This window comes from Notamacropus eugenii, chromosome 4, assembly GCF_028372415.1.
Source record: "Notamacropus eugenii isolate mMacEug1 chromosome 4, mMacEug1.pri_v2, whole genome shotgun sequence".
In the NCBI taxonomy this organism is placed as follows: Eukaryota; Metazoa; Chordata; class Mammalia; order Diprotodontia; family Macropodidae; genus Notamacropus; species Notamacropus eugenii.
The window spans coordinates 108,374,766-108,511,858 of NC_092875.1; the positions used below are offsets into that span (position 1 = coordinate 108,374,766).

The following is a 137,093-nucleotide window of genomic DNA, read 5'->3' on the forward strand; positions in this document are numbered from 1 at the left end:
AAATAAATGGAAGGCCAGAAATTGCCATGGGACACAAGAAATGTAAGGAGTGAGGACAAAAGGAAACCCCTTGTTGATTTCTCGTGGTTCCCTTTGCTTTTCTGCCCTTCCTTCCTCCCTCCCTACCTCCTTCTGTCCATTCCTCCTTCACTCTCTATTGATGCTAGGTCAGGGTTTGGGTTAGGCTTTATAGCAGGAACTGATGGGGAAGATAAGAAATGGAGACATTCCAGGTGCAGAGAACAGGTGCAGAAGAACATAGCGTACTTTAAGAAACAGAGCATGGTAGAGTTGGACTAGAAATGAGAGTGCATAGAGGGGATCTCTATAAGGACATGGAGAGGAAGTGGAACTATGATTTCATTGGCTTAGAGAATTCACAGGTGAGGAAAATTCCCTCTCTTAATGTGGGTTGGCCCCTTCTTCTTAACTTTGTCACCTCAAAGAGTTGCCTACAGTAACAAGAGGTTTAGTGACTTGTTCAGCGTCCTCTAGTCAGTATATGTCAGAGGCAGAATCTGAACTTAGGTCTTCTGGCTTTAAGGTCAGCTGCCCATACTACTGTGCTATGAGAAAAGAGTGGAAGAGTGGTGACAGATAGTGGAGGGCTGAAAACGCAAAGTGGAGAGATTTGAATTTCATTCAACTGGAAGGCAATATGGTCATGGAAGATTTTTTTAGTAACTACATTTATACAAAAGGAAAATTATTCTGGCAATGGTATAGAATATGGATTGAAAAGAGGGAAGGGGACTTATATTGAATTGCTTGCTTTCTCAATGAGGGTGGGTGGGGAGGGAGGGAGAGAATATGGAACTCAAAGCTTTAAGAATAAGTATTAAAAATTGTTTTAGCATGCAGCTGGAAATTGAGCCATACAGGCAATGAGGTATGGAAATCTATTTTGCCCTACAGGAAAATAGAGGTGAATGGGGATGGAAGAAGGGTGGATAATAGAAGGGAGGACAGACTGGAGGAAGGGGTGGATGGGGTACATGCTGTCCTGCGGTGGGGGTGGGGAGAGATGGGGAGAAAGTTTTGAATTCAAATTCTTGTGGAAGTGCATGCTAAGAACTGAAAAGTAAATATGTTATATATTGAAAAGAGACAAGGAGAGGAAGAAGGAAACACTGTAAGGAGGCTATTAAAGTTGTCTATGTGGGAGAAAAGAAGTTTCTGTACTGTAGTGGTGGCAGGGGGAATTAAAAAATGGCTCGAATGGGAAGGAAATTACAGATATATAATCAATAAAATTTGGTAACTGATTAGATGCAAAAGGGGAGCAGGTTACTTATCAATTCTCTTTGCCTTTCTGTTCCTTCCTCCTTTCCTTCCATTCTGTTCCTTCAATTCCCTTCCTTCCTCCTTATCTCTTTTTTCTTCCTTTCTTCCATTCGTTTCTTTCTTCTTTCCTGGATCTCTCTATCTCACCCACACTGGAAGTACAATATCCCCCTATGGGCACAAACTCACTTCTCATCAGCATGAGAACTTTGATCCACTCTGTTTCCAACTTGTGCTGGCTCATCCCACCTTAGGCAGCCTGCAAGGAAGGACCCCTGGGATCACCATATTGGTGATGGATTTAAGACAGACCCTAAATTGGCTTTCAACCTTTTGCAGTTTAAAACTGAGCTCAAATGATCTACCAGCTTTAGCCCTCCTAGCAGCAGGGGCTAAAGATGTGCTCCACTACACCTGGGTTGCACTGACTTTAATACTTCTCTCTTCTGTTCATATATAGAATACTACAATTCCGTCTCTACAAAAAAAAATTCAAGGAGACTTTGAGGCCTTATGACGTAAAAGATGTCATCGAACAGTATTCTGCAGGACATCTGGATATGCTTTCCAGAATAAAGTATCTTCAGACAAGGTAAGACAAGGTTGTCATAGCAAGAAGCTGCTAAGTGTTGTTACCAGAGGGTTTATAAGAATTTCAAATGAATGGGAGGCCAGAAATTGCCATGGGACACAAGAAATGTAAGGAGTCAGGACAAAAGGAAACTCCCTTTGTTGATTTATCATGGTTCTCTTTGCTTTTCTGCCCTTCCTTCCTCCCTCTATGCCTCCTTCTGTCCATCCCTCCTTCACTCTCTATTCATGCTAGACTTAGTACGGACACCAAATTATCAGCCTTCCTGCATCTTCATTGTATATAGTGCCTTATCTCTTTTACTTAGGTCTATTTTTGCTTTTGCTTTTGCTTTGTCTGAGATCAGGATTGCTAGCCCTGCCTTTCCCTTACCTTTGCACTTACCTTTACTCTGTGTGTGTCTCTCTGCTTCAAGTGTGTTTCTTGTAAACATGTTGTAGGATTCTGGTTTTTGCTATTCCCTTCTGTTTTATGAGAGAGTTCATCCCCTTCACGTTCACAGTCACGATTACTGTGTATTTCCCTTCATCCTGTTTTTCCTCCTCTTTGTCATCTCTCTCCTTTCATCCTTTCCCTCCTCAACAGTGTTTTGCTTCTGTCTACCACCTCACCTGGTGTGATCTCTCTTCTGTCCATCTTTCCACGCTTCACCCCTCACTTTTAACTTAATTTCCTCCCCTCTTACTTTCCTGAGGAAAACAGATTTTTATATTCAACTGATTATATTTATAATTCCCCCTTTGAGCTAATACTAATGAGAATAAGGTTTAAACAAGTCCCGTTATCCAATATTCCATCTTTCCCTCCACTGTCACAGGATTTTCGTGCCTCTCCATGTGAAATTACCTCATTATACCTCTCCTTTCCTTCTGTGTTCAGTGTATTCCTCTTTCTCATCCTTAAGTTATTTTTATGTCATTAATGTTGTACATTATGTCACGTACTATGACATAGGCAATGAAGTAATATCAATACTAAATATACAAAGTAGTAAAGTATCCAAATTCTTAGTGGAGAAGCTAAGTGAGTTACAGATTCCCGACCAAACAAGAGATAGAGAATATTATAAAACATAAAATCAATAATTTTATTATTTTACATTCAAAAGCTTTTGCACAAACAAAACCAATGCAACCAAGATTAGAAGGAAAGTAGAAAGCTGGGAAATAATCTTTATAGCAAATGTTTCTGATAAAGGTCTCATTTCTCAAACATATAGAGAACTGAGTCAAATTTATATGAATACAAGACATTCCCCAATTAATAAATGGTCAAATATAAATAGACAGTTTTCAGATGAAATAATCAAAACTATCTATAATAAATGAAGAAGTTCTCTAAAAACACTTTTGATTAGAGAAATGTGAAATGTCAGATGGGCTAATATGACAAAAAAGAAAAATGATACATGTTGGAGAAGATGTGGAAAAATTGGGACATTAATGCACTGTTGGTGGAGTTGGGACCTGATCCAACCATTCTGGGGAGCTTTTTGGAACTATGTCCAAAGGGCAATCAAACTGTATACACTGGTATCCAGCAATACCACCAATAGGTCTGTATCCCAAAAAGGTTATAAAAAAGGGGAAAGGATATATATGTGCAAAACAATTTATAGCAGCCCTTTCTGTGGTAGCGAAATATTAGAAATTTAAGGGATGACTATTAGGGAATGGCTGAATAAGCTGTGGCATATGAATGTAATGGAATACTACTGTGCAATAAGGAACGATGAACAAGCAGATTTCAGAAAAACCTGGAAAGACTTGTATGAACTGATACAAAATGAGCAGAACCAGAAAAACACTGTACACAGTACCAGCAACATTGTGTGATGATCAACTATGAATGACTCAACTGTTCTTAGCAACACAATGATCAAAGACAAATACAAAGGATTCACAAAGGAAAATTCAGATCAAAAATTGATAGACTCTGAATGCAGAACAAAGCATACTTTATTCACTTACTTTATTCTTGTTTGTGTTTTTTTTTCCTTTTAATCTAGTTTTTCTTTTACAACTATGACTATAATATGGAAATATATTTTATATGACAGCACATCTCTAACCTATATCAAATTGCCTACCATTTTAGGAAGAGGAAAAGGGAAGAGGGGGAGGGGTGAAAAATTTAGAACTCAAAATCTTATAAAAATGAATGCTCAAGAATTCTACTCAAGAATTGGGTGAAGATTCTTTTGTCTAGCTAGCCCAAGGCTAGGAGTGGTCTGGTACATCTGGGAGTTGTCTAGTATAGAGATATTTTCTTTGTCCAGGGGTGAAATGATCATAGAGTGATATTAGCCTCTGTTGTAAGAGTAGAATCCCAAAGTGAGCTCAGTTCCAAACTGCAGCTTCCAGGAATAGACCTATGCATACCACAGAGAAATAAACATGGATACAGCCTTAAAAAAAAAGAATGCTAAAAATTGGCTTGACACGTAATTGGGAAAAAAAATAAACTACTATTGAAATTGGGGGGGGGGGGAATTAAAAAAAAACCATAGGAGCAAGCTAAAAGGATGAATTTTAATTGTTTTTACACGTAATTGGAGAAAATAAAATATTAAATTACAGAAAGAAGAAGATACCAGTTAAGCAGCTGGGCTCTCCAACATTTATTTTTCACTCTTGCCAATGAGATATCATATGAGATGACCAACATTTATGAAGCACTTCAAGGTTTGCAAAGAGTTCTGCCTATGTTATCTCATTTGAGCCTCACAACAAGCCTGGAAGATTGGTGCTACTCTTATTCCTATTTTACAGATGAGAAACTGAGGCTAGGAGAGGTTAAATGACTTATTTGAGATCATACAACTACTAAGTGTCTGAGTCTTCTCGACTTCATATCCAGTGTTCCATGCCTTAAGCCAGAGTATATCTCAATATTATTATTGTTTATACATGACAAGCCCTTATTTTTGTTCATTTATTTCATCGATATTCTGAACAAGATCAAAAGTACCCAGAGAAGGCCCATGCTGGAGATAACACAATATTGAAAGCATTGAGGGATCCATCAATAGTCACTGATAAGTGCTTTAATTCTGTAAATAGTATGCTAAATAAGGAAAGAGCAAAAGAGCAAAGAGCAAAGAGCAAAGAGCAAAAGAGCAAAGAGCAAAGAGCAAAAAATCAATCCTCCCTCAAGTAGAATCTGTTCTAATGGGGTTCAACTCTCAGTGTATATGAAGGAGGGGTGTAGAGAAAATCTCAGTCCTCATTGTTACCCATCAAAAGAGTTAAAGGATAAGAAATGGGCCTGTAATTTCAATGTTATAGGGAACTCCCAGGAGAGGAAATTCTACTAATGAGTCTGCAACTTTCTCTCTAGTTTACAGTCTTAGAGAGTTACCTAGAGCCCTGAAACATTAAACAATCGGCCGAGAGACACAAAAGCAGTAAATATTAGAAGCAAGACTTTAACCCAGGTCGTCCTGGTTTCAAAATCTCTCTCCACTACACCAGAAGGGTTAAACTCAAAAAGAAATGGTCACACTGACTCCCTGCAGGCTGCATATTGACATAGAAAACTATACATGGTTATACATTTAAAATCAGATAGGAACTAGATTTTTATCTAGTTCAGCCACCCTCAAGAATTTTGTGGGCCTTTTCAGCCCACTGACCACCTCTTGTTTGGCATCTCCACCTGACATCTTTCTCTCTCCCTCCAAAGGCAATCAAGTAATGATCAATCATTCCAAATCTCTATGCCTATTTCCCCACTGATATAAAATTTCCATGGTAATGATCTAGTCACACTTAAAAGGCAACCATGTTATAAGGAAGCAGAAGGATTTTGCAGAGGCATTCCACAGTAGAGCACATCTTTGCCATCATAAAATTGATGAAAAGATGTAGGGAATTTAACATCTTACAGTGCTTATTATTTGTTGACTACTTTTTAAAAGGCACTTAATTCAATAAAGCAAAATAGGTCCTTAAAGTTTCTTTCAATACCAGTCAAATATAATGATTTTAGAGTCAAATATTAGATCTCTGCTGCCTTTAATATTAATGAATGGAAGTGATTGAGGTCTTGGGGAGAGGAAGGAGGAATGTACTGGTGCCTGATTATCACAGTTTTGAATTGTATGTGTTTTCTTAGGAAACCCCAGTAAAGTTTTGAAAATGCATGATTTCAATTGCACAAACTTGTAAGTTGCCTACTAAATGCAATGCATCATATTACAATCTGGGCATAATTGTTCCTAGCCTCAAGGTTCTTACATTCTTCTGGATTTATTACACTGCAAAATTTTCTGTATTTTCTGGAAAGGGACAAAAGGAGGCCATCGCACAGATAATTATAGATGGAGAGACCATTTCCTGGTGCACCACCTTCATGAGTGTGGATTCAGCATGGACTTCCAGCCTGCTGCCTACACAGGATTATGGAGCAGAGGCAGAAGAGATTTCGTTTCTGCTCCACTGACTGAAGATCATGAAATGGTGCTGTTGCAGGAAATGAAAGTATTATGCCGGCAGAATATTGTCAGATCCATCATTCTAATGACCAGCAAAAGCCCAGGGAACTAAAAAAGATTCATGCCGCTAAAAACAGGTCTTTTGGAGTTGGCAGTAAAAATCTCCCTAACTAGATGTCTTAGGGGGAAGAAAAGCCAAAGACGAGCTAGGCTTAGAGCTTAATATATTAGGGTTGCTAAAAGAAATAATAAAATGCATCTATCTCCCTGTCTCTGACTCTACCCACAATGTTCTCCATAATAATAAGAAGCTATTTTTGCCCAGCCTAAATGGATGATATATCCGGGCTATAAATACTCTTGCATGTAGATCCACGATCCTTGTCTTGTTTTGTGTGGTGAGTGGTCCAGGGTCCCAAATAAATTCTTTGGAATAGTATTTCCTATTTTATCCCCTCACTTTCTCTCTTTCAGAGTAGATATGATCTTCACCCCTGGACCTCCGTCTACTCCAAAACACAAGAAATCCCAACGAGGCGGAGCTTTCACCTATCCTTCCCAGCAGTCTCCAAGGTTTGCTGTTAGGAATGGCCTGACCCAGAATCACCAGAGTCACTAGTCCATGAGCAACCCTGAGTCTCAACTGTATTCACTTGGGGTGTGGAGATTCACTGTTCCCAAGAAGTAAAAAGGAGAATGAATAAAAGCAAAGAACTCATATAGAGAATTTTATGCAATACCTGGGTCCTTGTAAATGGAAATCCTTTCCTAAATACAAAAAGGGAGTTTGCATTAAAAGAAACCTTGTGGCAATTCCTTTTGCAAAGTGATTCTTCATCTGGAATAAGTGAAGACTTTCATATAGCATATTTGCTTGAGGTACAATATTTGATAGGCAGCTTGGTTTGGTGATAAGAACCCTGGTCTTGGAGTCAGAAGACTTAAGTTTGAATCCTGGTTCTGACACTTCCTGACTGGGCAAGTCATTTCATTCTTTCTAACATTATTTTTCTCATTTTGAAAATGAGCATCACATCACCTAGGCTATCCACATCCTGAATGAGGAAGAAAAAGTTATCAGTTCCTAAAACACGATGGAAATATAAGCCAGGATTATGGCAGCATGTGCCAGATGCTAGGCTAAGCACTTTACACATATTATCATACTTGATTTTCACAGAAACCCCATAACATTTTTATATCCATTTTAAAGTTGAAGAAACTGAGGAAGACAAAGATTATCTGGGTCACACAGCTAATAAGTATCTGAGGCCAGATCTGAACTCAGGTCTTCTTGAATCAAGACCCAGTACTCTATATACTGTACCACCAATTGCCAGCATGTTTTTGAACAGCTAATGATATTGAATTATATTTAAGATATCTCTAGAATCATAAAATCAGCAGAATCAGAATTAGCACAGTGAGGTCCTGAGTGTAAATCATAAACTCTTTCTACTACTGAACCTGAAATGGTGCCACAAATAATTCACACACACACACACACACACACACACGCAGAGTGAAAAAAATTCATTTGTTGCCCTCTTTGGTTCCAGTTATCACCATCTTTCAGTAAAACATGGAGTTTCTATCCACTAGTTTCAGAGTCAAATTGAGGCGAGTAGAATGTATATTTTTCCCTAACTCAAATTGAACTATTGAGTCTCATGAGTATTTTAGGGAAATCATCTATCCATACAACTTTGCAGGAGTGGGTATGATGACAATAGGTCCCTAGAGCCACCAGAGATATAGATAACACTGCAGAATAGAATGGGATGCAATGCTCTCATGGGACTCTTGGTTCTTTCCTAGAAATGATCCGTATGTAGCCAAAGCATCCTCGTCAGAAATTGAAGACCAAAGCATGATGGGGAAATTCGTCAAAGTCGAAAGACAGGTGGGTTCCGAATGCAATTTATGGCATTGAAGAAATGTTTCTGTGTCATCGTCTCAGATAATCTTATCTTTTGGACATAATGCGTCCACTGGACTCTGGAATCGTAAGATTGTAGATTTAGAGTTGAAAAGAACCTTGACAGCAATCTGAGCCCAACTTTATAGCTGAAGCAGGTTAACTGACTTATCTGTGGCCACACAGCTGTTAAGGACAGCTAGGTGGTGTAGTAGATAGAGCACCACACTGGAGTTAGGAAGATCTGAGTTCAAATCTAGCCTGAAATGCTTATTAACTTTGTGACCCTGGGTAAGTCACTTAAACCTGTTTGCCTCAGTTTCCTCATTGTAAAATAATCTGGAAAAGAACCACTCTACTATTTTTGCCAAGAAATCCCCAAATGGGGTCATGAAGAGTCAGACACACCTGAAATGACTGTACAACAAAAACACAGATATTAAATTTCTGAGGAAAGATTTGAACTAAGATCTTCTGTACTTTGAGTGCACTGCTATATCACCTACACTAAGCTTTTTCTCATGGCTTCAATCAGGTTCACAAAATAAAACAAAAAAAAAATACATGATTTAATAAGGTTAAAAAGTCAGCTCCCCTGTAGTGAGAGGATAAGATAGATTTGAATACATAAAGCATCATTGACTGATTCTGCTTATTTGGAAATTGAGAAAATTTGGACAAGACTCATTAAGCTGAATTCCCCTTTTTATAATTTTATTAAATTATTTTTATTAAATTTAATTTTATTAAATTTTATAATTTACTTATGTAACCTGGGCATGCTTGAAAGGGTGGGAGGAGTGACTTGAAAGAAAGCATAGAATACATGTTTAACACAATTTAAAAAATTCAATCTGTTTTCAAGGACTAAAAACAGTTTAACACAATCCATTTTTATATTAAAATGTTCTAATTAAAACACATCCTCATTGAGATAAGCCCATGTAAATCATACTTAGCTTTTTATTTTATTTTATTTTGTGTGGACAGATGATTTCACTGGTATAGGGAACTTCCAATCAATATATTCCATTTCTTAGTGTTGATCATCAATCATTCTGTAATTCACAGTTTTAGAGAGCTTTCTGGAACGTAGACGTTAAGTGACAGGCCCTGGCTCATGCAGCCAGACCAGAACCCAGGTCTTTCTGACAATGAGGCTGACCCTTCTGTCTTGAACACCTTGCTATCTCTCTTAACTGTAAAATGATAAAATTTCATTTAAAAAAAGTATATAACAGTTAGTACAGTTTTGCTATAATCATATTTCCTGCTTCTGTATGTCAATTCTTTATACATTTAGAAAATTGTATTTCTTCCCAAGACCTTTCTTCCTCCTTTTTTCAACATTCTTGATCAATAACATAGGCCCTGATGTAGATACACTTTGCATCATGGAAATTCTTCTGGAAGGCACTTGGGCGAAACTAGCTACAGTACCAACTGTATCAGGCAATGGCCCAATACATCTGAGGCCACAATGACTCTGCCATCCCTAGCCAATATGGTGATGACAGACATTAATCAAGTACAAATAATCTACATAGGGAGCTAAAATATCTCTCTCTGTAATTTTCCCCCATTTTCCCTTGTTCTGCACTGTGAGGCCAAGCAGATTCAACTGAATCCCTCTTTTGCTTGATAGGCCTTCAAACACTTAAGATAGTTATCAGGCTTCGCTTGAGCTTTCTCTAAACCAGGCTGAACAGCCCCATCTATTCTTTTAGCTCATCCTCCTATGTCATGAGTGGGTAGAGTTTTGGGCCTGGAGTCAGGAAAACCTGAGTTCAAACCTGGTCTTATGCAGTTACTAGCTGTAGGACCTTGAGCAAGTCACTTAATTTCTGTTTCCCTCAGTTTCCTCAACTATAAAATGAGGATAATTATAGATAATAGGTAAACGACCTCTCAAGGTTGTTGTTAGGATTAAATGAGATGATATTTATAAAAATCACTTAGCATAGTGTCTGGAACACTGTAGGTACTACCTTCAAGTTTATTTCATTCCATTTCAAGACCTCTCACTATCCCAGTTGACTTCCTTTGGACATTCTCCAGGTAATGAATATCCCTCCTAAAGTATAGTACTCACACCTGACCATAATGTTCAGCATGTGGTCTGACCATGGAAAGTTCAGTGAGCCTCTGGTCCTTGACACCATGCCTTTGAATACAGCCTAAGACTGCATTTTTTTTCCCTCCTATATTACATTGTAGACTCATATTGATTCTGCAATGTCTGTGTAGCCAGACGTGAATTCTGCCAGCTTTCAAGCCTATCACTGCCTGTACCTAAGAGCACAATGATATGAGAAGATCTTTGCTAGGCAGCTCAGATTAGGTTAGAATTGAGATCTGACATTAGTCTCTGCCTTAGGTAACCACATTCCAAACATAAATCATACCAAAAGGAGGAAAAGTTTTTAGAGGAGAATGTTCATCTCTGTGGCAGATGTGACCCCTAACCCAAAGTTCCTTTTCTGAAGAGATATCTCCATGTGGAGGTAGTATTCCATCCAAGCATTAGATGTGTCTGGCAATGCTCTGTCTAGTCACTGAATGCATTCCAGGTTTTCACTAAATAAGTGAGAGCTGAGATATGATCATAAAGGAAGAATGATCATTAACCTCAAACTGCAGGTGAAAGGACCATTTCTTTGAGGTTAAAGCAAGATGGTCAAAGCAAAGGACCTGAAATCAAAGGACTGTTTGGGTTCAATACCTAGCATTCTTACTTTCTGGTTATGTGATCTAAAATCATATAATTTGGGATTTAAAGGGATCTTAGGGATCCTCTAATCCAACTCAACCATTTTACAAATTGGTAAACTGAGTTCATAGAGTGGAAGTGACTTTTCCTAGGTCACACAAGTAGTAAGTAGCAGAATAGGAATTTATACATAGATCTTCTTACTTCATAAATAGAACTCTTTACATTAGTCCCCTCTTCTTTGACCTCTAGGAGATTATTTCCTTATTTATTAAATGAAGTTAGTAATACTGCACTAGGATACCATGGACAGACTAGGAAAGCATGAAATAGTGCACCTGTTAGATCTCTGGATAAGGGTAAAAATTCTGACCAAAGAAGAGACAGAGAGTGATGCAATGTAAAATGGATAATTTTGATTGTATTAATTTTTAAAGTATTTTTAATAAACAAAACCAATGCAGACAAGGTTAGAAGAAAGCAGAAAGCTGAGGGGGGAAATGTGAGGCAAATGTCTCTGATAAAAGCCTGATTTCTCAATTATATAGAAAACTGAGTCACATGTATAAGGATACAAGTCATTCCCCAATTGATAAATGGTCAAGGGATATGAATGAGCAGTTTTCAGAAATCAAAGCTATCTAAAGTCATATGAAAAAAATGCTCTAAATCACTATGGATCAGAGAAATGAAAATTAAAATAACTGGGAGGTACCACTTCACACCTATAAGATTGGCTAATACGACAGAAAAGGAAACTGATAAATGTTGGGGGTGGGGATGTGAGAAAACTGGGACACTAGTGCATTGTTGATGGAGTTGTGAATTGACCCAACAATTCTGGAGAGCAATTTGGAACTATGAATAATAAAACTGTTCATACCCATTGACCCAGCAACACTATCACTATATCCTAAAGAGATTAAAGAAAAAAGAAAAGAATCTATACCTACAGAAATATTTATAACAGCTCTTTTTGTGGTCACAAAGAATGGGAAACTCATCAATTTGGAAATGACTGAACAAGCTGTGGTATGTGATAATAATGGGATACTAATAGTGCTATAAGAAATAATGAACAAGATGATTTCAGAAAAACTTGGAAAGACATACATGAATTGATGCAAAGTGAAATGAGCAGAATCAGGAGAACACTGTATACCGTAACAGCAACATTGTACGATGATCAACTGTGAACAACTTAGAATTCCAAAAGACTCATGATGGACAATGCTATCCACCTCCAGAGAAAGAACAGATGGAGTCTGAATACAAAACCCTGCTACATTCCACTTTCTTGATTTTTACTGTGTTTTTTTCACAACATGATCAATATGGAAATATGTTTTGCATGATTGCACATCTATAACCTGTATCAAACTTTGCCATCTTGGGGAGGGAGAGAATTTGAAACTCAAAACAAAAAAAAATGATAAAAATTATTTTACGTGTATTTGGGAAAAAATAAAATATTACTAAAAGTAAATAAAAATAATGCTTAACTGGGTTGTTAGAAAAAACATAGATTATGAACTTAAAGTACAATATACTATAAACATGATAATATTTCATTACTGAGTGATGGCTCAGTGTCAGACTGAACAATAGCTGACGTTTATATGATGTTTTAAAGTTGATAAAGCACATACCTCATCATTTGACCTTTGCAACTAACTATACAGTGGAAGTACTGCAGATATTATCATCCTCATTTTATGATGGGAAAACTGAAGCTCAATGAGGTTTAAATGACTGGCCCATGGTACCTCTTTTGCCTTAAGCAACTAATATCAAGAATGTCCCAATACTTTTCTCTTCATTTTTTTTTTCCAGGTTCATGACATGGGGAAGAAACTGGATTTTCTTGTTGATATGCACATGCAGCACATGGAACAGCTCCAGGTACAAGTTACAGAATACTACCCAACCAAAAAGACCACTGCTACCCCAGCAGAGGTAGAGAAGAAAGAGGAGAATAAGTATTCTGAATTGAAAACCATTATCTACAACTATTCTGAACCCTGCACCCAAGAAACCCCCTACAACTTCCACCAGGTTCCTGTCAACAAAGTCAGCCCCTATGCTTTCTTTGCACATGACCCAGTGAGCTTGCCTCGAGGTGGAGGAGGAGGAGGAGGAGGGCCACCATCAGAGAGGGAAAAGCTCCCGAGGACTCTGCCCTCCTCAGTCCCCTATGCAGAAAGACCCACCGTCTTGCCTATCCTCACTCTCCTAGACTCTCGGGTGAGCTACCACTCCCAAGCTGAGCTACACAGCCCCTACCAGGAACGAATCTCACCCAGGCAGAGAAGGAGCTTCACCAGGGACAGTGATACACCATTATCCCTTCTCTCTGTCAACCATGAAGAACTAGAACGCTCCCCCAGTGGCTTCAGCATCTCCCAGGACAGAGACGATTACCTTTTTGGCCCAAATGGGGGCTCAAGTTGGATGAGGGAGAAACGTTACCTGGCTGAGGGAGAGACCGACACAGATACAGACCCCTTTACCCCAAGTGGCTCTATGCCTTTGTCTTCAACAGGGGATGGGATTTCGGATTCCATATGGACTCCTTCCAACAAGCCAGTTTAAAGGGTGAGGAGGGGTCACTGGATGGCCTCTCCTTGTAATGTAGACAAACTTTGTATAGCTCACTTACTCTTACACCCAAAGCTTACTAGTTGGAATACCAATGGCTGCATTCAATGCATGAGTTAGTATTAGTCACTGCACCATTCCATGGGGATTTACAGCTGCATTTTTTTTCCAAGACACCACAGGGAAGCCGCTTCATTTTGAGCATGCTTTGCATGACTTTACACTATATAAATGGTACCGCTACTTTCTTCTAGAATACATATCTATCTACTATTCTTACTTAAAAACCACAATTGGGCCTGTGCAGGGAGAGACTATAGAAGATTCCATGCTCCTTTTCTTTTATAAACAGAGAATGCAGTTCCATTTAGTTCTAGAGTCACTACCCATTTGTGTTCTAGCACCTGCTCTGAAATCTGTACCCATTTTTCAAAATAATTAATTCATTTTCTTAATAACTTCACTAGCTCTCAGAAATTCCCAGAATGGAGAAAAGCTCAATATGACACAGTTAATTAAAATAATTACTTTTTGAGTAATTCTGATTTCATTCATGTATGGACCTCCCACAGCAGAAACTCTCTCTACCGAGGCTAGTCAGCAACCTCTCTGTAAGTAATCTTACAAAATTGTGTAGGAATCCTGAGAAAGTTAGTGATGCCCCTGTTATGTGTTCTGACAAATAACTAGTATATTTCAGTAGCAGGGCCTGAAAACAGGTGCTACAGTCTCCAAGGCCAGTCCTCTATCCTCTATATCATGTTGTTTCTTCTTCAATATAATACAGAGGAAAAGAAAGGGTGTCTATGTCTTTTCCCATACCATGGATATCCTAATTTATAAAGAAACTAGAAAAAAATTTGAGACTTCCAAATAGGATTTTACAGAGTCACATTAAATAAAGAACACTTTGCTGCTAATTCCATTGTCCTCAAGAAAGATCAAATTTCTATCCCCTGCAGGTAATCTTTTGCAAAATATACATCGGAAATAGATCCAATAGCTTTAGAGATCATTTGGATTGATTCCCATTACTCACATCTTGACATGTGAGTAAAATGAGGCCTGGAGAGGTTAGATGACTTTCCTAAAATCAGAGTGGCAGAACAGATTTGAACACAGGACTCAGGATTCCTAAGCCACTTATATGTTCCTGCATAGAAAATAGGGATCAGAAATCATCCTGAGATTTAGACTAGAACCACAGAGATCCAAGAGACCTTAGAAATCGCCTAGGCCCACTCCCCTCAATAGATGAATAAATTGAGGCCCAGAAAAAGTTCTTATTCAAAGTCACACAAATAGTAAGTGGCTCAGTGTTTTCTCTGTAGGTGACTTAGCTGTGGGACCTTGAACACAGAATGTCAGTTACTTTGTTCTCTAATTGACCAGTAAAAACCATAAGAATTTTTTTTATTGTAAAACACAATATACTCACTTTTATTCTGCCTATTTGGCTTCAAGAGAAATGGCTGATGATAGCTTTGTTAATGTGTGAATTGGTCAATTGCTAACCAACACATTTTCTTCTTCTTTAGTTCAAATGAAATCATGTATGTAAATCACTTTGAGAACTTTAGAGTTGTATAAATGTCATTTATTATTATTTCATTTCAGAGAATGCATAATTGCATCACTGTGGGGTATGTTCACCATTGACACACATTATAATGAATCTTGTCCATCTATTACTTAGTTGGTTATTAGGTGAAGGTTTCATATTAAGGGTACCAAAAGTTAAATGAATGTTTGTTGATGGGATGCTCCATCATGGTATGGAAGTATGAAGGTTGACCCTGGTCTATTGAAAGCTACCAAGGTGGAATGGATTCAAATATGAACTCAGCGATTAGCTTTGTCTGATGCTTAAGGACCAGCCTGCCTCAATGTAGACAGATTTGTTACCAGAAAATTGGCCATCTAGTAAGGAATTCTTTAGCCATATTCACCCATTCGTTCTCTCACACTTTTATGAAAATATTTCAATCTTAAGTGACATTGGATCAGCAAAAAGTTAAAACAAATAGCCTGGTAGCAGTGTCCCACATTAATTTCTAAGCACAATCTGCCTAAGGTTTCTCTTTACTACTTGATAATCTATGATGTACTCTGATAGTGGAATTTCGCATGAAGATTGGATCACACAGATGGGTACCAGGTCAATAACAGCACAGGCATGTATCAGTTCTGCTCCTCTTTAATTAGTTACTTATTGGTTCATGAAGAACTAACTCTACCAAAATGACCCAATTAGCTTGGCATTAGGAACATGTTGGTACCTGTATGTCACCTGTTAACAAGGCTGAAATCCTTCAAGATCTTGCCTAGAGGAGTAACAGTTCTGTCAGATGCTTTGGGAAATGAGTTTATATGTTAACTAATGGAAGGATTAACTTTTTAAGGCTCCAAGTTCTGGAGATTGTTTAGATAGGAGGAGGGAACATGGGAAAGGAGAATATTACCAATGATGTCTGTAATTGGAACATGGGAAAGGGTATGACTGAGGAGTCTGAGACTGGTTAAGGAGGGAATAGCTTAGTTATGAGAACCTAGGGTGTGGTCCTCATACTTACTGGCTTCCACAAGAGGTGATCATAGAAATAACTGCCACATTTCAACAAGTCACATTGACCTCTGAGATGGATTATTGAGAGCCTCTGACCCAATGGGTCAAATGTACTTTTCTCAGATACTGATTTTTGACTAATCCAGAGGTCATCATTTACCAGGAATGACTGAAGTATCTCTAAGTTATCACTATAATGTTATTTACTTAAAGTTTTTTTAAGGATGTTGATAACCAGACTTTCTACCTTTGCACCAGTTAATTTTTCTAACAAATTGAGACTCCTAGAATCTTGACCTTGGTGTCTTAACAGATAACAAATGGTGTGAGGGGATACTTATACTCATGCTTGCTGAACAAAAAAGAGTAGAGTTTTGCCTCCCTTCTAGAAACATCTTTTATGGATGAGGCACTTGCTAAGTAGTATAATTTATTATGGGCTGGCTGGATAGGGAGTGAGTTCAATTTCACTGGAGGTCTTTATGAGGAAATTGAATGAGCACTCATTCTTGTTCAGGTAGCTTTATACAAAATTATTTCTGAGGTCTCCAAAGAAATTTGAGATTTTGTTGTATATCAAAAAAAAGGTTCCAGTCATCTAACAAGATGTCACTGATGTAATAAAGACTAAAAAAATTGTCAACTTTCAAAGTACTCCATGTTTATGTCTTTGTATCCCCAGCACTTAGCATGATGCTTGGCACATAGTAAGTGCTTAATAAATGCTTGTTGACAGACTGACTCTTTGAAGCATAGCCAAATCAGGTTAGAATAGAAAGCTGAGCTTTTATCTAGCCAATCAATCAATCAATGAGTATTTGTAAAAGACTTTATATGTGCCAGACACTATACTGAGCATCGGTAATACAAAGACAAGAACAAAAATCTTCTTACCCTTAAGAAGCTTCTATTTTATTGGATATCCAGTCTCATAAAAATGGGACTGTTTTCACAAATATATTGATACTTTATCATCTCTTTAAGTGAGTTTACATAGAGGACTATAATTCTGGATGATTGGTAAGAGCTCCTACCAAGATAAAATAGCCTCACCTATAAGGACAAGATGGAGGCTTCAGGTTCTGATTCATCAGTCTGGCCTGACTAGTCTCATACCAGCTCAACAAAGGAGTGAGCTCTGAATTAACTAAGATTTGTTTTTCCTTTGTAGGTGAACCCAGGTTTCTCCTTTTTCCTATTCTTTCTTAAATCCATTCCAAAAGATGTAGCCATTCCTGAAGAACATTCCTATAATTGGTGATAGGATTTGGGTTATTTTTATCCCTCACTTGCATCCCAGGTATTATCAACTAGGAGAGCCTTAGTCTTGAGTTCAGTTCTAGTCTTTGTTCCAGTAGAACACCTACTTTTAAGAGAAATCAATTAACGTCCTGTAGGCATCTACATCTGGTTGGGTCAGTGGCCTGAAATGTTGCTTGAATTTTGTGGGAGATGATGGGGATGTTCCCTTCAAATTCCCACCCTTAGAGTTACTACATAGTCAATCTTTATCAGTCTTTAGAAACCAAAATTCCATGAAAACTCCTTATCATGTGGAGTAGGGGTTGTACTTATGATGTTTTGAGTATAGGGAATATCCTAAAGAAGGAAATTCCCTTTACCAATACAGGCAGGAAGCTCATCTGAAACTTGAAGTTTTATAAAGGTACCTTTATATATAGGCATTGGTAATACAAAGACAAGAACTATATATATGCCTATATATAAAGGTTTTATATAGAGAGTATGGAGAAGTTAAGTGGCAAACCCAGAATCACAAAGCTGGTATGTGCTAGATGAAGGACTTGAACCCCTTCTCTTCAAGGTTCTAAATCTAGCAGCTCATGATGCCACACTGATTCTCTGTTTTGTGGCCAGAGATTATCTGATCATGAGCATCCTCCTGAATTTTTTCTTGATCTTAGCTTTTGGTGACAAATGTATGGCAATTTGAGGGTATTTTTCAAAAGGATTCAATTGACTTCACTTTCCACATCAAGTCCCATCATTGTTGTTAAGGATGGTTTATTCCTATCAACAGACAGCTAATATAAGCAGCTGTGGCTTATAGCAACCTGCTGTTACATGAAGTTTTCCGTTGTATAACATTATTAGACACCAGGTAATTCACATATAAGTTTGATCTTTGTAAGCCAAAGGAAGTGATGGAAACAAGGATCTAACAGTTTGTTCAAGATTCAGAACACAAGAATCCCTTTTATTTTCACAATACAGTTTCTGTACTGTATAATGCCTTAAACTGAACTTTTCCACATTGCTATGAATGCTTAATTAACTTCAGAAATTTTCACAGCTCAAAAGAAAAGAGGTGAGGCAGGTGCCCTAAGATATTTAGTATTAAGCTATTGTAACTTAAAAGGTTAATTAATATTAATATTATAAATTACTGTTAATAGTGATGTCTCTGCATTTTGAATTATTTGCATTTAATCATTGAAATGAGAAAGCTGTTACTACCATGGGAAGATAGTAAGACCCTATTCCTTTGAGTTCAGTTCATGAATCCCTAGTGGGTATTGTATCTTAATGGTATGCTAAATTTACATTTTCTTGGGTGAACAGTTGGGAAAAAATGCTACAGAATGACAGGAATTATTTAAAATGAAGGACCTGGTGGATGCTCACCAAAGACCCATGTGGCTTTTTCCTCTGTTTCTTCCCAATGAGAAAAATTATGTAACCAAGCCAAATTTATGCATTGGTTTTGCTTGGCTCATGGAACCATTGATGAAATTACATGGTTTGGTGGGAGTGATGTATTTCTGGTTCTGATTCCCAGTGAGACTTATAACACTATCAGAGTGGATAGGATGCTGGGCTTGGAGTTAGGAAGATCTGAGTTCAGACTCTGCCTCAAGCACTGTATAACCATAGTTATATGGAAAAATAGAAACCTCTATTTTTCTTATCTGTAATTGAGAGGGTTGGACCCAGTGGCTTCCAGGGTCTCTTAAGTTCTAGATCTAAGATCCTATGGTGACTACTTTTAAAATTTCTCTACTTCAGCACCATGGCTGTTCTCCAATGGGAGAACAGTGTTCCTGTTCCCTTTATTTGCTGGTGCAAAAGATTCAGAAGGTTGAAAACAGATAGCACTTAGAGATTAAAAACATTGAAAAAAAAATTTTATTCAGTACAGTACAGTAGACAAGGTAAACATTTGCCTGTCTTCCTATTCACCCTGATCAATGGATAAATGTTCTGAGTCTTCAGAAGCTGACCTTGCAGAGAGGATAATGTTTCCATGTCTTGGAAGAGATCATTTTCCCTTCCCTCAGTTCCAACGTAGATCCTCCCAACAGAGTCTACCCAAAGTCTTTAAGATTCAGTGCCAGTAAGACCAAACCAACACACTTTTTTTTCCTTTTAACTTTTCCCAGTTGCTTCCTTCCTCCATCCCTCTATCAACCTCAACAAATTATCTGGTCTACTACTTGGGCTCACCCGGTCCCTAGAGCCAATACCCAAGCAGCATTTACACACAGAAACCAGTTTGGCAAAATTCATCTTAAAAACAAAATAAAGAGAAAGGTTAATTTGGTAAATCCCATGAGATCTACATGACCCTAAATAACTGTTTTGGCTTAATAGAATATACAGTTGGAAGTTCTGGTCTCCTGTTAGCGAGGCTTCTCTGAGCCTCTAATTTTTCCTCTTTATTAATCCTGCCATTTCATAACTTGTTACCAAACCCCTACACCAAAGGGTCAGAAGGAAGTAGAAGCAGATGTTGCTTAAGCTATTCCATGCTTGAGTCATTGAGAAAGTTGAAACCTTTTAGCTAAAACAAGATTTGGAGACTGGGTCCAGATGTCAGTAATTTCTATTTACGAAAGAAGTCTACATACCCTTGCCAGAGTGGGCTTTTTTTCATTTTTTTTAAGATCATAGATTTAAAAAAAAAAAAAAGAAATTTAAAAAAAAAAAGATCATAGATTTCAAGTTGGAAAGTTTCTTTTAGGTCATCTAGTCCAAATCCCTCCTTTTACAAATTAAAAATCTGGAGCCCAGAGAAGATTGCTGTTTTCTTTGCCATTGACATTTCTTTTTATTATTGGCTTTCAGGAAGTCTTTGTCATGTTTTGTGAATATAGGGAAAGCTTCTCCCGAGAGAGCATAACAAAGTTGTCAGATGCTTTAGGCCTCCAGAAGTTGGCCAAGTAATTGAAGAAATCCTCATTGAATCCTACGTACCTTGTCCTCTAACCCTCACCATCCAACAACATCAGCCTGATATTTGGCAAACTTGGGGGTCAAAACAAGTATTAAGGGAAAACAATCATTTTCAATGAGCTCTCAAATGCCATCTGAAAGTCTGTAGGGTGTGAATAATTATGCAGTAGTTAAAAATATTGGCTTCAATTTTAGAAATACAGGTGTTATTCACTCCAGATTTGTCCAAGGATTCTTCATTTAATATCATAAGCTGGGGAGATAAAAATGTTTGAGCTGATTTTATTTCAGTGGTCTAAAGAAATGTAAGCTTCTTGATAGGGATTATTTCCTTTTTATTTTTTATTGCATCCCCAGCATCTAGCACAATGCTTTGCCCATAGTAGGCACCTAAGAAATGTTTGTTGAAATGAACGAAATTGAATTGAATTGGATCAAACAGAACTGAATTGCATTGAAATCTTGCACTGACCTCCATGATGCCAGTTCAGGGTGAGCTTTAATTCCTGTAATGTGGGAAAGGAACTAAATAGTTTTCTCCCTGAGGCTATATGTGGGAATTTTAAAGTAATGGGTTAGTTAAGATTTATCAGGTCTATAAAAATGTTTACCATAAGTGAGAACACACCTTCACTTTACTGACTGGCAGGGTTGTTTTCAACTAGTTGCTATATGACTGCTGTGAGACCTGACACAGATTGATATCCCAACCAATCAGTGAGAAAAATAGAGGAATGCACCCTCGTACCAATGATTCAAAACAAGAAGGTCTTTGACAAGACTTCTAGGACACCATGTCCATAGTTACTGCTATTATTGTTATTTGTCCTTCATTTTTGAAGAGGACCATGACATTATGGAGGTCATGCTATGACATGCAAGTGAATTGGATTTAAGTGAGGGAGGGCTATGCAAAGTCACCAGCCTTACTTTCTCCTCCAGAGCCATTTGGATCCAGTGGCCAGATACACATTGGGACCACTAGAGGTGGCTGGGGAACAAGGCAACTACAGGCCCTCTGCTCAGTATCTCCCCTCACAGCCTTTACAACTTCAGCAAACATAACTACTCTATTCAAGGTATTGTGCTTGGCACTAGACATACAAAGATCACCCCCCCCCCCCAAAAAAAAACCCCTGCCTTCTAAAAGGTTCCATTCTACTGAGGAGGGGAAAAGTGCCTAGTAGCATCCCTCACAGGGCAACTGCTTCTTCCTCCAAAAAAAAATGCCTCTGTATGTGTTTGTGTGTGTGTGTGTGTGTGTGTGTGTGTGTGTGTGTGTGTGTGTGTGTATAGAGAGAGAGAGATACATGCACACACACTACTGTTTCACCACCAGAAGAGTAAATACCAGAGTGAAATCTGCTCTCCAATATCAAATATCCTGGTTTCCTACTGGAAACTGATTTTATATTAATAAATTGCTTTTTTTAAAAAAAATATTTCCTATTAGCTAGTTTTCTCCTACTTTGTAATCATGGAAGTCTCAAGATAGGTTTGCTAGGATAGAGAAATAATTCCTATGATGTACTTCGAAATTTATCACTGGGGCAAAAGGAGAGGGCTCCATGTTTGTTGAACTGACTCAAAGGCCAATTTCTTTGAGGTCTCAAGCCTGGGAGGGTGTCAAGTGATACTGAATGACTCACTTTGTATTGGCTTCTACCAACACTGGGTTGTTTTGTTTTTGTTTTTTTTTTCAGAGTTCCTACTTAGAACTCCACGAGAATCATTTTTTTTTTTCCAAATCATTTATACTAACCTGTCAATAACTTTTTATTTTTATTTTTTGCTGAATTCAGTTAAGTAGGTTCAAATGTCCCAATTGACTCAATGCCTCTCCTGGCTTGTTATTTACTATTAGGATTTGAAGCCAGCTTTTTCTTCAGAGGTAGTGTATTTATTTTCAAATGCCTTCTCTTCTGGGCCTCTTGTGGGCACATCACAAAATAGGCACTCCTCTTTGTATTTAGAAATTTCTCTATCCCCAGGTCAGAAGACAAGGCTTTTCTTCTGATGTCAACACCTTTTTACTGAGAGAGATAGCCTCTCCCTTTACCCACCAGCATATTTCTTTCAGGCACAGGCACGGAAATCCCAAGGGAAGAATGCACTGGAAGGGTTTTGTTTTGTTGTGTTTTTGTAAAGTCTTTACCTTTGTTGCTTTCAGTCTCTATACTAACAAATCCACTTTCTCTTTATTCCTAAGAAACATGCCAGCATCAAGAGTAAGGAAAAGAAAGGAAAATCTAGTTATTAAAATAGTGACCCTTCAGTCCCTATGCCCCTTCTCAATTTTATATTCAGGTCTGGTTTTAATTAATTCCAATTCAACTCAAAAAGCTTTATTCAATATCTAAAGGCCAAGAAAAAGAATCTGTAGCCTGAAGGAGTTTATATTCCCACAAAGGGATATAACTTGTATAGAAATGAACAAATGCAGAGAAAATATTGAAAAAAATGGTTTACATTATTACTTGAATCATCTCAAGGGCCTGAGTAAGAAGATGTGTGCATTGTTAGGACCAGACTGGGCCGACCATCCGTGGTAGCTATGGAATGGGTTGGAGTGGGGCTGGGTATTTCTGTTGTCTTTTTTTTCTTCCTGATGTAGCAAAGTGACTTCAAATAGCAAGGGAATGATCCATTTTGAATCTCTGAAGGACAAGATGTAGTTTAAAAAATTACAAACCTGTTGTTTTTCCTTTGGGGGAGAGTGACTTTATTTTTTTTCCTTTCATGGCATAGAATTCTGGTGCCTTGCTCCCTGAAGTTGTCTCCGAGCTACAAAGGATATGCTTTTTTCACATTCTGGCTTACAAGGGAACACAACTTTTCTACAAGTGGCCTTTAGTGCTCTTTCTAATATGATTTCCTGTAATTTTTAAACTGTATGTCTAATTTATATTCTGGCACTGTCCTATATTTGAACAACTTTAATATGTTGATTTCCATCTATTATGCAAATGATACTTCTTACCTGATTTTTTATGTTCTGTCTTAAAATGAACAATCAAATAAATAAAGAAATGCCGCACCACTTATTAATAAATGGCAATTTCAGTGATGGAGTGAAAGAATGCCATTTACTCTGAAAGCTCTTTGAAACTGAAGGGTTGGGGTAGGATGTCTCAAGACATTGGGAACAAAGTCCATGGGGCTACAGATGGAGAACTGGAAAGGATCTTAGAGATGATGTATTCCCATTTCCTATCCCTATATTTGAGGAAACTGAGGGCTAAAGAGGTTCCATGATTCATTCAGTCAAGGTCACACAGATGCCAAATGGCAGAGCCAGCATGGAGAGTAAGTTCTTTCACTCCCACCGTTCATCCTTCTCCATATATCAAATGTCTTAGAGCAATTTTAAGGTTTAAAGCTAAGACTTTGGGAACATTCTATATGTTCATCTCTTTCCAGGGCTTGATTCCTTGTCGTTGTTTTGGAGTTTTTTGTTTGTTTTCTTTTGGTTTTAGGGAGTAATTTAAAATAGCATTGTATTTATCCTGAGAAAGAAATCGTAATCAGGAAATCCAGACTTGATCCTGAAGTTGCGGCAGTGGCCAAAAAAATAACTAACACTTCCCCTGGCAGCAAGATAATTGTATGTACTGTCCTACCAAGTATATATCAATTGAAGAAACATTTCAAAGCTAACAAAGATGATGGACTTCTTGTCCAGGATCAGTAGTCATCTGCCATTGTTTCTTTTTTGCCTTATTTAATACATTCCCTCTTGACCTTGTCATTTCTTCCTTCAGATTTCAATTTCCTTATTTAAAAAAAAAAAAGGAGTTATTTTGGATGGGTTTTTTTTAGATATTTGAAATACAACTTTTTTATGATCTAAACGTAAAAGGAATGGGAAGGACAGTAACAAACAAGATTCACCACTGAATATTGTGATAAGACTGCAGCACTCTTATATTTGAAACTCAAGGGGACATAATTGCAGTCCAAAACAGCTAAATATGCAGGTTCAAAATATGAATTATATATTTTTTAAACTACCACATTTACTCTGAAGCTTATTCATTTCCTTCAGCATCCCAAAGATTAAGCACATGTTCTGCTCAGCTATATAATAAAGTGGCAAACATGCTACACTACTGACATCACAGGACAGTTGCCTATAAAACTAGATCTCTGATGCTGGGCTCTAGCTTCATTCCCTTACAGGTCATAGTCTTCATCAGGGAGCACAGTTGTCTGAGCAATCTGTAAGTCCTGATCATACTGTGCTGCCAGTGCTGGATCCATGACAACCTCTGGAGGTACAAGAGCAGGCACGGCAACAAACTCCAAATTAGCGTCTCCAATAAGTTTTCTAGCAAGCCAAAGAAAGGGCTTTTCAAAGTTGTAGTTACTTTTGGCTGAGTTGTCATAATACTGGAGATTCTTCATGGAAGACAATTGATTTTGCCTTGACTTTTCTGTCTTTAATATCCACTTTGTTGCCACATAACATTAAAGGGATATTTTCACATTCTCATACCAGATCTCTATGCTTGTTAGGTACATTCTTGTAAGTAACTCTTGATGTTACACTATACATTATAATGGCACACTGAGCTTGGATATAATAAGCATCTCTCAGACCACCAAATTTCTCTTGGCCAGCTTATCCCATACGTTGAATTTAATAGGTCCTCTGTTAGTATGGAACATGAGAGGATGGACCTTAACACCCAGGGTGGCTACATACTTCTCAAATTCACCAATCAAGTGACATTTTACAAATGTGGTTTTTCCAGTACCTCCATCTCCAACTAATACAAGTTTGAACTGCACTTGAGGTTCTCCTTGGGTGACCATCACCCAAGTTCTTCCAGAAACGTCCCTGTCTCCACCTGACTGAACTATCTTGGGTGTTTCTTATTCAACAGTTATGTACTCTACTGGGAGAAAGTACATTTCAGCTCTGTTTCGCTGATATTAACTGGCAGGATCTTTTGTATTTGGCCAATGGAAAATTGTGTTGTAGTAAGTTTCAATTTAACACACACACACACATATGTACACCTAGAACTCCAGAAAAGATGAGTATATAATGAATAGAACACCAGAAAAGACAGGAACATGGTTAGCAAGTACATTAAGACCTTAAGGAAGCTCAACACTAACATATAACTCAGAAAATAACATCTGAAGAGACGGCAATTTGGTATTGTGACTACAGACACCACCACTCCCCTCCCAATTTGGAGTCAAGAAGATGTGAATTTTGTGACTATGCATGTCATTTAACTTCTCAGTTCCTTGGAGCAACCTTCTTAGGCTAAATTGCAGAATAGTTGCCAATCTGTGTTAGTAGAGGGCATTTCTTCTCTAGGAGTTTGATATGCTAATTAAATCACAGATCTAGAAGAAAAAACTCAAGGTAATAATTGCTGTATATTAAGAACATCACTTTTAATGCTAATGAGATTATGCAAGATTGTTTCTTACCAAATTGCAATGCCAGGTGCCAATTCAAGAATGCTTATTCTTGGGGTGACAAGAAGAAAGAAAGAGGGAGAACAAAAGGAGAGTAGAGATATGGACCTATAAGAAAAAAAGATGAGCCATGGCCTAGACCCACAGAGGATAAGATAACTAATATGCCCTCCTGATCAGTCATACAGGAGGGGAAAAGATGATATAGGCTCTCTGTTGATCTGCCTAGAAAATAAAGGATCTGAGCATCTGAAGTTATAAGGTGGGTGTAGGAATGGGTTTACGGGGGGGATGGGGAACATAGAGCCAAATGGCAGAGTAAAAGGAGGGACTCACTTGAGCTCTCCACAAAACCCCTCCAAATACCTGTAAAAAATGACTCTAAACAAGTTCTAGAGCAGCAGAACCCACAAAAAGACAGAATGAAACAAATTGCCATATCAAGACAACATTAATAATCAATGGAAAAGATCTGCTGCACTGGGCTGGCAGAAGAGCATAATCTAGCTGAGGGCCAGACCAGGCCCCAGAAAACTTGGAGTAGGCCTCAGGAAACTGAATCACTGCCAGCTGAGGCAGTTTCCAGACTTCTCAATGCCCAAAGCCAAAGATGACTTAAAAGGTCAGTGGGAAAGGTCTGTCATACCTGGGTAAGAGAGGAGCATGGGACAACTCCCACTTCTGCACAGCCCCCAGGTGGTAGTAGCAGCTGCTTTCAGAGCTCTCAGACCAACAACAGATAGTAAGAGGATAGAACAACTGATGAGGGGATTACAGGGATCTTTTTTCTGGCACTAACCCAATACTTGGATCTGGGTCACAGACCTAGGTGGCAGTCCTGGACTGAGGAAGAACACTGGCATAGTAGAATTTGTGGCAGCAGTGGAGAGGGAATCCTCCTCATAGTTCTAGGGCAGAAAAGAGTTCTTGTGGTCATTAACTGATCAGAGAACAGGTCAGAAGAGCAGTAAACACCTCTCCTAAGATCATACAAGCTTGGAAGAACAGAAAACTTACAGATTCCTAGAAGTACCTCTGCAAACAGCCGTACAAAACCCCTGAATCTTGGGACAGTATGGACTCCACACTGGAATCAGAGTCCTACCTAAACAAAGAGCTCAAAAATCAAGTAATTATCTGGGAAAATGAGAAAACAGCAGGAAAATAAGTCAGACTACGGAATGAAAAGAAATAGAAGACAATATGAAATAACTCATTAGAAAACAATTGACCTGGAAAATGGATTCAGGAGAGATAATTTAAAAATTATTGGACTACCTGAAAGCCATAATCAAAAAAAGAGCCTACACATCATCTTCCAAAAAGTTATCAAGGAAAACTGCCCTGATATTTTAGAACCAGAGAGCAAAATAGATATTGAAAGAATCCACTGATTGCCTACTGAAAGAAATCCCATAAGGAAAACTCTTAGGAATATTGTAGCCAAATTCCAGAGTTCTCAGGTGAAGGAGAAAATATTGCAAACAGCCAGAGAGAAATTATTGAAGTATGGTGGAAACATAATCAGGATAACACAGGATTTAGCAGCTTCTACATTAAGGGATGGGAGGGCTTGGAATATGATATTCCAGAGGACAAAGGAATTAGGATTAAAGCAAGAATCACCTATCCAGCAAAACTGAGTATAATCAATGAGGGGGGAGGGGGAAATTGACATTCAGTGACATAGAGGAATTTAATAGATTCTTGAGAAGCCAGAGATAAACAGAAAAAATGACTTTCAAATACAAGACTCAAGAGAAGCATGAAAGAGTAAACAGGAAAGAGAAATCATAAGGGATTTATTAAACTTAAAGTTAAATTGTTTATATTTTCACATGGAAAGATATTTGTAACTCATGTGACCTTCCTCAGTATTAGGGTAGTTGAAAGGAATATATATATATATATATATATATATATATATATATATATATATATATATATATATATATATATATTTATATACGTAGATGGAGGACACAGGGTAAGTTGAATATGAAAGGATCGTATCTAAATAATAAAGTTAAGGGGTAAGAAAGAAATGTACTAGGAGAAGGAGAAAGGTTGAAGTAGAATGGGATAAATTATCTCACATAAAAGAGGCAAAAAAAAGCTTTTACAGTGGAGGGAAAAAGTGGGGAGGTGAGAGAGAATGAGTGAACCTTACTCTCATCAGATTTGGAATAAGGAGGTAATAACATACTCTCAATTGGGTATGGAAATCTATCTTACCCTACAGGAAAGTAGAAGGAAGGGCGATTGGAGGGCAGGTAATAGAAGGAAGGACAGCTTGGGGGAGGGGCAATCATAAGCAGACACTTTGAGGAGGGACAGGGTCAAAAAAGAGAATAAACGGGGGGGTGTGAGGTAGGATAGAGGGAAATATAGTTAGTCTTTCATAACACAACCATTATGGAGGTATTTTGCATGACTGCACATGTATAACCTATATCAAATTGTTTACCCTCTCAATGAGGGTGGGTGTGAAGCGAGGAAGGGAGAGAATTTGGAACTCAAAATTTTTTTTTTTTTTTCGGGGAAAACTTTTTATTTTAGGTGCAGTGAGACAGCTGGACACAGTTTAGATGATTCCAATTTTGTTGGCAACATCCAAAGCATCATAGTCTGGAGCAAGACAGACATAAGCTTTCTTCTCTCCGTCAGGCCGGATCAGTGTGTTGACCTTGGCCACATCGATGTCATACAGCTTCTTTACTTCCTGCTTGATCTGATGCTTGTTGGCCTTGACATCCGCAATGAAAACTAGGGTGTTGTTGTCCTCAATCTTCTTCATAGCAGACTCAGTGGTCAAGGGAAACTTAATGATGGCATAGTGATCAAGCTTGTTTCTCTGAGGGGCACTTTTCCGAGGGTATTTGGGCTGCCTTCTTAGTCTTAGTGTCTTGGGTCGCCGGAAGGTGGGGGATGTTCAGATCTTCTTCTTTTTGTGGCTATGGACACCCTTCAACACCGCTTTCTTGGCCTTCAAGGCCTTGGACTTGGCTTCTGTCTTGGGGGGGACAACGGCTTCCTTCTTCGCCTTCGGCGCCATCTTGGGGGAAAGCTGGAACTCAAAATTTTAAAAAACAAATGTTAAACATTGTCTTTACATGCAACTGGGAAATAAGATACACCAGCAAGTGCGATAGAAATCTATCTTACCCTACAGGAAAATAGAAGAGAAAGGAAATAAGAGAAGGGGAGGTAGTGATAGAAGGGAGGGCAGATTGAGTGAGGGAAGGGGTAATCAGAATGGTTGCCTTCATGAAATGAAGGGAGGGGAGAGATGGGGAGAGAATTTGGAACTCAAAATCTTGTGAAAGTGAATGTTGGAAACTAAAATAAATAAATGAATTGAAAAAAATAATAGTTATAATGGACATAGGGAGCATCCAGTTACTAGATTCTCTAATCCTTTCATTGTACAAATGAGACAATTGACCCAAAAAGTGAGTTAACTTGCCTCAGGTTTAGTTTAACAATAACAACAACAATAATGATGACACAATATTATCACTTTACATATCCTATCTAATTTGATTATCACAGTAATCCTGTGAGATAGGTGATATAATTAGCCCTACTTTATATATGGACACTAAGGGTTCAGAGAGGATTCTCCTTTATAAGGAAATCAATCTTCTGTCTTTCTCTCTTTCACCCTCCCTCTCTCCTAGGCCTTCTTTCTCTCCCTCTTCCTTGTGGATAGAAAGACCAAACTCCTTTGAGTCTTTACAGATATCTTTCAGGACACTATGCAGTGTCATGGCACTTAATGCAATTAATACAATATTGGTTATCCAGAAGAAGGAACATTTAGAGGGCCTCACCATTCACACAGAGGTCCTTTGACCCACATTCTGTGTTGTATGTCAGCCAAATACTTTTGACAAGCAAATGTTGCCCTGTATTATGCCTCTGTTCATGTTTTAATCTTAAAGTGATTGAACTAGATGATTTGTGGAGTTACATCTTCCAAAGAATCTGGAATGATCTTGATCTGCAGATAGGAGACACCTTATAAAAGAGCTAGTAAGGTGATGTTTTCTTCTTTACAGTCAATTGCTTTTTTTATCAACCAACAAGCACAGTGAGATCTTCTCAGCATCTTTCAGTCGATTGTGAGATGGCAAAGATGGAATCCGTTGTTGAATATATTTGCAAAAGCCTTCTAGCTTCCTATTAAATACTTAATTAATTAAAAATGACTTCAATTCATGTAGAGATGATTTTCCTGAACATGTTGTGAAGATAGCAGAGTAGGCATATGTGTCAATAATTAGCAACAAGTCTTTGGCCTCTCTCATTTTTTTCTTCTTAAGCCATCCTTTCCCATAAATTTCCCCTCATCCTCACCTCCTCTTTTTCCAACTTCTCATTGAAGTCACTAAATATCATATTATATGTTGATTTGATTTGAAGAGTCTTATCAAATTCTGCATAAAATTCCTCCATCATTTGGTTGGTTGTTATCCTTCATTTTCAAAGAGGACCAAAATGACAATCACTATGATAAGGTCAAGTTTCAATGTGTCCGACTGTGACTGATCAGATCAATACATACTCAGAATGCTCTACCACAGATTGGGCACAAATAGTCCATATGAACATTTGGGGTGGGTACTCTAAATTTGCGCATCCTACATTTCCTTTGAGCTGTTTCAATTCTGCTTTGCTCATGGAGCACAGCACCTTCTCTGACGTGGGCATGCCATGTTGGGTGGTCCTTGTCAGTGTCTCCCACATTACACAATGCATTCCAAAGTTCCTGTGAAAGAGAGACCTTGAGAGACCTTGTATAGCTTCTTCTGACCATCATGTGACTATGTGAGTTCTCCATAAAATAGTCTTTTTTGGGAAGCATACATTTTGCATTCAAACATCTTGGCCAGCCCATCAGAGTTGCACCCTCTGAAGCATAGTTTGAATACTTGGCAGTTCAGCTAGAGCAAGGACTTCAATGTCTGCTACCTTATCCTGCCAAGTGATCCTCAGAATCTTCCTAAGACAGTTCAAATGGAAGCAATTCAGTTTCCTATAATGGTGCTGCTAGACTGTTCATGTTTCACAGGCGTACAACAGTGAGGTCAGCACCATGGCTCTGTAGACCTTCAGTTTGGTAGTCAGTCTAATACCTCTTCTCTCCCATACTTTCCTTCAGAGTCTCCTAAGCACTGAGTTAGCTCTGACAATGTGTTCATCAACCTCACTTGGGTCTCAACAATTGATGTTAATGAATAAGTTGAAATTGTTTTAATATTGGACATTTTGCAATCATTTAGCATTGACGCTGTAATAAAGGATGATCCAGTATCCTATGAAATAATAACTAATTGTAGCTTTTGAGTCTGTGATAAAACACCCTCTAACAGAAGTCAAGAGGCCTTTTTTTGCTTCTCCAGCTAGGGTCTGTGAGCCATCCTTCAGATGGCTCACACTTTGTTGAATTTCATTTCTATCAGGGATGTCAAGATGTATGTGATTGAGCTCCTCCAGGAATATTTCCACCCAGTGGTTGTTAGACAAGGATCTCACATTTAGAATACCAACAGCCAAATGAAAGATTGTTAATATTCTAAAAAAACACTGTATTTCTTAGCACTCTTTGACCCCTTTCAATCACTCTGACACCATCACTGCACAAGTGAAAGGTGAATGCACAGGAATGATAGCTACTTTTTATTTTGTCCTCTTTCATGGGTTTCTAAGACAAAAACAAAAATATTTTATCCACAGGTGACTGGATTATTAATGACAATATCTTTTCCATGCTTATCTAAGCTTAGCACAGTGTATGGACTGTTGGAGGCATTTAATAAATATTTACTGACTGAATAGTTCTTGGAAAGTAGACTTGCTCTGTTCCAGGGACCATACTAAAAACTCTTTCAACATACTATAACCTGCCACAGCTTTAACTCTACTGTCATAAACCCAGAACCAGAAGTCACCTCCACACTACAATGAGGCAACATAGTAGGACTTTTAAGGAAGATTTAACTTTGCTGTATCCCTTATAGCAATGAAGTTTTAAAAGTGACAGAGAGAGAGAAAGAGAAGAGAGAAAGAGAGAGAGAGACAGAGAGAGAGAAAGACAGAGAGAGAGAGAGAGAAAGAGAGAGGGGAGGAGAGGGGGGAACAAGGATGGGGGTGTAGACAGATTTTCTATTTGGCCTCAGAGGCAGAACAAAGGGTAATGAGTAGAAGTTGCAAGAAGGTTACTCAGTTGTCCCCTCCCTGTCAAACCCTCCTCTATTATATATCTTCAGGCAAAAGATAGTTGATCACTTGTTGAGAATATTATAATAGAATTAATTCTTATTCAGGTACACATTGGATTAGATGAATTCTGAAGTCAGTTATAAGAGGTAGCTTCTATGATTCTGTTTTTCAGATCCTGACTTTATCAATAGCTAGCTATATGACCTTAGACAAGTCACTTTCTGGATTTCATTTTCTTCATATGTAAAATGAAGTGGTTGAGTCAGATAATCTACCTCTTAATTTGTTGTTGTTGTTATTGCCCACAATTAGTGGGTAATCCATATTTGGTGCCAGAAATTTGTCCCCTGTAATAGTGACACTGTGGGACACATAGCTATTTGCCAGACTTACCTTCCTTCAAATTGCACATAAAACCATAATTACAACTCTAAAGGAGTACAATTTTTTATTAGTTGTCCTTGTTCTCTTTTTTAGATAATAACACCATTGTACAATCTTGCATTTGCCATTGTCTATGATTAGTTTTCTTCTGTAAATTAGGACTGAGTGCCTACTTTCTAATCACACATTCAGATCACGGGAGTCAGACTCAACCATTAGTCTATGTCTCACACAACTGATATTCAGCAGCAGAAAACAGCCAAAACAATATATCCCTGAGAAAATTCCTCACCATCTGCTTAAAAAGGGCAGAAACTCATTCAGAAGTTGGCATCCTAGTTGTACTCAAAACCCAGCCACTGTTTTCAAACCCCATCCCACACATCAGGGAAGGCAAGAGAAAGATCAGCTTCCATGAGTTGTTCGGGCATCCCATCTGTCACTGGATTCAGGGAAAGTGGCTACTTCATTTTGAAGAGGTATACAGTGTCCACAATGCTGAAATTCAAATTATTCTTTCTATCTCAATTTCAAACAATCTGGAAACACTCCCAGCAGATATGTGTGTGTGTGTGTGTGTGTGTGTGTGTGTGTGAATTACAGACAAGGCTGTGTTAGGAGGCTCATAGTATTATAATTATCAATTAATACTTCATCACTTCATACAGGATTGGAATAAGGGTATAATAGTACACTGTACTGATTCTAGCATGGCTCTCTAATAGCTCTCTACCTCAGATTAAAAAAAAAAAAACAAAACAAAGGTCTCCAAGTGATGAGTTATTGAGATTTGTTCTTCTTGGACCCAAAGGACAAATTTGGAATAATAGGTGGATGGTACAGAGACATATTTCAGCTCCATAGAAAGAAAAGCTCCCTGACAGTTGATGGTGTCCCAAAGTATAATAGATGATCAATTATCCCACCACTGGAGCTCTTCACTTACTTCTCTCTGTGAGAATGGACCTCCATCAAAGTACTGTCTAGACCAGGGGTGGGGACATGAAGTTTGAATTCAGTCAAAGGGCTGCTCCTGAGGACCTAGAAGGCCATAGAGGGCTAGAAGCTGCAGGTTCCCACCCCTGGTCTAGACCAAAACACCCAGTGCCATAAGCTATCCTTGAATGTCCAACCTTACCCTTCTCTACTGCAATGAAGAATACCTGTGGAGTCTAATCCTTGAACCTCTCTCTTTCATCCTCATAATTCATCTCCAAGTCCTTCTAATGCCATATTGATATTCCCAAATACCATAGATGCCCCAAAGTTTTCAGAGATGAAAAGAATCTGAGAAATGATTTACTATTACCCATGCCAGGACAAAAAAATGCTCTTTTCCATAATCTCAGGAAATGGCTGGCATCTTCAAACAGAAAACTGGGATGATGGAAAACTGACTACTTCCTGACACACCCCAAGGCCACTTGCGAAACAGCTCCAATTGTTAGGAAGCTTTTCCTTTTATTGAGTCTAAATCTTCTGCTTGGCAAAGCCTACTCACTCCTATTTCATAAGATTTTAACTCTAGACCAGGAAGGGACTTCAAAGGTCATCTAATCCAATTTCTTTATTTCACAGATGAAGAACCTGAAGGATATTAGCTATATTGTCTGAGATTACTCAGGGAGTTAATGTCAGAGGAGGAATTTAAACCCTGTCCTCTAATGGTAGAACCCATAATTGCCTACTTCTACACCTAGAGACAAGCAGGACAAATCCCATTCTTCTTTCACATCACAACCCTTCAAAAACTTGAGGACAATTTTATGTCCCACTTAAGACTCTTTCTCCAAGCTAAAAAATTCCAGTTGTTTCGATGGACGCTTATATGTTCCACTCGTCATGTTTTCTCACTTCCTTCTGATTTCTCTAGTTTGTGAATGCCTTTCCCCAAATGCCTTTTCCTTTTTTGTTTACCCAACTTGAATCATTTCCTTCAATTCTTTCCACTGTATGCATTTAGTTGTTTCAGTCATGTCCCACTCTTCATGATTAACCCCATTTGGGGTTTTCTTGGCAAAGGTACTGGAGTGAGTGGCTTGCCAGGGAGAGAAAGAGAGAGAGAGAGAGAGAGAGAGAGAGAGAGAGAGAGAGAGAGAGAGAGAGAGAGAGAGAGAGAGAGAGAGAAAGAGTGAGAGACAGACAGACAGACAGAGACAGACAGACAGACAGAGATAGACAGAGACAAACAGAGAAAGACAGAGACACAGAGACACAGAGAGAGAGAATATATTTAGATATAGATGTATATGTGTGTGTGTTCTGTTATGACATAAGGGGTATAAATGATCACCAAAAATGTTTCATAGCTTCCTAAATGTAATTGGACCTGATTCTCTATGATTCTGGGTCTTCCATTTACAGTATTTGTTTAGGATGTAGGATGATAGACTTTACATCTGTATGTCTCTGTCACTGCCTCTGTGTCTATCCTTCTGTCTCAATCTCAGTCTGTATGATATCTATCACTCTCTTCCCCCTTATCTCCTATTTCTGTCTCTGCTTTCTCCTATCTCTTCCCTCTCTCCTTTCTCTGTTACTGTCTCTTTGTCTCCCCTTCTTCCCTTCTCATCTCTTTCTGTCTCTATCTTTGCCTCTGTGTATGTGTCTCTGTCTCTCTGTGTATATCTGTCTCTCTATGTGTTTCTTTCTCTAGGCTGTCTTTCTCTCTATCTCTCTGTCCCTGTTTCTGTCTCTATTTGTCTGTCCGTCTCTTTCTCACACACACACACACACACACACACACACTCACTCATGCATGCACACCCATGATAGATATACATATATAGAAATAGAAAGGCTTATCCTATTTTGGGACAGCTCCAATCATTAGAAAACTTATTTTCCCTGACATCTGCCCTGTGTCTCTATGCAATCACTTCTCTTCTTGACTGCCTTGAAAGGGAATAAATTCTCCCTTATTCAAGATCCTCAAGCAAAGTCTTGTTTGTCAAGTATATTATACATAATACTTTTCTTCAGGTACAGGTTGGACTAGATGGCTCCTAAGATCAACCTCCAGTCCTGCTCCCGTGACACTTCTGTGATGCTGTGAACTCAATGAACTATACATCCAGTTGGCATAACATGGACAGCAAAGATTATTCATCCACTTTGTTTTTCCCATTTTCTGAATTGCCGGGCCCAATCTCTTACAAGTGCCATGGGTGCTGTGAGGAAGCCTTATGGCATTCCATGGTTCAATACAATCAGCATCTCATCCCCAAATGAAACCATCTAGAAGATCTTACCATATTGAGGAAATGTCCCTTCTATTCAGGATTTGTCCCATATTGTGACTAACACTTTTGTCAAGTATATGTCTCTCTGTGTTATACCTCATTTGACGTTGATAATCAGCAAAATATGAACTTAGTTCATGGAGGGACCTCTTCTGTGTTCTTCACCAGCATTAGTTTGAATGCATCATTCTTCCTGGTTCTTCCTTTCTGAGACATTCAAGTACCAGCATTATTATCTTCAATTTATAGATGAGGAAAAGAGGCTTTGAAAGATTGTCTTACTTGCTCAAGGGTACACTGAGTCAGAACTAGAAACCACATCTCACAGAATTCAAAATCTATTTTGTCACATGAGAGATACTGTGATGACTAATGGTACAGTGAATAGAGCACAGGGTTTGGAATCAAGAAGATTCATCTACCTGAGTTGAAATCTAGTTTCAGACACTTACTAGGCTTTGTGATCCTGGGTAAGTCACTTAACCCTACTCATTTCAGTTTCCTCATCTGTAAAATGAACTGCAGAAGGAAATGGCAAACAACCCTAGTGTCTTTGCCAAGGAAACCTCAAATGGGGTCACAAAGAGTCAGAAATGACCTGACAACAGCAATGCTTACTTAAAGTATTCATTTAAAAGCCTCAACTGCCTCCTTCAAGTCAGGAGATTGTTTTTAACCTCTGCCCTTACCACAGGAGCCCTTACACAGAAAAGTATAAACAAATCAGTTTCCCAGAAGAGAGTTTCCCTGATCCCTCATAATCATCAAATTACTAAGATTACAACAAAGGATGCAGAACTGTATTGATGAATGAGATCAGGACTTTGACAGGCTCTTCTATAATCAGTTAGGCCATAAGTATTCTAAGCACAACAATAAGGTCCTTAACCTTCCCATTTATTAATTGGACACTGACAGCAAATGTTTCCCCCCTTGACATTTGTTTAGTGCAGCAAATGATAATAAACCATATGTAATATGCAAGAGAAGACCTGGGTCAACAATTTTGTCATCCATGAAATGGAGACAATGATGCTGATGTTACCCATCTTGCAAGACTATTGCAGAAAAGTACTTTGTTAAGTTTTAGAAAGATATGAAGCATTTGGTTTGTGGTAGTCAAGAGAACTGAGCATAGAATCAGGAAGACCGGTTCTCTCACATGTACCACTATACCTGTGCTCAGTTCTATCTTGGAAGGAGGGTTTACCAACCCAGGCCAATGCACACAAGTGCTTTTGAGTAGGATAGCTCTGGACTTTTGATCTTATCATTATACAGAATTCACAAAGTAGAAACACACTCCATGAGTATAAATCAGTAGCCCATCCTTAACCTCTTTTTAGGGTTGATTCCTTTCAAGGGAAGTATTCAAATGGAGTCTGGGTCACCATATGTTGAAAAAGATCTATAGATGATTCTTATACTGGTAGAAGTTAGACTAGATCCCCTCTGGAATCTCTTCCAATTCATAGCTGTAGACCTTTGTATCACTTAACCTTTCTGATGCTCATTTTTCACAACTGACATGATTTCAGAGAAGAAATTTAATTAAGCATAATTCAGATAAGTCCAGTGGATATTGAGTGACATTGTAGTGAAAAGATTGATGGAGTAAAAATTAGAAAAACTAGGTTCTTGGCAGAATTGTAAAGATAACCCAATTCTTAAGAATCACCAATTATTATGGTAAGAACTCACTATTTGAAAACATTTTCTTGGAAAATTAGGAAATATTTTGGTAGAAATTTGATTTAGACCAACATCTTATACCATATCCCCCGGGAAGTTCCAACTGGAAACATGACCTAGATATAAAAGATCATATAAACAACTTAGAGAATAAAAGAAGGAGATACATTTCACAACTACGGATAGGAGCGCTCTTCACCAACAAGAGATAGAAATGATCATAAAAGATAAAATGGACAATTTTGATTGCATAAAATTTAAAAAGGTTTCATTCAAACAAAATCAGTGCAGTTAGAATGAAAAGGGAAACAGTGAACTGTAAAAAATATATATTCAATGTATTCAGAGAAAATTTCTTGAATAAAGACTGATATCCAAGGTAAATAGGAAATGGATACAGATATATAAAAATGAGAACATTGCCAAGAGATAAATGGGCAAAAGTCATGAAAAAGACACTAACAAAAGAAGAAATGTATGCTATCCACAGTTACAAAGATGTCCCAAATCATTAATAATAAGAGGAATGTAAATTAAAATAACTGGGTTTCTACAAAGCAATATTATGATTACAAATATTATTGTGCCATGGGAAATGATTATAGATAGGAGGACCTTATGAAGAGTGAAATGAGCAGAGCCAGAAGAATAGTTCATATAATGGCTACAGTATTATACAGGAAAACACTTCCCAACTCTTGGCAGAAAAATAATGGACTATAGGTGAAAAAAGTGAGATGTATTTTCAGGCATAAAAAAAGAATCAGAATATTTCTGCTGCAAGGTGATAATGCAATCTAATACTTTCACTTCACAAATGAGAAAATTGAGTCTCAGATGTGTTAAATGACTTGCCCAAGGTCATATACAGCTAGCTTATGTCACAGAGGAACTCAAAAGTTTCCTAACTGCCCAACAATCTCTTAAAAGAGAGACTTAAAAGCTGAGGTACTTTCTCCACTTCTCCCCTAATAGTTTCATCGTAACCTAAAAAAATCCTTAGACCTTATTTGCAGGGACCCAGAAGGTCAAGGATACTATTTGCCATTTGGTTCACTCGTTCTTATGAAAACTGCCTTTTTAACAGACAGAAAATGCTCCACCCACTCCTCTCAATTCTATCCTTTCAATAAACGTAATTATTGACAGCAGTAGTTTCCCATCCCAAGCTAGGTTGCTGCTAAATCATTTCATTTACAGATCTCATTCAAGAGGGAGAGCAGGCATTTGACTCCAGAGGAGATCCTGTTTCACCTCAACAGATTTTCTGGGGGATTAAAATACAATTTTCTGGGGATTTAAAGTATAGGTATCAGACTCTCCTAAATTCATTCCTCTTATCTTTCATTAAGAACTCATAGAAGCCCTTGGGAGTCACCCTCTTAGCTTTTTTGATCCCTGGAAGTTTCTCATCTGCATCAGAAAACAGGTAAGTCACTATTAACAGATTCATCCTACAGATATTAAAGATACCACAGGCTGCCTCCATTTTGGCTCCCTGATGGTAAGAAAGCTGAAGAAGGAAACAACTCTTAATTTCTGAGGCTGGGGGTCCTGGGAACTGATGGAAAGCTGAGAGCATTCCGTATAGGGCAGGATTGAAGTCAAAGCTAAGTTTAGCTTCTTGCTTTAAGGCAGTGAGCTCTCTTTGGGAAAAAATAAATAAATAAATGAGATCTACGTTGAAACTTTAAAGCTAGTGTGAGCCAAAAGGATTCCTCTGCCTTGCTTAATGAGGAGAAAATGAGACCTTTAATTGGAAGGACTGAAATGTGAGAGAAAAATATGAGACTGCCCTTTAAACAACAAACAGACAAAAAACAAGCCTCATCTCCCCCTCTAATACCTCATTGCCTTGACTCTGTAAGGACTCCTGGGATTAATTGAGCATCTTAGAGATGGCAAAATGCATTGATAGCCACTTTCCTTGACAGTTTAATCTATTCATAATCTATTTTGAAGCAAGTGGGAGGAAGGCATTGGTTGAAGCATGACTGAGGGTGATTTAGCTTCTTTCAATACTTAAAGATTCTATGATATGGTTCATGTGGGTGCTGCTTCCACAGTCACAAAGCTCTGACCTCTCTTTAAATTAATAGATGGCCTTGAGGATTTTTCTATGGTGAGTCATCTCCTTGCAGTTAATCCAGGGATGAGTTTTCCCGAATTCAGCTAGGCTGGTCCCCAGATAGCAGACACACAGTTCATTATCTAGCTATACTCTGCCTTTTTGGCAATAAAGTCTGCCTTGCCTCTGGCAGTATCTTAAAAAACCTGCAGCCATTCCCATGTCAATATGAGACTTCATTGTTCATTGGTTCTGAATCTTTTGGGGGTTAGGAACCCCTTTGGCAGACCAGGGAAGCCTATGGAACTTTCTCAGAAAAAAAATATTTTTAAATGCATAAAATAAAATACATGAGGTTACAAAGGAAACAAATTATATTGAAAGTACAGGTGTCAAATGAAAAAAAAAATCATAAAGCACTCTTTTAAGAATCCCTACATTGAACTAAGACTTGAGGAGAAATTGACAATAATGATCTACTTAATTAACACCCTGTTGTCTGACCTGTTTATCATATGAATTTCCAGCACCAAGATCATTATACTAATTCTTTTCACTAAAAAGCCCTAGAGCCAAGGGATCTGAGTTCTAATTCTGGGTCTACCACTAACTAGTTGCCAAACCTTGGGCAAGTCACTTGACTTCAAGTCACTCTGAGCTTCAGTTTCCTTATTTTTAAAATGAAGGATCTGGGCTAACTGACTTCTAAGATCTGTCCCAGAAACAGCATTCTATATTCTAACATTTTATGTTCTAAGGTAGAATCCAGCTCTATCATTCAGTCTTCTAGGTTACCAAATTCTATGTTCTAAGGTCTATTCTAATTCTAACTTAGTATTTTTTTTTAAAGGGAGGGAATTAGAATGTGGCTATGTAAGGGTTATTTAGACAGATTTCTTTTTTAAAAAGTCATTCCCAGCAACAATATAAGCTTTTGGCTGTAAATGCACTATTTTTAATTTCATTGAGGTTGCTTTCAACATTCCACAGAGAAGAAAAAAACATGGAGATATGACATGAAAACTAGATCAGTTAGATTTTGAAAACATTTATCCCAAATGAAGACACACAGGCTGTTTTTTCCAGGATGCCACCATGATCATCCAAAACATGAATAACTTATGTTAGTCAACCAGTTCTTTTGCCTACATGAGTTCCAATAACCTGATTTGGTTGGCATTTTAACTAATGGGGCACATGTTGATAGAATCATTTTAATTTCCTAGCTTCTTTGGTACCTTGTAAATATTGTCTTAATAACCTTCAATTTACCAGTTTTATATTCACTTTCTAAGTCTTTAAAATAATCAATAGTATTATAGAGGTGAGTTTGTGACTTTATTAGAAAATCTTGTTTTTCTCTCTAGGGCATTTAGCTTTTTAAATAAACCAATAATTCTCTGAATCTGTGAATACAGATCTCTCTTTGGCACATGTCACAACCCAGCCAAGCCTTCTCATCTTGGGTGATTGTTATTCATATCTCCCATAAATTTCCCATAAAGAATCCACACAATGTGCTAGGATTGGGTAGTCCTAATGTTTTCAGTCTCCTTCTTAAGAAGTAATCCATGTCTGTCTATCTGTCTATCTCTAATATTTTGTGTGTGCACATTGTATTTTGTGTACATGCATGTATATACACATACATACACATGTATTATATGTGTATACGTACATGTCTGTATACACACACACACACACACACACAGACACACACATTGTATTTTGTGACTAGTTGACCCCATTGAAGAAATTTCCCAAATTAGTGAAATTATCTTTTACCTTTCTTTGTATTCCTGCCACTTAGCACAGTACCTGATACATAGCAGGTACGTAATGCACATTTGTTGATAATCTTGTTATATTGTACTATGACCCAATAAGATACTTGACCAAGGGTTCAATTCAACAAACATTTATTAAGTACCCACTAGGAGCAACACACTATTGTTGGAAATGGGTCTACTGAGATGAAAAAGGAGAGACAATTACAGTACAGAGGAAGGGGCAGGGCACTTGAAGTCAGGAAGACAATTTCAAATCCCTCTTCAGATTCTTACCAGCTGTGTGCCCCTGGAAGCCCCTGAACTTCTATTTCAGTATCCTTATCTATAAAAAATGAAAGAGCTGGATTTGATGGCTTCCAATTTCCCTTCTACCTCTGAATCAATGAAACTATGATATAGTCCTGGCCCTGAAGGAATCTTTGATCTAATGAAGAATGGAGGCAGGTGGAACTATGCAATTACAAAGTAAGAAATGCATTGAAAACTGATCGGCTCTAATAAGTGTCTGAGTCAGGATTTGAACTCAGGTGAAGTGAATCAAGCTCTGGGCCTAGAATCAGGAAGACTCTTCCTGAATTGAAATCTGGCCTCAGACACTTATTGGGTGTATGACCCTGAGCAAGTCGCTTAACCTTGTTTGCCTCAGTCTTCTCACCTATAAAATGAAATGGAAAAGGAAATGACAAACCACTCCAGCATCTTTGCTAAGAAAACTCCAGATGAGGTCACAGAGAGTCAAACACAACAAAACAATATTTTCCTTATTCAAAGTCCAGTACTCCATTCTCTGTACTGCCTGCCTTGAGATAATTGTAAAAGTTCTTAGCACAGTGCCTAGCACCCAGTAGGTGCTATATAAACGCTGATTCCCTTTCCTTCCTCACAGAACACTTCCAGATATTTGAAGACAGTTATCACACCCTCTGCCCAACTCTTCTCTTCTCTGTAGCTAAACATTCTAAGTTTTTTTTAACTGATCATTATCTCACATGGTTTGGCTCCCAGTCTGGTCTGATGGAGAAGTTGGATAACCACTATTCAGATTTGGTTCCCATGCCTGGAGAATACTTTTCACCATCACTATCAAGATTTGATAGAAATATCTCTTTGGGGGGGGGGAGCCAAGATGGTGGGGGGGCAGAGCCAAGAGGCAGACTACAAAGACACACTTATGCAGGGTCCTCCCCACAGCCCATAAAATACCTGCAGAGAGGGACTCTCAACAAATTTTGGAGCAGCAGAAGTGGAGAACAACAGAGTGGAGGAGATTTCCAGCCCATGGTGACCTGAAAGGCCCACAGAAACGTAGGTTGCCCAGGAGGTGGAGCCGAGCATGGAGCCCAGCCCAGCCTTGGCCAAGCGGAGCAGCATGATGAAACTCTGGGAGGAGGACACCTCGGGGGCAGAATCTTCAGTCCTAGTAGCAGGTCCTCAGATCCCTTGTCCTACAGGCACCAAAGGTCAGTGACAGGGTTTTATCAGCTAGCCAGGAAGGGAAAAGGGCCTTCCCATAGCTCCAGCAGCAGGCAGCAGCCACAGAGCCTGCACAGCAGCCCATACAGAAGCTCCATTGTTGGAGTGTAAGAACCCCTGGGGGCATTGAAGAACTGAGTCTTACCTCAGCCCTGGGTGGAGGCCCTGGTCAAGCCTGTCTTTGTCTCAAACTGAATGGTGGCCCTGCCCATTCAGCTTATCTGAAAATCAGCCCCCAGTGCTGACTTGGGAACTGAAGGCCAGGTGGCTGTGGAGAGGTAACTGCTAAAATTCTGGGCATTAAAATCCCTCTCTGAGTCCAGACCAGTACATGCTTGATTGTGCCACCTTGGAGGAACTCAGATCTCACAGATTCCCAGAGTATACCTTACTCTTGACAAAGGACCCAAAAGTCAAGTAACTGGTTGGGAAAATGTCCAAAAAAGGGGAAAAAAATAAGACCATAGAAGGGTACTTTCTTGGTGAACAGATATCTCCTCCCATCCTTTCAGATGAAGAAGAACAATGCTTACCATCAGGGAAAGACACAAAAGTCAAGGCTTCTGTATCCCAAACATCCAAAATAAATATTCAATGGGCTCGGGCCATGGAAGAGCTCAAAAAGGAATTTGAAAATCAAGTTAGACAGGTAGAGGAAAAACTGGGAAGAAAAATGAGAGAGATGCAAGAAAAGCATGAGAAGCAGGTTAACATCTTCCTAAAGGAGACCCAAAAAAATGCTGAACAAAATAACACCTTTAAAAATAGGCTAACTCAATTGGCAAAAGAGATTCAAAAAGCCAATGAGGAGAAGAATGCTTTAAAAAGTAGAATTAGCCAAATGGAAAAGAAGGTTCAGAAGCTCACTGAAGAAAATAGTTCTTTAAAAATTAGAATGGAACAGATAGAAGCTAACGACTCTATGAGAAACCAAGAAATCACAAAACAAAACCAAAAGAATGAAAAAAATGGAAGATAATGTGAAATATCTCATTGAAAAAACAATTGACCTGGAAAATAGATCCAGGAGAGACAATTTAAAAATTATGGGACTACCTGAAAGCCTTGATTAAAAAAAGAGCCTAGACATCATCTTTCATGAAATTATCAAGGAAAACTGCCCTGAGATTCTAGAACCAGAGGGCAAAATAAGGATTCAAGGAATCCACTGATCCCCTCCTGAAAGAGATCCAAAAAGAGAAACTCCAAAGAACATTCTGGCCAAATTCCAGGGTTCCCTGGTCAAGGAGACAATATTGCAAGCAGCTAGAAAGAAACAAATCAAGTATTGTGGAAATACAATCAGGATAACACAAGATCTAGCAGCTTCTATATTAAGGGATTGAAGGGCATGGAACATGATATCCCAGAAGTCAAAGGAACTAGGACTAAAACCAAGAATCACCTACCCAGCAAAACTGAATATAATCCTTCAGGGGAAAAAATGGTCTTTCAATGAAATAGAGGACTTTAAAGCATTCTTGATGAAAAGACCAGAGCTAAAAAAAAATTTGATCTTCAAACACAAAAATGAAGAGAAGCATGAAAAGGTAAACAGCAAAGAGAAGTCATAAGGGACTTACTAAAGTTGAACTATTTACATTCCTACATGGAAAGACAATATTTGGAACTCTTGAAACTTTTCAGTATCTGGGTAGTTGGTGGGATTACACACACACACACACACACACACACACACACACACACAGAGCACAGAGTGAATTGAATAAGATGGGATCATATCTTAAAAAAATGAAATTAAGTGGTGAGAGAGAAATATATTGGAAAGAGAAAGGGAGAAATGGAATGGGACAAATTATCTCTCATAAAAGAGGCAAGCAAAAGACTTTTCAGTGGAGAGAAAAAGAGGGGAGGTGAGAGAAAAACATGAAGCTTACTCTCATCACATTCCACTAAAGGAAGGAATAAAATGCACACTCATTTTAGTATGAAAACCTATCTTATAATATAGGAAAGTGGGGGAGAAGGGGATAAGCAGGGTGGGGGGGGATGATGGAAGGGACGGCAGTGGGAGGAGGGAGCAATTTGAAGTCAACACTCTTGGGGAGGGACAGGATCCAAAGAGAGAACAGAAGTAATGGGGGGCAGGATAGGATGGAGGGAAATATAGTTAGTCTTACACAACATGACTGTTATGGAAGTCATTTGCAAAACTACACAGATATGGCCTATATTGAATTGCTTGCTTCCCAAAGGGAATGGGTGGGGAGGGAGGGATGAAGAGAAGCTGGAACTCAGAGTTTTAGGAACAGCTGGAGAGTATTGTCCTTACTACTAGGAAATAAGAAATACAGGTAATGGAGTATAGAAAGGTATCTGGCCCTACAGGACAAAAGAGAAGATGGGGACAAGGGAAAGGAGGGATGTTAGAAGAGAGGGCAGATTGGTGATAGGGGCAATTAGAATGCTCGGCATTTTGGGGTGGGGGGAGGGGAGAAATGGGGAGAAAATTTGGAACCCAAAATTTTGTGAAAATGAATGTTAAAAGTTAAATAAATAAATTTTTAAAAAATTCTCTTTCATCATCTATAAGGTGCTAACTAGTGTGAGGCATCCTATTTTGCTTAGCTACAGCCCTGAGTAAGTGTGGTAAGTAATTGCACTGGAGGGTATGTGGAGAGAACACAGAGTATGCATTTGCTAGAACACTTAGAACCACTTAGGAGATTTGGGGCTCAGGTAATCAGTGAAATCCATCCTAAGTTCCTTACAGTTTTGACCCTCAATGTCCCTCAAGGCCAGTGTTTTTGGTTTTTGGTTGTTCCTGTTTTTCTCACGGTATAACAGAAATAACACCGGATTTGGAGTTAGAAGACATGTTCCCATTACTTGGTTCATAGCTATGGGAAGTTAGGGAAATCGCTAATCTCTAAACCTCAGTTTTGTCATTCTTTAAATGAAAATAAGAGTACTTGGGTTCTCACAGAAATCAAATTATCACATTAACAGCTAGTATTTATACATTTAAGGTTTACCAAGTATTTTCCACATGTTATTCTGTTTGATATTATTTAAAACTCTCTGCATGCTCTAAAGCATGATATCACTATAAGGAACTTGATTATTAAAATCAAGAATGCATTGAAAGTTATATAGAGATGTTTAAATGCAAAATCTCTCTCTATTCTAGTCCACATTGCATTTCTTTAAGCACAAAGGCTATCTCTTGCTTTTAGGATAAAATACAAACCTGGATCGACCCCACCTTTCATTTCAGCATCATTGGAAATTACTTTCCCTCCTAAGCTCTGTGATCCAGCTAAACTGACATTCTCACCATTCTCCACGTGCAACACTATCTTCCATCTCCCTGTCTTTGCACTGGTCATCTCCAGTCCCTGAAATGTGTTCCCTCCTTATCTCTGTCCCTTACAGTCCCCCTCTTTCTTTAAAATGAAGCTAAAAGTGGTGATTTTCAGCCTTTCCTAATCCTCCCCAATGCTAGTGCCTCCTATCCAACCTAGGTGACTAAATAGTGATATGGTAAATTAAGAGGACTGGGCTTAAAGTCCAGAAGGTCTGGGTTTATAATCCTACCTCAGACACTTATGAACTGTGTGATCATAGGCAAGTCACTTACCCTTTTTCAGCCTCAGTTTCCTCATCTGTAAAATAGTTATATTACTAGTACCTATCTCACAGGGTTGTTATGAGGGTCAGCTGAGATAATGGGCATAGTGCTTTGCAACCTTAATTTTTATTTAATTGTTTTTCAGTCATGTCTAACTCTTCATGACCCCATTTAGGTTTTTCTTGGCAAAGACAATGAAGTGGTTTTCCATTTTCTTCTCCAGCTCATTGTATAGATGAGAAAACTGAGGCAAATTGGGTTAAGTGACTTGCTCAAGGTCACACAGCTGGTAAGTGCTTCAGGATGGATTTGAGCTTAGGAAGTGAGTGGAGTTTTCCTGACTCCAGGCCTAGAACTCTATACACTCTGCCATCTAGTTGCAACCTTAAAGTGCTGTATAAATAACAATTATTATTATTATTATTTACTGTTTTGCATATATTTGTTGGGGATGGAAGCTCAATTCCAGGTGGACAGTCTCGGGCGGGTAAAGGTGGGAACTTCTAAATCTTAGAGTTCTCACGAGACCCCCCAGGAAACGACTGGGAATCGAGGTGAACCGAGCTATCTTGTGTATTTCCGCCTCTTCCCGTGAGAAACGTGATGGGAGAGAGCTCTCCCCGCCCTTGAGATTGTCCCAGATCTGGGCACACTATTGTTGTCTAACAGCACGGTATTCAGATGCAAACTGTGCTGCTGGAGAGTCTAAGTAGGATCAGGAAAGCCTGAAAGCTCTCTTGGGCGGAGGGGCGCGGAGCGGACAGGACAACAAGGCTCCGCTTTTCCTCTCTCCTCTCTCCCCTCCCCCTCTCTCCCCACTTATACTTCTACTTCCAATCTCTTATTGTAAGATCTTTGCCTCCTTGGGAGATCTTTCTCTTTCCCTCCTAAGGAAGAATTCCCCTGCACTTGTAACTAGACCCTGAAATAAAGCTCAACCCTTGTTCGACTCTGGAATGTCCTTTCTCTCATACGAGCATCCGGTTTGGCCAACTGAAGACCTCGGGATAGAGGTAAGAAGACTCGGGTAGCCCACAGGCCTCTAGGCCTGGCATATATTTATATTCATTTATGTTTTATATATATATATGCTATGTGTATGTTGATAAGCATGTATTGTCTCCAGTTAAAATGTAAACCCTACACAGAAAGACATTGTTTCATTAATGGTTCTTCCATCTCCAGCACTTAGCAATCTGTATCATAATAGCTACTTAGTACTTGTTGATTGAGTATACATTGGATTCGATTCCATTCATTCCAACCTATGTTAGTCACTTATAGTGAACATCCAGACAAGCTGCCTTCCCTTCTCATCTCCTCCCACAGGTTGTTTGAGTGAACAGAAGTAGGATATAGTGTGTCAAATTTGGGGAACAACTAATAACCTAAAATGAATGTAAAATACAGGAAGTAACAAATAAGGTTAGAAATCTAGGTAACAGGCAGATTAAAGAGGATCTTCAATGCCACTATAAATATTTTACTTTCTAAGCAAATGGGAGTCATTGAAAACTTTTGAGTAGGAAGATGGATGGCATTTTAATTTAAATTAAATGAATTAAATTTTAATTAATTAATCAGTTAATTAATTTAAATTAATTAAAATTTAATTTTAATTTGAAAATAATTGTAATTACACTCATTTTAATAGTACATAGAAGTTAGTTTGGAGAAGGGAGAAACTAGAAGCAAGGAGATCAGATAGGTAGATATTATAATAGGCTATGTCAAGCAGATGAAATATTTTGCTACTTTTTATTGAAGGATAATACAAAAGTCAGACAAAAGTCACAACAGATAATGAACATAACTTTTTTCCTAGGAGTTGTGTCTCTCCTCACAAACAATGTGAAAAAAAGCAAAAGTGAATTGCCTCCCATTTTAACTAGGCAGAAAGCTTTCATTATAAATCCATTCCTTTCTCTTTATGTGGTTTTCCTTAAAGAACTTGATTTCTTATTCATGTTTGCAAATTTAGTTGTGTTTTTCATATGTGTGAACAGGAAGACAGTCAGTTTGGCTTATTCTTAGAATGCAGGAAGGAGAGCTTGGAAAGATGAGCCTGGAGTCAGGTGGTGATGTTTTTAAATGTCAATCTGAGGAGTTAGTCTTTGATCCCAGAAACCATAGGAAGCCTCTGGTGTTGATTGAATAAGGGAGCGACATGGTCAGACCTGCTCTATAAGAAAACCACTTTGGCAAATGTGTGGGGGGGGATGGATTATAATGTGGAGTGACCACAGATAAGAAGATGCACCTGAGTGATCAGAAGGATGGGGGTACCCATCGATGCCTACTCACAATGGAAGACTCACTCTATCCCTTCCAAAATGAAAAGAATAAAGGGCTGATTCAGTTATCAGTCACCAACCCAAGCACAGAGCCTGCTCTCTGAGGTGTGATCACTATAAGACAATCTGGGATGGGGAAAGGGAGGCCAAAGGGAATCATTTTGGTAGAGAAGTGAAGAATTTTCCCAATGGTACCTATACAGCTACTGCTGCCCAGGCCAGTATCAGGGTAAAAATGTCCGGGATGGGGAAGCAGCATCTAGTACAAAAGGTAGAAACCTAAGAGCTTACACAGCAGCTCTGATGGTTATTAGTGTTGTGGTTATTTAGGATAAGGAGGTCCTGATGAGCATTATTGAATTCCCTGTCTGTGCCTTCAAGGTGCTTCCTGGCTCACTCTCACAACTGAACAGAAAGGAGGTCCACGTCTACTTCCTGACTTACCAAAATGTCCATTTTCTGTCCTCCAGCTAAAGAAGCAGAAATTGACCATGCTGCTGTTCCAGATGTCTTGGCATCCAGGGCTGTTCTGCATGAGCCTAGTATGTCTCCTTTGTCTCTGGGATGTAGGTGAGCATACTGGGAGTTTAACATAAGCACCAAATCTTGCTAACATTATTTGGGTTTTAGGGATGGTTCTTAGGGATAATCATCTCCTCCAGGAATTGAGAAGAAGTTTTTCAGGCATAGATCTAGAGTTAGAAGATCTTCCAGGGATGGGAAACCTGCAGCCTCAAGACCACATGTGGCCCTCTAGGTCCTCAAGTGGGGCCCTTTGACTGAATCAAAATTTCACAGAACAAGTTTGGATTCAGTCAAAAAGTTGCACTTGAGGACCTAGAGGGCCACATGTGGCCTCGAGGCTGCAGGTTCCCCACTCCTGTTAGGCCCTTCATTTTGCAGATGAGGAAACTATTTCAATTCAATTCAGTAAACATTTAAGTATCTACTAGGTGGCACAGTGGACGGGGCATTGGGATTGGAATCAGGAAGACTTATCTTCATGAGTTCAAATCCAGTCTCAGATACTTACTAGCTATGTGACCCTGAGCAAGTCACTTATCCCTGTTTGCCTCAGTTTCCTCATCTATAAAATGGACTGGAGAAAGAGAAGACAAATCACTCCTGTATCTTTGCCAAAAAAACTCCAGTGTCACAAAGAGTTGGACATGACTGAAACAACTGAACATGTGCCAATTACCATGCTAAATGTCGGGAATACAAGTAAGAAAAAGAGATGGTCCTTGCCCTCAAGGCTTACAGTCTAACCAGAAAAGACAACACAAAAAATGGTGGGGATAGAGGGTAGAGAGGGGGCAAATATTGGCAGGGGGAGGTACATAGTTCCTTGGAGTTGAAGTGAAGCAAAACTGTTGATGGAAAATGAAGCTACCAGGAGGGTTGAGAGCACTTTTAAGGAGTTTGGTGCTATCCCCTCTAGCCCTCCAATCAGAGGGGAGAGGCAACTGAGGGTGAATTAAGATGTTGACCATCAAAACCTAAATCAGTCTTCTAAATGATAAGATTTTAGGTGGTCAGTTTGTCCTGGAAAGGGAATGTGGATCCTTGGAGTCAAGCCAAACTAAGGCCAAATGATGGTGTCACAAATATTAAATTGTAGAACTGGGATTTGAACACAGTTTTGACCACAAATCGTGCATTCTTTCCACTATCCCATGCTATCTTTCTAATAGCCTTCATGATTAATGAACAGGCATGACATAGCCCACTGTTCTTAAAATCCTTTTGTGTTTATCCGTTGTTTTCAAAGAGGACCATGACATCAGAGAAATGATGATATGACTTGCACTTGACTTTGTTTTGAATGAGGAAGGCTGTGCAAGGTCACCAGCCTCACTTTCTCTTCCTGATACACCTGGATCTAGTGACCAGATATTCATCAGGATGACTGGAGAAGGCCCAGGATGCAATGGGAGACCTTGGCTTTTTAGGCTAAGACCTTTACAGGTAGTCACTGAAAGTGAGGTAATGGCCATTCAAGTCAACAGGGCTTTTGAAAAAGTATTCAGGGGATGGCCCCTTTAAATAGAAAAAAAAATAATGAATAAATCAAGCTCAGAGGGGCAGGAGCCTCAGGATTGTTGTTTCAGCCAGAAAGTATTGACATTCAGGGTAAGCCAGGAGGGTCCAAAAATAGCCCTTGAGTGGAGCTTGGGCAGGGACCCATTGTTGTTCAATCTAGGTGCTTCAGAGGGCAGAGAGAGAGAGAGACAGAGACAGAGACAGAGACAGAGACAGAGACAGAGACAGAATGAGAAAATGAGAATGAATTTCAAGTTAACTGGGCAACTTCTGCCCATCAGAATTTACCTTCTTTTGGAGAGGAGAAGGAAGAGGAGAAGTTGAGAGAGAAGATGAGTTGAGTTACCCAGCTAGCTAGGTCTCCATTCATAGAATCCTACAGAAGTCCCAAGTGGTATCCGTTTCTAATTCTAACCCTCTCCACTATCTCCAACACTAGTTCGCTAAATCACCTTTAACAAATCACTCAGTCTCTCTTGGCCTATGTCACTTCTTCTGGAAAACAGATATGACTGGAGATAAAGGACTTTACCCACTTAAAGGGCAAAGTCAGTGTCAGTTCCTTGTATTCTTTAAGGTAATTGTTTTTTTGTTTCCAATATATCCACAGGAAGATAGCATTGCCAGTAAACAAGAAATTCTGAGATAGCAATGTAGAGTGGAAGGAGGGTACTGCCCAACTTATTTCCAACACAATCATGAACTAGTTGTGTGTTCCTGAACGAGCCACCCCATGGAACTTCATTCCCTCATCTAGAAAGTGAAATGACAACTAGATGGCATCTGAGGTCTCCTACTTTCTGAGATTCTAGGATACCATTTCTCTAATGAATTACCTTTACTTTTCAGGATCTACTATTAAGGGAGACTCTAAGAAAGAAAAGGGAGTGGCTTTTCTAGCTACAACTGGTAAGTTGTGAGTACTCCACCCCATCTCATGCTCTTGCAACCTTTGGAAATGCATCAGTCTCTCTAAACCTCAGTTGTTTTTTCATCTATAAAATGGACATAATATTTCTTTTCTCATATACTTTATAGGTATGATATGAGTAAGTAGGAAAGTATTTTGAAACAAAGTCTTATACATTTTTTCATGGTCTTGTGTGGGGCACAGTGACCTTTTCTCAAATTAAACTCAGAGGCTTCTCAATGTAGAAGGCAAAAAGGAATTTATTACAATTTCATGAGAAGGGGTACTTCCCACAAGACCATGGGTCGTGTCAGCAAGGAAGTGCACCTGATCAGAGTGGAGTACAGCATTATATAGTCCCTAACTCGGAAGCCCACTAGCCTCTCTTCCCATTGCCTGGGAATCCAGGTCTACAGTCTAAGAATGGGAATCTACCCCTCAGACAAACAACACGGAAAGGATTGTTGCTCACCAATGAGGGTTTTTGTTGCCAAATGTGGAACTTAAGGGAAGAATGCTGATGTGGCATAAGTGGGGTGGTGAAGGAGAAGTGAAGGGGGGATTACACCAGGTCGATTTGGTGGTTCTCCTCCATCATGGAGCATTTTATTTGCCTAAGGGGGATACTTAGTTATTTTAGCTTTGGCAGGAAGGGTGGGGCTTTTGGGGAATTCATGCCTGAGGGGCTCTTCACTTAACCTGATTTCACTCAATCTTGACTATTATAACTGTCATTATCGTGATACTTTCCTCAACTTCTACCCCCTTTTTTATGGTTTTCTTTCAGATAATATATTTACCCAGGATGATGAGTCTTCTTGACTCCAGACCAGGCACTCTATCCACTGCTGTCCCTTTAAGTTAGAGAAAAGTATCCTATCTATATTAGATTCTCCAAAAAAAATGAAATTATTACAACTTTGTAGCTCTAAAAATCTAGTTTTAACCTTTTATAACATAATAGGGGCAAGGGAAAGAGAGACTGTGAATGTAAAAATAAAATTCTGAGAAGATAGTTTACTGGAAAGAGCATTGGATTGGGAGGTGTAGGTCTGACCCTACCACTAATCAGCTTTATGACCTTTAGGCAGTCATTTACTTTCTCTGGTCCTCAGTTTCTTCCTCTGTAAATGAGCTAAGTTGGGCTCGATAATTCCTTAAAGTCCCTTACCACACTGATCTTTTTTGGTACTGTCACATATAGTCAATTGTTGTCAATTAGATGACTAGAGACAATGTTTTATCACAAATCTACATTCTCTAAAGCTATCGATTATTCCTTCTCTCCACAATTAGAGCCTTAATGCATTTTACTTAGTCTCTCTCTAATATATCACTGTACCCACTAGCAGAATGAAAATTAATCCTCCATAGGAGGGTGCTTCCCAATTGAAATTCCTTTCACTTTTCTCCAACCATATTCTGCAACTCAATGAATAACTTGTGAAGTCAGAACTTGAAGAACTCTAGTCTCACTTGGGACAAACTCAGTTGGTTATGCAATCTCACCATTACTTCAGTCATTTCACATGTTTCTTACATTTTCTTTTCTGTATATATATTGTTTCTTGATATCTTACTGCAAAAGGAAAGCTCTGTGAGGGCAGAGACTGCTTTCTTTTTATTCTTGTATCCCCAGTTTGTAGCACAGTAATCAATAGGTACTTAATAAGTGTTTATCGAAATGAAAGGACATAAAATGAAGTGAAAAATCAAATACATGTCCCCCTTACTGAAGTTCTTCAAGAAAAGGGTGGATGAATACTTATAGACCATGTTGTGGGTATGGGAGTGGATTCTTATTTAGATACAAGTCAGATTTCATAGCCTCTCATGTCCTTTCCAACACTAACACTATAATCCTATGAAGATTCCACACTGACCTGTATTTTGAGTCAATGAAGTACTTCATTTATCAAGTCAAGAAGCACCTACTATGTGCCAGGTGTTCTGCTAAGTGGTAGAGATACAAAGAAAGGTCAAAGATAGTTGCTGCTGTAGAGGGCCTCAAAGTCTCATGGAAGATAGCAAGTCAAGGACAAATAAGATATAGACAGGATAAAGTGGGAATAATCAATAGCGGGGAAAGTATGAAGATTAAGGCAACTGGAAAAGACTTCTTGTAGAATTTTAACTGGGACTTGAAGGAAACCAGGGAAACTAGGAGCCAGAGTGCAGAGAAAGAGATGGGACTGGGAGACAGCCAGTGGCAATGCCCACATGGAAGATGGAGTTTTCTCTAGGAGGAACACCAGAGGAAGAAAGTGTCAGAGAACATGGAGAGAGGGGTGCGTAAGAAGACTGGGAAGGCAGGAAGGGAATAGATTAGACAGGTTACATAAACAGATTAAAAAGCCAAACTGAGGATTTTCCATTTATTGATGAAAATGTTCCATGTAACAGTTCTTAATTCTTTTTCAGAGCTGCCTGCAAGGACAATTGATCTGTCTACAGTAAACCTTACAGAGCTAGTGAATGGGATGCTGACCAAAGCCTTGAAAGGTAACAAGAAAAGGGGAGTCCAGTTCTAATCTGTCTCTGGAATGAACCCAGAAAAGAGAGCAGATCTTTCTTTAATTCAGTTTCCTTATCTATAAAATAGTGGTACCATCCTACCCCACAGAGCTATGGTCAGGCTCAAAAGGAGTAGCAGCTTTACCACAGATTTGAAAGTAATTTGAAATACATTCCAAGAATGATGTAAATGGCAGATGTTTACTACATTTCCAATTACTGTGATTAATGAAGAGAGGGCAAGATGGAATAGTGGACGGAGGAAGAAACTTGGAGTCAAGAAAAAAAGGGTTTAAGTCCTAAACTGACTATGTGGCCCTGGGAAAGTTACTTAGCCTTTCCTTGGCCCAGATACCTCTCTAATAAGTTGTGGTTCAGTCTTTTTAGTCCTGTCTGACACTTCATGATCAACATCATTGGGGGTCTTCTAGACACAAATACTGGAGTAGTTGTCCATTTCCTTCCACAGTGGAGATGGGGAAACTGAAGCAAACAGGGTTACGTGATTTGCCCAGGGTCTTACAGCTAATAAGTGTCTGAGCCTTGATTTGAACCCAGGATGATGAATCTTCTTGACTCTAGGCCAGGCACTCTGTCCACTGCTGTCCCTTTAATAAGTTTAGAAAAAAGAATCCTATCTATGCTAAATCCTCCAAAAAGATAATGGCATTATTACAACTTTGTAGCTCTCAAAATCTAGTATTAACTTTTTATAACAATGAGGACAGGGGAAAGAGAGACTGTGAATGTGAAAATAAAATTAGATATTTTTTGAAAAACATTAGAAGTCACATCTTTAAAATGAAAGGGGCTTATTAAGAGGATCTCTGAGTTCCCTGTTTGAAAATTCAATATTCTAAGGTCTCTTCAAGTATTAAAGATTCCAAGATTCCAAAATGCTTTTGAATGACTTTGTGTATTGTTTTTCTCCAACAGACAGCAAAAAGTTCTTTTCCTTGCTGAGCATAACTTCACACAGCTCATTTGCTTTCCACAAGTTCTCAGTGGTGATTTATAACAGTAGGTACCATCAGCTTGGGATGTTTATTTTGGTTTCAGGGTAGTAAAGGCAAGGTTGGGGTAATACTGGATGGCTCTATTACATTTACAATATGTTAACTGTCTCTCTTCGCAGTTTCTAACCTGAAAATCATGGATCCCACCAAATTCCCCACACGGTACTGCTACTGTTTAAACAATCAGACCAATGACCTGTCAGGTGGGTGTGATTATCTGCAAGGATTCAAGCCACCTTAACTTTAAAATACTGTGCTTGATTGAGCTTGTCCTCTCCATCTACATTATCAAAGGTGAAATCCTATTAATTTCCTATCTAGGTTCATAATTTATTACCATGTTCATGGCTTCTTCTTTTCCGCTTGTGACCTTTAAGGGCCTATTACAGAATCCTTCCTGCATAGTTCCCATTTGCTAGGCAAGCAGAAACTCTAATAAATTCTCTTGTAGGTTTCATCTACCATAGGCACTAGAAAAGTTATTTCCTCACAATGACTTCTCATCCAGGAAACTAAAATAAGTTAGAAAGCTCTTGTAGTCTAAAGGATTTGTAAGTCATAGTTCTGGTTCAACTAAAGGTCCTTGAGTAAGAAAAATCAATCAAAAATCCAATTCAGCAAACATTTGGGCAAGCCAAGAGACAGCATGAAGTAGTAAAAAGGAGGATGTCATTGCAATCAAGAAGATATGAGTTCAGACCCTTCCTTTGACAAATTCTGTCTCTCTGATGGATATTCACTAATTAAGCATGGGTAGGTCATGTGTCCTTAAAACTATAAAACTAAAGTTGATAATCTGAATTAATGAAGAGTTTATAGATCAGGACTCTACACATTCAGAATAACAACAACAAAACAAAATTCAAGCTACTTTGCTAGGTGCTGGTGTTACATAAATGAAACATAGTCACCAGAAGGCTCATGGTGTTCTGGTAAAATAAGACAAATAGTCTTATTTCTATTTATTTATCTATCTCTCTATCTCTCTATCTATCTATCTATCTATCTATCTATCTATCTACCTACCTATCTATCTATCTATAAAGAAGGATTATAGGATCATAGATTTAAGACTAGAAGTCACTTTAGAAGTTATACAGTTAATCCCCCTCATTTTGTCGTTGTTCAGTCATTTTTCAGTGAGTTTAAGTCTCCACGATCACATTTTGGGGGTTTTCTTGGCAGAATTGTTTTGCCTTTTCCTTCTCCAGTTCATTTTACTGAGGAAAATATGGTTAAGTAACTTGCCAGTGTCACACAGCTAGTACATGTCTGAAGCTGGATTTGAACTCATGAAGATAAATAAGTCTTTCAGATTCCAAGCTTAGCGCTCTATCCACTGCACCACATACTTGTAGCAACTAGAAAAAACTAGAAAAACTAGAAAAAAATATGTTGCCCAAGGTCACAAAGATACTAAGTAGCAGAAGGGGAATTGGAATGAGAAGGGTTCTTAGAGAAGATGGCACTTTACTGGGATAAAAGGAAGAAAAAGATTTTAATGAGTGGGAATATGGAGAAAATAGGTTCTGGGATTCAGGTTTAGCCTTTGTGAATGCATAGAGTTCTGGAGGGTAAAGCAGCCCTCCCAGCCCAGAATCTGCCTTCTCCACCATGTTCCAGCAGCCTTATCCGATAGGAAGACTCTTCCATCCCTGAGGTATTTTCCTTTGATTGGTCATTTTGTCCTAGAACCCATTCCACTATACTCCAGCAGCCTTTTCATTCAGAAAGATCTCTCCACCCTTGCAGCACTTTCTTATTGATCATTTCTTCCTAGAAACTCCATTTTAAAGAATGTTCCCTTTCCTTCCAAGCCAGACATGTTCACTTTTAATTCTTCTTTGGGTTTTGCTCCTAAATCTCTGTGCTCCTTTCTCCATCACATTTCCACTCACCTCTCCCTTCTCTCCTTGTTGCTGTTCAGTCATTTTCAGTTGTGTCCAGCTCTTCATAACCTCATTTGGGGTTTTCTTGGCAAAGATTCTGGAGTGGTTTGTCATTTCCTTCTCCAGCCCATTTTACAGATTAAGCAACTGAGGCAACTAGGATAAAGTGACATGTCCAGGGTCACACACCTAGTAAGTATCTGAGGCTGGATTTGAACTCAGGTCTTCCTGACTCCAGGCTCAGTGCCCTATCCATTATGACACCTAGCTGCCCTCCCCCTAGCTTCTTTTTATTGTATTGTCTTACCCTATTAGAACCTAAGGTCCTAAAAGACTGGGAATGTCACCAGCCCTGAGCACAGTGCTTGGCTCTTATAAGTGCTTAATAAATACTTGTTGTTATTGAAGATTCTGGTGAGTTTTTTGCAGGAGAAATTTAGAGAAAGATGAAATGATAGGAGACTGTGGTCAGAAAATCAGGATACTAAATCAGATTGAACCATTATGGGCGATGGTCATGAATGAAATAATAATTGATAGCATTTTTGTAGCATTAAAAAATATTCAAAACACTTTATATACATTATCTCCATTGATCCTATCAACAATCCTATGAGGTCAATGCTATTATTATCCCCACTGCTTAAGAGATGAGGAAATGGAAGCTGACAGAAATTCTTTGCCATTGATTACAAGGGCAATAAAAGTCTGAGGCAAATTCAAATTCAAGTCTCCTTGGAGGACATGGGACCTTCAAAGGTTAAAGATCTGGGAAAGTAGGATGGTCAAGGAAACAGTGACACATATGAGGGCAAGAAGCTAGTCAACCAGGCGTTGAACCCCTTGAGAAAAGAGGCTGGATGGTGGCTAAGATGGCTGACCTTAACAGAAGCAGGCAGCCCAGCTCCCTCAGGTCCACTTCAGCAAAATCCTAAAAATAGCACTGGCTTGAAAAAAAATCAATAAACCTAATGAGAAACTAAAGTAAATTACTTATTCCACTCTAAAACCACACAAAGGCAAGAAGAAGTCCTTGAGCAATATAGAAAAGGGGCTTGTCAGAAAATTCAGCACCAGGGTCTTCTTGTTCCCCTTTATTCTAATGCCTTATTTTTGTTGATTATCTCGAATTTATCCTGTATACAGCTTGTTTGTACATATTCATTTGCATGTTGCATCCTACATTGGACTGTGAACTCCTTGAGAGCTGGGACTGACTTTTAGCATCTTTAGCACTAACATAATACTTGGCACATTATAGTTACTTAAATGTTTGTTGACTGATTGATGAACCAGAAACATACAGCCTCCAGGTTCCATGCCCAGAGGAAGCAAGAGCAAAGAAAGTCCCAACATAATCAGAAATTGACGTTATGGAATGTGGAAACCACTGAAATAGGTAGCAGCCAGTACCATCATGGCAGCACTTAAATCCAGATAGCCCAAGTCCTGAGACCTAGTCTGTAGTTCTCTGCCCTGAGACATCATAGATAGCTATGAAGATTTAGCATGCTGAACCTCAAAAGATCCAAAAGGTCCTAAGACCTACCACTGCTCTTGGTGTGGACATACCTTGGAAAGTAGAGATTAGGATCCCAAGTGGCCCAAGTCAAGTTCAAGCAGGATCAAGCAACCTACCCAAAAAATATGAGGAAGCAGAACCTCGTCTTAGCACAAAGAGAATCAAGCAAATCAAAGGGAAAAAAATCAATTTTCCTCAAGAACTATTGAATCCATAGAAGAAATGAAAGAAGATATTTAAAAGATAAAAAAAAAAATCCAGAGGAAAGAATTGAAAGGAGAATAAGCTACTTTGAATAGATAAGAGTAAACCTTACTCAAATCACAGACTCCCTGAAAAACTACAGTAGACCAAATAGAAATCAATAATTCTACAAGACAGCAAGAAAGGTTAGAACAAAATCAAAATATTAAAGAAAATTTAAGGCTAGGAAATGAGACAAGAAGAGATAATTTAAGAATCACTGAACTACTTGAAAATTATAATTTCAAAAAACTGCATACTAAATTTCAAGAACTCATAAATGAAAGCCACTAAGATCTATTGAAGTGAAAGGAAAAATAGAAAAAAATCTGCAATCATCTCCTGAAAGAAAGACCAAAAGAAAAGTCCTGGAGTGTTATAGACAGACTCCAAACCAAAGAAAAAATTCGGCAAGCAGTCAGGAAAATTGTTCAAGTACCATGGAACCACAATCGTGATTACATAGACCTCGAAGCTTCTACTTAAAGGCATGGAGAGGATGGAATACAATATTCCAAACACATACAGGTTAACCACCAAGAATGGCTTACCCTGAAAAGCTGACAGTAATCCTATAAGAAGAAAAATGGATCTTTAATGGAACAGATGATTTTCAAACATTCTTTATGAAAAATTGTAGAGCAGAGATTTTGTAATTCAAATATAAAAGTTAAGAAAATCTAGAAAGTTTTTTTGGGGGGGTTGTTTGTTTTTAGCAACTAAAGATACGAAAATAAAAATCTAAAAAGCTTTAGGCTTGAATATATATATATATATACATACATTATTTATATCATATTTTCAGAATCTGTTAAACAAGGTTAATGTTGTTGTAGGGCTAACATTCTGATAGAGGGAGAAGAAGCAAATGTCACTTCGCAACCCTAATGTCTTCTACAGGTACAGGGAAAGTTAAATAGGAAAAACAGAAAACCTGCAGGTGACTTGGTTCTGTTCTGTTCTGACAGTTTTAAGAAGGGAAAGGAAAGAGGGAAAAAGAATAAATAGAGTAGGAAGGAGGAAGAAGGAAGCGACATTTGCTATTTCTCATAATTGTGAGTGAAAAGTCCAAGTTTATATTTGGATGTAGGTATGGGGCAGGGCAGGGAGGAAGCAGACATCAGATGAACCTCATTCTATCCAGAAAAACATAGGGGAATTGAGATCACACAAACTCACACACACAGAATTTGGTATAGAGATACATTAAACTCAGTAGAAAAACAGGAAAGCAGGAATCAGGAAAGGCAAGTTAAGAGGGAGGATAATGCCAGAGAGAGAATAATCACAAGCAAAACAAATTTCTTATCCTGAAGAAAGAATTAAAAGGACTAGATTTAAAAAAAAAAAAAAAAGAACTGGGAATTAGGAGGATTTCTACCAGTTGGGGAATGACTGAATGAATTGTGTTGTATAAATGTGATGGAATACTGTTATGCTTAAAAAAATGATGAAAGGGATGATTTCAGAGAATTATGGAAAATATGAACTGATGAAGAATGAAATTTGATGAACCAGGAAGACAATCTGTACAGTGACAAGATTATAAAACAAAACAGCTCAACTTTGAAAAATTAGAACTCTGATCAAAACAATGGTGTTCCCAAAGAAACTATGATAAACTGATAAAAGAGCTGATGAACGCAAGGTGCAGAAAGTAGATACATTTTTGGACATGGCCACTGTGTGGATTTGTTTTTCTTGATTATGCTTATTTGATACAAGGGGTTTTCTCCCCTCTGTTTTTAACGGAGAGAGTAGGTTGGGAGAAAAGAGGTAGTGATGATGATGCCAAGAAAAGAAGAGGATCATTGTAATTCTTTTTTAAAAAAAATGCACGGAAGATAAAAGAAGGAATTTCAGAAAGAAGCACTGTCAAGACAGTTTGAAAAGTAATGTAATGAATGAATTACATGCTTTATAATTTTCATGTGAATGAATTATGTACTTTATCATTTTCACATTCAATATAAATCCTCTTTTTGTGTTCTGCTTCATATGTAGAAATATTCATTTTTGATGTTTATAAGTTGAGATAAAAACATTTAAATTTAAAAAACAAAAAAAGGAAGTTTAGCTGTAAGCCAAAAAATAGCAGTGATGATAATAATACCCAGGGTAATTATTAGAAATTCTAGTGCCAAGGAGCAAATACCAAAACAATGGATGAGGTAGGGGAAGAAAAGAGAGAAGACATAGACTGTGATGCCAGCAGCAACTGCAGGGAGCTGAGGGAGGCGAGGTGAGGGAGAAGGGTGGCTGAGGCAGTGGAGGGCACCCAGGCACAGAATCCCACCTTGGCCAGCACGTAGCAGCTTTTGCTTTCATTGTACCACAGGTAGATGCCATGAAAAAGCCTGATTCACCCAGTCTGACCTGCTTGACATGTAGTGTCCCTTCCTTGACAGAACCTGGCAAGGCCTTGTGATATAGCCAACAATCCTTAGAAGTTACTGAGGGGTGGGGGCAGTAAGAAACAAGGGAAAGGGAAAATAGAACAGTGGTCCTCTCCCTCACCATGGGATGTGGTACCCTCTAACAAGGGGCTTGATGATGACTGGGGAATGAGAGGATTGAACCTGGGTCAGAATAAAAGAGAGTAAACAAGGTTCTGCCATGGATGTCGGGGGGCTCTGACACCACATGAGCAGCAGATGTCCAATAAGAGAACTTTCTTCAGATATCAGCTCTATAAGGAAAAGTCCTGACCATCTCACCCTAGTTACAGTTTCAATAATAATAATACCATTCATCTCACAGGATTGTTTTTAGGATGAAATGAATGCTTGGAAAATCATAAGGTACTTAACAAATGTCAGCCATGACATATAAGCTTATGTTAGAAGCTGTGAGAGACTGAAGGGTATAAAACAAGGCATCCTCCTCTATTCCACTCACAGCCTAAGAGAAGAATACATAGAAGTGGGGTGGTAAGGAAGCCATTCAAAGTAGAGTAAAGAAGAAATTCAGGGAGAACTGAGAAAAGAAGTTGGTTGGAAACATTTTTTTTTTCTCATGTGTTTATGAATAAGGATTATAAACGTGTTCTATTCTGTCTTCTAGATTTTACAGCTCTCCTGGTTGACATCATTGGGAACTCCACTAGCTACCTCACAGAAATTTTCAAGTCAACCTCCATTCTCTCAGGTTGGTCAGTCATGAAGGCACAGGGTAGATTTGGGGTTTGGCAACCTTTTGTATGTACAAGTGAGTTGTTGAAGTTTAGTCATCTCAGTTATGTCAAACTCTCTATGACTGCACTTGGAATTTTCTTAGCAAAGATACTGGAGTGGTTTCCCATTTCCTTCTCTAGCTCATTTTATGTATGAGAAAACTGAGGCAGAGTTAAGTGACTTGCCCAGGGTCACACAGCTAGTAAGTATCTGAGGCCAGATTTGAACTCAAGAAGATGAGTCTTCCTGACTCCAGGCCTGACACTCCTTCCACTTTGCCATTTAGCTGCTCATGTACAAGCATATGCATATGTGTGTGTGTGTGCGGATACAGACACATTCATACATACATATATACACAGATGTGCGTATATGCATGTGTGTATACATGCAAGTATATATATATGTATCTATAGATAGAGATGTAAATACATATAGTAGGGCTGAATTATGGGTGAGCAGCCAATTAAGGTCTAATCCTGGGAACACAAAAACGTTCAAAATCATTGATGCTTGGTGATGCTGTTTCTTGGACCTTCATTCTTCCATCCGCTGCTCCATGGATAGTTAGCTACTGTCAGTTTACTACTTAGCTAGGTAGCAAGGGAGATGGGTAGCAAGAGAGAAGGAGGTGACTCTTCCATTAATGCTAAAAGAGATTTGCAGATTATGTGGCAAGTGTAATTATAAAAATTCAGTAGTTTCATTCTATGAGCAGCACAAGAAACTCAGTTTTGGAGTGAGAAAACATAAAAAAAAAACACCATCTGCATTATCTTTGGTAATGCTTATTATTTGTGTGGCCATGGGCAAATAACCTCTCTGAGCCTTAATTTCCTCATGCATAAAATGAAGATAATATAACCTGACCTGTTCACCTCACAGAATTATTAATAAGGAAATGTGATCAGGAATCTGTCCCATGGCAGTGATATGATGAAATATTATGAGTTGCACGTTTGAAATTTAGTTTGGTTTCTCATCTTACAAAGTATAATACATAAATAACCATTAGCTTTGGGAATGTGGGCTGCAAGGAATATGCCTATGATTTGCTCCTCTTTTGAATAACAAATTAGTGAGCAATTAACTGATTATTAAAGAAATTGATCTAATCAGTTCCCAGGCAACTGGATTGTCAAAAATTTAACAAGAAACAAATAGCCTAATATATGCATAGTATCTAAAGCAAGACAGGACCTCAAAGGTCATCCATGACTCATTTTAAAGATAAGGAAACAGAGGCACACAGATGTAAAATGGCTTACCCAAGGTCACAAAGCCAGTAAGCTTCAAAATCAAAATTTGAAGTCATATACTCTTACTATAGAACTATTTCTCTTTCCATTCTACCATGATATACTCATCTATTACTCTCTAGTCCTGTCCTGAGAGCTTTATCCCTCAGAATTCACATCAGGTTTCATTATGTCCAGTTGTCAGTATCATTTGCCATGGAGCAACCTTCCTTCTGAAGCACTCTGGGATTATGCTATTGAAGTACATGTCTCTCAACATCTAGGTCTGGGAATTTTCATTTACACAGAGCAATTGTGACATGGATACAATTACAAAGCTGTCAGTGTGTATTCGTTTATCTTTCAGTGAGTCAGAGCACTGAGTCCGACTGCATCTACATCTGTGTGATGACAGGGAAAACAGGTGAGACAGCTGGTCTTTTCTTAGATGTCAGAAATGGAATTTTCTTTTTCCAAAATTCTTTTCTTCTTTTTTTTTTTAACAGGAAGAAATCTTTCTGACTTTTGGGAAATGGTGGAAAAGTCCCCTGTTATTAACTACACATTTACTAGCAATGTGTCTGGTATTTCGGGTAAGTGAATTAAAAGACAGATAGGCAGATAGCACAGACAAGCAGACAGACCAACAGACAGACAGACAAACAGACAAATAGACAGGGCAGATAAGCAGAGAGGCAGCAGACAGACAAAAAGACAGGCAGATAGAGAGGGAAGACCAGCAAACAGACAGGGAGACAGACAGACAGACAGACAGACAAGGAAGACAAGCAGACAGACAGGTAGACAGACAGGCAAGCAGGAAGACTGGTAGACAGTCTTCAAAGATGGCCACTTTTCTGGATGAGAATATCTGATCATTCTGCAGGAGTTGGACTAAACCAGAGTATCTCTTCAACACTTTCTGTTTCTGAATTCCATACTGCCCTCCCTCGAAATTGGCTCACTTTTTTTCTGCAACTTATAAAGCCCTTCTCCTTCCTTTCTATGCAAATTTTGTTCATCCTTCAAAGCCCAACCCAAATGTCAGCCTTCCATGTATGCTGTAACGAAAAAGCCCCTTTGACTTAGATAGAGTAAGTGGTCTTGAGTTCCAATTGTGGTTCTTCTCCTTAATATGTGTGTGATTTTGATAAGGTCACCTAACCTCTCTGGGTCTCAATATTCTCACTGAAAAATGACGAGGAGAGGCTAGATGACATCTAAAATCCCTTACAGTTGTATATCTATGATCCTCTGAGATGCCTTCTAGTTCTAGATAATCAACCTATAAGAGGAATCACCTTAAAGGTGATGTACCTTATTAAAAATTCCTACTTTAGACATTAGACCCCTTGTAAAAGGATCATGGCATGTTCTACTTCCTGAATAATAATATTAGCATTAGTTAAATACTTCCTATGTGACTAATAAAGGCAGGCGAGTATCATCCCTGATTAGACTGGAGGAGTCAAGGGTTGGAACCTGGCTTTCCTACTTACTACCTTCATGACCTTCCTTGAGGAGGTCACTTAAAGTCTATGAGGAGGTTGGAAGAGATTACCTCTAAGGTCTCCTCCCACTCTAAAGTTGTTATCTAGTGATTTCTAACTATCCTTCCAGGTCTGAAAATTCCTGATGTATACAGGATGGCCCCAAAATCCTAATGCAGTTTTATGCTATTAAGCTTAAAACAACACTGAGATTTTAGGGACAAGCTATACAGAACAGATACACATAAATCCACATAAAATAATAATATGACAATCCAGGGAACCCACATTCAAAACAACATATTTTCATTTTACTTAACCTGATAGCACCTAAATAATATCTATATTTTGCTCTTCTGTACTAACATATTCCTTTGTCAATTCCAGCTAATCCAGGGTACCAGTGAAGAAAGCTTCAGCGGGCTATTTTATATACAGTAGACAGAGGGGCCATCTAGTGGTGGGAATAAAAACAAGCGTTCCCTATTACAGAGAAATAAAGGCACTGTAGATTTAGTGCAACTGGCTCATTTTACAGATGAAGAAACTGATGCTGAAAAAGTGTAAGCACTGGGCCCAAGGGCCATACAACTAGTGAAACTTAAACTTTAGTAAGTGACTTGTCTAAGGTCATTCCTCATTTATGTCAAATTTGGAACCCACCTTTTCTAGGATCCCAGTCTATAGCAAGTTTTTTTTTTTTTTAATGAGGAATTGGGGTGAGGATAGTGGGGTTTAAAGCCATTGAATTTGACTAGATTCTAAGCAGGCAACAGCTCACATCTCTATAGAACATTAAGGTTTTCAAAGTATTTACCTTAAAACAACCCTATGAGCTATTACAAATATCATAAGCCTCATTCTCCAGATGAGAGAACTAATTGGCTCAGAGAGGTTCAGTAATTTGTTCAGGGTCACAGTTTCAATGTCAGGAATTGGATCCAAGAGTTCTGAGTCCAGGACCAATGCTATTGCCATCACACTACAATTCCTAAGTTTGCCCCGACACTGAAGGCTATATTTTTGTGGTGCCCATGATTCATTGTTGCTGCTGTCATTATCATTGCTATTTTTAATATTTGGCTGGGAACTGAAATTAGCATCGCAGTTAAGTCTTGAAAAGCATGGTTTAAAGATCTCTCCTTAGAAAAGGGAATAAATATTTCTATGGTGTCTACTTTGTGCCAGGAGCTTTTAAAATTTCATATGTACATATGTATGTGTGTATGTATATATATGTGTGTATATGTATATATATATACATATACACACACTATTTTATTTGAGATTTACCACAACTTTGATATTATTTTATTCATTTTGCAAGTGAGGAAACTGAGGCAACAAGCAGTAAGTTCCTGAGACTAGATTCAAACTCAGGTCCTTCTGACTTCAGGCTCAGAACAATAATCACTGCACCACTGGTTAACACATTAACACCTTAGGCAGATTTATAGAATGCCTACCAAAAGAGAATAATATCTTGTAAACTGACCCTAGAGTCTCTTTAAAAGCTCCTAAGCTCTGTACCTTTGCAGGAGCATCATAGTCTACCATGGTTTCCTAGATCTTAAATTTGTACCACTGCAACAACTTCCTAATTGACTGCAGAGAAAGAGATAGAGAGAGGGAGAAAGAAAGAAAAGGAGGAGGGAAGGAAGGAAGGAAGGAAGGAAGGAAGGAAGGAAGGAAGGAAGGAAGGAAGGAAGGAAAGAAGGAAGGAGAGAAAGGAAGGAGAGACAAAGAAAGAGAGTAACTACATTGTAATATATGCAAAACGATCTTCCTTGGAAAAGCTGTTATAATAGTTAATGAGACAGGGTATTGGATTTGAAGTTAGGAAGACCTAAGTTTAACTGCCATTTCACGTATTTACTGCCTGCGTGACCCTAGGTAAGTTACTTAATGTCTCTTGTTCTCAATTTACTCATTTATAACACGAATGAATTTATGTCAATAGCCACTAAGGTCCTTTCAAGCTTTAAATAAATGACTTTATGAACTCTTCCTACAAAATGTTTCTAAAATTCTTTAAATAGCACCCATAACTCTAAACACCATATCCACTTAAATATGGCCTAAGGTCCCTTCCATACTATAGTAGATTTAGAGCTTCAAGTGACCCTAAAGTCTATATTGCTTCCTCCTCCCATTTTGTAGATTAGGAACTGAGGTTAAGTGACTTTCCCAGGGTCTATCATCCTGTATACTACGAATTCAGTTTTAAGATCCTGTAATTCTGGAAATGCACTTACTCTGATTTTTGGAGGATTGTGGTGAGTGAAGTTAATGTATGTACAGTGCTTTGGAACCATGAAGTGCTATATAAAAGTGAGTCACTATTTCTCAACAAAAACTACATTTGTTGTTTAATTAACTTTCAGCCTCCTGGCAATATTAAATTAAAACTGTTATGCATTTTAATACAGAATTTTTTTTTTTGTCTCTCTATAGCCACTAGAATGACTACCTGGGCTCAGAGTGAGTCTCTGAAAAGACCTGAAGTAACAGTTACAAAATTCCCATCATGGACACAAACCATGAGATTGGAAGGGTCTGGAATTTACACTATGAAAATTTCTTCCCTGATGCAAACTGGACCTTCAGGTGAAGACGAGACCCTATCCACAAGAACATCTTACAGGCTTCCTCCCCTTACAAGGGTTATGATGACACGAGGTACTTCAGCCCACACCTACTTAACTTCAGGTAACAATGAATTTTTTAAGGGAACAGAAAGAAGTTCACGTACTTGTCGGACACATGTGGCACCTTCACAAAAACTAACCATGTATTAGGAAAAAAAAACCTCACTTAAAATGCTTAAAGGCAAAATCACTAAATATCACTTATTGATCATAATGCAATTGAAAGTCTATTTAAAAAGTGATCTTTGGAGGAAGAATTAAAAATTAATTAGAGAATAAGAAGTGGCAAGCAAATAAATTCTAGAACAAATGAAAAAATTTAACAAAGAAAATATTAATGAGACACTATACCAAAATGTATGGAATGCAATGAAAATGGTACTTTGGAAAAAATTTATTATCTTTCATAATCTTTCATCAACAAAAAGATCAAATGAATGAATGGAAAAGAACAACAAATCTGACCAGTCCCACTAGTAAACATTTAGCTAGTCTGATTTTTTAAAGAGAGAGGAATGTCAAATTGTTCATACCAAAAGTGAATAAAAGTGAACTCAAAACAATTGAGAAGACAATAAAGGAAGACATCAGAATTTTGTCCAATTATTTGCTAATAATAAACTGACAACTTAGAGAAAACTGATGAATAACTATAAAAATATAAAATTGATTGATTAGAGAAAAAATAAATTATTTGTTACCCCATATCAGAAAAAGAAATTGATCAAACCATAAACATCCTGCAAAGGAAAGGTGGAAAACTCCAGACTAGATGCATTTATAAATGGATCTAACAAATACTCAAAGGAAAATTGTCATTAATGTTACACAAAAAGTTTGCCAAACTAGAAAAAAGGTAGAAGCCTTCTAACCTCTTTCTATGATATAAACATGATCTTGATACCTAAAAAATCTTGATACCTAAGAAAAAGCAAAAAAGGAAAGCTATAAACAACTACCTTTAATTAACTGGTGCAAAAAAAGTAAATAAAATATTAAGAAACAGGCTAAAACAGTATATTTAAAGTATTATATGCTTGGACCAGGCTGGATTTGTGCCAGGATTGATTTATGCAGGGTTAGTTCAATATGAGAAATATTATAAATATAATAAATGGTATTATAACATAAATAATAAAAACATGGTATTGGTAGATGGCGAAGTCTTTTGACAAAATCTACTTCCATTTTCTGTTGAAAGCACTAGAAAGCATAGAATTAAATGGAGTAAATGGACATTTCCTTAATATAATAAATACTATTTATCTAAGATGAAGATCAAATATTATATGAATGGAGGAAAGTTCAAAGTCCTTTCCATTAAATCGAGAGCAAAAGCAAGAATGTTTATTATCATCACCTACTACCTAACATAATGTTAGAAATACTCATTATAGCAAGAAAACAAAAAAGAAATTGAGGAGATAAACATAGACAAAGGGAGAGTGGTCTATCTAGAGAATCCACTGCTGTGGTCATATTATACCATGTGGTCTTATTGAAAGGCTACTATCTTCCCATAGTGATGAACAAAATAATTTTGAAAGACAAAATTTGGGGCAAATTATAATAAATTTTATCAATCACAACCTGTAAGAGATTGACAAAAACAGCTTGCTATTCTCTTATTCCTAAAAGAGACCACGTAGCTACTTCCTTAAGTTTTATGCCTTTGGACAAGAGGTAGTCCAACAAACAGCAAGCTAATCTAATTGGTTAACATGTTTGGAGGTGTATGTTAAAATAAGTGGCTGAGAATGTCACCCTTGGATAGGGAAAATATCTCAATACCAGACCATCCATATCTTTAGGCTATCCATTCAAAAAATGTATATCCCACCCAAACCTGAGTAGAGCACAATAGCTTCCATTAGGGTGGGGTCCTGAACAAGAAAGAGAATCCAATCTCATCAGGATTTAGGAATAAGGGATGGGGGTGGGGTCTCTGAATCTCCCCAAGATATTGATTATTAATAATAATATATCTCATTATCCACTCTTTCTTTGTCTCTGACTCCATTTTTAATTCCCAGAAAATTCATCTCCAATTGTTTTGTTTGTTGTTCTTGCCTTTAAGTGTTGAGTTCTTTGCCATCTTCAATGACGATCACCCTTTCCAAGCAAGGAGAACATATGATTGATGAATTTCTTTTCTCAGGTAAAGATTACTAAGTCCCTCTCAATAGATAATCAGTCCATCAAATGAACAGGTGTATTTGGATCACTGTAATAATAGTTGACATTTACTGTATATGCCAACTTATTAAACTTTACAAAGATCTTTAAACATAATATCTCATATGATCCTCACAACTAAGGCTCAGAAAATTTAAATAATTTATGCAGTCACATATCTGAGAGACAATTCAAATGCAAATCTTACTGTCTCTAAATTCAGTTGCCACTCTTAATGATGGGGTATAGGCTCTGGGAACTCTCTTAAACTCTCGCTGCCTCTTCCCACTTGATTTGACTTTTCACGCCCAAATCTGTTACCCTTAACCTAGCCTAGCCCAGCCCAGTCCTCCATTGTCTATTACCTCTGGATTGCCTCTGGCTACTTCCCACTCCACCAAGATCTTCCCTAAACCCTTCCTCTAGTTACCCCAGAGTACTGGGCCAACCCTAGATCCCTCCCATAATCTTTGTGTATATAAAATCCATCTTGCCTCCAAGTAAAAGCTCAGATTTAATCTATCTTGGATTCTTTCTGGCCCACTTATGACAAGTGTCACAGATGCTCAGATTCCTTAAGAGTCTACCCAATATGGCAGATTTTAAAAAAAACTTTGTTTTTCTTTGGCTGAAAATAGACTTTGTTGAGGTCAGGGAACCATAATGTGAGATTTGCTATGCTCGGGACCCCCAAATGCCAACACTCCAGGTCCTGCCAAATGAATTCAACTCAAGCCCTCTTTCAGCCAATGAAAAAAAAATATTAAAGATTCACCACATTGGGCTGACTCCTAAGAAGCCTAACCATTTGTGATGCTTGTATTGACAAGCTGGTCAGAAAGAATCCCAACTAGACAGAATCAGAGCATCTTCATGAAGGTGAGATGGAATTTATATACAGAAAGACTGAGGTAGGGATCTGAAGATGGTCTAATAGTCTGGGAGGAGGGGGTCTCAGTAGGATTTTGATGAGACTGGGGTAACTAGTGATATAATCAAGGGTGGAAAACATCTGGAGGCAATTGGGAGGTATCAGACAATGTAGGAGGGTTTGGGTGGGAAGTAATCAAAGATGGAAATCAGCCAGAGGCAATCTGTTCGTTGGTTGGTTAGTTGATTGATTGGTTGTTGTCCTTCCTTTTCCAAGAGAACCAAAATGACATCACCATGATAAAGTGAAATTTCAGTGTGTCCCACTGTGGCTGATCAGAACAATACGAACTCTGCTCTACCACAGGTTGGGCATAGATAGTCAATGAGAATATTTGGGGTGGATATTCCAAATTTGTGCATCCTGCATTTGCTTTGTGCTATCTCAATTCTGCTTTGCTCAAAGTGCACAGCACCCTTTCTGATGTGGGCACATCATGCTGAGTGTTCCTGTGCCAGTGTCTCCCATATTGTACAGTCAAATCCAAAGTTCTTGAGAGAGATCTTGAGAGTGTCCTTCTATTGCTTCTTCTGACCACCATGTGATCTCCTGCCCCATGTGAGTTCAATATAAAGTATTCTTTTTGGCAAGCATACATTTTTCATTTGAACAACGTGGCCAGATCATCAGAGTTGCCCTCCCTGAAGCATAGTTTGAATACTTGGCAGTTCAGCTCAGGGAAGGACTTCAGAGTCTTGTACCTTATCCTGCCACATAATCCTCAGAATCTTCCTAAGACAATTCAAATGGAAGCAATTCAGTTTCCTGGCATGGTGCTGGTATATGTCCATGTTTCACAAGCATATAATAATAATGTCAGCACAATGGCTCTGTAGACCTTCAGTTTGGTAGTCAATCTAATACCTCTTCTCTCCCAAACTTTTCTTCGGAGCCTCCCAAACACTGAGCTAGTTCTGGCAATGTGTGCATCAACCTCATTGTCAATGTGTACATCCCTGGAAAGTACACTATCAAGGTAAGTGAACTTATCCATGGCATCCAAAACTTCTCCATTTGTTGTAATTGATGGTTCCACGTGTGGATGGTGTGGTGGTGGCTGATGGAGCATCTGTGTTTTCTTGGTGTTAATTATTAGTCCAAAATTAGGACAGGCAGCAGAGAACTGATGCACTTTGTTGCATCTCAGCTTCAGAGGATACATTGAGTGCACAATCATATGCAAACAGAAAATCATGTACCAACACTCCCTCCACTTTGGTCTTGGCTTGTAGCCTTTTCAAATTGAGGAACTTACCATCAGTACAGCAATTGACCTTAAGGCCATGTTCATCCTCACTGAAAAAATTTGATAACATGGCTGAAAACATCATGCTAAAAAGCATGGGAGCAAGCACATAGTCCTGTTTCATTCCACTGGTGACTGGGAAGGCCTGAGAGCATTGTCCATTATTTAGAACTCAGGCAAACATGCTATCATGAAATTGACATACAATATTGATGAACTTCTTCAGGGAACCAAATTTTGATATGATTTTCCATAAGCCCTCATGATTAAGTGTCAAAGGCTTTGGTCAGATCTAGGTTGTGTACAGACCTCTGCTCTGCTTCTGGCATTTCTCCTGGAGTTGTTGGGCAGCAAACCCCATATTGACTGTTGCTCAGTTCTTTCTGGAGCCACACTGGCTCTCAGGTATATGACCATCTTCCAGGTGAAGGATCAGCCTATTAAGGAGGGCATTGCTATCAATGACTAAGAGAGAGACTCCCCTGTAATTGTCACTGGACAATCCATTCCCTTTACTTTTATAGAGATGGACAATGGAGGCATACTTGAACTCCTGGGGGATAACCTCCTCTTACCATATAACCTGGAAAATTTTAGTCAGCTTTTATATGAGCAATGGTCCCCCTACCTTGTATATCTCAGTTGGAATAGAATCAGCACCAGGTGCTTTGTCACATGAAAGGAGCCTAATGGCCCTCAAAACTTCTTCAGTTGGAAGTTCAGTTAAGGAGGGACTGACTTCAACCTGAGATAAACGGTCAATGGCCTCAACATTGATTGATGATAGTCTGTTGAGAACACTATGGAATTGTTCAACCCATCTCCCTAGGATCACATCCTTATCACTAATCAATGTGGCTCCATCAGCACTGAGTAGTTGTAATGCACCATAGGTTTTTGGTCCATAAATAGCTTTCAGGGAATCATAAAAGCACTTTGGATTGTTACTATCAGCATAAAACTGAATTTCATCTGCCTCCTTACTGAGCCAGAAATCTTGCATCTCTCTAAGCTTTGCTTGTACTTTGCTTTTGATGGAATTAAATGTTGCCTTCTTAGAGGTGGATGAACTATCTTGCTGGTAAATCCTGTGGAGTTCTCACTTTTCATTTAGCAGCTTCTGAATTTCCCTGTCATTTTCATTAAACCAGTATTGGTGTTTGTGAGTGTCCTGACCCAGATGAGTAAACGCAGTGCTGTAGACCAAATCTTTGAAAGCAGCCCACTCCTTTTCTACTGCATTGTGGTCAACTGTGTGTTGGCTCAACTTTCCCTCCAAGTTAGTAACAAACTGTTCATGCTCAGAGAAGAACTCTAATTTGTTGACATTTATTCTTCTGGTAGTCATTTTGCTTGGGGGCAGCGTTTTTGATGGATGCAAATATTTAGGTTGGAAAGGATAAGTCTATGATCAGTTTAGCACTCTACACCACACATTGCCTTTGTCACTCTCACATCTTGTCTGTCTCTTCTCCTTATAATCACATAGTCTATTAGATGCCAGTGTTTGCTGCAAAAGTACACCCATGAAGTTTTATTGCATCTAGATAAATGGAAGACAGGGTTGGTGATGAGGTCATGTGATGCACAAGTCTTCAGTAGTAAATGACCATTGCTATTGCTGTTTCCAAATCCATTCTTCCTTAGGACTCCCTGCCAAGTCTGGTAGTCTAAGCCTATGTTAGCATTAAAGTCACCCAGAATTATAAGCTTGTCCTCTTTTGGCACACTGATGATAAAGATCTCTAGGTCTTCATAAAATTTTTCTTTGACTTCATCAGGATTTGTCATGATGGGAGCATAGGCACTGATGATGGTGGCATGGCATTTTCCTGCGAGTGACTATCACATTATCATGACCCTGTCATTCACTCCTTTTGACAGGCATATCAGCTTGCAGATTAGATTGGTTTTGATTTCAAAACCTATGTCAGCTTCACGGCACTCCCCTTCACTGTGCCCACTCCAGAAAAATGTGTTTCCAGCCTCAATTTCAGTAAGCTGGCCTTCATTTGCCAACCTTGTTTCACTCAGGGATGCTATTTGGATGCGATACCTGTTGAGTTCTCTTGCAACAAGAGCAGTTCTTCTTTCAGGTCTACTGGACTTTGTGTTGTCTACTAGTGTGTGCATGTTCCATGCACCAATGGTGAATGGAATCATCTTTGCAGATGTTTTGGTACATTTTTTTTGTGTTTCAATGCATAATGGGATTCCCCGCCTGCCACAGTAATCAAGTGAGGGTTGGGTAAGTAGATAATGTTTAGGGCACCTTTTCTAATTCCCTTTCTCACACCAGGAGGGGAGGAGTGGGATCCTTAAAAGGTTGTTCAGACACCCAGGGGGCTGCTGAGTCCCACTGCTGCTTCCAGTAAGAAATGACCCTATGGCCTAGACCATCTGTGTGCAGGGTTGTGACTACAGCTCCCAGTGTATCCACACCTGCTGCTTCATCACTTGCCTGTTGCCACAGGACTTTGAGGAATAATAGTGAAATGGTATGGAAATGGTATGGGTGATGTCTTTTGATTCGTGCATAAATTGGATTTAAGTGAGGCAGAGTTGCACAAAGTCGTCAGACTCATTCTCTCCTCCAGAGTCATCATAGTCCAGTGGCAGGACAGAGTCAAGATGGCTGGCAATGGCTCAGGATGAGACAATCTGTAGGCAACAGACCATGTAGGGCCAGGCTAGTTAAGGGTAACCGATTTGTATATGAAAAGCCAGATTAAGTGGGAAGATTCAAGGAGAGTTCAAGGAGGTTCCCAGGTCTATACCGCAACAGCTTGAGCTGAATTCATTTGGGCAGGACCTGGTGAATCAGTATTTTAGGGTCCTGAGTATCCCTGAACCTCAACATTAGCAAATGTTTTAATAACTATTATTTTTGTTATTATGAGAATTTACATAGCACTTTAAGGTCTACAAGGTGCTATGTAAATATTATTTCATATTATACTTACAACATCCCTGAGACAAGTCCTATTATCATCCCCATTTTAGAGATGAGGAAACTTCCACAAATAGTTTAAGTGACTTGCCCAGGGTCACATAGTTAATAAGTTTTTAAGACTGGATTTGAACTCAGGTCCTCCTGACTCCCTGTCTAGCACTGTATGTACTGTGCCATGATTGGTCTGTAAACTTTATCTCATTTTATCCTCATGACAATGCTGTTAGCACAGATGTGCAAAGAGTGCACATCTGGCCTAAATGAAACACAAATAGAAATGTTCATTATCCTTATTTTCCAGATGAGGAAACTGAAGTTCAAAGAGGTTAAATTACTTGACCAGTGTTACATACCTAATGTCTGAGATAGGATCAAAGTTCATGTATTCCTGCCTCCATGTCCAGCACCCTATCCATTGCATGTAGAAGATACAGAAGAGCTCCCTGAAGGAGCTCATGGTCTAACTGAAAAGATAGGACTGAGTCATGAAAGAGTAGTATCTAAAACCAGGTTAATTAAGTCCCAAATTGGGAGGTATAATAAATACTACATGCTGTAGGAATTCTAGAATTAGAGTTGGTAGGGAATTTGGAGACCATCAACTTTCACCCCTTTCCTTATTTTGTGGATAAGGCCCAAAGAGAAAGTGGCTTCCCAAGTCACACAGCATTCAATAATGCAAATAGTACAAGGTTTGGAGTCAGAAGACTCTACACCTTCTGTCTGCTACCAATTGTCTCTATGTCCTTGGGCAAATAATTTATCTGGGACTTGGTGCCTTCATTGTAACATTAGGTTGTTAGACTAGATAATTTCAAGGCCTCTTCCAGCTCCAGATTCTATGAGTCAAGTTGTAGATCAAGCATTCAAACCCCTAGACTTCAGAGTCCAAACCTCATGCTCTGTCACTATACTTGCTTTGGAAAATGGAAAGGTCAATAAGGACTGACATACAAAGGGAAGACTTCCTGGAGGACCTGATATGAAATTTAGGCCTTGGAATATGGGTAGATTTGAGCAGAATGAGTAGACTTCAATGAAGACACAGTGGGATTCTGAAAGAATGAAAAGACTACGTTATTGAACACTGAACTACAATCTTTTCCCTTTTCCTCTAGCCAAAAGATTCTGTAAGGGGTGAGAAAAAACCATAGGTGAGATATACATAAATTCCATTAACACTCATTGTTACCTCTAAGAGAAAATAAAATTCTTGAGCATGATCACAAGATAGATTAGTTCTGATGAGAGTAAGGTTAGATTCATTCATTCATGAACTCATTCTTTCAAAAAATATTTAATATTATAGGTAAGACACTGATTGAAGCTTCAGAGATATGAAAAAAAAGTGACACAATCCTTGCCTCTTTGGGACTCACAGCTTAATAAGGAAGGAAAAGAAACACATACAAAAAAAGTTTAATTACTAGGTAACCTCTGAGATGGACAAAGAAAGCCAAAGTGCATGCTCTATGAAAAGTTGAGGAGACAAAGTGCCTGATCAGGAGGAGCAATCAGGTAATGCTTCATGGAAGAGATGGCACCCAATTTCAGTCTTGAAAAAAAGAGAAGCATTTCAACAGGTAGAAAGAAGTAGTGAACACACTCTAAATGTGAGATACAGCCTAAATGCATACATGGAAGCAGGAGAGAATAAAGAAGAGATTACAGAACAGTTAGAAGGCTTGTTTGGCTAGAGAGTAATGGGAGTGACAGGTAGTATGGTCAGATTGACCAAAACATTGTACAGTGGAAAGAATATTAGATTTGGGTTCAAATTCTGATTCTGCCTCTTACTACCTGTGTGAACTTAGGATAGTGACAACTTGTGTGGGCCTCAATATCCCCATCTGTAAGATAAGGATGTTAGGCTAGAATATCTCTCAGGTCTCTTTCAGCTCTAAACATGTATGAATAATCTTAAATATCATGAAACATTGGGGAGGTATTGATGGTTTTTGAGCAGAGAAGAGCCATGGATCACTTGGCTGAAATCACTAGCACCCCTCCATAGTCAGTGAATTAGGAAGAAAGGCACAGCTTGTTAACCTTGAGTACCTAAAGGAGGTAGGAAGATCTTTAGGGAGTTTGTAGGGAAGGGAATAAGTATTTATTAAGCACCTAATATGTTCCAAGCACTTTACAAACATTATCTCATTTGATCCTCAAAACAACCCCAGGATATAGATTGATATTATTTCCCATTTTACAGATGCAGATGATGAGGCTGACAGAGGTTAATTAAATTACCTTCTATAACTCAGCTAGTAATTATCTATAAAGATCTACTCAAAAAAGTAGAGATATTCATCCTGAAGAAGACAATACTTAGTTATCTTTAAGTATCTAAAGAAAAAGGAATTGAACTAATTCTGTTTGGCCCCAGAGAGTTGGAGTAATATGTAGAAGCTGTGCAAAGGAGTAGAGCTACGGTTAGGGTCAGGAAAGTCTTCTTATAAAGGCATCTAACAGTAGAATGGATTACTTCAGGAGATTCTCCCTCACTAGGGGTCTTCAACCAAAAACTAGATCACTACTCATTGGCTATGCGCCTGTTCAAGTATGGTCTGGAACAAGATGACTTCCAAGGCCCCTTGCTATTCTAAGATTCTATGATGCCCTGACTTTGTGTGATTCCAATTTCAGTGGTCTTTCTATTGCAACCCATTGCCCTAGGAAAGGTCCTAGAATATCATTCTACCTCCATTTGCAGGGTTGAGAATGGGGGGCGGGAAGGGGCAGGAGAGTGGGATGACTCGGGAGCAGAGGGAGGATGGTTTTTTTGGTCCTTTCCAAAGTCAAAATCCTACTTCCATACTAGAAGGTTTTAGGCCTAGAGCTCTCCTGGAAAATTTGTTTTGTTTACTCAGCTGGGACATGTGATAACATTCCAAATTCATTCTTTTTTAGTACTCAGAAGTTGCTTCGGTCTTTCAAATAGTGTAAATGCAGGGACCATGCATTCTAGTTAATCAGCTTGCCTAGCAGTCCTAGGCAAGCCCTCAGCCAATCAGATTGGACGCTGATGATATCATCGTTTTCCATTGGCTGACAATGTTTTCATTCTATCTCCAGACTATTACTTCAGGTTTTCTCCTAAGAGGCCAAGTTTAGCTAGGGCCATTCATATCAATCTCTCCTGTCTTTTAAAATTTTTACAGCTTGTCTCTTTTATTAACTTGTTTTGCTCTCACTCACCATAACAGCCTATGACTTTTCAGTGGGATTTATGAAACAGTCAAAGGTTAATTATTATATGTTTGAGTGGTAGACTGGTGGATTTTATGGGGATTAACTTCTCTAAGGCTTACGTGATGAAATACATTTGTGCTGAGGGAGAAATGCTTTAGTGACAGATTACTCATATGATGTGGACGATCTTGAACAGCAAATAACCTCCCATTAAATTATCCAAGCCTAGAAACATGTCTTGAATTACCCACAGAATGGTCATGCAAATGATTGCCATTTGAATTTTCATTTTAAAGGAATACGCTTCAGTGATTCACATGTATAACCAAGACTTTGACAATGCTGGCAAAAAATACTAAATAATTCAATTTTATTTTATTTAATAAACCACCTAATTAAGCTTCCAACGTCTCTCTGTTCCCATCCATCCACCATACAACTCTCAAAATAACCTACCTAAAGCATTAGTCTAATAACACTGTCCTGCTCAGAATCCTTAGATGGTGCTTTTCCTTTAGAATAAAATATAAATTCCTCTGCCTCTATAGTCTGGTTCAGTCTACCCAAGAGCAATAAATATTTCTCCAATTGTTTAAGTCTGTCTTTATTTGTATAAAGATTATTTTGCAATTGTGTTCATGTAGTTCCCCGTGTCTTTGCTCCCAGTTTTTTATACTTTCTCTATTGATTTTAAATGGATTTCTCTTGCCATCTCTTTCAGGTGGATTATTACTACTATACAGAAATCCTCATAGCTTATGTGGGTTTATTTTATACCCAAAACTTTGTTGAAGTTGTTAATTGTTTCAACTGCTTTTTTTAGTTAACTATTTAGGATTCTCTAAGTAAACCATCATGTAATTTGTAAAAAGTGATAATTGTGGTTTTTTCATTGACTGTACTTATTCCCTCAAATTTCTTTTTCTTGCTTTATTGGTGTAGCTACTATACATATATATGTATATATGTATACATATATGTACATATATGTAAATACTATGTTGAATAGTATTAGTGACGATAGGCATCTTTGCTTTACCTCTGATTTTATTGGAAAGGCCTGCAATTTAGTGCCATTAGAGATGATGCTAACAAAAGGTAGACCTGAAATCTATTCCTGCCTCAGATATTCACTAGCTATGTGACCTTGCATAAGTCATCCAACCTCTCTCTGCCTCCATTTTCTTCATCTGTAAAATGTGGATAATAATAGTACCTTCCTCCCAGGTTGTTGTGAGGATCAAATAAGATAATATTTGTAATGCACTTTGTAAAACTTAAAGCTAATTCTTAATAATACATTATGAATTAACTTGTTTCGTCCTCACAATCACTGGGAAATAGATGTTATAAGTATTACTATTACCTTCATTTTATAGACAAGAAAAATGAGGGCCAGAAAGGTGAAGAGAATTGCCAATGGTGACAAATTCAGACCTAAATTTTGAGCTCAGGTCTTCTGATTCCATATCCAGGACTCAAAAGAGCACCATGTCATGATTTCTTTCCCATTGAGGAGATGGAATATATAGATATGAAGCAAGGACAAATGAATTCTCTAGGTTGTCTTGAACGGTTATTGGCTAAAAGTTGATATTTCATGAACCTTCTCTTGGAAGAATCGAGACTGTTTTGTTCTTCTGGTTTTTGATTTTTCTAAAAGATTGACCTCTCCAGCAGAGTGGCTAAACCATAGCTTGGTAGCACATAAATTGTGTCACTAGCTGCAAGAGGACAACTGTACGACATTTAACATGCTGTAGAATTATTTGGAAAGAGAAAAGCCTCCCATTAGCCCATAACTCTGTTGATACTTTTCCTAACATTATCAGGCATCCCATAAATCATGCTGTACTCCAGGACCCCAAGAAGCCATTCCAGAGGCAAACGAAGGCTGCTCAGGTCAAAGAAGTTTGCTCTGCTGATGGATTATGGGCCTCGTAATGGGCTTCTATGATGCTCTGGAAGGATTGTCAGGACGTTTGTCCAATGTTCTCTTGCACCTGGGCCAGGGCATCCAGAGCAGGTAGCAGGGGAGCTCATTATTGCAAAGGTTTCACAGAGGAACCTAGGCAGAATCATTTCTCGCAAACTGTCATACACAGACTGTAGTCTCATCTTTCACGAAATCAGCACCTTCACAGCCTGTGAGAAGGGTATCTAAGTTAGTGCTATAATTAGCCACATTTTAAGGCCTTCCTGCTCTATAATATCCCCCTTTGATGAGCAAAGGAACTGGTCTTTTACTGGAGTTTGGCTTTCCAGGCTGAAGTATGACTCAGGGTCTGATAAGATAGGTGAGCTCTGGGTTCCTAACCCCAGCTTCCTTCTCTGGCCTCTTTTGGAACTCACCATGGACTCACTCTGCAATCCAGCTAAACTGGAATTCTTACTATTACTTACACGTGGCAGTTCATCCTTGTCTCTTTACTTTTACATCGGTTGTCCTGTATTTCCTAAGGAATGCACTCCTTTCTTACCTCTGCATTTTTTAATGATTTAGAACGAGTCATTTAGAACTTAGCTAAATACCACCTTCTACAGGAAGCTTGTCTTCATTTTCTCCAGCTACTATTGCCTACATCTTCCCCACTCTGTTTAGTGTGTGTATATGTGTGTGCGCATATATGTATGTGTGAGCTTATATGTATGTGTGAGTTGTGTAAATACATGTCTGATGCATGCATGCATGTGTGTGCATGTCCTTCCCTCACTAAACTGCAAGATCCTTGAAGAAAGACACTCCTTGATTTTGCCTTGGTACTCTGATAACCTAGCACAGTACCTAGGACACAGGGTGCACTTAAACGCTTGCTGATTCTCTGATTAAGGACATTGAATCACACTTCTCTTTGGTCTCACTAAAGGAACAAATACTCCAGGGACAGATACTCCAGGACCTACCAAAGCACCTGCACCAAAACAGTCACACACTGGTAAGTTTATCCCTCTTGTAAAAAGTTGTACATGTCACTACCCCAATCCCTCTATAATGCTCAAATTACTACTGGATTGGAATTTTGTTAGTTTATCCTTCGCCATCACATACATACACATACACACACAGTCATTTTTTAGAGATCCTTTATATTCTTCACAAGTCATCTCAGTCTCAAGTTCAGAGTTAAATCACTTTAATTAGATTAATAAAATCACTGCACAACTGAGAAGCAGTAGACAGATATATTATATGGTGGAACTTTTCGATAGCCTTCCAGCTCCAGCCTCTCAAACAAAGATACCCTTACAGATTGATATCTGTTATCCATCCCCTCCAGTCTCCTGGAACTCTGCAGAGTCAAGTTCAGTTGCTCATCACAAACTTCCCATCTCTAAGCTGGGTAGGGATGGATGAGACAGATTAACTCATTACAGACTGGATATTCCCTTGATTGAAAATGCAAGGTAAAACAGAAAAATGGGGTCATTGGCTCCATATTTCTTCAACTATAGGGTCCTAGAAAATTCATTATCCATCAGTTTGACTTATGTATCTACCCACTCCTTGCAACAGCAGCCCTGAAATGGACTAGTGTTCAAACAACCTCAAGCCTCACCAGAAATCTTACTGCCCTTTGCCTATTGCCATCATGGTGGCCCATTCTGTTTATGAAGAGTTCTATTAGGAAATATTTCCATACATTAAGTCTGAAACTTCCACACATTGTTACTAACTTTATCCTTTGGGATCAAGCAGACCAAAATCTAGCCCCTCTTCTAAATAAGGATAAAGAAATAATCTAATGACACAGTAAATTATACTCAAGAACAAGCCTTTAACTGTGCATATAGGGAAGAGAGACCAGGAGGCTGAAATTTAGTGATTTTTCCCCAAAGAGCATTTCACACATGGGATATTGATATATCCCCAACATAAGCAGAGAAAGTATTATGTTATCAAACAACAAAATAAAAGGAATATCAAAGAAGCTATGACTGCCCTAAGTCCTTTCTCTTATCAGTAAGGTTGTCTTATAAAGTTAAAACCAGGGGTCTCTTAAACTAATAGTAACATTTTGATTCTCAAAGTCATTTACTGCCTCCTCGAAATAGAGTTTATTGTTCAGTTAAGAATTAAAACGTTTCACAGCTTTATCAAGGATAAACCTTCAAACATATAGATTGTAAACTCCTTGAAGACAAAGACTGTCATTTTCTATTTGAGTCCCCAAACACTTAGCACAGTACCTGGCACTAAATGTTTAGGGAAGTTAGGTGACACAATGGATAGAGTACTAGGCCTGGAGTCAGAAAGACTTTGTGAGATCAAATCCATCCTCAGACACTTACTAGCTGGATGACCCTGAGCAACACCATTTGCCTTAGTTTCCTCATCTGTAAAATGAGCAGGAGAACGAAATGGCAAGTCACTCTAGTATTTCTGCCAAGAAAACTCCAAAAGGGGTCATGAAGAGTCAGAGACAACTGAACAACAAGAAGGAAATGTTTATTGCTGCCTGATTGATAGTAGCTATATTCATCTACAGTCTTCATCTAAAGGCTCATTATCCCTCATATGACAAGGTGACTAGCCTAACCACCCTCTTCTGATTGTGTCACAGCTTGTCCATTTCTTCATAAAATGTAGATCCTTAAATGTGTCACAACACTGTGTATGTGGGCTGACAAGGGCAGAATAGAGGAGAACTCTCCCCTCCCTCATTTTAGGCACAATATATTACAATACACCCTTTTATAATCCTATTATTTTAGAAATGAGTCAGAGAACAGTCTAGGAAACAGTCAGAGCACCACCTGAGTGGTATATCTTGAGCCCATGTGATTAAAGGTTCATTTGGAGGAACTGGGGGCTAACCTGGAAAACAGGTGACTCAAAGGATATTATTTGGTGTGGTTCAGTTATTTTGGTCATGTCCAACTCTTTGTGATTCCATTTGGGGTTTTCTTGGCAAAGATCCTGGAGTGGTTTGCCATTTTCTTCCCCAGCTCATTTTATAGATGGGAAACTCAGGCAAACAGGGTTAAGTGATTTGCCCAGAGTTACACAGCTAGAAAAATGTTTGAGGTCATATTTGAACCCATGTCTTCCTGACTCTATCATCTGCACCACTTAGCTGTCAAGGAGATATTCATAATAGGATCAGAGATTTAGAGACTAAAGGGACCACACGGGTCTGTTAGTACAACTCCCTCATTTTTGGGATAAAGAAATTGAACTTCAGAGAAGTTAAGTACTAGATGACCAATGACGTCTCATCCAGTTGAAATCCTATGTATTTATTTATAACCCAAAGCAAATTTTTGTTGTTGTTGTTTTAATGAACTCTTTTCCTTTGCAGCGGACTTTGCTCCAGCGTTGATATCTCCCTCTCAGTCTCCACCATCACCTTTCCCCAAAATCCACCTTGTATCAAGTAAGTGTCTGCTAAAATGCCAGCCCTGCACTTAGCTCCTCCTCTTTGGGCAAAACTTCAGCATTAGATCATTAGGCAATTGTCCTTGTAAAGTCTCTGACTCAGCTTCAACCAATGTTTGAATGTTCATTTGACTGGTGGGTAAACCAAGTAAATGGTCATAGGATTTTCCTGTGCTGATTGACAATATAACAAGACATGTTGGGCATGCTTAGGAAGAGTCAGGAGAACTAGTCAGCATTCCAAGATGGTACAACTTAGGGTATATTACTTCTCCCCTCAAAGACTCATTCTTTCTCATGTGAAAAATGAGAATCACACTTCCGTCACCTCATCTATCTCATAAGTTTGTTATGGGAAACTTACAGCACTATGGAAATATGAGATTCTATTATTGTTTTCTTGGTCTTGGTTTCTTCATCTTCAAAATGGGAATCATGATAATCACAGTAACTACTTCATGGGATTATTATAAGGAAAGTTCCTTGCAAAAAAAGTGTTTTTTGGTTTTGTTTTTATTTAAATAACTGTAAGTAGTTATCTACCTCACAATGTTGAGAGTCTTAGATATGATGCATTTTGATAAAACCATGATCTCACAAATGTGGTAGGACTCCTTCCATTGGTATGGTTCATACTGATCTATCCACAGCTCCTCATGCTGGGCATGCATATATAATGCCCCATCCTTTGAACCACCCACAACTTTAGTTCTTTTAAGATCATGATATTCCACAACTAGCAACAACATAGCATCACAAGAAGAATATTGATGTTAACAAAATCAGACTTTCTCAGTAAAGAGAGGCTTTGGATCATTGAAAGGGCTGCCAGTTTCCCAAATGAATTCCATCACTGTCTCTCTCTGCCTATCTTTTCTTAATAATACTATGCATAATTTCCCTTTCTTTGAAATCCTGAAGCCCGATTCCTGGGTGTTTCTGAAATTGTCACATTCAGCATGTATTTCCTTCATGCATCTTTAGTTAGGTCCATTTAATTTTCCCAACGTAAACCTCTTAACTGCCATTGCTACTTCCTTACATAGCACATTGGATACCAAAGTTTGGGGTCCAGGTATAGTGGTTTCATTCCCATAAAGATGAAAATATATTGCTCTCAAAATGTCCATTTTATTTCTTTCTTTTTTTTTTATTCTACCTTCATTTTTATCTGTTGATAACCCCAGGATAACTTTTTCTTAATTGGGTCTCATGCCAAAACAATCTACATGCTCATTTTCCCCCATCACTACTTTACTATTTTTTGAGGTGACACTACTATCATATCTCATAATATTTTCATTGTTATCCTTTTGAGGTTGCCAAAATGTCTTACCTTCCCAGAGACAAATTTTTTATAACAATATTTTTAAGGGAAAAAAGAAGAGGAAAAAAAATCATGGAAAAAATATATACAACATACCACACCTTTTGACCACTCAACTCAGCAAAGGCATGAGAAGGGGAGTAAGTGGGATTCTCATCTTCTTCAATGTTTTGCAAATGTTATTGTACTACGGGCCTGTACAACATTCGCCCAGCAGGCCATAAGCAGCCGGGAAAGGATATTGGGAGGCCAGCAAAAAATGTAGAAGATGTAAACCCAGATCCTAATTGGCTTCCCTATCTCTCTGCTTGGGAAAGGGATCAAGAGTTTTCTGTCTGTAGTTTATGGGCTCTCTTAGCCTCTACTCTGTGTCAAGTGTTTTACACCCATCACAATTCTCCAGGAAACTGTAACAATCAAATTTCTTTACATGTTTTCATTCTAACTTGTCTGATTAAGTGGAATCTGAGCTGTTGTCATTACAGATTACCTTCTCCTCTTTACCAGCAAAATGGTTTGACTAAATGCAGACCTGAGTTGGTATCATTGTTCAGTCATATCCGATTCTTTGTGACCCTGTAAGGGGTTTTCTTAGCAAATATAGTGGAACAGTTTGCCATTTCTTTCTTTCTTTTTTTGTTGATTTATTTTTTTTTTGTTTAAATTTTTGTTTTTATGTAGGGAAAAATCAAATATGCATTTAACCCAATTTGGTCGCCAGTTCCTTAACTTTTGCCTTTTCCAGCTTGGCAACATGAGCCACTGATTTTGGACCCAGAACTTTTCCACCCCAACGACAATGGATCTCATCATATCTGTCATCGTAATTGGTTTTGATAGCTTCTGCCAGCTTAGCCAGAGCTCCCTTATCTTCAGGGTTAACCTGTGTGAAGGCAATGCTTGTGTAGGTCTTTCTGTGAACTAAGCAACCCAGTCTGGCTTTACCTTGGATAATACAGTAAGGAACCCCCATTTTCCCCACACAAGGCAGGCAGGAAGACCACTACCTCAATGGGGTCCACGTCATGTGCAATCACTACCAATTGTGCTTTCTTGTTTTCTACCAGCGTAGTAACAGTGTTAACGCCTGCTCTGAGGACTGGTGATCTCTTAGTGGGGACATCTTTGCCTGCAACCTTTGCTTATTTTTCTTTGTCTCTGGTCTATACTTGTGAGCCAGTTTAAGCAGCTGAGTAGCTATCTGATGACCAAAAGTTTGGGTGAATTGGTTAATTGCTGGTGGGACTTTCAAATGCTTACAAAGGATAGACCTTTGATTCTGCAGTCTGATGTACTGAGGCCATTTGACAAATCGAGTAAGATCCCTTTTGGGCTGGATGTCCTGACTTGGGTCGTTTCTGGAACAAAGGATTGACCACTTTCTTGGCCTCCTGCTTCTTTATAAGAGCAGGGGCCAGAGCCATCTTCTTCCCCTTGGCCTTGTTCCCTTTTGGGATCTTGGTCAGCTGAACGAGAAAGCTTGCCATGTCTTTCTTCAGCAAATTTTACAGATAAGGAAATGGAGGCAAACAGGGTGAAGTGACTTGTTCAGGGTCACATAGCTACTAAGTGTCTGAGGCCAGATTTGAATTCACAGACCCGGCACTCTATCCACTGCGACACCTTGCTGCCCCCTGAATAAGTACAGTGGAGGGGAAAAAAATGCATTCAATATGGCAACAGAGAATCTGGATTCTCATGCCCACTCAGCTACTCACTATATGTGTGACTGTACAATTCACTTAATTTTCCTGGAAATCAGTTTTTTAACCTAACAAATGAGTGGGTTAGATGTGGTGGTCTCTAGGTCAGAAAAGATGAGGAAGAGAGCATTTCTGGCATGGAGGAGAATCAGAGAAAATAACCAGAACAGGGAGATCAAATGTCTTATTCATGGAACAGCCAGGAGGCAAGTGTTACTGGACTGGAGAGCACATGAGGAGGGTGTACAGTTGAAGAAGACTGGAAAAGGAGGAGGAGGTAGGTTACATAGGATTTTGAACTCCAGACAGAGGATTTTGTGTATGATCCCAGAGGTGATAAGAAGTCCCTGGAGTTTACTGAGCTGGGAGGAGATCTACGGTTTAGGAAAATCACTTTGGTAGTTGAATGGAGTAGGTAGATATTTTACAGCAGGCAGACCCATTGCAATAGTGTCTGTGGATAGAGGGGCATGAGGAGAAGACTCTGGGGGAAGAACAAATCTTTGCTTGAGACTTTTCTCAGTCCTTGAGTAGCTGGCTATCCTGATGGTGTCGATGTGAGACTTCTGTTCTATGACACTTTTTCAATCTGTCTATTTTCTGCCACAGCTCAGTCCCACCTTCTCCTTGACTTTCCACTCATTGCCCTGAGCTACCAATTCTTGGCTTAACTCTGTATGACCTTTGCTCCTTTCTTTCAGCTTCCAGACCCTCAAAATCTCTATCTGCTCCTGAGATATCTCATCCTTTTCATACGACTTTCTCAGTGTGACTAAGTCTCTTATACAATAGATATTATTGATTCAATAAGGCCTATCGACCCAGTTCACAGTCGTTTCTGACTGATTCATTTAATAAAAAAATGTTCCTACCTAACAAAGGTAATTACTTTTAAGGGGAGTGGGATAATCAATGAAGTTTCACTCTTATATTTTTAAAATGAGAGAATTGAACCAGATGGGGTCCTTAACACTCTTAATCCTAGGACCACAAAGCATAAAGCAATAAAAGTTTTCTTCTCTTTTCTCCCATGTCATGGATGCTAGTTTAACCTGAGGAGACAGGCAGTTCCTTGTGTGAGCTATTCCATGTCTATGAGGCTTTCTTCTTAAAAGTAGCATTCATGCTTTCATGGCACTAAGGAATTGTATAGGAAGAAAAAGAAAGAAGATCATACTTAGTACCTCAATGTTCCATGTTGCCAAGCTAGCTAAATGGTTTCCTACCTTCCTTCCAACTTCCACCAGTTGCCGAATCTTTTGCACCCTTAAAATCTATTGGAATGCCAGAGCTTTTTGATCATACCTACAAAGGTTAAACTCACAAAATGACTACACTGTCTTTTTTTAATCAATAAATTAGAATTTGCCGAGCACTTAAAATGTGCCAGGTCCTATGCTAGGTGCTAGAGATATAAAGATGAAAATAAAAAAGTCTCAAGGAGCTATGTTCTATTAGGTATACAATATGTACCTATATAAACACACACATATACACACACACACATATACATACACATACAAAACAAATACTAGATAATTTTTAAGGGCATGGAACTAATATCTAGGGGAATAAGGAAAGGTTTAATGTGGATAGTAGTGCTTGAGCTGAGTTTGAATGAAACAAAGGATTCCAAGAGGTAGATATGAGGAGGGGTTGTGTTTGAGGCATGGGGAACAGTCTGTGCAAAAAGACAGAGATGGGTGTTGTAATGTTATATATGAAGAACCCTAGGGAGATCCATTTGGTCAGCTTATAGAGTACATAAAAGGAAATCTGTAATGCTCAAAGATAGTTTGGGACTGGTTGTAAAATTCTTTAAATGACAAATGAAAGAGATTATATTTCAATTAATCAATCAACATTTATTAAGTATCTACTATGTGCCAGGCACTGTGCTAAGACCTGGGGATACAAAAAGAGGCAAAAGACAGTCCCAGTCCTCAAAGTGGGAGATAATAGGGAGAGAGAAGTACCACAGTTTATAAAACAGGAGCACTACATGGTCAGACATGATCTAGAGAGAGAGATATTTTACCAAATTGGCACAAATTAAACCACCCAGCAGATGGCCCACCAGAAGAATTATTATCTCAATACCACACACATCTAACAATTAATAATTTCTTTTTAATTGTTATTCAGACCTGTGGTTTCATTAGTGTAGGAATTTCAAAGCAAGGAAACTCACCTTTCCAAAGTAGATGAGCATCTTCTTTGACTTTTATAGAATTAGAGTTGCTTAGTGAACTGAGAGATTAAGTGAGCTGTCCAAGGTCATATAGCCAGTGCAAGTCATAGGCAGAATTAGAGAGGCTGGAGCCATGAATTCGTGGGAATGAGAATCTCCTGGTTGATAAAGTGCCCTCTACCAAGGAAGGGTAGAAATACCTAGATCACTGAGAGGTTCCTGGGTCACCCAGCCAATTTTGTCAGAGGCAGATCCTGAACCCAGGGCTTCTGACTCTGAGAACAGCTCTCTACTTACTGTGTCAATATGGCTTTATGGCTTCCACATAATAAAAATATAAGCCTTAATGATAACTGTAGGAATAGAAGACACATAATTATTCCCATGAAGAGGATGATGATTCTAGGCTCTGAGGAATATTGTGAAGTCCATTCATAAAGGTGGGCTGCCACTACTCTCTCAAAGCTACCTGGGAGAGAAAAGACTATATGTGCAACCCAATGTTTGCTATTGTTGTCCACAATAAGAAAAGAAACTTCCACCTCTTTCTAGAAGAGATAGGTAAGAGCAGCCAGAAACAAGGTCACGTTCAATGCTTGATAAAACCTTGCTATTCCCAGGAAAACTAGGTGACCAGTTCCAACATGGTGCCCTCCTCCTTCAAGGTAAAAATGACACCTAGTCAAAATAAAAGTACTGTGAGAAAGAAGTCAGTTTGAAAGAAGTTAACTTCCATGAAATAAACAGATTGAGCTTATCCCTCCTGAAGGCTTACAGTATTGAATTAAGAAAGTTCTGCTGCATACCAATGATAGAAAGGGGGGACCCATTTGAGGATTATCTTCACTTGTGAGAAAGAAGGGAAGTTTATTTTACTGCTATCCTCCCCAAACAACTTGAGAGCATCAAGTACCTCAACTACTAACCAATAGTGGAAGGAGCAGAGAACTTAGCTATTGGGTGTCATATGGCATCACCTAGGAAAGTGGAAAGCTGAAGAAATCTCATAATTCTCTGCTTTTGGTGGGCTGATGATACTCATCATCATGTCTACCATATGCCAGATATGGAAGGAGCAACAGATACCCCAAAACACCCAAATGTGTTCACCTTGCCTCACACACAGAACCCAAAAGCATCAATATCAATTTTGATAATAATAACTATATTTTGCCTAGCACTAGGCACCTGAAAAGCCCTTTCCTTATGACAATCCTGTGATGTCATTAGGCTAAGTATTATCATTCTCATAGTAAAGTTGAGTAACCCTAGATTTCAGAACAGTGGAATTACTGTCACATGGTCACCAGGCTGGTATATTTGGGAGAGGAGTATATGATATATGTGTGTGTATGTATATGTACGTAGGTATATGTGTGTATATCTGTGTGTGTATGTGTATGTGTGTCATAAGATCATAGACCTAGAACCTAAAGGCTGACCTTAAGTCAGGGGTCACTTATTCCAAACCTCTTATCCAAAGACATTAAGTGATTTGCCCATGATCACAAAGCTAGTAAGAGAGAGAGCTGAGATTTGAATATAGGTCCTGTGGCTCTAAACCCAGTCCCACCATGCTCTTTTAAGTCCCATTCTTTCTTCTATTATATTGCTTGAGTTCCTTCATTATACCTGTGTCCTGGAACAAAGAAATTACCCTTCAATAGTCAAGGAAGTATGTATTCCTCAAAGACATTCCTAATAGGCATTTAGAGATATAAGGTCCAAGGAAAATTTTAGTGGATGGGAATACCCCACCCATATCTTTTCACTTATTATCTTGGTCCAAGTGAAATGTGGTTACAAAGAACATCCGAAACAGATGAAGATAATGATAATGATGATGGCAGTGTTAATAATAACAAACTGGCACTTATGTGTAACTTTCACCTCTATGTAAGGTTGCTTGGCAACCATTTTACAACCTCCATCTTCCATTCCACATGCACACCCTTCAAGCTGAATGTTGACCTTCAGCCATTTACTAGATGTATAAGCTTACAATTATCTCACTTGATCCTCTAAAAACCCTGGGAGGTAGGTGCTATTATCATCTCCATTTTACAAATGAGGAAACTGAGTCTAACATTCAGTTACTTGCCCAGGGTCACAGAACTAATAAGTACCTGAGGCCAAATCTGAGGGAGCCAGTTCAAAAGGGTGGCATTTAGCTTGAAGGCTGTGTGTGGAAAGGGAAGTGGAGGATGTAATATGGTTGCCAAGCAACCTTAGCATCATTTATATGGAAGTGAAAGAGATCTCACTCGGCAAGTGAGTAATATTTCATAGGATTATAGATTTAAAACTAGAAGTATGTTAGAGGACATTGAAGCCAACTCCCTCATTTTACAAATGAGGAAACTGAGGTCCAGGGCAGTGACATGACTGGCCCTAGATTAAATAAGTGTTAAATGCTGGCTCTAGGATTTGATCTTGGATCTTCTGTGTTTTCTACTCTACTGCTCCTCTCCCATTAAGTACAATTACTAAAGGAACTTCGAGTTGCTTTTAGTACCAGATGACAAGGTCGCCTCTTTCTCCCCAGACCTGAAGAGCTCCAGCCAGCAGGGAGATGCCCACTTATAGCCTTTACAATTCCCTTGAACCATCTCTGGCTATCCACCAGTAAACCGATTTCACTTCTAGTCTTGCTAAACTCTCCAAAGGCCACTTTGCATTTAAAATTCAAGCACCTCCCCTCCAAGTCTGATTAATGGCTCTATTCAAAATCACCTTTATCTTCTTACTTTTCTGAGTAAACTGTGTTTCTGGCATACCTGTTTTTTACCACAGTTCTCAGAATCCTTCTGTCTCTGAAGAGATTGGAGCGGGGGGTGGGGGTGGGGAACGTTTCACTGTTCTCTCTGAGCTTACTTTGCTCAGTTAAAGTCTTCAGAGGCAGTTTTAACTTTGTGTTTTAAGGAAGATGAGTGCAAAATGTTCATCCCCTACAAATGTGGCCTCTTTGGTAGTTATAAGAGCCATTTCCATAATATGACAAACTTCCAAAATGTGTAACCGAGAGATGAATGAAAGAATGTTTGTAGGTTCTCCTCTCTCTAAGAGGCTATGAAATGACATCTGTACTGTACGGAGGATGGGAGAGGACTTTGAGCTAGAAGACCCAAGAAAGTTCTGTGAGGACAGAAACGATTTCACTTTTTGTATTCCCAATAGCCTAGCAAAGTACATAGGATATGGTCCTAAGAATTCCAGGCACAGGAACTTCCCTCCTCCAATGCAGGGTGGTACTTTCTCTGAAACTTAGAGAGATTCCTAAAATACTAAGAAGGTAAGTTATTTGTCCAAGGTCACACAGGCTGTATGTACCATAGGCAGGACTCAAACTCAGGTTTTCCTGGCTCTGAGGCTAGGGATAGAAGCCAGCTCTCTATCCATTACACTATACTGCCTTTCCTGGCACATACTAGGCACTTAATTACATTCTGTGTAATAGTTCCTTCCCTTGCTGGCTAAGTGACCTTAGGGAAGTCACTTAACCTGAATCTCACTTTCCTCATCTGTAAAAGTGTAGTGGAGAAAGGACTGAATTTAGAGGTAGAGGAGTAGGATTTCAACCCCAGTTGTGCTCCTGACTACATGTGGCCTTGGGAAAGTCACTTAACCTCTCTGGCCTTCTCAGCTTCTTGAGGGTAAAGCCTGTTTTTGTCTTTGTATCACCAGTGCCTAGTGAATTATTTGGCACAAAGTAGATTCTTAATAACGCTTATTGGTTAATTGATTAATAAAGACAATAGTACTTGATATTCCTTAAATCTAGGGATGTGCTAGAGTCAGCTCAGGAAAGTTAGTTATTTAATATGCAGTGTGGGCATTACATTTACACTTCAAAAATCAACAAATAATAAAAGTCAGGGCTTTGTTTATTGCTTTGTGGATTTTCTAGACTTTAAAAGGTGATGGAGAAAATCAGTAGCGCAGACTAAAGTTAAAAACATGTCATGCATACTTTTTGGAGAGCCAGTTGGCAAACATTTGCCAGCACATCCCTGATTAAATTTCAGGGTGGTTGGAAAAATAAAATGAAAAGAAATAGGTAAGGTACTATATAAACATAAGCCATCCATAGTAGAAGGAATAGGTCAAAGCTTTAATTCCTATAATGACTGGCTAGGATTAACTACTGCCTGTTTTCATGGGTATCCTACCTTCCAAGCCCCTGAACTGATTTCAGAAAGACTAAGAATTTTTGCCTTAGCTAAGTTCCCCACTTGACCATACTCCTAGCATCACATTCATAATTCATAGCACATTTTCTTGGACATGACCTTGAGTTTTCTGTGGGGAGGGGTTCCCCCTCCTGTCCTTATCAGATGAACAACCAGCGCCATCTTTCTTTTCTGTCCAGTCAGTTTCCATAAGGAACACACTGTTAAAAAGTTATCTCTTTCAGACTAATTGCTCCCTCCCCTTCTTCCTGCCAGTGGATTCCATTCTTTATTAGCTTCATGTCAGCATTACGCAATCAGGGCATATTTCAACAGACTGTTATTAATCCAAAGGCAACCTGCATAATCCTTCCTTTCATATAACATACAATCACCCCAAACATGAACGATTGGGGCTTTAAGACCAAAAATGTAATTATTCTGCTAAAGAGACTTTCCCCATTTTCCAAGAATTCTACAGATTTAAGACCTTCTAGAGGGGGAACCTGAGTGTATTAAAGGGGAGGAGGAAATGAAAGTCAAATAAAGCCAGTGTGATTTAGTACCAAGACCCATCAGTCAACAAGTATTTATTAAGCACCTACTATACAACAAGTGATGCCTTAAGTAAGCACTGGATGGGAGATGAATGTTCTAGTCACAGACCTACCACTTACTAGTTTAGTGACACTCACAATTTGTTTTTCCTCTCTTTTCCTCAATCCTTCTATACAGTGAGAGTTGGACCAATTAGTTCATACTCTATGATTTTGATCCTCAAGACTACTTGGCAAGGTCTAATGAGAAATTCTGCCCATTCACTTGGTAGCTACTAGGAATAAATTAGAACTATAGCATTTGGAACAGTCAAGTGATATGCTTAAGAGTTAGAACTGAGCATGTCACTACTGTGATAGTTCCCATTTATTTGGCATTTAAGTACCCTTACCACTGTTGTGAGGGAAGCTGAGCCCTTTTCAGGGCTGCACATCCACCTTTGGTGTCCACCTATCACCCAGCTCTCACCGTTGGCTCCAAGAAGCTGTAGCATGTGCAGTGGCCACACACCCTGATAGAACCATCTTGGCAGATGAGCTAAACCAGACTGAGGGTAACCAAGAGGCACCAAACCCATCAGTGAGTCAGGGGGATGTCTATCCCAGGCATGTGAGGACTTCCCCTGGCGGATTAGGTAGATGAGAACAATTTGTTCGAAAGACCATGAGGGCATCTGTACTTAGAGCCTGGTCAGACACTGAAGACACCAAGGTCATCCATTGCATCCCAGGCCATTGCCAGTCACCCTGAATGTTGTCCTGCCACTGGACTTTTGTGACTCTGTACAACTCTGCTTCATTCAAATCCAATTCATGCTTTAGTGAAGACACGACCCTTGACATCACTGATTGTCTTTGAAAACAAAAGACAAAAAACAAATTGTATATAGTACAAAGTATGTGCTCAAAGAATTGCTAGTTGACTGCCTGCCTAAGGAAAGAGCATTCCAAGTGAAAGAAATGGTGTGAGTAAAAAGGCATAAAGGGGAATGGGGGAAAGGCAATAATCATTTTTTGTTGTTGAGTTATTTCAGTCCAGTCTAACTCTTTGTGATCTCATTTGGGGTTTTATTGGCAGAGATACTGGAGTGGTTTACCATTTCCTCCTCCAGTTCATTTTATAAATGAAGAAACTGAGGCAAACAAGGTTAAGTGACTTGCCCAGGGTCAGCTAGTAAGTATCTGGGTCCAGATTTGAACTCGGGTTTAGTCATCTTCCTGATTCCAGGCGGAGCACTCTACCTACTACACCACCTAGCAGCCAAGCATTTATATAGCACTTACTATATACCAGGCATTGTGCAAAGCTGTTTTTACAAATATTCATTTGATCCTCACAACAATACTGAGTAGTATTTTTATTATCCCCATTTTATAGGAGAGGAAACTGAGGCACACAGAGATTAAGTGAATTAAGACTTAGTAAATGTCTGAAGATGGATTTGAACTCAGGTCTTGCTGACTCCAGTCATAATGCTCTGTCTACTGTGCTACCTAGGGGCATGAAAGTGGGAAATCATAGGACATATACTTATAGAAGAATGGTGGTTCCACTTGGTTTTGTTCTGAGAATGATTTTCAACAACAATAAATGTATTGTGAATACCCAGAATAATACAATATACTGCTCATAATATTCTTTACAATTATTTTCTGCATTTGATATTATTAAAGAATATATGGCCTAAACTCCTTGAACCACTGTTAATAAATATTTATTAAATAATCACTGTGAACTGGGCACTATGCAATGTTCTGGGGATACAAATATAAAAAGGAAATATATTCCCTGCCCTCAAGGAGCTTATAATCAAATGGGGGAAGATGGCACACAAAAGAAGTTGAAAGTGGGGATGGGGAAAGGTGTCCAATGCAGAGTATGGTGGAAAAGTTTGAAAAGTCCCAGAACTAATGCAGCCAAGTGGGAAATAAGGAGAGGAGAATAATCCAGTTTTACTGGAGCCTAAAATCCACAAAAGGGAGAGAGATAGAAAGAGAGAAGGAGATAGAAACACTGATAGTGAGAGAGACAGAGACAGAGAGACAAAGAGACAGCAATGGACAGTCATGCAGACAGAATAAAGATACAAAGATGGACATGTAAAGACAACTAAGTGGTGCAGTGAATAAGATAGCCAGGCCTGGAGCCAGGAAGACCTGAGTTCAAATCCTGCTTCAGACACTTACTAGCTATGTGATCCTGGGCAAGTCATTTAATGATTGGTCCTTTAATTTCCTCTACCATAAAATGAGGATAATAGGGTTGATGTGAGGATCAAATGAAATAATAATGATAAAGTACCTAGTGTAGTACTTGGCACATGTTCCCACCCCCCACCCCAAGGGAGACTTGTCTCCAAACCAAGATACTTTGTCCACCTGCCTATATGCTTCCAAGGAGAGAGCCTTGACTGGATGTGACTTTTCCCTTAACACAATTTTTTTAATGCTTCTTAGATTTGAGTTACCTTATAAACAAGGGAAATGCCAATCTCATTTTTCAATAAGGAGAGTGTGCACAAGGCATTTTCAAGCAGGCAGGAAGCCAGAAATGAGTTGGGAGGTAGATGGCACCTGGGATGAATAGTGTATTGAAATCCTAACAGATTGACAAGGGCATCAGAACAGACATCGGAAAGTAGCATTCCAGCTGGTGAATCTACAGCGTTCTTTAACATGACGAGATAGCCATAAAGCACTTTGTAAATGTCAATAGTATATGTCTTATATTTAGAATTAGTATTGAAAATTTATGTTTTTGGAGGCAATCAGGGTTAAGTGACTTGTCCAGGGTCACACAGCTAGTCAGTGTCTAAAGCAGGATTTGAATTCAGATCCTTCTGATTCCAGGGTCAATGCTGTATCCACTGCACCACCTATCTGCCCCCTTGATGATAATTTATTACAATTCATTTTCATTATCTGTAAATGTCCTAGACAGGAGCAGTTTATCATTTATAGTCACTTCATAAAATGATAATAATAATAAGTAGCATTCATAAAGCTCTTTAAGGTTTGCAAAGTGCTTTACACATAATCTCATGTAATTCTCATGACAATCTTAAGAGGTAGGTGCTATTATTAACCTCATTTTACAGATAAGGAAATTGGGGCAGGCAGAAGGTGACAACCAGGGTCTGAGTAGTGTATGAGGCAAGATTTGAATTGAAGTATTCCTGATTCCAAGTTCCGAGCTCTCTCCTGTGCCACCTAACTAGTGCTCTTGCCCTGAGGAGGGTGGCCAGAATGGTGGGTAGACTGGACACACTATAGAATGTCTGGTTGAAAGAATTGGGGATATTTATCTCACAAAAGAATAGATTTTGCAGAGCTATGATAATAATAAGGAAAAAAAAAACTTTCTATGAGTTAGAACTATCCAAACGTAGGATGACTTGGCTTTGGAAGTAGTGGGTTTCCTGTCACTAGAAATTTCCCAGCAGAAGGCTGGATGATCACTTTGTCAGAAATATTATTGTAGAAAGAGTTTCCTATCAAGGTAGTCCTTGGACCAGATGATCTTTGAGTTTCTTCTTTATAGTTCCAAGATTGTGGGATTCTCTAAGGCTTTTATGTGTGTCAGTGAGTCTGTTTCCCATAACAGCCTTCTTAGAAATCTCTATTTTACAGATAAGGAGAATGGATCTCAGAGACATCCTAGTGATGACAACCCAAATCCTATAGCTAGCAAGACGAAGTAGATCTTCTAATGATCTTTTCACCACACCCTCCTTCTTCCTGATATATCTTCCAGGGTGTCCACAGCCACTGCTTAAGGACAAAGACATGATGACACTTCCTCTCACACTTACCCTCCAAAAGATAAACCCTTGTGTCATGGAGCTGTGCCGTTTTTTTCAAGAATGTCTCTGCGTCAGTCAAAAGCAATATTCAAGAAAAGATACTATGAGGTAACCCTGGTTGTTATTTTGTCAGAATATTTTCTTTCAACTGCTCTTTTCGGTTTGGGAGAAAATTGCCCTTTGGTCAGTGTAAAATGGTGGTTCTTGCCATCTTAGTTACTATATGAATGACTTAATTGAGAATTCAGAAACCCGTTTCTCTGTCTGTGATATTTCCACCTAACACACATGTCCAACCAAACACAAACAAAAAAGCAGACAATTCAAGCCAATTCAAACAAAATTAATCACCTGCTACTATATGCAAGGCACTGTGTTAGCTTACATTGATTCCTAGAAGGCATGGGATATAGGACCTTCATGTCTTAGTCATGACACAGTGTTTATACTCCTCTCTTTTCCCCTTCCTATTTTTTTCTCCTTGGAAAAGATGTTGTCCTTCCCCATTTAGACTATAAGCTCCTTGAGGACATATATTTTCATGTTTGCATATATTTATATCTTGGGTTCTTAATGCAGTGTCTGGTGCCTAGAAAACATTTAATAAATGTTCTACCGCTCATTCATTCATGGCTTACAGGTGCTTAAAGGATTAGATGAAGAACATTATTAGATTAGTGTATTTGGGAACCCATCAATGACTGATAGAGAACTAGTTGCCTATTTAAGAGGATGAAGCTTGAATGTCTCTTCCCTAGCCCTCATCTCTTAAGGTTTTTTAGGACAGGAAAAATAAGAATGAGCAGGAGTGGGAGATGCAGATATGTGGGGAAAGGTAAGGAAGTGGTGGTTATTAACTACAGTCTCTTCAGATGCACAGGTGTAGAGGCTTTAGTGGGTACTGGAGATAGCACTGGGGGATGGCTAGAGAGAAGAAAGTAAGACAATAATGGAGAGGACACAAATAAATGAACAGAAGGAGGGAAGGCAGTCACAAGCCAAAAAGTAAAAAAAAAAAAGTCTTTTCTTACCAGTAGCATCAGCTTGAAATGTTTTCTGCTCCCTCAGGTTCCAGTATATAAATTCAGCTAGGTGATGCAGTGGCTAAAGTGTGATATTTGGAGTCAGGAAGGCTTGGATACAAATCCTGCCTCATCTACTTCCTATTTGTGTGACCCTTGGCCATTCACTTCACCTGTTTACCTCAGTTGTCTCACCTATAAAATATAGATAATAGTAGCACCTACCTGTCAGGTTGTTGTGAGAAACAAATGATTTAGCATGGATGAAACTCTTTGCAAACCTTAAAATAAATATCACAAATTAATATTCATTATATATCCTTTCATAGGACTTTATTTTAAAGCCAGTTGATTTTTTTCTAAATGCATTTGGGAACAAACTTGAGTTCTGGTTTTACATTGGAAAAAGTGAACCAAGAAGAGTAAGTGTTGTTTTCAAACTCCTGTGCGTGATTCCCTGGCCTCCCCTCCTTCTTAAACCAATGGAATTTGCTGGAAGGAGGGGGTAGGTCAGAGAGGTCTCTGCCACCCTCCTCCAGATATATACAAATCACAGTTCTTTCAGAGGCTAATACCAGTCATTCTCAGGGCCAAATGAATAGGTCAGTGAAGAAAAATTGGAGAACGGACCATGTAATGTTTCAGAAAATTTGGTCAGGGATTTTTGCCTTCCCTGAAATGCTGACATGACTTTCTCTTCACGGTGATTTTCTCTTAGATGCTGCCATAAGCAGAATAATAGAGAGGGGAAAAAAAAACACACTCAATGCTCTATAGCCCTGGGGACCTGTCTACTTCTAAATCTTTGACACCATTATCAAAATCTACTAAAAGACCCACTGGAACTGAAATTGACTGACTGATTGGAACCTGTGGTGTAGTAAATTGGGAGTCAGGAGACCAGGATTAAGTTATAGGTTTGTGGTTTATTATCTGCATGAATGTGGACAAACCATTTAACCTTTATAAACCTCCCTTTATAAAATAACCTCAGTATTACCCATACTCTCTACCTCACAAAGTTGTTATAAAGAAAGTGCCTTTTAAATCTCAAAGAAAAGTAGCAATTCCATCCAATTCCACATTTATAACTATTAGTGATCAATTCACTTCTTTATATCCTTGTAGTCCTTCAACAGATGCCTTCATTCTCTCTCTGGACATCTCCTTCCTCAGCATCTGTTTCCTATAGCTAAATGGATCATCCAAGGGTGGTTTAGTAAGGTCTTTAGTATCAGGAGTTAAGAGAAAAGGAAGAAGGGAAAGAGGGAAGAGCATTCTACCTTATGGGTATTTGTGGTTCTTCTTTAAAAATAGAAGTATGACTACTATTGAGGGAAAGAGTGAGGCCCATCTGCAGCAGATGAGCTGTGGATCTGAATTGGGAGAAGAGAAAATATACATTGAAAAGACAGGTCAAATAGGTGCCAGAATATCTTCAGAGTTCCAAGATCCAGGTATCAAGATGAATAGGAAGACTGGGTTTTGGAACAGCAATGCAGGTACAGTAAGGCATCCTACATCAAGACTTTAAGATTTGGGGAGGGCCAGTGAGATGACCATTTGTCTAACTCAACCTTGTTCTTTTTATTGGACCCTTTTGTATTCCCCCATTCCTGCCATATTTTGGAGTCTCTCAAGCCTACTCCTGACACAGTTGCCTATTTAGTTAAGGATTTATATTCCAGAGCCATAACCAGAAATCCAAGCATTTGGCTTAAATTCAATTACTCTTGAGTGGAAGTGGCTCAAAGTAAATCAAAGGTATAACCATGGCCTGGTATAATTGAGGTAGATTAAAGACAGAGGTCACAGAAGTTGAATAAGTTGAGAAGCTAGGAGGCTGGACTGAACAAAGTAGGGAAGGCAAAGACTGTGAGTCAGGCCCTGATTTTATTGGATCCAGGGGTTAACCGATGACAGCAACAAGGGTTTACTTTGGTTTATGTTTAATAAGAAGAGAGGTGGTTGCTGACAGATCCTGATGGTGATAGAAAGAAAGTCTGAATGTGGCAATGGGAAAGAAAGAGTTTGTTTACTCCTTCTCCTGGCCCTATGTCAGGGGTGTAAGGGAAGGAGTAGACAGACTTCTAAAAGGATTCCAAGAAATGTGGTACCTTCAGAAAAAGGCTAGACTGCAACAGACCTCAAAAGATGCCAGGAATCTGAAAGGAAGAGATCTAGGATCACAGTTGATAGCTTAAGGAAGGGACCTTAAAGGTCATCTAGTCAAACCCCTTAACTATGGAGAAAATTAAGGCCCAGAGAAGTGAAATTAAGGACTCAAGTTCACACAAATAAGTCAGTCAATAACCATTTATTAAGCATGTATTATGTGCCAGGCACATAATAAATAAATAGTGGAACCAGGATTAGAACTCAGGTCTTCTGACTCTAAATTCCTTGATCTTTCCACAGCTCTCCAATCAAGGAAGCTTTTTTACAGGATGTAGCAGAAATGAAAAATTGAGAAGAAAGGTGGTAGAGGAAGGATGTAGCTACATTTTCTACAGGGAAGGGCAAGAGACCAGACTGTAGAGTCTGGCTAGGTCAGGACAGAGGAAAAAGTTGGAGAAGAGTCTACACTGACCTGTTGTGATGGTACCTGAGGAGAGGAACATGATAGGTACTTAACTCTAGACCCAAGGATGGTAGCCTGAGTCTGGGTAAAGAAGTAGACAGAGAGGATAAGGGGTAAGAATTTCAACCTCACTATTTCCCATTTACCAGTAAATAGAGCACAGCCTTATTTGCCCTGTGCTAGTTCTGGATCTATATACTCCTGAACCTTTCTGTGAGTAAACACCTTGCTTTATGACCTTAGTGCCATTGGTCATCTTGCCAACATTGGTTGATGTGTTTTAAGGGTTTCACAAGAATGACTGGAGTCAAAGAAAACCAGGATGCTGAACTGAGTTATTCTATGGCTGACTGAGCTATATTTACATGTAGTTGCCTTCACCACTTGAGCAAAAAACATTCCAAGGTCAATGGGGTCTTATGAAGTGCATGTTTCACCCCCAAAAGCAACCCCAAAGCCCTTCGAAAATGAAGCCTCATAGACTGTGATCATTCCCTGGATATTCATAAATCAAGCCCTACCTTACGTATTTTAAGTAAAACCCCCAAACTGCTCTAAGTATAAATTCCTACCTGTTACAAGGTTGTCCCTTCCCTGACTTACATTAACTCTCTAGGTTCTGCATTGAGTACTATTCCTGGTTCTTGAGAAATGCTACATACATCTGCCAGAGGGTGACAAGGATGGCTCATTCCCACAGTAAGTACACTACCTAACAACTTAAACATAACATCCTTACTTTAGTTAGAGTTACTTTAGCTACAACAAATATCATTACCAAGACAGGCTTTGTATTACAGGACTCCCATGAAATCAATCTTGACCTGATTATGAGTAATTCTAAGCAGTGAGATAGCACAACAGATAGTACGTGAGACTTAGAGTCAGGAGGACATGAGTCAAAATTCTACCTTAAACATGTACTGCCTGAGTGATCTTGTGCATAACGTTCAACTTTTTCTTGTCCTCAGTTTCTCAACTGCACAATGGGAAGATAATTCACAAGGTTGTTGTGAGAGGCACATAAGATAACAGGGAAGGAAAACAATAGACCAATTTCCCTAATAAATATTGACAGAAAATTTTTAAGTGAAATACTAGCAAAGAGATTGCAGCAATGTATCACAAAGATCACACACGATGACCAGGTTGAATTCATAATAGGAACGCAGGGCTGGTTTGATATTAAGAGAACTATAAGCATAAATGACCATATCAATGACAAAACTAACAAAAATCATATGATTATCTCAATAGATGCAGAAAAAGTTTTTAACAAAATACAGTACTCATTCTGATTAAATACGCTGGAAAGCATAAGAATAAATGGAACTTTCCTTAAAATGGCAAGTTGTATCTATCTAAAACCATCAGCTAGCATTATTTCTTTCGGGGATAAACTAAAATAATAAGATCAGGGTAAAGCAAAGATGCCCATTATCACCACCATTATCCAATATTGTACTATAAATGTTAGATACCCAAAAAGAGAAAAAGAAAGAAATTGAGGGAATTAGAAGAGGCAATAAGGAAATAAAAGTATCACTCTTCACAGATGATATGATGGTATACTTAGAGAATCCTAGAGAATCAACTAAAAAACTAATTAAAACAATTAACAACTGGCAAAGTTTAGGCCAAAATAAGCCCATACATATCATCATTATTTCTATATTACCAACAAAGTCCATCAGTAAGAGGTAGAAAGAAAAATTCCATTTGAAATAACTGTAGGTAAAATAAAATGCTTGGGAATCTACTTGCCAAGACAAACCCAGGACCTATATGGACACAGTTACAAAACACTTTTCACACAAATAAAGTCAGATCTGAATAACTGGAGAGATATCCATTGGTCAGAGGTAGACTGAGCCAACATAATAAAAATGACTTCTACCTAAATTAATTTGCTTAGTCAGTGCTTTTCTGATCAAACTACCAAAAATTATTTTATAGAACTAGAAAAAATAATAGCAAGACTCATCTGGAAAAACAAAAAAGTCAAGAATATCAAGAGAATTGATGAAAAAAATGTGAAGGGAGGTGGTCTAGCAGTAAAGGATCTCAAACTATATTACAAAGTGGTAATCATCAAAACAATCTGGTACTGACTAAGAAATAGTGATAGATCAGAGGAATAGATGATGTGTATAATACACAGAAATAAATGACAATAATAATCTTGTGTTTGACACACCCAAGGATCCAAACTTTTGGGACAAAAACTCCCTATTTGACAAAAATTACTGTGGAATCTGGAAAGTAGTTTGGCAGAAACTATGTAGACCAACACGTCACTCCATAGACCAAGATAAAGTCAAAACTGGTACATGATTTAGACATAAAGGGTAATATCATACACACATTAGAGGATGTAATATTTTGCCTGTCAGATCGATGAATAAGGGAAGAATTTATGACTAAAAAAGAGAGAGAATTATGAGATGTAAAATGAATAATTTTGATTACATTAAACTAAAAACGTTTTGGACAAGCAAAATCAAAATGCTGCCAAGATTAGGAAAAGAAGTGGGATATGAGGGTACAGCAAATTCCTCTAAAAATGCTTCATTTCTCAAATATATAGGGAACTGACCCAAATTTATAAGAATACAAGTAATTGTCTAATCGATAAATGGTGAAAGGATAAGAATAGACAGCTTTTAGAGGAAGAAATCAAAGATATTGAAAGTAATATGAAAAAATGTTCTAAATCACTATTGATTAGAGAATTGCAAATTTAAACATCTCTGAGGTACCACATTACACCTATCACATTGGCTAGACAAAAAGGGAAAATGACAAAAGTTGGAGGGGACATAGAAAAATCAGGACACTAATGCACTGTTGGTGGAGTTGTAAACTGATCCAACCATTCTGGAGAGTAATTTGGAATTATGTCCAAAAGACTACAAAACTGCAATAAAGGTTACAAAATTGTGCATACCCTTTGATTTTGAAATATCACTACCAGGTCTGTATCCCATAGAGATCAAAGAAAAAGAAAAAAATGATCTATATGTGAAAAAATATTTATAGTTGTTTTTGTGGTGGCAAAGAAGTGGAAACTGAGAGGATGCCCATCAGTTGGGGAATAGCTAAACATCTGTGATATGTGATTGTGATGGAACACTATTGTGTTGTAAGAATTGATCAGCAGGATGGTCTCACAAAAACCTGGGAAGCCTTATGTGAACTGATGCAAAGCAAAGTAAGTATAACTAGGAGATCATTGTATACAGTAACAGCAATATTATATGATAATATTGTATCATACAATATAATATTGTGCAATATCAACTGTAAATGACCTAGCTATTCTGAACAATAGAGGGATCCAAGACAATTCTGAAGGACTTGTGATGAAAAATGCTAACACCAGAAAAAGAACTGATGGAATCTGAATGCAGATTGAATCAAACTTATTTTTTTTTAACTTTATTTGTCTTTCTGGCTTTTATTTTTTCCGTTTGACCTGTGTTTTTACTTTCAACATGTCTAAAATGAAAATATTTTTGCACAACTTCACATGTATGATTTATATCAAGTCACTTACTTTCTCAAGGAGGGAAAGAGAGAATTTGGAAGTCAAACTTTTTGCTAAAAATGTTAAAAATTTTTACTTGTAATTGAGAAATATTTAATACAATAAATGAAAAACTATTGGGGGTTGGGAGGAAGAGAAATATCCTAACAAAAAAGAAAAAGTAAGTGAACAGAGAGGTCACTCACCCCTACTTCTATCAAGGTCATGAATTTCATCAACAATGGAAGGGCTGCCCAGTGATTGGAAGGGCTGCCCAGTGATTGGAAGGGCTGCCCAGTGATCTGCTCATATTATTTCTTACAATATCATCATCATCATCATCATCATCATCATCATCATCATCACCATCAGATAGGGATCGGACCTGTGATTTTATTAGTACCAGGAATTCCCAAGTGAGGAAACTCCCTCTACTAATGTAAGCAGGCACCTTCTCCCTGACTTAGGGAGTTTTAGAGAGTTCCTTAGAGCACTGAGAAGGAAAGGGATTTGCTTAAGTCACATAGCCAATATATGTGAAAGTGTGGACTAGAACCCACGTATACTTCGGTCCAAGGACAACTCTACTGCCTATACCACAGTGGCTCTGATAATGATAATAAGAGCTAACTTTTATGTAGCATTTTAAGGTTTGCAAAGCACCTTTCATACTATTTTCTTTGATCTCATTTAAAGGAGACCTTAATAAATATATAACTAAATTGAATGGTATGGGGAGAAAAGAGATTCTTCACAAAAGAAAAAGAAGACTCTGAATGACCACACTTTGGGGTCATTGTAACAAGGATTCCTGCACTGGGTAGGGGGTTCCACTAAAGGACCTCTTCCAACTCTAAGATTCTGTGATTCCAGGATTCTTCAAACTCTACTTTATTTGGGGCATCAATTTAGTCCTTGAAGAAACATCTGCAATACACCCATTTGAAACACCTGGAATTAAAATGCCTGGAAAGGTAAAGGGTCTTGCCAAAGGTTACATAGCATATTAGTTGCAAAGACATAGGAGTAAGAAATGGGTTTTCTGACTACCAGGTCAATGTTCTTTCCTGTTCTGCATGCTACCAGTACTTGACAATGTACCTGGCACAGAGTAGGTGTTTAATAATTTCTTGTTGACTTGACTTCAATAGCTCCCAATTAGGGAAGGAAACATTAGTCACCAAACTGAAAACATGTGTGCTTGTCTTTTGTTGCCAAAGAAGACCATGCATTCAGAGAAATAATGACATGACTTGCACTTGACTTTGTTTTGAGTGAGGGAGGGCTGTGCAGGTCAGCAGCCTCACTTCTCCTCCAGAGCCATCTGAATCCAGTGACCAGATATCCATCAGGATGATTGGAAATAACCAAGGATGAGACAAATGGGGTTAAGTGACTTGCCCAAGGTCACATAGCTATTGAGTATCAAGTGTCTGAGGTGAGATTTGAGCTCAGGTCCTCCTTATTCCTGCACTGGTGCTTTATCCACTGTACCACCTAGCTGCCCAAACTGAAAATATCTAGTAGAGTGGGTGCCCAGAAGTTATAAGGGAAATGGTATAATCAGGAAATAGCAAAATCCTATGTTATTCTGCAAGCTGACTTCTCTGAGATGATGTTCCTCTATCTGAAAAGTCACTGACTACTCAGCTCTGGGTTCAAGTCAGAGTCTTGTGCTCCCCCTCCATAATTCTCCATACACACCAGAAGGCCTTGGGGTATGTATCCAGAGACAAGCAAGGTGGTTCACACTCCAGGAGCAGAGCAGAATCTCAGTTCTAGCTTCTAGTCTGGTCTGAAGGCTACAGAGGAATAACCAGGGTTGAAATCCCAGACCTAAGGAGAGCTTGCACCCCTGATCAAGCAGAGCTTCCCCACTGGCTGATAGTTGTTGATTCTAATAGAAATCTGCTATTGTTCAAACCCAAACCCAGGTCAGGAGTTTATAAAGTTCAGCAATACTGAGTATGATCTTATGGGGGTGTGGGGGTGGAGAATTGGACCTTTAATTAAATAACTTCTAATCGTTCCTGATGACTACATGGTATACAGACTTTGAAGTTCAAGTACAGGAATTGAGAGAAATATAAAAAGGTAAACATAAGAAAAATGATAAAGGACTAAACAAGGATAAACTTCTTACATTCTAATATAGAGAGATGACACCTGTGTCTCCAATGAGCTTTACCATCTCCAGGAGTCATCAAGGGATTCCAATTAGACAGAAGACTTAGGAATGGTTCTGTTATGCCTTGAAGATTTTAAAAGGACAATGGAAAGAAAGGGAATGAAATTTTGCACAGCGAAATGAACAGAAACAAGAAAACCTTTTATACAATGACAGTAAAATGGTTAAAATGAACAACTTTGAAAGAATTAGGAATTCTGATCAATGACATCACCAAGCACAATTCAGGAGGACTAATGATGAAACATGTTACCCCCACCTCCTTGAAAAAGACATGAAGGACTCAGAACATAGCACTTATTTTTTGGACATATCCAATACAGAAGTTGTTTCATTTTTTTTTTTTTTTTTTGCTTGACTATACTTCTTTATAATAGGGGGTTTGTTTTTCTTTCATTCTTTATTGTGGGGAAGTGTGGAATTGAGAGAAAAAGAATGCAGATTTTTGCTGATTAAAAAATCCTAACAGGGCCACAAAGAGTCAGATACAATTGAACAATAAGCCTGCAGAACAACAAATACTACAGACTAGGCATTGGACTAAAAGTTGATGGGCATTTACTGTATCTGAAATTCTTATTGTAATGAAAAGCACATGATATGGACAGCCTTTAGAATGGAAAGAGTCATGGATAAGAGGGAAGAAAGAGAGATCCTAGTTTCAGTCTAGATCACCTATAGTAATTTAGAACTAGAGCATTCTCAAATAGAAGATGCATGATGAACCAAAGCCCATGTGGCCTACTGAAAGTTACTCAAGGGTAATTAGCTCCTCCCTCAGTAAGTTCTCACTAAAGTACATTCCTTTGATATTTACATGGAGGTAAGCTTGACTTCCCACAGTTACTTAGGCTCTGGCTTAGCTCTGTGCATGACCGAATGGAGTGTGTGCTTGATCCAAAACAGATGAGGAACTGTATGTGTGTAGGAAGGGGAGGAGGGTATGGATCACCTTCATGACAATAGAATCTTAATCACAGATTTATAGCTAGAAGGGACTGTAACGATTAGGATTTAGAAGGACTGCATCTTTTAAATCATCCAATCCAATGCCCTCATTTTACAGATAAAAAGCTAAATATCAGAGGGAGAAGCAACTTGACCAAGATCATAAAACAACTGAGAAGTAAGCAAGTGGTGTAGTAGAATGTGTGCTGGACCTGAAATCGAGAGAAGCTTAGTCCAAATCCTGCCTCTGACATTTAGTAACTGTGTGACCTTAAGCAGGTCACTTAGTGTCTCAGGATTTCAGTTTTCTCACCTATAAAACAGAGGCAACAATAATGCCCACCCCCTAGGGCTTTGTAAGGATCAAATGAGAAATCCCCTGGCTCACTTCTTAAAGAGGTAAGGCCTATTCACTGAATGGGAATTACCTCACTTTAAGCGAGTACCTGTAAAGGCCTTACCCTAAAAGGATAAGGTTCTCCCATTGCATCCTGGGCAATCTGGCATCATGCTGATGAATGTCTGGTCACTGGATCCAGATGGCTCTGGAAGAGAAAGTGAGACTGGTGACCTTGCACAGCCCTTCCTCACTCAAATCAAAGTCAACTGCAAGTCTTGTCATCATTTCCCTGATGCCGTGGTCCTCTTCAAAAACGAAGGACAAACACAACCTGTGAAAAGACCAAGCTGCCTGAACAGAGACTCAGCTAGTTGAGTAACGCACTCGTCCTCTCCCTCTCCTTTTTCTCCAAAGGGAGGTAAATTTTGATGGCCAGAAGCTGCCCAGTTAACTTGGGGTTTATGGGCTATACTTTTTCCTTTCTTTCCTTCCTTCCTTCTTTCTTTCTCTCTCACACACATGTATACTCACATACATATATGTGTGTATGCGTGTATGTACGTTGCTCTGCAAACTTTAAAATGCTACATAAATGGAAGCTATCATTATTAATCACAGAACTTAAACTGGTCCAGATGACTTTCCTTCTAACATAGCCCATGTTCCACAATCCCACTGCCACAGCATATGATGGATGGAGCACACTGAAGTCTGGCATTCTTCCCAGAATCACTGCAGTCAGACATTATATTTCTCTCTAGTTCCATGCCAGTGATTGTTTTTCCTCCTCTTCCTTTTCAGCCTTAAAACAAAAATGTCTTTCAAACATCTGCACATCCATCTGAGACCCTGAGGGAACCACTGGAACTCTGAATTCCCTCCACCTCCCTGGCTGCTCTTCTCAGCGCACAGCACCAGCAAGAACACCATCAGGAACTGATTTTATTGTTGGTGTGGTGGTTGTTATTTTTAATTGGCCCTTTGTTCTCTCTGGCATGTGTGTCTGATGTTAGACCACCATAGGCAGGGGGCACACAGATTATAGATACACACACACACACACAAAAGCTGTCCAACCTGTTTCATGTTCATAAACACATCAGTTATGAATGGTTCTGTGGTCATCTCAGTCCCAGGAAAACCAATTGGGCACAAAAGATAAATGTCAAAATACCTAACGTGAACCCCTCCCTATACTAAAATGTGATATCTCAAGAAGCTGATTGATAGGACAGAAATGCATCCCAGAGATCTTTAAAATCCTCCATCAGTAGATTTCTTCTTTGCATTTATGTTATTGTTAAGGAGGCAGTCCCCAAGAAAATGGCACTGACTCTGGTCTGGTGTGTTCTAGTTAAGATAAAACATGTTTGAGACACTAGGTCCCCTCTCCTTAACAAAAGGGATTACCAAGGGCAGAATGCTACACGTATTGTCAAATGGCATAATCGTTGTAGCTGTTTTTGATTAATTGTTTTTATTTGCTTATTGATAATTCCAATTTTCTCTCTGTCTCTCTCTCCGTCTCTCTCTCTTTTTCTCTCTCTCTTTCTGTGTTTCTCCCTCTCCCCCTCCCCCTTTCTTTAACACAAACACACACACACCAGCTGCTAGAACCTTCCCTCACAAAACTACCTTTATAAGCTTTGTATAGTGAACATTTTCATCTACTCCACTTCAGATGAATACTTCCCCTCTCCCCAACTTTCTAATTCATCTTTATGGGTTGTCTTGTCTCATCAGAATCACAGGAACAGCCATTCCTCTCAATGGGTGGCAGTTGTCGTGCTTGATTGTATTTGTCTACAAACACAGACTGTTTAACCCTGGATAAGTCACTTAACTTTTCACTGCTCTAGGGAGCTCTGTACAACTCTGAAGGGCATAGAAGCTACCCATCTGCATTGGGATAAGGGGTTTCATTACCCAAGAGTTATGTATGTCAGTAACATTACAGATCCTCTATTTCTGTATGTAGAAACATATATGAATATGTTGTCTTCTCTGGTGGAATATAAACTACTTGAAAGTAAGGCCATTTCACTTTTGTCTTTGTATCCCCAGAATATAGCATAGTGCCTGGCATATAATAGGTGTTAATAAATGCTTGTTGATTGCTTAATTAACTGTAACAAGGGTGAATTCAGTTCTGGCAGGGATTGAGGTATATCTGGAAATGACTGATATAAAAACAAAAATTCATTAATAAAACTTTTTTTTTTCTTTTAAGGAGGAGGGAGAGGGCAATGGAAAGAGGAAAAAGAAAAAGGAAAAGAAAGGATAAAGTTATCTCTTCTAGCCCAATGTCTGGTACATTTTTCCAGTTGTTTTTAAGTCATTTCTGACTCTTCATGACCACATTCAGGGTTTTCTTAACAAAGAAAATAGAGTAGTTTGCAACTTCCTTCTCCAGAAGAGTACATAGTAGGAACTTAAAAATGTTTTGCCTTAATCATATATTGCCTTACGCCTGGGATCAAATTTTAATCAATGAATTCCTGAATATTTTATTTGTCCATGGCAAAATCATTTTGGGCGGAGAAAGAGCTCTCAAAGCCAGCTTCAAAAAAATCAGCCAAAACAAACCTAGGAATTGGGTGTGCGTGTGCGTGCATGCGTGTGTGTGTGTGTGTGTGTGTGTGTGTGTGTGTGTGTGTGTGTGTATAGATTACAGGTGCTACCAAAAATTGAAAACTTCAGGGATGGAAGGTATATATAAAAGATCATCCCTTTGTCCAACCCTATGCCCAGTGTATGAATCCTGTCTTCCACATTCCTGGTAGACAGACGATCACCAGACTCTTTTGGAGACCCTTCAGAAATAAGAAACTCAATGCTCTCACAGCACAGCCCGTTCTCTTGCTGGGTAGCACAAACTGTCAAAGGTCTTCCTTTAAAGGAGTAGAATTCTAATTCCTTGTAAATTCTAGGATATGTCAGTTTACCTTCACCTGGATGGTCAAGTATATTTCATAGATCTTTAGACCTATAAGGGAACTTTTTATCACATTAATTGTTTTTCTGAGAAAAACTGCAATGTAGGTGGTTATTTCCCTTTCAGGAAAGCAAGCTTCCCGAGAGACACTGCTACTAAGCACCATGTCTCCAGTTCTCTTAGTACTTTAGGGAAGATGTAATGGTAAGGAAATTTAAAAATCTCTCCTGCCCCTTAATGGATCCATGTGACCTGCTTTGCCTTTTGGCCCAGCCCACAGCTTGAGTTACATGAAGCCTATGATGGGAGGAGCTTGCTGAATGGGTGGCTCAGGAATAGGTGGAGCAGGAAGAAAGAGAGAAGCAGAGCTGGGAGAGAGGAGGTAGAGCTGAGACAGGGCAGCTAGCATGAATGAAAGAGGGAGGAATTTTGCCGTAAGGAAGGTTGTTTGTGGGGAGGACTAACAGAGGGAAGGCCTGGGGATGATGATCTTCCCTTTATTGGCAATGTGTATAAACTTCCTTGTTATCATGGTGGAATTGGCTTTTTGGTATCTGAATAACTATCTTGATTTAGTCTTTGGGAAACAGGGTTTATATTTTGCAAACAAACCCTTGAAATACACCCTTATATAAAATTACTAGGAATAAATATGAATTTGATTGAGGACTTGAGCAGAGTAAAGGTTTTGAAGAAGTAAAGGCCACTATGCAATTGGCCCTAGACTTTTGGCCTATGCAAAGTGGTCCGGTAGAATCACAAATGACTGCACAGGATGAATATGCAAACTGGAGTTTATGGCAAAAATAGTGATGCGAATGTACCCTTAGGATTTTGGTCTAGGAAACTCCCTTCATCTGGAGTTCAATATACCACTTTTGAAAAGCAGTTGTTAGCTGCATATTGGGCTGTGGTAGAGACTGAACAACTGACTCTGGCCATGACACAATACTAAGGCCTGGAAACCTGATTATGACCTAGGTAATGAGTATCCCAGTTTTTCACAGAATTGGACATGCACAAGAGGCTAGCATAATTAAATGGAAATAGTACATTCAAAATAGATCTAAAACAGGTGAAATGGAGTTTCTGCTTTACATGAATATGTGGCAAACAGAGATACTGAGGGAAATGATACGTCCCCGGAACCAAAGCAACAATTGGTACAGTCGTTGGTAAAATTGAATGAGGGATATGAGGGATTAACTGAAGAACGAAAGGAACATGCGTGGTTTACTTATAAGACAGCAAAATATTTGGGTCACAAAAGACATTGGAAAGTACAAGGACAGGGGAAAGAAGTCAATATGCTGAATTTATGGCGGTACCTCAAACCATTAAAACAGAACAAGAAGGACAGTGTCATATATTTACTGATTCATGGGCAATAGCCAATAGGTTAGCTACATAGATGCCCATGTGGAAAAATCAAAATTGGGAAATTCATGGCAAACAAGTCAGGGCAAAGAATTATGGGAAGATATTATGGGACATGTCTGATTACTAATTTGTCGGTTTTCACGTAGATGCTCATGTGGCCCTCTGTATGCCAAAACATGAGTACAATTCACATGCTCATCAACTAGCAAAGACTGCTGCTCAACATATTGTCCCTACTCTGACACCAACTGATGATCTGGTACTAGCAAAATAGGTCCATCAAATGGCTGGCCATTTAGTATGTGATCCAGGCCACACAATGGTGGGCACTAGATTAAGGTATTAGTATCTCTCATTCATTGTTAAAATAGGTAGAAGAGGAATGTCATATATGTCAACTGGAAAAGGAACAAACTGTTCTTCAGGTAGTAACTGGAGAAATATCAAGGGGAAAAGTCCCAGCCCAAATTAGGCAAACAGATTATATTAGATACCCTATGTAAAGATACAAGATAAAGAATATGAATTTATATGTACTTGGAACTGCAATGCAGATTCAAAGTGACAATGGGTCACATTTCAAAGATAATGAAATGAAGAGACGTATATGAAACAATGTAGAGCAGATATATCATATTCCATCTTATCCACAAGTATCTAGATTAATTGAAAGAATGAATAGATTATTGAAAGAACAGTTAGAAAAGTTAAGTTCTAATAATTCTTATCAACATTAGAAAGATAATTTGTTTACTGTTTTACATAATTTGAATAATAGACCATTGGGAGACAGTACACCTCTAACCAGAATGATGACCCCAAATCTGCAAATGAGAAAGCAGCAAACACATGAGATCTCAAATATTGAGTATTGGACTATGAAGCAAGTTATCCACCAACACCTGATTCAGTAAAATATGATTTATATTGTTTAGAGGATTTTTGGCTGGATAGAAAAGAAATAAGAAAAATCTCTACTGGAACATTATGACAATTCCCAAAAATCATTTTGGACAGATATTATCTAAATATGGATTAGCAGCTCAAGGAATACATGTATTGGCTGGAGTAATATATTCTATTTATCAAGGAGAAATTATTGTGCTATTCCAAAACTTAGATGAAGAACCTATTTTGTAAAAAGTTTTGTAAAAATGAAAGAATAGTTCAAGTGATTATTATTTCTTGTGAAGCAATATCTCTTGTGCAAACTGACTCTCCTTCTGAAATAACAAGCAGAGGAACTGAAGGGCTTGATTCTACTCATAGAATAAAATTGGGAGCTAAAGTGCAAGTGAAATGGAAACCAGATGATGTTCCAAAGACTGTGGAGATTATAGCACATGGGAAAAATAATACTATAACTGTTGTCTATTCAGGAAAAGGAGATTACCAAATTGTACCCTTACCTCATATATGTTACCCTGAATTAGACTATGAGAGTGGGTTTATGGTTTCTAGAAGTAGGGATGATGCTATTACTGCCCTGCTTCTGGTTAATGTCTCTTTATTCTTTTTGACTTTTGCCTGTTCAACTTGTTTGCCAGATTTGTCTCCCTTAGGCTTCGTGCCCCCCACTTGTAGGTGACAGACTGCTTAACCTCAATGTCACCCTCTGTCCAAGACTGGAATGCATCACTCCTGGACCTAGCATCAACCAAGCTCCAGATACCAGCTAAAGAACTAACCCCTCCAATGGGATCTCTTGAGGCAGGGACAGTTCTATATCTAATCTCAGCAGGAAGCAGTTACAGAAGAAGAGACCTTTGCCCCTTACACCAAGGGATTTTGAGTCCCATTCCTTTGAGGGGGGAATGATGGAGTGCTTGTGCTCAAGTCCCCACTCTAAGATATTGTTTTATGTGTTTATTTTGTGTTATCCCTGCTATCCGTGTTATGTTGTTGTGAAGTTAACGTTGATTGACTTCCATTGACCTATTAATGGACACTAAAGATCTTGCAGCCAAATGTCTTGGTAAGGGAATTTGAAGATCTTCCCTGCCCCTTAATAGGTTCATGTGACCTGCTTTGAGCTTTGGCCCAGCCCACAGCCTGAGTCACATGAAGCCAATGGTGGCAGGAGTTTGCTGAATGAGTGGAGCAGGAAAAGGTGGAGCAGGAAAAGAGAGAAGCAGAGCTGAGAGTGAGGCAGAGCTGGAAGAGAGGAGGCAGAGCTGAGACAGAGCAACTAGCATGAGTAAGAGAGGAGGGATTTTGCCTAGGGGAGCTTATTTGTGGAGAGGCCTAACAGAGGGAAATCTTGGGGATGTCTGTGCTCCCTGTATTGGTAATGTGTATAAACTTCCTTATAAGCATGGTAGAATTGGTTTTTTGGTATCTGAATAAATATTTTGGTTTTGTCTTTGAGGAAGAGAGTTTATATTTTGTGAATTTACACTGGAAATACACATGCATCATAACCATAGTGACTGCTGTGAGTATCATATTGGTGTTACAGAAGACTTGGCTAGTATAGTAAGAAGCAGTACTTACCTTGGAGCTCATTGATCCTAACTCCCTAATTTTACAGAGAAGCAAGTCAAGACCCAGAGAGATAAAAGGCCTTGACCAAAATTATATCACTATTAAGTGGACAAGCTGGAATTCAAACCCAGGTTCTTTAACTCAAAAATCAGTGGTCATTTCTTTTCATTTTTGATACGTTCTCAAATCTTCAACCACTTTCTACTATGAGTAGAGAAAGCCAAATTTTCCACCAACATAACAACCTATGTCTAAAAGCAAAGCTTTCTCCTGAACAAAAATCTCCAGATCCCTATCAAAATACTGAGCAACAGTGAGACCCAGCAACAGTATGGTGCAGCAGAAGTGACAATAGATTTGGATTCTAAAGCACTTGATTCAAATCCTAACTATTAATACATTAGCAAATAAGTCACATTACCCCTCTGGGTCTCTGTTTTCTCAGCTGTAAATTGTGGAAGATTGGACCAAATAATCCCATTGTCTCTAGTACCCATTGCTTTGGGTATGGATGAATAAATGGTGATGCATTGAAGTAAATATCCCTTGCCATAAGAAACAACAAATGTGATGAATTTTGAGAAATATGGGTTATTACATGAATTAATTAATTACATGAATTGATGCAGAGTGAAGTAAATAGAAGAAAATATTCACACGATAACTATAATTATATAAACAGAACGAACAAATAAAAGTGAATTTTGTGTAATATATTGACCAAATCAGATCTAGGAGTAGAAGTGAGAAAATGAGCCTTCTCTCTCTTCTTTGCAGAAGTGGGGGACTATGGGTATGCGTGACTTTGTATATTGTTAGATGAGGTCAATATGTTAGTTGGTTTTGCTGAACTGATTCTTAATTGTTCTCTTTTCAAATCTTTTTTAGAAAGAAAGGCTCCCTGCAGAGGGGAGGAAGAGGGTTATGTTTGAAATGAACAACAAAAGGCATCTGTCTATTTGTATTGCTGTTGTATCACCTTCATTTCCAAATACCTGTATACATGTATATAGTATATGTGTATGTGTTCATCTGCCTACAAGTATGCCAATCTCCATCTATCTAAATATCTAATTCTCTTCTGTAAAGTGGGCATAACAATAGTATTTACCCCACAGGCCTGTTGTAAGAAAAAAGTGAGATTATTTCCCTAAAGCTGTTTGTAAACATCAAGATCTTTATAGATAGGTTATTATCCATTTCAATTATTATTTATTTTAAAAGCCGCTCTTTTGAGTTTTAGCATTACACTTAAGATAGGTGTATTTTCCCCAGATGTGTCTCTCATGTGAAATTTTTTGGTTTTCATAAAAAATGAATCCTAAGTCAGACATGGTGGTCTCTTGTTACCAGTGTATCACTTGAATTCAAGAGTTCTCAGCTTCAGGAAGACTGTTTGTTTAGTGTGATACTTCATCTGGTGCCAATATGATGGGTATTCCAGAAGCAAGCAATCTACCAGGCTGCCTAAAGAGGAGCAAAGGAAGCAGGGCAAAGTTCTCAGGCACATGAATAGCAGGTTGATCCCAGTAGTGGGTGCTGTACTTCCCAGCTTGGGTGAGATAGGAGGACCTAGCCTCAAAAAAAAAAAAAAAAAAAGATGCAGGAGGAGAGATTATGAAAGGTGGTGGGATTTTTTCAAATATATACCTAGAATAGGAGACATAATGAGGACAACTTGTTTGTATTCCTTGATGATGTTCTTTTCAAGAAACCAGGTTACATGAAATTTGAACAACATCTATGAGTGTGTGGGTCCAGAATTTGGAGGGAATCTTGGAGTTGAAAGAAAAAGTATGACAGGTGCCATACTTGGGGTCCAGCAATGGTATTTATTGTTAGATATTTTTTAATTAAATGAAAATTGCATGTAGCTCCTTTATGGATTCAATTTTTCTTTGGTTAATTAGCTAAAAATTTTTGACAATTTAATAAGGAAAATATGCATTTTTTATACCTTGAGGAAGGTATTTTAAACAATCACACAGTTAGTAAGTTTAGGGAACTTATGTAGCAGAATTTTGATGCATGGTGAGAGTAAGGCAGTAAGTAGTACATGTATCAAGAATTCAGAACTCTAAAGGACGCTGGGTTCTCCACAAGTTGAAAGGAAACACATTTTATCTTTTCTGGGTCCAGCTTAGATAGTTTAAATTCTGAGGCAGCAAGGTCATGTGGTAGTGGATAGAAAGCTAGACTTGGAATCAGAAATGCCTGAAATAGAATCCTGCCTCAGATATTTCCTGACTGTGTGACTCTGGACAAGTCAGATACTCTCTCTCAACTTCAGTTTCCCTATTTGTAACATAAGTATAATAACAGCACTTCCTTTGCAGGGTTGTTGCAAGGATCAAATAAAACTAATTCGTCGTACCCCCCCCCCCATGTATACATATATGTGTTTATGTTTATAAATATATATACACACATATATATACATATAGATGTATGTGTGTAAACTTATATGGGAAATAATAATTATCATGCACTATATATGTGCATGTATATGCATATGTTTAATGTGTGTATATATGGAAAATAGTAATTAACATGCATTCTAAATGTGTATATGTATTAGGATGTGTGTATGTGTATATATATGTGTGTACATATATACATATGAATGTGTATATATATCAATATATACTGCATACTAGTTATTACTAGCTCCCTCCCTCCCTACCTCCTATGGCTGCCTCAACCAGTCAATGAATTCGGTAACCTGACTTTATATAGTTTATGTGTTTAAAGTTCAAGACCAGGATGAACTGGCAAACTAGAACAATGCTAATTTGTCTTTCATATAACAGTCTGATATTTCAAGATAATAATTGTATCCCTAATAAGTCTTCTCTTCCCTAAACAAAATATCACTATTTCTTTCACCAGATGAAATAATGAAGAGGTCTCACCAGAGCTTGAACAGTGATTAAAGAAAACAAATAAATAAATCTGCCCCTAAAGTGATTAGAGACTCTTAAGAGGCAGGATCAGCCCCTTCAAACATACTGGGCAAAGTCCCATGGAGCCTAAGAACAAGCCAGAGTTTCCAAAGGCAGGGGGCCATTTTCCCAACCTCTACTCTACAAATTCTCCAATGATGTTTAATTGCCATTGGGATAGGGAAGGGGGAAGGCATGGAGGGCTTCTGAAAGTACAAGAACCTCAGACACCTAGAGCTGGTTTTCCCAGGTCATTATTCCAATCTAACATTCTATTCTGTCCTGCCAACAATTTCTGTGACTTTAGTCAAGTCACAACTTTTTTGGGTATTCAAAGCTCTCCATTGTTATTGTTATTTGTTAGTCATCAAAGGCCAGTGGCAAGACCAACGTCAAGATGAGCAGGGATGACTAAGAAGTCAGTGGATGACCTTGGTCTTGCTAAATTAAGGTCTTTCCCAGGCCTCAGTTGAACTGAGGCCAGACCTAGGTAAGAAGTAAGACAAAAGATGGCCTAATTTACCATTTACTATCACAAAAATATCAATCTGGGAGGACTTAACTAATATACTTGAGGAGAAAGGGAGAGGATATGGAGTAGGACCTCCCATAGTTAGAGCCAGAAGTGAAAAAGACCTCAGAAAAATGTAAAATGCCAGGCTGTTGTTGCCATTTGGTAAAAGGAAAATATCTTGCCCTCAATTATATTTGGAGGCAGTTGGCCTGAGTCAGGCAGTTCCCTCCAGTTCTAAGATTGTGATCCGAGTCTTCAGGGATTGATCAGTTTTCCCCTTATTATGTATGGATACCAAGGGAATATGAACAGACCTGAGAGCTCAGAAAGGGTCTGCCTGAATAGGAAGAATACAGACTTCCAAATAGCTCTTTGGGTGGGAGGAGGAAGAGGAGAAAATGTAGAAGAAAAAAGAAGCTGAGGAAGAGGAGGTAAATCAATTAGAAAAAATGGGGGAAGAAGAAAAAATAAATGGTGATAAGGAACAGAAAACAGATTTTGAGGGTGACAGGAGAAAGAAATGGAGTAGAAAGAAGAAGAAAAGGAGAAACAATAGGAAGAGAAAATGAATAAGACAAAGCAAATTGAAGAGGAGGAAGAAAAAATCAAGAAGGAAAAGAGGAAGTGGAAAAATAAAAGAAAGACTGATGAGGAAGAGAAAGCAGAAAAGAAAAAAGGAAGAGGCACAAAAGGGTCAAGAAAGAAGAAAAAGATAAGAAGGAAAAGAAGACAAAAGATAAAGAAAAGGAAGGAGAAAGCAGGAACTGGAAATAGAGGAGAAAAGGATGAAAAAGTGGAAGAGGAAGGGAGAAGAAGAGGAAGAGGAATATAGTGAGGAGGAGCAAGATGAGGGAGGGGAGGACAACGAGGAGGAAAAGCAGGAAGACAGGAGGAGAATGAGGAAGAGGAGGAGGACACCCACACCATCTATAGAGGAGAACAAGGCATGGCCAGTCACCTCCCAGCAGGGGGAGGGGTTTTGTGGCCTTTGAGAGTCCCCCTCCCCTCCTGTTGGGACCAGGAGTTTAGCACTCAAGCAGCAAGACTGATTTGGTTTCTAGAGGTTTCCTGACCTGGCTTGGGACAGCCTTCCTCTTATCTAGAAAGACCTTTGTCATCCAAGTTGGGAGTGGTTGTGGCAGTCAAATCTGGTCTCTCAGTGTATCTGAGGTGCACCAGACATCAACATGGGAAACCCTTGGTGGTCATCAGATGGGTGAGTTATTGACCCCACCATGAGTTCCCTTGCACTTGGGGTCTAGGTCTCACCTAAACTCAAAAACTATTTTCAGTACCTGGGGAGGTGGGGGCAGGGTGGGTGATGACACTGAGGGGGAAGGTTAGAAGGGATAGGGGAAATTTTGAGGGGGATGTGAGGGAAGTTCTGGTGCCCTAATTTGGTAGACTCATGGGCACTGAAACCCACTTTGGTGTTAATGTATTTATGCCCCATTTTTCTATTTTAAATAAATGATCCATTTTCACCTCTATAGTGTAATGTTATATAATTGATTATAAAAAATAACACATTCTGTCCCTTCCTTCTGAGTTGAATGCAGTTACATTTATATGTAACTTTCAAATTTTCAAGGTCATTTACACATGTTATTTTATAATAAACATGGTTTAATCATTTGAGGAAGAAGTTCAAAGGGCTTGGGGGTTCATTAGAATTAGTTTCAGTAGATGTGAACCCTCAACCAAGTTTAAAAGCTTGCGAGCTGCTAAGGGGCCAATTCATGATGCAGTTTTGTCTCTAAGATTTTATTTTTCAATTGATTGTCATGTGTGGAAATCTCTAGTCAATAGTCAAAAAGTTTGAATAACTTTTTTCACACTAAAATTCTTCTTGATCATACCAGTTGTTCTGCTGTGTGTCAACATGCCAATGATGTAGAAGTGTTCATTTCATTTGAATATTGGGCTCTGTGTGCTTTGGAGATCCTGTGGTCTACAAAGAGGCCCAGTGTTGGGGCTGGACAGTTGGTTTGTGTAGCAGGTATCCAGTGACTTCCTCTTTCTAGGAGGAAGATATGGTTGAGCCAGTCATGCTGTAGACATTTTGGAGAGAATGTCAAATACAAGATGAGGCCTGTGAGTGAATAAGAACAACAGTATTAGTTAAACTTTATTAAACATTTGGGGATGTATACATTCTATCATCTATAATAATTGCTACTACTGAGAATGCTTGGGAACTATTCTACCCTTTACTGCAACCAGAAGATGGCAAAAAAATACAATGACATCCCTCTGAGAGTAGGAAAAATCCCAGATCACATAAGAAGTATGCTAATTGAATCAACATCACCCTGACAGTTTTTAGTTTAGGAGCAGCAGGATATTTTAGGGAGCATAACTCAAGAGTTTCTCCAGGTGAAGCAAGTGGTGATCGCAAGCAGTCTTTCCTGCGACCCCAACATCCGGAATCCTGAAATCAAAGGAGCAGATCAGAAAAAAACTAGAAAAGGAAAGGGATAAATTGAATAAAAAGAAGGCAGAGAAGACTTTCAATGGTTAAGTAAAGAAGGTCAGAGACTGAATTTGGCGAGGAGAAATTTAGGAGAATTTCAGGAAAAATTGAAGATTGACTTGAGCTGATGGAAGAAGAGGTGGACTCCATCTAATGAGGCCTCCAGATGGAGAAGGATCAAAGAAAAAGTCTCAAAGGGGAGGAAGAGAGCTCAAGGAAATACAGAATGTATAGCAAATAAGAAAAGGAAAGTGAAACACATTGGTAAAGATAGAAGGAACAGAAAAATTTAATGACTGCCTATCTGCTGCTTAGAAAACTCAGAGCAAATAATTAAGTTTGACTGTCAAGTTTTTAAGAGGTGAAAAAGTAAAGTGAATCAACCAATAAAGAAAATAAAGAACACAGAGGGAAGAGTTGTTAAGGGAATTAAATCTGTAAGGAAAGTAAACCTATAGAAGATGGGATGAGGTGAAGCAGAGGACTGGGTACTAGATGTGGAGTCAGTATGACCGGAACTCAAATCCTGCCTCAGACAATTATTAAATATATGATCATGATCAAGACACATAAACTTTCTTAGTCTCAGTTTCCTCATCTGCAAAACCAGAATAATAGCTCCCAATTTACAGCGATGTTGACAGGATCAAATGATTTAGCATATATAAAGTGCTTGCAAATCTTAATGCTCTATATAAATGCTAGCTGTAGTAGCAGTTGTAGTAGCTAGTAGCAGTAGCCATAGCACTAGTGATAGCAGTAGCAATAAGAGTAGCAGCAGCAGCAGTAGTAATAGTAGTAGTAATAGTAGCAGTAGTAGTAGTAGTTAGTAGTTAGTAGTAGTAGTAGCAGTATTACTAGCAGTAGCAGTAGTAGTAGTTAGTAGCAGTAGTAGTAGTAGTTAGTAGTAGTAGTAGTACTAGCAGTAGCAATAATAGTAGTAGTAATACTAATAAAGGGAACAAGTATGTAAAAGTAATATACCTATAAGGTGAACAAAAAAGTAAATCTTATAAATGGAGTGAAGTAGTAATAAAATCAAAAAGCATAGAATGTTACTTTGGTAGCGAGAAAGATCAAAACATATGACTAGAAGAAGACAACAAAGTCAAAAACTCCTACATCCAAATCCTTCAAGAAAAATATGAATTGGTCACAGGTCCTGGAAAAACTCAAAAAAAGTTTTTGAAAATTAAGTAAGACAAGCAGAGAAAAAATTGGGAAGAGAAATGAGAATGATGTAAGAAAATCATGCAAAATGAGTCAACAGCTTGCTAAAGGCTACCACTCCCAAAATACTGAAGAATATAACACCTTAAAACAGCCAAATTGTAAAAGGGGTCCAAAAAGTCAAGAAGAGAAGAATGCCTTAAAAAGCAGAATTGGCCAAATGGAAAAGGAGGTTCAAAAGCCCACTGAAGAAAATAATTCCTTAAAAAGCAGAATGGAACAGATGGAAGCTAATGACTTTATGAAAAATCAAGAAATTATAAAACAAAACGAAAAAAATGAAAAATAGATAACAATGTAAAATATCTCACTGGAAAAACAACCAACTTGTAAAATAGATTCAGGAGAGATAATTTAAAAATAATTGGCCTACCTAAAAGCTGCAATAAAAAAAAAGACCCTGAGCATTATCTTTCAAGAAATTATTAAGGAGACCTGCCCTGACATTCTAGAACCAGAGATTAAAATAGATATTGAAAGAATCTACCCATCACCTCCTGAAAGAGATCCCAAAAGGAAAACTCCTAGGAATATTGTAGTCAAATTCCAGAATTCCCAGGTCAAGAAGAAAATATTGCAAGCAGCCAGAAAGAAACAATTCAAGTACTGTGGAAATACCCTCAGGATAGCACAAGATCTAGCAGTGATGTCATAACGTACAAGCTGCTAGATCTTGTGTTACCCTGATCGTATTTCCACAATACTGGATTAGGATATTCTAGAGGTCAAAGGAGCTCTAAAATTCAAACCAAGCATTACCTACCCAGCAAAACTGAGTATGCTATTTCAGGGTGGAGGGGAAATATGTTCAATGAAATAGAGGCCTTTCAAGCATTCTTGATGAAAAGATCAGAGTTGAATAGAAAATTTTATGTCCAACTGCAAGAAAAACAGAAGCATGAAAAGGTAAACAGGAAACAGAAATCATAAGGGACTTACTAAAGTTGAACTGTTTACATTTCCACATGGAAAGACATGTGTAACCCTTGAGAGTTTTCTCAGGATTAGGATAGTTGGAGTGAATATTATACACACACACACACACACACACACACACATATACACACACATAGTATTTACCTATATACATACTTATATGTGTCTGTGTATATGTATATATGTATAGACACATACATAGACATATATATGTGTATGTATGTATATATGTATATGTACATAGCAATCAGATCAAGACCAAACTGTGAACATTTGACTAGCAGCCACCATAAGACCAATGAAGAACCTGTGCAACTATATATCCAACAGACCCCATACAGAGCAGGAAACAGGCCAATGAGAAAATATCAGTTATTCTGGAATATCGCAAGTGTGAGCTGCCCCTCCACATGGAATCCAGACCCCCAAGTTCCCTACAAGATTTCCTTTAGGTGTGATCCTTATGCATCTCTCCTCATCCCACTCATGCTGTGTCTATTTATGAGAGAATATGCCCTGCTTTGATTAGGGGGGCTATTATAATTTTTCTTACCATGTGATTTAATTTAATGCCTTTCCCTTGAAATAGTTGTGCCCTCAGGAAAAGTACACAACCTGAACACTACAGTTCTGCACTACCAAATATGCAGGAGTCCCTTTTCCTTTCCTCCACCCTCCCCCACCCTTCCTCCCCCACCCCTTCTCTCCCCCTTCATCCCCCATTCTGCCATCTTTGAGTCTCCTATGAGTCCCCTCGAAGCCAGTCACCTGTTTTCTCACCACAGTCCAAATGGACAGCGGTGCCACTGATGGCTCCCAAGTGTGTGGGTGCCTTGGTTTTCAGACAGGTGACCCTCTGCAGTAATGACAGAGGATGGAATCTGGAGTGACCTCCGCTAGGTCACTTCCAGTGGAGGCTCTACAGGCACTGGCTGGTGATGAGAGTCCCATGAGAAACCTAAGCTCACTTCTGTCTTTAGACAGCACATTCACATTTACTATTCTGTCTGGAGGCTCATCAGGGACTCAGTGTCCTAAACAAATAACCATTCAGTTATGGAACACAGAGGCATCTCCCCAGAACTGTTCTGCCTGGGGTCTGGAAATCAGGACTCAAACCAACTGTGATTTACTTGGTGGAAGATTCACTTTTGTCTTTCTTACTATTGACCTTGAATGACTAGGATTTAATTTTGCCAATGTTAACAAATGTGCAGATTTGGGGAACTGAGATTCCAGCTGTGTGACTGATAAAGTGTTGTAAATGGTTTTAAAATAAAAAAACAAAGAAAAAGCCTACTCTGTACTTCTGGCTTTGACTCAGAAAAGCTGTGATAGAAACAAACAACAGTGCCCCATAAAACCAGGGCATATTCTCTAGTAGAGACACAGCATGAGTGTGAAGAGGAGGTATGAGAAGAGATCTCATCTAAAGGGCAAACTTGTGGGGATCAACAGAGATCATTATTAAGGCCTTCAGTCCATAATGGAATTGTGTTAAGAAACCCTGGTGTGACAGGACCACACATGATAACAGATTCTTAGGAAGTCATCCAAGACCAAGAAGTTGGAAATCTGTGCAAACTGAGATTCTGCAAGATTGCCCAGGATCACAGGCAGGTCCCCACAAAGACAATAAATACCTTGGAACCACATATTTCCTACTGAGAACATAACCAGACTTCTTTGTGAACATAATCCAAGCAGAGATGTAGAGTGGACTAAGAGAGCCCTGAAGACAAGAGAACTCCTCATCAGCTGCAGAGAAACAGTCAGGGCAAGGCGAAGGCTCAGAAGAGAAAGTCTCAGATGAAGATGAAACTAGGTATTGCTGCCCATTACCCAGGGTAGATGGGATAATATTAACCAAAGAAAGAAAAAAAGACAGAGCTGCCCAATTATTACTCTCTTTCTTTTTTCTCTGCTTCTGAATAACCTTTGAAGAAAAAAGGACAGAATGAAAATGGTTAATTGGCAAATCTATACAAATCTGAAAGTATATACTACATATACGAATATATACAAATTTATTTCAGTAGCAAAATACAGAGATCAAAGATGTCCTTGATGAATTCAAATCATGCAGCCTAAGAAAATTACATCCCTGGGAGCTGAAAGAACTGCTAGATGACATTGTTGAATCTCTATAGCTGATATTTGTAAGACTGTTTAACATAGGAAGGCCTGGAGAAGAAGAAATACTGTGCACATTTTTTTAAAAAAGTGAAAAGCCTGGAAAACGTTTGATAGGCTTTGAAAATTGTGCTAAATCTAACCAGATTGATTTCAATATGGTAAGTCTTACACTTGGGTTTGAGAAATACAGTTTTCAGGTACTATGTAATTAATAGTTTTCCTGGAAAAGATCTGAGAGCATTAGTGAACTTTTAATCTCAAGACAGGTAAAGCTTCTGGAATAAGGAGATGATCGTTCCCTGATCAAAGCCCAAGTATACTCTAGTGTTCATTTCTGGACCCCACATTTTCAGAAGGACATTGATGGACAGGACAGTAACCAGATATGTGCAATTTCTGTAATAAATAGCTTGGAGCCAATGCCTCTTTGAGATTGGTTGAACAATTGGTTGAATTGTTTATCCTGGCAAGATAACACCAAAGAGTAACAGAATAACTCTAAGTACTTGAAAGCCCCAATAAATGGAAGAGAAATTAGATTTGTTCTGTTTGACCCCAAAGGGTAGACCTGAGAACAATGTATACATTAGGCCTAAATTTAAGTTTGATCTAAAGAAAAATGCCCAAGCAATTAGAGCTATGCAGAAGTGAAATGGCTACCATTGGGAGTAGTAGGAGTTCTTACTGGAGGTCTTCAAGTAGAGGTTGACAGTTAAGTTGAAGCGGTCATTCTTTTTCAAGTATGTAGTTTGCATTAAATTCTATGATGCTGACTTGACAATAACTGCTCATGACAATGAGCCTATCAACACAATATTTTGAGAAGTTCTTTAAGGGAAGCGATGGTCTGTTTCAGGAGAAAACCTTCCTTACCCAAGGATCCTTTGAGTCGGTTAGTATTTGTCATTGAAGTAAAATCACATTGGCAGAGGTGGAGAAACTTAGGAGATTAAGTTAAATGCTCAGGTGACTAGTTTTTGATCTTCTATAATTCCTGACAATGGAGCTTCACAAAATTGTGTTGTTGGAATGTTTGCAGGAGTGAGATGGACAACGTGAGGGTTTTTTGGAGAATACTCAGGAATCTCTGCTTAGTTCATCAGTGCTTTTGTGCATGGGGGAGAAGGTGCTTCTGACTGTGTTACATGTGAAAATGCTGCTTCAGAAGGTGGGACTCAAAGATGAGTGACTGTGGAGGAAATAAATTTATTGCTCCAAAGAGTCGCCATGTCATTATCAATGTGTGCCATCACATGGTAGTGGTGAAAAGCACTCGTTTACTTAAAATAGAAAAACATTTGAATTGGCATTCAGGGACTCTTCCCCACTTATTAGCAGCAAATGCTAAATAGATTCCTCTTACAGTCAGAGGGGACTGCAAAGAAAGGACAAAAGAAACCATACACAAACTGGACACATTTCAAACAAACTTTAGTTGTCTGAAATTTGAGGTTCAGCCCTCAGTCTCCTACAGATAGGAAAGGGGCTCTCAAAGTGCTTTCAGTTCAGGGTATGTGGCTCTAGGTCTGAGGGGGTGTCTGGCAGTAGACACACTGCTGATTCCTATTGGTATAAGTGCTAATAGCACATAGAAAACTCCCTGAAGCTTGCAACAGTCTAATGGTGGGGCCTGGTTCTTTTCCTGTATGTAGAAATAATAACAATAGCAATGATAATAATAACTCCCATTTATGTAGCAATTAACTCTGTGCCAGGCACAATGCTGAGCACTTCAGGAGCAGTTTACAATTATTTCATTTGATCTTCACAACTGTGGGAGGGAGCTGCTATTATCATGCCCATTTTACAGTTAAGGTAATTAAGACAAATATTTCTTGTCCAGGGTCACGAGATAAGACAAAGGCAAAACAGCATAGTGTTGGAAATATGTTAGTGTTAAGTAGGAATGGTGGCAACTAATTTTATAAGTAGTCAATTCTTGAATATATATTCACGTTGCAATTTTGGATTTCCTCAATAACTTCCAGGGGATGCAGTATAAAGAAAATCTGAGTTCAGATTCTGCCAGTAAAACACACTAGACAGTGAACTTCACCTTTCAATCCTCTGGGCAATATTCTATGATCAAAAATTGCAAGATAATTGCTGATCTGCTAACTGTAGAAGTTTTCTCACAGGGTGTTCCCTCAGTAGCTACCATGAAACAATCCAGACTCAAACCAAATGCAGCCTCATCACTTTGAGGCCTCAAATAATGAGTAACATTTTTTTATATATTCATATACCTTATATATTCATATACCTTTATATATTCATATACTTTATTCTAATACAAGATTTTTTGACTAAAATAATAAAAATAATGAGGTATTTAAATATATGTATACATACATACACACATATGGAATTCATTTGTTCAATCCTTGGCAATGAATTTATCTACCTCTAATTACTTCTAGTAAATATGTTTGTGTGTATACAACAAATCATCATTTTCATTTCCCTACACTTTAGATTAAGCACCACTATGTGTTAGACACTGTGCTAATCTCTTAACTAATATTTCCTTGGATCCTCACAACAACTGTAGGAGATAGGTATTATTATTTTCATTTTACTGTGTCTTGCCCAGGACACACAACTAAAGTGCCCGAGGCCAGGTTTGGACTTAGTCTTGACCAGACCAGCTGCCACCTAGTTGCCCTCATTTAATAGAAAATTAGTTTTTACAGAAAAGAAGGAAAGATTTCTTTTAAAAAGCAAACTAAAATAGCACAGTGATTTGTGTTTTTGTTTTCTCCCCCCTTTTTTAGAAATGGGTGGGGAGAAGTATTTCACTCTTATATTCATCAATAAATATGAGAAAAGGAAAAAAGTCATTAATGAGGAAACCTCTTTAACTAAAGATGCATACACAAGAGCACAAATACTGCATTATAATAGGTAGGATGATAAAAGTATATGTTTTAATAAATATCCCTTCTTGGTTCTTACTGAAAAGTGAATTCAGATTTTTAAATGAAAGGAACCTCCCCTCATGCTGTTTTAGGAGTTTTCTTAGGAAAGAGAAGGGATTATTGCTGATCATCTCTGTTTCCCGAAGCCCCCCTCCTCTGACAGATTGAGCTGAGTTCAGCAACTGAAATTTTATGTGAATGAGAGAAAAGAAATAGGATATAGCATATGCATTTCACTGCTGCTTTTAAAAAGTTTAGGTGGGTCTACAGTGTGAGGGGAAGGGGACATTATGATCATATCTCTAATTGAAGAATAACACTTTAACTAGGGATACTTTTCTCATTAATTCATAATATCTCCTCTTGTCCTTGAATTCAAGCCTCTACCTCTCTGTGAGGTCGAGAATTTAAATCCATGCAGAGAAAATATGCATATACACATACATGTAGCTGACATGCATATTTGTGTATGTGTATGTTTATGTGTGGATATAGGTAGATACATATATAGATGCAGATGAGATACATATATGAACATGAATATATAGAGATAGATTTTAGATATAGATTATATATACATAGGGATATGAATATATGGACATGGATATAGATACACATACAGATATGATTTAGATAGATACAGATACAGATATGGATATAGATACAGATGAGATATTGATATGGACATGAATATAGATACAGATAAATATAGGTACAAATACAAACTGAATATAGACATGGAAATAGAAACATACGGAGATTAGATAGGGATATAGATAGGGACACAGATATAGATATGCATATGAATATAGATTCACTGATACAGATTTGAAGACAGACACAGATGAAGATTAGATATAGATACGGACATGAATATAGATACAGATAGATATAGGTAAAGACAGATTAGATAGATATGGAAATAGAAATATAAGCAGATTAGATAGGGATGTAGAGATAGATACAGATATAGATATGTATATGAGTATAGATACACAAATAGATATGGAGATATAGATACAGATATACATTAGATATAGATAGAAATATGGATAGAGATAAGGATAGATATAGAAATAATCTATGAATTGAAAGAGCCAGGTAATAGGGAAATTCAGAAAAACTCTTTAACACCAAATCCTTTCAATGCCCATGTCCCAGGGGAAAACACCAAACCTTTTCTCAGTCTGTAGGTACTGAAGGTTATGAGTCTAGCCCCATCCCAGGCCTCAGCTTCAGGGGAACATGGAAGGGTAGTAACTTCCTCCTCTGCTGACCACTAAAGGGGGCTCACCTTGCTGTCTGGCTCACCTTTGTTGATCACCTTAGATACACGGAGGGATTGGGGCTTCTGTCACCACTACTCCCAACTAGAGTGGCAGGGTGTTCCTGAACAGAAGGAAGATGGTGCAACCATGTCTCAAGCCAGGGAAATCTGGCATTGTGGACCCCTGGGAACTGAGTCAGTCCTGCTGCCTGGGTGTTATTCTCCTGGCCTCAGCAGGGGGAGAGGAGGATTCTCAAAGGCGGTAAAATCCTAAATTCCAAGAAGCCTCTGCTGGGATATCAAAAGCTATGCTATTCTCTTTCCCCTTTAACCTCCTCCTCCAAGAATCCTCAGCATTCTTCTAAAATTTCTTTGTCATCAGGGAGCCAGAGCACACCAAACTTCGGATCGTGAGTGCAGGGCAAGGGGCGGGGGGCATGCCGGACCCATGCTCTTTCCCCTTCCAGTCATTGCCCCCCCCCCCAAACCGAGAGACCCTAAGTACAGAGAGCCACTTTTGATTTTGGGAGCGGCCAACTGGGACCTCATTGTTCCGAAGGAAGTGGCTAAACAGTAAGCTGCTTACAGAAATATGGGGCAGAACTTGTGGGGGCTCCACAGATAATGTTGTCTGTCCAGGGTTCAGGTGTGAACAGTGGTCTCTGTCCCCTGTGCTGCTCGCAGTCTCCTCATCACCACATTAGGAAACCTGTGGAGCTGGAGTTGAAATGAGAAGGGGCAGCTGGGACATGGTGATAGCAGCAAAGTGAAAGCCCCCAAACACATAGAAGTCCTCCACAAGAAAGTGATCATGTCTGCTGTCTGTGGGAGGAACCATACTCTAACTTTGACAGAAACTGACTCAGTGTTTGTGTTTGGAGATAACAAGATGGGGCAACTTGGCCTTACAACCAAACCTATGCCATCCCCAGCCCTGCACAAAGACAAAGGCCAGCCAATTACCAAAATGGATTGTGGGGCTGAATTCAGCATTATAATGGACTCCAAAGCAAACCTCTGTTCCTATTCAGAAGATAGAACATGACTGTGAGCTAGTCCCCCGTGGCGTAGCCATCTGCATTAAAAAGTCAAAAGATAGACAGATTTTGCCAGTCCCCAATATCGTCTGAGATGTTGCCAGTGGCACCAATCAAGCTGGTTCTAGACTCTCAGAAGCGTGTTTTCTTTTGGAGGTTTGGAAGGAATGGCTGGCTGGGCCTTGCAGAGTAGAAGGATGAGATGGTCACTCGCGTGATGAAGCTGTTTGATTTCCCAGGTCCTGGGGCCAGGCAAATCTATGCCAGCTACACCTACTCCTTCACCTTCAGTGAATTGGTGGCCTGTTTTTCTGGGGTGCTACCAACACTTCTCAGGAGTCCACCATGTATCCCAAAGCTGTTCAGGACCTCTGTAGCTGGACAATTAGAAACTTAATTTGTGGGAAGAACAGAATTATCGTGGCTGCCAAGGAGAGCACCGTTAGTTGAGACCCTTCTCCAACCTTCGGTGAGATCACAAGCCCAAACTTTCCACCGTGGCCCAAGAAGTGAAAACCCTGAATGGCATTTACACAGAGCAGGTTGCCATAGACTGCTCATACTCCTTGGTGATCCTGAGGGACCAGAACGAGACTGAAAAAGAAAAGCAAAAAAAGCTCCCTGAGTATAATCCCCACACCCTCTCCTGATGCTGGGGGGCAACAAGGCTGCCAGCAGGCTCTCCAGGCCCCTCCAGGCAGTCGACATTGCCCATGTGTCCTGGAACAGAAAGAAGGCGGATGAGAAGAGATTACTCAGTGAAAAGATGGCCCGAAGCTCCTATTTGTTAGTCTTCCCAATGTTGCGTTTTATAAGTAAATTCAGCGTTTACTACCTTTTTACTACATGATCTCCAAAGCGTTTCTCGCCCCTTTCTCTTTTTTGTCCCTTTCCCTACACCAAATGTTCAATTAAAATATTTGCTCTTAGTTGGGGACGTGGCATTCCTAAAGAAAAACAAAAACAAAAGCAAAAAAAAAAAAAAAACCACAACTCCTTCTTCCAAGAGCACCCTTGTAAAAAGTTCCACCTACAAGAACATCATTGTAAAAAAAGACTCCCTCTTCCAAACTCATCCTCTTGTTCCAAAAGGACATATATTCCAGAAAGGCTCTTTGTAACTAAATACACCTATTCATGCAAGATTTGCTTTCATATTGACTCCAACAATGACATTTTGCACAGCTAGCTATTGTGCTAACAGCCTAACAACTGAATTTTTATCTATTTTCCTAAGTAGTAAGTTTTATCTAGAACAGATATTTAATCATAGAAAGAATATCATAAGCCTTTTCTAAAGCATTAAAACCAAGAACTGACACAGCAGAATATATGGCTGCCAATATCCTGTGAGGTTTAAGAGATCCTGAAAGACCGCTGAACTCAAAATCCATGCTTTTGTCGGCCAGCTAAATTATTTCAACATTTTATTTTTTGAGAGTCACAGAATCAATATTGGAAAGAAAATCTAAAGTTCCTCCGAACTAATGCATATAACTAATTCATCAGCAAAAAGACTCTTCAACAATATCCCCAATCAGCTAGAAGCGCAGGAAGGGGAATCGCTGTGGTTTCCTACTTCAAAAGTGCTCGATTCCAGGCCAGAGCCTCCCTTAGCCACCTGTTCGCCTTCACCTCCACTAACCAACACTTCGCCGCCCCCATGACTACCTCGTACCCTTCTCAGGTGTGGCAGGACTGCCACCAGGACTCAGAGGCTGCCATCAACCGCCAGATCAACCTGGAGCTCTACTCCTCCTACGTCTACCTGTCCATGTCATTCTACTTTGACCAAGATGATGTAGCATTGAACAACTTTGCCATGTACTTCCTCCACCGGTCCCACTAGGAGAGGGAGCATTCTGAGAAGCTGATGAAACTCCAGAACTAGTGCAGTGGCAGCATCCTACTGCAAGACATCAAAAAAACCACACTGAGATGTCTGGGAGAGTGAGCTGAATGCTATGGAGTGTGCTCTCCCCTTGGAAAAAAAGGTCAATCAGTTGTTACTGGAATTGCACAAGCTGACAGCTGCCGAGAATGACCCCATTCATGTGATTTCATAGAAACCTGGACGAACAGGGAAAGTCCATCAAACAACTGAATGATCACGTAACCAACCTTCGCAAAATGAGAGCCCTCGATATTGGCATGAAGGAGTATCTTTTTGACAAGCACACCTTTGGAGACAGTGACAATGAGAGCTAAGCCACATTTGGCTTCCCCCACACCTGGGAACTGTGGGCTTGACTCCTACTGTCTTTCAGTGCATGCATATTTTGCTTATCTGACCATAATCTGTACCAAAAACTACCACCATTTACATCCCAATAAAGTCACTTAGTACTGATGAAAAAAAAAAAAAACAAACCAAAACCAATACCCCCAGTCCCTGGTTATCTCAAACCTTTGAAAATCACCACTGTAGTGAAGATCACCCATGATGACCTGAGGAATCCCACTGCATTTTGGACAGCCCTCAATACTAGAAAGTCTTTTCTTTGCGTGGAGCTGAAAACTCTCTACAATTTATTCCCTAAGGTAAGTGGATTTTGTTTCCAGAAGACCCTGTTCATATGCAAGCTTGCCTGGAGAAGAGGTGAATACATCAACACTTGGAGCTTAGTTGAGTATCTCTGGTTTCTGTCTGTCCCTTAGGGGAACAGGGAAGGCTGTGAATGGGACATAGACCTGGTAAATTTTGATGTCATAAGGCTAGGTCAGAGGCAGGGAAAAGGGGAAGAAAAAGGGAGGAAAGAGGATAAATAGCATTTGAGGATATTGTGAAAATCCAGAGCTGCCTTTTTGGAAATGAAGGCATGGTAGCAAGGTCGCCCAGACAGTAAGGGTGCTGAGCCTAGAATAGGAAGACCTGAGTTCAAATTCTACCTCAGATATTTACTAGCTGGGTTACCCTGGACAAATCACTTCACTTCAGTTCCCTTGTATGTAAAATAGGGACAACAAGTGTACCTACCTCCCAGGGCTCTTATGAACATCAAATGAGATAACATGTACAGTGCATTTTGCAAACCTTTAAGCCCTATGTAAATGGTAACTTATTATTTTCTGTACATAAAATGAATTTTCATAAATAAAATCCTCTTTTCTTATTTGCTTATTTGTCTCATCAACATCATTCAGAAATACTTTGTCCTTGCTTCCAATTGGTGAAGACTTCTAAATTAACATCTTTATGAGCAAACACAAGTGTACTAGGGAAGTCATCTGTTTAAAGGAACCCTGCATTGGTTCCTTTGGAAAGGAGGAAATTCCCTCTAAATGACTGGTTTGATAAATCCTAGTTTCCTTTAGAGTTTACAGGAATCTTTAGGAGGTTTTTGATAAGAAAATGGTGACTGAACATTGAGTCACCCTGCTCTCCAGTCCTTTGCTGCTGTCAACAGAGACTGGTACCAGAAGGCCATCTCTCCTAAATAACAATTGATATCAGATGCAGCCAGTTGTGGACTAGGCAGGTGAAGGAAGAAAGGGGTCATGTTATGTGGCTTTCATCCTGCTTTAATCACTGAGCTGCTCCCTTGCTTAACCTGAGTCCTATCTCTGGGGTTCAAAGCCTTGAAGGAAGGTAGAGAACAAAGAATCAATTGTTTTCTAATTAGCCTCAGGGTATCTGAACAGGGGTCTTGCTGGCCAATGTCCTGTGCAGGTGAGCTTCTTAATATAGAGCCCTGAGTGTTCCAGTCTGGATTACTCTGTCCCCTCCCTCCAATTCTATTTTGACATTTTGTGAATAGGTTCACAGATGAACGGAGGCTGTTGGCTAGAGGCTAATGGCTTATACTGGGGGTAGGAGGTATATATATCACTTAGTCCTACCTTTGTTCATAGCCATTATCATCCATCCACCTGCACTGGAATAAGACTATTCAGGTAAGCATTTTTTATCCATGTGCTACTCTTGAGTGTGGGTATGATAGATGGGGGGCGGAGGGGGGGGAAGCTGAGTGTCATTGATGGGGAATGGGGACATCTCAATAGAGAGAAGGATAAAACACTTGCTAAGCTCTTATTAGCCTGTGCTATGCTCCATGCTATAACTAAACTTTAATAATGTGGGTGCAGCTCCAAGGAACTGTAGGCATCTTATTCTGCAGTACCCTGAGCCAACAGAAGCCAACCAACTACCCCTTTCAAATCTATCCACTATGCCCAGATGGATGAAAGGTTCTTGCAGTGTATCTGTTTACCTTTGCATCTATGGGTGTATATCTGGGAAGGAAATAAGCATATTAATTCAGATATCCATATTGCAAACCCTTTAAATAGATGTAAACAACTCCAATTTCTGTAGTCTTTAAAAGTTTAGAAAGCATCATTCTTCCAGCATAACTCTGAGATGGGTAGCCTAAGTTTGCTGTTTCCCTTCTTGTAGATGATGACACAAGATCAGAGAAGTTAAGTCACTTACTCAAGGAGACACAGAGAATATTAAAATTAAGACCTGAACTCAGACATCACTGGACTCCAAGGTCAGCATTCTTTTTGTTATGGCACCATACCTCTGTAGATAATGGTGGAAAAAGCCAGGTAATTACATTTATGTATCACTCACAATGACCCTGTGAGGTAAGTAGAGCAAAAATTATCATCCCCATTTTACAGATGGGGACACTGAGGCTTTAATAGTTAAAGTGCCTAGCCCAAGGTCACTCAGTTATTAAACATCTGAATTAGGAATCAAATTGAGGTGTCTGGAGCCCTAGTCTGTCCACTATTCCATGTTGCCTAGGCTAGTTTATGCCTTATTTTACAAATAGAAGCATTCAAAATGATTGCATTGTGACGTTAAAATAGTAATTACTCCATCTAAGTATTTGAAGGCTTCACTAAGGGACATCATGATTTTCAAAGCTGGATCTGCTCATATCTACTATTCTTGTTTGTCTGTCTTTGCTTCCCTCCTCCCCCTACCCATCACGTACCTCGGAAATAACATTGACAAAAAAAGATGTGGGTATGGGTAGCAGTGAGGAGGAAGGAAGGCTACATTCCTGTGCCTTGGTGATGGTAGGATTCAGTGATATGAGCCTCAAGGCCTTTTAAATAGTTGTATTGGAAATTGTATTCATGTTCCTCACATCCTCCTGGGCTGACAGAAGTCATTAGCACAGTCTGTCAGGGGAAACAGAATGGGAAGTGAAAGCAGGAGAGAAGAGCAGTGCAGGTTAATCAGATAGAAATGAATAAGCACGATGGTTATGTATGACATGTGGAAAACCCTGGACTGCCAGAACCAATTAAACACTGAAATAAGAAAAGAACTACAGGGTGGGGAGGTGTAAGAGGATCGGGAAAAGGTGAATTGTTTTAGTATCCAGTCAGTCAACAACCATTAAGAATATGCTAGGCACTGTGCTAAGTGCTAGCCACAGATACACATAAAAGCAAAAATGTGCATCTCTTCTCTCATGTTATCTCACATCTGGATGCAGGGAGACAACATGCAGATATCTGTGTATATCCAAAGATATGTACAGAGGAAAAGGAAGGTCATCTCAGAAGGCAGGAGAAACTGGGGGGCAGAAAAAGGCAAGGTCTAAGAAGGTAGGGTTTGAGATGAGTCTTGAATCCGAGAGGCAGAGATGAGAAGGGAGTGAATTAGAGACATGGAGCACAGCCAGTGAAAAAGGCATGGGGTTCAGACATTGTCTTGTCTAAGGAGCAGCAAATTGCCTGTAGCTGGATTTTAGACTCTGAAAGGGAATAACATTTAAAAAGACTGAAAAGTTAGGAAGAGGCTAAGCTGAGAAGACCATTAAGTGTCAGGCAAAGGATTTTTTATTTGATACTTCAGGTGAGAGGGAGCCCCAGACCTCCTACATTTTAGAAAATTTTCTTTGGAAACTAAATGCAACATGAATTAGGGCAGGGAGAGACTAGAGGTAGAGAGTATTTTCAAAGGCCAAGCAATGAGGGCCTATACAGAAGTGGAATTACATAAGAGATGTTGTGAAGGAAAAATGGTAAGATTTGACAATGTTTATGTGAGGTGAGTGAAAGCCAAGGGTCAAGGATGACACCAAAGTTTCAACCTAAATGACTAGAAGGATTATTGTGCCTTTTAACATAATAGGAAATACAGAAGCAAGTGTTTGGAGAGAATGAGTTCTGTTTTAGAATTTAAGATGTCTAGGGATCATCCAGTTGTAGCTATCCAAGAGATGGAGAAGTGGGATGGAAGCTTGAGAGAAAAACTTGGCTACATATATAGATCTGAGAATTGTCTACATTGAGATGGTAGTTGAACCCATGGGAGCTGATGAGATCACCAATTGAGTGTTGAGAGGGAGAAGAAAAGACAAGAGAGGAGAAGAGAAGACAAGAGAAGACAAGAGGACCCAGGACAAAGTATTAGCGAATGCCTACTGTTAGTGACCAGGATGAAAATCCATCAAATGAGACTGACAAGGTAAAACACATAGGAGGAGAAACAAGAGAGAGCGGTGTCTTGAAAATCAAGGGAGGAAAGAGAAATTAGTGATTAACAGTGTCAAAAGCTACACAGAGGTCAAGAAGGATAAGGAACGAGAAAAAGCCATTAGATTTGCCAATTAAGAAATATCTGATGACTTTGGAATGAACCATTTTATTCATTATAAACCTGAACACCTTATTATTATAAATTATAAATATTATAATGAGTCATTATATAAAATAATATAAAATCCTATAAATATTATTATAAATGGAGGAGATAAGAGGGAAGACTCATTGGTCTCATTAACTTAATCCTAATAAGATGGGTAGAGGTATAGGAGGTAGCTAGGTGGTATAATGGATAGAACAGTGGGCCTGAAGTCAAGGAAGACTCCTTTCCTGAGTTCAAATCTGGCCTCAGATACTTACTAGCTGTATGACCTTTCTGGGTGTCACATCTGTACTATCTAAAGTTGGCAGGCTGAATAAGAGCTCTTAGGGACTTTCACATTTTAAAATTCCAAAGTTTCTTACAACTCTTAACATTCTATAATTTAAAAGTTTGAATTGGTAGAATTCATATAAATGAGTAATTAAATATTCCCATTCTGGTATTGCCAATTCTCTTGGCTTTAAGTAGGTCTAATAATGGTAGGTGTCCTGTTTTCTCTTTAGTACAATATTTCCCATGCCACCTGTGTCTGCAGATTCCCTTGATTCCCTTACTTATGCTGCCTGGAAGAGGAGAGCATTATCAGGGCACGAGGAATTCTATGCTTTCACCTGCTGAACTCACAATAGTTTGTCCTTGGTTATAAGACAGGTTTCATGTCTTAAGAAATTCTTTTCTTTTCAGCCTCAAAAGAGTCAGGGGACATGTCATTATCAGGTCTGAATCTCTGCTGAATACAGAAAAATCTTGTCTCTGAAGATTTATCCACATTTTATGGCTATTGAGGTATTATCGGTATATTGTGTCAGAGTGGAATATT

The 137,093-nt window shown here is 38.8% G+C and overlaps 2 protein-coding genes and 2 pseudogenes across 2 annotated transcripts in view; 2 read left to right on the forward strand and 2 right to left on the reverse strand.

Moving 5' to 3' along the window:
• KCNQ3 (potassium voltage-gated channel subfamily Q member 3) overlaps positions 1-19,977 on the forward strand; it is a 122,997-nt gene extending 103,020 nt beyond the window's left edge. Inside the window, exons 12-15 of the mRNA XM_072606559.1 lie at positions 1,745-1,876; positions 6,786-6,884; positions 8,130-8,214; positions 12,773-19,977. Of these exons, the coding sequence (XP_072462660.1) occupies positions 1,745-1,876; positions 6,786-6,884; positions 8,130-8,214; positions 12,773-13,531 (1,075 nt within the window). The 3' untranslated portion in view covers positions 13,532-19,977. The remainder of the gene's footprint in view (positions 1-1,744; positions 1,877-6,785; positions 6,885-8,129; positions 8,215-12,772) is intronic.
• A 4,493-nt stretch (positions 19,978-24,470) lies between these two features.
• LOC140498216 (GTP-binding nuclear protein Ran pseudogene) lies at positions 24,471-24,852 on the reverse strand (annotated as a pseudogene).
• A 3,419-nt stretch (positions 24,853-28,271) lies between these two features.
• LOC140498217 (large ribosomal subunit protein uL23-like) lies at positions 28,272-28,800 on the reverse strand (annotated as a pseudogene).
• A 13,667-nt stretch (positions 28,801-42,467) lies between these two features.
• On the forward strand, positions 42,468-108,253 carry HHLA1 (HHLA1 neighbor of OC90). The gene is made up of 13 exons (XM_072606560.1): positions 42,468-42,561; positions 48,964-49,035; positions 51,386-51,445; positions 53,868-53,948; positions 54,897-54,980; positions 55,096-55,179; positions 61,694-61,777; positions 63,409-63,465; positions 63,548-63,634; positions 82,977-83,051; positions 96,755-96,911; positions 101,023-101,105; positions 108,210-108,253. Exons 1-13 carry the CDS (start codon positions 42,468-42,470, stop codon positions 108,251-108,253), a joined length of 1,062 nt encoding a protein of 353 aa, XP_072462661.1.
• Positions 108,254-137,093: the final 28,840 nt, after the last annotated feature.

Excerpts from the sequence above, each read along its gene's own strand:
- HHLA1 (XM_072606560.1), top strand. The coding sequence starts at position 42,468 with ATGGAGCCCAGCCCAGCCTTGGCCAAGCGGAGCAGCATGATGAAACTC. Across the intron at positions 55,180-61,693 it reads TCAGACCAATGACCTGTCAG|ATTTTACAGCTCTCCTGGTT; the intron begins GTGGGTGTGATT and ends TCTGTCTTCTAG. Across the intron at positions 63,635-82,976 it reads CAATGTGTCTGGTATTTCGG|CGGACTTTGCTCCAGCGTTG; the intron begins GTAAGTGAATTA and ends TTTCCTTTGCAG.